The following is a 117588-nucleotide window of genomic DNA, read 5'->3' as shown; positions in this document are numbered from 1 at the left end:
GGAAGAACAAATGTTGCAAGCAGAAGCAGTAATTTGCACTAGAATTGTTGTTGTTTAAACCAGCTATCCCTGATCTTGGAAAGAGCATGTCTTCTACAAGGCGCTTGTAACAGGATCTGCACCAGTCTATGTACTTATGCACTTTAATCTTTCTTTTTGTAAAATAATGCTATGCGTTTATTTTTATTTTGATTAGTAACAACAAAATATACAAAATAGCCTTGTTAACATAGAGGACCAAATATCATTTCCTGAAATGTGATTATAAGGTTTTCAATATGTTTAAAAAATGCAAATACAAATAATATCTATTGGAAAGACTATTTTATATACATCTACCAGGTACTGCACACATACATGCTGTATGTGAATTATGTCTTTTGAAAAGTAATAACCCTGCAGATTTCTATTACAAATAAAAAAAAAACCTTCATAGGAATTAATGCCTGCAGACCATGTTCAAGGAATTCTTTTCCCTGAAAAGAGAAGATTGGTCTATATATGGATTGTAGGGTTGTGACTAAGATTTGATCTTTTTGCTCTTATGGCAATCTGTAGCAAAATTCTCGGTGACCTCTGTGAGAACAGAACAAATCCTTAGCCAGTATCAGTATCTGCAGCTGCCAAAAACAAACAAAAAAAATCTTAGTTTTGCTGGACTGGATGAATAGGAAATAGTATTTAGGTGGGAGAGTGGGTGGAAGAATACACTGCTGTATGATGAATAAATTGATTTAGATACAATGCAAACATATTTAGTTCAAAGTGAATGTGTCAATCAAAGACAGGAATAGAAGTTTTTCAGGAGTTAGTTTTCAATTGCTGGTATTTTAGTAAGTTGCTGATACTACTCCTAAATAATGAAAGAAAAAAATTAATCGAACAGCTAATATTTTGGTACATAGTCAGGAATGTAACATACAGGGTATGTACTGGAATGTGTTAAAGTAGGAAAAACAGCACATTTCCTATAAGCAGTATAAAGAAAAAAATCAGCCCAATTATTTGTATCAAAAAAAAGAAAGAAAGAAAAAAAGAAAAAAAGAAAAGAAAAGATGCTTAGATCACGGAAAAAAAACTCTGGAGGAATTAAGCAGTTTCACTAGTACAAACCTAAAGTTTCTTGCAGCTGTATGTTATTTTGAGCAACCAGTTAAAGGAAAATTCCGCGTTAAGATAGTCTAATCACTGCAACTAATCACCAAGTGTGATTTGTTGAATAAAAATAATCAATTCTCATTAAAATAAAAGGCTTACCCATCACTCCCTTGCACAGAATAGAGGTGCTAAAGCAGCTCCAGGAATTTTGAATAGTGCTTTATTAATTCACTGTCAATATACATTCCTATTTATCTATCAAGCATGTAACGGATTCCTGCAGTTTTTCTCTAAGGACTGGGTATCAAGGACTGAGACCGGCAATGTCATTGTATCTGAAGCGGGCTTGCTGTATGCATAACTGCTGACAACAGTTTGCTCTTTTGCTTTGACAGCGATGTGTGATGACAGCCCTTTACTGATAAGGCAGAGCAGAAGGTGCAGTGCAATTGAATCTGCAAAAGTGATAAGAGAGAAAGGAGGCAGCTTTGAGAAGAGGCCATAAAGCAAAGGCATACGTACTTCAATTTTGCTTGATGCCCTGCCATTGCAAATGTTCTTCTAGAATATCCTCTGTGCTATGGTGTAGGATAATTAGTGCTTATCCAGAGGATTTAGATGTTCAAGAGCTTTATTTTTGTGCCTCTCAAATCAACAAACTTCACGGCTTGACTTGTCAGTCAGAATAACCATGGACATTCATAATATTGATGACAGTTCACTAAATCTGTTTTTCTCCAGAATATATACGAGCAGCGCAGCAATTCTGTTAGGTATCACTCAGACCCTGCATTAAAATCTGATGCAACTCCTGGCCTTCCAAAAAGGACGGACAAGTATCTCTCAATTTATCCTGGGACGCTCTGCTCAAACCTGCACACACCTGCTGACACACACACAACACTGACGAAAATGTTGTGCAAGGGAACAACTAGAGCAGACTTGGACTTAGCGGGGAGGGTGGCACACCTCTTACTCCGCTAGACACCAGTTCAGCCCAGTTTGTGTGGGGGAGTGGCTGGTGACTGAGCTCTCCACACAAACAGATCAGAATTGCTTATGCTTAATAGTCCTTGGTAATTCTGGGGACAGTGATGCCTATGCTTCAATATCCTGGTCTTTGTCTTCTTCCTTAAGCCCCTACTGCCAAGCACTGTCGGGACAGAAGGCAGGATTAGATGTTGCTTTGGTCTTGCCCCCTCATGGGGTTTCTTGCATATTCAGTGCAAGCGTGTGTGTTTGCCTGCAACAGCAAGAGGAAATGTGAGGAGGCTGTAGCATATTAACACCCTGAAGAGGAAAAGCATCTACTTGTACTTCAAACCAGGCATGAGGTGGGATAAATAAGAAGGCTGCTGAACTGTAGCAGATTGAGCCTGAGAGTGAGAGACAGGAAATCTGGGTCCCATTCTCAGTGCTCCCTTCGAGTTCGACCAAGTCACAATCTCCTTCCATCCCTGACTTGCCCAGGCGCCCAAGGAAGGAAGAAGGGGAAATAACAGCCATGGCATGCGATGGCCCCGTATCAGAGCAGAGTAATTCTGTTATCTCACAGAGCATTCATTTACCTTCTGTAAATTCAGAGAAGGTAAAGCACAACGGTGAGACTGCTTGGGTGTAAGTAAGGAAGCAGTTTTACACAGTGACCAGCATTTCAGCAGAAAAGAGAACCTAAGACATTTCAGGATTAGGACTGTACAGTATGTATGTGATACTAAATGGAAGTCCTGCAATGGTTTATTGTCATCTCCCCGTCCTGCTTCTTCTCATTACTCCCTTCTTTCTCTAGAGGTGACTTATCACTTCCAGGTAATTGATTCCAGGTTTTTGAGCCTTTCTTCTATTTTATATATTTAATGCAGTTAAAAATGCTTTCCTAACCCTCTCCTTTACAAAGGATTTTGAATATTTATAACCTGCAAATCTGATCCATCAAGCTGCTGAACACTCAAATGCTGCAGACTTCACAGGAGTGCTCAGCACTTTGCATGATCAGATCACGTGGAGGCATTCAGTTACTGGACGGGGGCTGACCTCCGACAGCAGCTGTTCAGCATGAGCAATGCTGAAATCAAAGTGATTATTTACGGGATAAGACTTCTCAGTGAAAGCAACGGGCTCATTTCTTGCCGATCTCTTTAAACTGCAATGACTAAAATCCTTGTCACAAGAGACTAATTTAGGTCAGTTTAAAATATCAGTTCAATTTTTTAGGTAAACACATACACATATCTGTATCTAATGGTATTTTCTTAATATCTGCTAAATCACAGCATCTGTAGAAATATTGAGGGGGAGGTTCAAATAACAGAAATGACATGACAATATTGCATGCAACTATATTAACAACCATATTGAAATATTAACCCAAAGCATGGTGTAATACTACTTGCATATACATTTATGGAATGCATGCATAAGGCCCACACATAGGGTATTCTTAAACTATCGATTGGTATCTCCTATGGGATATTTTAAAAGCACTTTGCATCTTCTCAATACAAAACTGGAATGAATTGTTCATGTTCCGTGGAACAGGTTAGATCAACACAGAGCACTTTTTAAATCCCATCCTTGCTTTGTGGATTTCATGCTTTCTTCAGGTGTTTAGTTAATGACAGAAATCCACAGTAATAGCTTTTGCAGACATTATTTTTCAGTATCCTCTTAAGAATTAAAAAGATTAGTGTATGCAGCCTTCACAATGAACCGGGATTTTTGGCTTTTCACATTTTCTTCACAAGTATAAACCAGATATCACCAAGCCAGAGAAAAAGACACCAAGAATCATCAGAATAGATAGCTACAGCTTTGATCTACATGTACCGCAACGAAGCTTTTCAAATTTGTCCACTAGCTCTGAAGGTGGCTAAGTGTCCAACTCTCCTCGTTGAAATATGTGGACCTTAGACTGCACCGGATCTGAACACCTGCTGCATCCATCTGCATTGCAGACGCTTAACTCGGCTGCAAGCTCAGAGCGTCGAGTTAGGCACTAAGAGCTAACGCGTCACCTCAGAAACCTTGAGGCTGCCTGTCAGAGAGAGAGGAGGACCCTGACAACACCAACAGACCAGCTAGGTGATCCCATGAACAGCTGTAGTGCAAAGGCCTTCAGGACGCAAAAGCCAGCGGTACGGGGGTAATAACTTACAACATTACTGGCAACCACAAAAGCAGAGACTGAGGCCTAAACCACTGACTCCCGGGGCCAGTGAGAGCGTGGCCGGAACACAGATTGGTTGTAGATCTGTCTCATCTCAACGTGCATCTGAAAAATGACACATTAGTTACTTAGCATGAATAACCTGCTCAGTTGACAAATGGAGACTTCTAGTCACCCATGCTATCAGCTTAGCAGTCTGTACAGTGAATTTATATAATAAGCGTTTATAAAATATCAATACTGAGTATTCAGAGTTAGAAGTGATATACAAAATGCACTGCACGTTGTGATCAAAAGCTGGTGGGTATGCAATACAGTATTATCTACTACTCAAACCTCGTCTAGACTAGAAATCAGATTCTTATATTTTACCAGTCCATTAATAGAACTATAATACATCAGAAAAAAAAAAAAAAAAGTACCATGCATGAAGAGACCACTGATGCTTCGAACAAATCTAGATAAAATAGCCTCAACACACAAAGCAATATGTGCTAGGCATGGGGGGGAGAGACAATCAGAAGGAACCTAAAGTTCCCTAAAATCAGCTGTAATTTTACAAATGCTTGCACATGTGACATCCCATTGAGCAAGCTTGCATGGTCACGACTTGATGTGCTTTGACCTTTTTTCCCTTTCCACATTTACAGAATGACCCTGACATTGGCTAAATCTTTAATTTAAATAGCCTTTTTAATATCAGTACTCTATTGTAAATTCAGAAAAATCAAAACATTTATATATATTTTATATATCAGAGTATAACATATCTAGAGTAAACTAAAATATATAGTTTTGAAAGGCAGTCTGTGCAGCTTCTTCTATATGCTGTAAACTGTTTGAAACCTTTGCAGTCTTGCATCAATTTCTTTGGCTTATTTTTAAGCCAACATACAGGAAAGAAGAGATCATAGGGTTTTTGCAAAGACTTTTGCCTGGGCCATCCGAAAAGCCCTGTTCCTGCAGACTTGCACCGTACGCTTAACTCTGCAGGCTAAATAATCCCTGAAGTTAAGGGTACGTGCAAGGCTTGGCAGCAAGGGGGCAGTGGATGGAGAGGTGGGAGTTCAGCCCTACACTCGAATGTTTACATTCCGTTTTAAAGGTTCATATCGACCCAGACTGACAATCTGAGTCTGTAAGTACACACGGAGCAAAAGATTAGTTTCTTACAACAGGTAACTTTGCCTCTGTATATTTAGTGCATTATCAGCTGTATATAGTATTAAACATGGACCTGCAGTTTACCAATGCTTTAATTCAATGTTTTCTTGCACTGCTCTTTAAAATAATCTCTTTCCTCAGAAACGGACTATGTGCATATTGAATGTGTTAAATTTACTGAGCTTATAGATTACTATTTGCAGAGCACTACAGTTAATCTAGTATTTTTGTACTGTAATGGCAGCATGCCTTTGGGTTCTCAGTGCGGGTTCTTTTCCACATATTAAACTGTATTTATTTACCTGTATTTATAACTGTGCAATTTTTAAACGTTTTAAAAATAAACTTTGTCTGTTGCTTCAAATATTTCAAAATTTCTTTGGGATTTTAAGATGGTTTGGACTATAATTACTTAAAATGAAAGGAGGGACCTACATCTCTAAGTGAAATAAAGGATTTTTTTCCATGAGGTTTTCTTTCCTATTCTTAATGAAATAGATGTGCTTCTGTGCTTAAAAACTAAATCCAGAAGAAGCTTTTCCCTTATCAGTACATTTTAAAATAATTTTAATAAATCAAGTTACTCTGAGATGTTTCCTTTTTTATTTTATTATTATTAATTCCAACAGCACATTGATCAGTTATGCTTACAGCTGGAATTTATACCAGCTGAGGACTGGCTCAAATGATTTTGTGCATACACTCCATAGGAGAAAAAAGGAAAATCTATCAGATTTTTTTCCTGAAGATCAGGTAACTGCACATTTAAAGTTAAAACAGAAGTAATATTACAATAAATCTTTCTGAAAAAGATGAAAAATTAAGCCAATTTTCAGTGACTGACTGACCTGCAAAGGAAAGGCAAATGTAAAATTATAATTGTAAAATGTAAAATAAGGAAATTAAGCCCATACTGTGGAACTTTAGAATCTTGCTCTTCACAATGCTAAGAAAGTATTTCTTCAAGAAAAATACGTAATTTCATTTATTCTGATATGAGAAAAAGCTATTCTTTGTAACTACATCCTGTCTAATGCAAGCTAACACAGAGAATCCAGGGAGAATCCAAAAGAGGGAGAGAGATTCAAGGCCTTATTCTAAACACTCATAAAAGTATTTTGCATCATTATTCGTCAAGTTCCCATAACCTTTACTGGGAGTTAGCTAGTGGTGACTTCAGCTTTGGCTTTCACGCAAAGACATGAAAGTGTTGAGAGAACAGGTGCGACATCTTGTTAGGGCCTTTGCTACGGGACACGGGGGGCACGGACATGGGACAAGAAAGGGACAGAAGATTCAGGTGCCCCACTGCGGACAGAGCACGAAACAGCCAGCAAGGGCCTGTGACAATTCCAGCAAACACGTTTTGGGAAAGCAAGCCAAAGCTGAGACAGATCTGAGGCCTGATACATGCAGGGGACATGCAAGTCTGCCCAGAAAAGGAAAGGAAAGAAAAAAAAAATGCCTATGGCTTTAACCAAAACAGCCATCTCCTAAAGAAGAAAAGGCAACAGGAACTAAAATCATACTAAGCCTTAGGATGCAAGTAATTGTGCTGTTGACACTGGCATATTTTGTCCAGAGACGTTAGTTTAGTTCATGCTGCTCAAATGTACCAACAAAGAAGTAGCAGCAATATCCATCAGTTATTTGCTCTGTAGCGAACACGAACCAGGATCGTAGTTTGTTGTCCTGAAGAAAAACGAATGGAGTGGTTGGGAAGAAAGCATTAGAGCCAAATGCTACATACAAAGCTCTGCTCAAATAAATCACTGGGAAGGACAGTGGTAAAAAGTCTGAAAATATAATCACCCATTCCACACATGCTGTCAGCTGCGCACTATCTTCTGATATTTTTATGGCGCTCATCTCTCTCATTACAGCAGCAATGCCTCACTTATACTGCACTTGCAGCACACCCGAGACACAGAGGTGTTATTTTCTGTTTTAGTGAGGGGGAACAGCACAAAGCTGGACATGAAACGGCAACGCTCTTCTACATCAACATTGCACCCCACTTTTTCAAAGAACATCAACTGGCTTAAAAGTTGCAAACAAAAAAAATCATTTCAATTTAAATCCTATTTTACAGCTTTGCTATGTTTTATATTCACTCAGGGTTGGGTTTTTTTGCACCCATAGAGTTGCCATGAGTCATGAGAAACCAAGAATCTCACAAAACTTTTTCCTCCCTGTGCAGATCTTTAATTAAAATACCAAATACCATAACAACTGAAAGAAAAGAGGCAGCATCAAAACTTTCTCGCTCTGTTCTTAAGGTTGGGCAGAAAAGAAAGAGGCAGAAATCTACACAACCACAAGATGTGCGAATATTTCTTTTTAATTTAAAACAGTTGCAACAATGTCATTCACAACCTTTCTCATCTCAAACACTCTCCAAATTGTTAACAGTGCTTCAAACAAGCAATCCTGAACGGTGCAAAAATCAACTTGTACAGACACTTCCAGAATACAACAGTAAAACCTCAGAAAAGTGAACAGAAATCAGAAACTGCTCCGAGTCATTAATGGTAGAGGGTGGACAGGAAGAGAATAAAAAGTTCTATCCAGTTACATATTTTGCATAGTCTTTTAATGCATTAAAACAAACAAAAAAAAAAGAAGAAAGAAAAAGAAAGGATGGCTGCCACTAGGATGGAAAACAAAAGGAATGAATTGGAGATACTTCTAAAACACTCTAATGAGCTCCAGTTGTATCCAGATTCAGAACCTGCATGACAGCTCAAGGAGGCTGCCTAAACTAAAGAAACTACATCAATTCTCATTTAATTTATACCAATGTAAGTCAGGAGTAATACTACCAAACCCAGTAGAATTACAAGTGATAGGAGTCCAAAAATATCTGAATTTGTTTTAAACTATAGCTTTGAATAAATTAAAATATTATCTCCTGATCATATTTCAGCTAGGAAGCTTAAAAAGGACTTTGTCTGCGTGTGTACTCAGAATGAGGCTCTACTGGAAGCCCAGTGTGCTGCGAGAAATGGGAAGAGAAATGGAAAGAAAAAGGAAATGTTGCTGAGTTCTCCTTCCTTCTGCTCTCCTAACCTAAAATGCATCATACAAACATGTAAAATCAGTCCTAGAAATAAGAGCATGATTTGATGTCAGCCCCTGGATTGCCATAGTTCTCAGGCTAGATTGTCTCAAACACCTCACAGTGATCTTTCTCCCCCGATCCTTTTTTTGGGGGGAAGAATCTCACGGTACACTCAAAACCCTCTTACACTCATTCGAGTAGCCAGACACACAGAGATTCCCATCAGCTACTGCTCAGGTTGCACCCTAAGGCCTGGCCCAGCACAGTCAAGTGCACACACAGTCTTTAGCCTAGAAAATAATCCCAGCCTCAGATATTACTCATCTATTCATTAAAGTCTGTTTTATTGTGAATTCTGCAGGACAAAATAAAATAAAATAATTTAAAAACCCCCTTTCCTAAGTTAGGCTAAAGAGTCAGGAGGTACATCCTGCTCCCCCAGAGCTGCTGATGTTCTTCACCCATATCCCATTATAAGAGTGAAACGACTCAACTGGTCATTTGATAAAGGAGGGAAGCCATGACTCTCAGAGATTAAAGAGAAAGATCCTCAAAGAGATATTTTCCAAAAATTACATTTTTTAAAAAATCTGTAAGTCTTTGCTCTAGATTGCTCCCTGCTCTTCTGACCCACCTGGTAGCTTAGGCTGGTGGTACTCTAGAGTGCTGAACTGCAAAGCATGTCAGAAGCTGAAATCACCTACCGCGGCCAGATAATAGCCTTCCCCTTTAGTTTACCTTTTTTTTTTTCCAGCTAATTACCTGCCAGCTTTCTAAGTATGCCTGACATTAACTGGAATCAATATCAGTCCCACTGACATTTCAGTTTTAGTATGTACCTGACTGTCTGTAAGAGTCCAAGCTCCATCCTTAATCCTGGGAAACCAGCCATGTTTCCAGGTGAATAACGAACAGAGGAACAACTCTGTTCCTTCTACTTACCCATAATCTCTGAATAAAGGGTAACAGTCACCAGACTGTAAATAGCCCTTTAAGTTCATGAGGCAAGAAGGAGGCTGTTGTGCTGAACTTCCTTGGAATATAGCTGGGCATTAAAAAAAAAAAAAATACAAATAAAGCTATGAAAGAGCCTTTCACTTCACTTTAAATGCAAGAAAAGTCACCATATAATTTGCTAATCCCACTTTCTCAAACATGGCACTTCTGGGTGAAAGATACAAATACAGAAAACCTGGAAGAAGGAGAAAATTAGCTAGCAGCTTCTACTTTGTCCAGAACTGGCGGCTCAGTAATTACGAGGCAGCTGAGTCTCACAGGAGCCACTTACCAATGTGCTTGAGCACCATTCTTGTGTGCCAGTAAGAGGGCTAGAGGCAGGAAGCTTTCCCAGCAATTAGGCACCATTTACACTCTACAGAATTATTGCAATAGAATTTCTCTCATCTGCTAAGATCAGAATTCAACTAAAAAAATAAAATTGGGGGGAAAACAACAACAACAACAAAAAAAGTCTACTGTGCTTTTTGCTCAGCATGAGGCTATATGACCAGAGGGAGAACATTTCCCTCCCACTCGCCCAAAGCTGGAAAAAATAAAATGCCTTACTCATAATCAGATTTTTGTGTTCTCTTCTGTAGTGTGTAGCTGCCTGGATTTTGCTATTAAACTTGCAGGCTTTCACTGCAGAGAAAAAGTAATTACGCCACACGGCCTCTCTCACACTGTAGAGAGGGTTGGATTTTTTTTTTTGTTTGTTTGTTTTTTTTTTTTTTTTTTTTTTTTTTTTTTTTTGACTGTTCCAGTTTATTTTGAGGGCTCAGTAAAATTATGTAAGGTAATTCCACCAATTGTCTCTAAGCAGTAGCCAACACACTGTGAACCTTTGGGCTTTTTTGGAATCATGACATGTTTCATATTTACCATTGCATTTTTTTCCCAGAATAAATGTTTTTCATTAGAATTTAAAACCCACAGATATACTCTTCCCTGTAACACCAATCAAAACAAACAATATGAAAAAAATAGGGCAGGAAAGGCCAGCTCCTACCTACCCATCCCTTCATCCTCTCCAAAAAATATAGATCCCCTTATGGAAGGTGCCTGTTGAACAGATCATATTATTGGTGCATTTGGAAGTTTCCACACAGCTGAAATATCATTACAGGGCATGGTTTTTGTTTCTTTAAAAGGGGAGAGGGTAGAGAATCAATAAATCAGCGATTTTACTATGCAATATCTCCCACTCACAGATCAAATGTAAATATATAAGCAATCTTTGGTGGAATGCAGAATTATACTGCAAGTATTTTGCCAGGTTGATTAAGGAGTTGATTTCAGTAGGAGTATCAACGTTTTAGATGCAAATTTCCTCGCAAAAAATAATTGGACATTAACACCATCGTTAGCTCCTTCAGCAGAAAATAAATTTAAATTAATAGTCTTGTTCTTCCTGAGCTGTATTCATTTACTTTTAAAGTCAGTGCTTCCTTTAGCCATTTATAATCCTGATTCTGTTGGAAGAAGTTATAAAAGGAAAACAAACAAGAGAAGATGGAGAAGTTTCCCTCTGTAAAAATCAAATCCACTATTTCTCTTTGGCAGAAAACACACGTCACTGACAGCAGACCACTTCCATCTCCATTATTTTGTTAAATTTAGGCATCAAAAATGCAAGACAAAACATTATATGACTGAATTCCAACAGATAGAGCTATAATCAACTTTTCTTATTGTAATGAAAATAATATCTCAAATGAGACGCATTCTGCTTTGAAGAACAGTCACAGATCCTCTCCCTTACACTTCATATGGGATATGATTTCCCTAAGTGGTCTGGGCTCTGATTGAAAGCAAGGGCTCCCAGCTACCATAGATACAAATATTTCTTCCAGGTCTTCAAAGGACACACGGACTGAACAGGCAACAGTTGGGCTGAATTGACGAGTTTTTGTTCAGTTCTGAAACATCTGTTTTCTCCATACGCTAGCTGCAGACTACACCAGTAATCTGCATGGTTTTCAAGGTATCCTTTAAGGTATATAAATTTAAAACAACCTACTGTACATCTCCTAATAGAAATCTTCCCTCTAATATTTAAGGTGGCATCAATTTACTGTTTTTAAATAAATTATAAATATCCCATGTTTTCCTTTGCTTTTTGGCAGTCCAAAGGCTAGGGGTTTTGTTGGTTTTAGATTTTATCTTTTCTTATATTTTTTTGGCAGGTTAAAAAGGCTATGGCTTCATAAGGCCCGGTAATAGATCTGAGGTCTAACTTGGTATCCTGTGATAAAAATAAATGTAGCCCAGGTCTTTGGGAGGTCGTTCTGAGGCACAGACTCTAAGGTCATTGTAGATCACCCATCTGAAACAAAAACAAGATTGATTAAATGCCACGTTTAAAAAAAAAAAAAAAAAAAAAAAGAAATCAAGTTTATCAGGGACTTCTCAGATCCGAACTTCAAGGAGCTTAAAAATCTAAATTTAGGTATCACAACAAGAACAAAAGGACAGAAACAGCTGAAGCAGGTTTGCCTGTAGAGTCAGCAATTGAAAAGGAAGAGTGATGTACAGCAGGATGTGTAGTGAGGGTTTAGATGAAGGAAAAATCAAGGATTCCCAATGCCAAATAATACGAACTTATCAAAACCACAGTCGAGATTTGTGTACCAGCCAAGATCCACAGTACTACTGTTACTAGTACTAATGTCAATCCAGAGTGTGATGGACTTCTATTGATAGGAAGTCATAGAAAGTTGAGCAAAGCTCAAATACAGAGTCAGGTACAAAACAGAGGCCCCAAAATGAGGGGAGCAGTTTTGGGAGAGCAAGCACAGGAGAGCCAATGATATGTATCAGCATAGACCTTGGCATAATAAATGCAGACTTGGTACATCTGTAATCAATAACAGAATCAATCTCCCTTCAAAAGATTCTTAACCTTCATTTCAATGGTGAGAAATGTATATACAATAACAACATGTGTGTTTAGTCTGCAGTGCAAAATATCCCGTTCTACATAGGTGCACATTACATAGAAAGAATTTGCTCATCTTTGTATTTCTCTCCAAATTCCACTCACCTTCCTTCTTTTTTGAGATGACAAACATAGTGACCACTCATTGTGGATGTTCCCATGTGGCTGATGAACCCAAATAGCTCATACCCTGTTTAACAAGAACAAATGAGAGCATAAGTCTTTCATGGTTAATGCTGCAATGTGGGAGCCAGGGAAATGCTTTTCTTTCTAAAGCTACTGAAGCAGTGGAGCACATCTAAATCAGACTCTGCAGCTCCACAGTTTACATTGCTGCACTTCATGTACTTTACATAGCACTCACATTCACTGTCAAACATTAACACAACCCAAATCAAACCCACATAGATCCATGCACATACAGCAGGGCTGCGATCACAGACACTGCTTTGAGAGAAAACAGCAGAGATTCATTCCCAGTTCACAGAGTACACCACATAAAGTGCCAGATGCGGTGTTTATTCTGCAAACACAAATTAGCTGTGTTTATGAATGCAATCATAAGTCCACTATAAATCAAACAAAAATGGAAGTGCTAACCTTCAGCTGATGAAAGAGAGGACAGAAAAGAAACCTCTTCCTTTAGTAAGAGGAAAATTTTTATGCTCAGATCTCTGAAAAACTCAGCATTCATTCTTGCTCCTCACCCATTCATATCATTCACCAACATTACCAGTGAAGGTAAAAGGGTACCTTCTTTCAGGATACTGCATAAGGACAGAGGCCTGGACTTCAGTGGAGAGGGTATTCTGGAGTCATTTTACAGTTATGCTGGTTGTCAGGATTTCAGGCACTCAATAAATGGTTTCAGTTTATAAAGACTAAGTACCATAAAAAATAATTATTCCAAATCTTTATTACCTAATGATAATCAATGTTTCCCATGTCGCCAGGACACTTAAGGTTGGCCTTTATAACATCAGAAACAAAGAAATAAGCATTCCTATGTAATAATAGCAACCATAGAAACAAAATCAAATTGCTTGTTAATTATTTTTTTCTTTTTTTGGCTATTAAGGCCGAGATAGTTTAGGAACAAGTGTAGAACATGCACACTACAGTTATTAGAGTAAACTAATGTTTTCTGAATTGTCTTATGTATTATCTTTATCCTAGCACAACCGCTGTGCTGTGTTGTAAGGCATTTAGACCTACAATAGGTTTTTTGCCTACTTCACAGCTTTGACTGCTGTACAAAAGCCCCATCTTGTGGTTTGTTGGGCAGCAATAGTAGTAAGAGCTATGACTTACAATCTCAATGAAAAAACATCACCAAAAATTACATGAATCTGCACAGGATACAAATCATACCTGCCATATGTAGAATGTGGAATCTGGTTCAAGGGATTATCAAATGCCCCAAACCGTAGCAGGACACATTCTCAGATGGTCTGTAACAGCAGTGTTTTCTCTTTGGGATGTTCAGCCTTAAAAGAATTCAACACTTTTTTTTTTTTTTTTTTAATCCTCTTTTTATCTTATAACAATAGAAGAAAAATTAAAGCTAGAGCAGGACAGACTCTTATGTTGTGGCAACAAGAAATTTGGGCTCAGGTTGTACAGCAAGTCCAGGGAAAGAGTTTTCTCTAACTTTCTAACATACCCATAGTGTGCAGCAACCCCACAGAGTCAGACTCAGCTTCAAAAGCATGCTTGGCAGTAAATTGTCTGGGTCATGTCCAAAAATCACAAGGATCACTTTCAGAACTGAAGGGAGTTCCGTGAATGGTATAAGTGTGATACAACTGCATGATAATCAATGATAAGTTGAAGGAGAACTTACTTCCAGGCCCATCTTTGATTCTAGGTTCCTCCGACCCTGCTGCTGCGAGGATGTTGGCATTAACACTATTCTCCATATCCATCACATCCAAAGCAGGCTCACTTTCTTCCTCAGGCTCAGGGTGGCTGAAGATCCATTCCAGTGCACGCTCCAAATTATTGTTCTGTGAGTCAAATAAGCAAAAGAGTAGCCTTTAATACCTTCTCTAGCATCATACTACCACTTACACATTGATCTTTGTACAGAAAAAGGACCATGTTCAACAGCACTTGAAACATAAGGCATATACTCTGCCTCCACAGAAAGAGCATTCAGTATTGCACTCTGCAAAAACCTGACAGATGGAAATGAAATCCTCCCACCACTATTCCCCATGGTCCCCGGGTTCGCATCCTCAATGTGTATTGTCCTTAGGCAGCCGGGATGTTTCTCAGCAGATGGCAGAAGAATTTAAGTCCTCCTCACTTTCCCCTCCACATTTTAACATTCATGTAAAACACAAACCACTCTCTCTCAGCCTAATCCAATCAAGCTGGGCGTCTTGCTTTTCCAGAACAGTTCTACATGCATCATCCACTATATGGATTTGACTTTCATATGTGTATTTCACAGGCTCCAATATGCAAATGTACAAAGCATATCATATGAAACAAAACCTAAATGTTCCCAGTAACTTATGGAACTCACTGTTGTCTTCAGTGCTTGAATTGCTACATTTCTTTGGAAGCCCATGGAAATGATAATGGCAACCATCTCTTCAGGAGGTTGGTTATCTAGTCCAACAGCTCCCAAACCAGCCACTCCAGTAGAAGCAATCCCTCCAAAAGCAGATATGGCCAACGGTTCCGCAAAGTCTGGAACAAATAAACATTCATCATTTCATTCTTTCATCTCACTGAATTGAAAATTCAGCAACCAACCCACAAACAACAAATAACATCTCAAAAACAGCCCCGAAATCAACGTAGAGTTTGTTTCACTGGCCCAGTTAGAACTTAGGTGTGTGGATAGCCTTAAAAATAGCAAGATGAACATGGATGTTACGAAATATTTAGGTGGACAGTCTCACACTGAAGAGGCTGGAACAGCTCAGCACACGACAGAAGTGAAACTGCAGCAAAGTAGCAAAAGTTGATGTGGAAGCAATGACAACATCAGAATAGTAGACAACTCTGCTGATACATGTATAGATGTCAAACGAACTCTTAAGTCCATAGCTGAAGGGATGTGTCAGTGAAGCCTAGGTCTCACTCTTTCAGCATTTTCAAAAGCAACACAAAAGCACACTCTGATATGTGACCTCAGCTAAATCCTGAGTTCCCTGGAGATGGAGTACTCAGGTACTGAATCATTGGCCCAAACTTTGCACAGATGAGATGCAGGAAGGGTAAAATATATAGCAGCCCTGTCCATTAGTAGATGCACCAAGCTGGGCTTGTTCCAAGTGCAATATGAATGCTCTGAGCCTGAGCTTGAGAATGCTGATACGAAAGAGAAGAATCTAGGCCACAGGATTCCGTGTACTCACAACTGGTCACATTTGCAGCACAGATCTAACCAAAGGCTGGAAAACAGAGAGCTGGCCTACACCATCAGTAAGGACAGAAGACATTACTTCTGATGCAACTTTGGTTTGTTATCCTTTTCTAGGCAGAGGTTGCCAAATAAAGGTCAAGACCTGCATAACCTAGGAGCAGCTGAGGACATACCATTCACATCTCCAGGTTTCCTGGGGCAAGGAAGGGTACCATCACTCATCTGTCACACATTACAAAATTTTAACTTGCTGTCAAAATGCAGAACCAGGAGTTAACTTACAACCTCTGACCACTCACCTGGTTCCTCCATGTGTGCAATAATCCAGTTGAAAGCCACTTCAGCACCCACGTTGCCTGTATAATATACAGCTTTCCGACATGCTTCCAAAGGAAAACCCATCTCTGCTAGTTGCATAACTGCAGATTCATCAATATCTAAAGCTGAAGGAAAGGATGCTCTAAAATAAAAAGTCTAATACCATCTATTTTATAGTATTTCTCATCATCATTCATTGTGCCAAGGCTACTTTTTAATGAGTGTTGGTTTTTGCAGTGCCTTGTGCAAAGCACTGTAGTTTTTGTTATGGATTTACTGATAATCTTTTGTCTCACTAACCTACCCAGGTCCCTAAACCTTGATGAATTCCTAGAAGAGTTTATTTATACAAATAAGTAGTTTAGTTATACAAAACTCACCACTGGATTTCAAGAGGGTGGAGATGTTAGGTACTGACCTTATCTAGAGGTGGGAGTCAAAAGCAATCACCTCTCAAAGGCAGAATCTTGCAGGTAAGAGAAACAACAACTGCTTGATCTAGTAGTCTCCAGCTGAACTTCATTCCTGAGTGACACGCTGACAGCTTCAGCTGAGATCAGAGTTCAGACAGAGCCAGGATCAAGCAGCTGTGACCCCCAAAACTGCAAGTTTCCACTGATCAGCAGCATCTTGCAGATGAGAGCCCATAGCTCCTGCTTAGGCCTACTCTGCTTTAAACACTTGCAGAAAATCAGCCAGTTGTTCTCCCCAGGAGAAGTGGTACCCCTCTCTGTCACACAGCACCACATTTCAACTTGTCTCTTCTGGGGCTTTTAGCTTAGAGCAGTATTTCTGCCACTGACTCTGCTGACATATGGAAAAATTAATTTGTCCTGACAGCAGGAGCACTGTTACAAGGATCCTCAGTATTCTCTCCCTCTCTCATTGAGAAATTGCCATTGGAAATAGTGCAGAAAACATCCTGTGTAGAAATACCGCTGGTAAGAATAAAAGTTGCCAACATAGCAAATATTATAAAGACATATTAGAGATATCTGCAACTCTCATCACTAAAAATGCAGCAAAAAACATACTAACAGCAACAGGAGAAGGACTAGATTATATTTCAGACTCCATTTATACTCCAGCATAAATTATTACACATACACTACTGATTTTTTGCCCTAAGTGAAAGGCAGCTATTGCTTATGTTCTGCAACTGTTTTCAGATACAGATTTCTGAAATACATATGCTTATAGCCATTGACACTAGCAGTGACGCACAGAACATAATCACTGCAATACAGAGGGGGAAAAAAAAAAAAAAAAAAAAAAAAAAAAAGCAATGTTAACCACAAAGTAGAAAGTTTGCTGTTTAATAGTTACTTTAAATTTATTGTGAAACAATCATCCAAATCTTCTTAGAGAGGACACACATGCATGACAACTAACAGATACATGACATACGTACAGATACATAACAACAGATACATGCTTTTTCTTTTCTCATTAAGACCCACTTGGAAAGGACTTGATGTTTAAGATAAAATGCACTATTTCTTCTATCTGGGAATTAGCAGAGTACCAGACTCAAAGGGGTGTTTTATGAGGTAACTTGCCCTTTTTGTACAGCAGCTTCAGCTCCTTCACCCTACAAATCACAGCTGAAATAAGTGTCTGCTAAAATCCCAGTAACTTCAATTTAGCAGTCTAGCAGAGTCAGAAATGAAAGTTAAAATAAAATCTTTTCTCTTCGGCAATCGTTTAGATAAAACACGAAAGTGTTTTCAAGCATAGAGAGGTACTACTTGGCATTCAACATACTTAGCCAACTGTTAATTTAAGGCTCCCTCCAAAGTCCAATGGAATTAGCAGAAAACTTTCTACTAACTTCAGGCTTGTGTAATATATGTGTAAACAAATTTAACTTTTAAATCTAAAAAGATACCATCTTGCTACAGATAAAGGTATAGGTATAGAATAATAGTGTCTTTCTTCCAATAAATGACTGTAAATTCACATTTAAAATATAATTAAAACCTGTTTGTGAGTTAGCACCTTCCAATCTGCTAATAACTATTTTGTTACACATAAGTGTATCAGATTTCATATTCAAAATAACTACAGATAGAGCAACAGGCCATATTTTGGCAACTCTGATGCTACTGATTCTATGATTCTTCTACAGATTCTCAGGAGTCTAGCACACATGCAAGCAAATGCTGACTAAGTACAAAAGCTAAATGCCATTTAGAAGCATGCAGGCAAAGCTTCATGTGTCTCTATGCAGACAGAGCAGCCATTAACTGAGCAAACGCAAGGAAATTTGTTTGAGCAGCTGAAATGTCAGTCTCAGAAAAACTATATACATACCCTCCATGAAATGGTTCATCATATGATCTGAAAATTGAGAAAGGGTGGGGAAAAAAATAGAAAAAGAGGGAGGGGGAAAGTAAAATGACTTACGTGAAGGCTGAAAAGATTCATACGAGAGAGAACAAAATCTGTATTTTTAAATCATAGAAACATTTGATTTCACACAGGCCATGCATGAACATCCTTACATCCCTGATGTTTTGCCCTGAATAAGACCAGGGATATTTCTGCCCAGTAACTTCCCTAACTTACCTCAGAACAAAGCAACACTGGCACAATAAACCAGTGGGAAGAATTGATGACTGACCTAGAACAACTTAAGCAAGAATCCATTTAAATGACATACTATCATCCATGCACTTAAACTAAAACTAGGTCAGTCTATTGAGTAAGAGATTTAAAGGAAGAATAGGCCTTGGTAAGGAATGAGGGACAAAATTAAAACCTTCAGAGAGCTGCATTTTCCCACAGTCTATGGTCTGACACACAATCTCAGGCACGGGCTTTCTTTCACAGGCATAAAGCTTGATATGGTACCACCTCTATTACAAAATGGAGTGATCACGTCACGAGAATAATTGCATCACTCTAGTATCCTACTAAATACTGAGGCTCCCAAACTTAAATCATCCAGAGGATATTGTAACAACCTGGTTCTAATTTCATTGTATAAGAACATGATTTTATCAGCTGCAAAATATTTCATTGTCCAGAGAAATTCAGAGAGTGAGGAAGAAAGAAATTCTAATATTCTTTGTTCTGAAGGCTAATGTTAAAAAAAACAGCATTTAAGAAAAAAAGCATGGCATGTTAATCAGTCATTCTTTCTGCTTTACAACTGTTTTAGTCAATTGTTTAACAGCAGCTTCTTGAGGCAGGGTTTTTCATTTTATTTTTTTTTTAATAGGCTGTACAGCCCTATGCACATCCAGAGAAATGAACCATGCACAAACAGCTGCTAGGTTGTACTGAAAACAATTTTTGAAATTTTAAATTAATAACAGTTTGAAGCTTAATCTATGCCTGGACAGTTGTTTATTAAACTATACTACTTTGTGCATTAAATTTTGCGAAATTGTAAATTAATCTGTTCAGCAGAAAAGCTGTGTTGCTCTACCTTGAACCACAGTGTTTCATGTAATCCAAGCCAACTTTGTGATTGAACAGAAGACCATCTGCTCAGAATTATAATATTAATATCCTACAGCAAATACCATAATATCTGATAGATTTTACAAGACCTTCAAACCAGGAAGGACCGCATTCTATAAGTAAGGGAGTGACATGAGCTGATTTAGCTACAGTACCACGTAGACTATTTTATCATCAGGTTTTCAAAAAAATTTTAGCACAAAAGCGCTCTTAAGGTAATAGCAATTTAGTCACACCTCCTAAGAAATAAGTAGGTAAAAGTTCCACTCCTCTTCTGACACGTATCATGAGACTCAGCGTGGGGTTCTGAGATGAAGTTATTTGCACCAAGCTTTTGGAAATACACAATGACTTTACTGAAAGGGAATCATTAACATGCACTGGAAGTCAATGCTGTCCAAATGTGGCCAATTTTCATAAACCGATAGATCTTCAGACTCTTCCCTAGCCAATTAAGTCCTAGATACCAAAGAGGTTAAGTAAGGATGAGCACAAGGACTTCATCCTTAAGTAAGAATAACCATCCATGTGAATAGAAGATATGGAATAATTCTGTACATAAAAATAAAAAAAAAAATTAAACACAGTACAAGCTGATCTCCACTGAACAGCATCATGGGGTTGCACTATGACAAGGCAAGATAAGTAGGGAACTACAGCCAGCAAAGCAAATAAAACAATCTATTTCACAAAATATGATTTCTATCTTTGGACACAGCAATTTCCAACAGATATGGACTACTTGGAGAGAGGCCAAAACAACAACAATCATAACTCCAGAAAATATCATCCAAACTGCAAAGCTGGAAGAACTAGGGATGTTACACAGAGAAGAAAAGGCTGTGGGGAGATGTAATAGTGTTCAATTATAGAAGTGTCAAACTGCTTTTTATCTGCAGCGCTGAAGAGTAAAGATTCCAAAGGGAATCGGTGTGTGCTAGAGAGAGAGAAGCTAAACAGTGAGATCAGGAGAACAGAAGTCAGTACCTTTGGGATCCTCAGGAATGATAATGGGAGGAGCAACATCTGGAAGTTCCTCTTCTCCTGGCTGGAGACCCATGGCCCTTAGGTGGTTGATGTCCAGTATATCTGGCATCTCTATAGAAACATCTACAAAAGTAGAGAAACAGGCTAAGGTTATGAATTCAGCAAAATGATCTCACAGCACAAACCTACCCCTCCAGAGAGAAGGCTCTGACACACAAGTTATAAACACAGGATTCTCCTCCTGAAAACAGCTATTTGAGAAGTTTGGAATGCTAAAGCACGATTTAACTAGAAGGCGAGACTACATAAATCTGTCTTTTAACTCCATGGATCTGATGGTTTAGTTTAATCTAAAGTAATCTCAACTTAAAATAAAGGTAAAGAAGAAAATGATGACTAAAACCAGGACCTCATTATATACGTGCATATATAGACGTGTGTATAGGTGCTATAGGATATCTTGGACATAATATGAAAAAGGTAAGCATAAAAGGCACATACCAAGCTTTTTGGGTACCCAGTCAAGGCCAAAGGTGAACTTCTTTATCTGTACCACTAAGTACTCAGGAAATGAAGCAAAACGAGAAGTTCTGGGAAACACCAGAAATAAAATTCAGTGAAGCAAGGCAACAAAAAAAATGTCAGCAAACATATTTCAATACCTCACGCACACTGAGGTGAGTAATCTTTTGCCTGAGATGCATGGTGACTGATTTTATAAGTGAGAACCTAAATTTCACAAAAGAGTATGTTTTCAAGTACAGTAACAGTAGTTGCTTTCAGTACATTCACGTCCTGAATGTCAGCCCAAACCCTCACAGAAGTTCTGCTTACAGGAAGAGCGTAGAAAACAACTGCAAGTAATAAGTTAAACTTGTTTACACAGGTTGTTCAAAGTTGAATGTTGAGAAGTAAATTTTGAATGACATATTGGCTGGAATTTTAGGGCATAGACTTAAAATGAAGCTTGTACAGAATGTAACAACAATGAAATCTGCATTTTTTTTAATTGCCTTTCTAATAACAGTAACGTTGTCCATGAGGCATCAGTCCATCTATAAAGCACTTACCCAAACAGAGGATGACTTCTGAGTATTAAGGGACCTCTGATTTTTGCCTACTTTGTGAATGGACAAGAATTAATCTTGAACACAATATAACATTATGTGTACCCCATTATCCATGTTGAGATTTTTCCAGATTTAGATTCCTGCACCCTTCCTTTTACCTACCATTTGCATATATCATCCTTTTTTTTCTAATTAACTTTACACTGCATAAAAATATGGTGATGCATCACTAATATAATCCCTTCCTTCCATAATATTTTCTAAAGACCTTCTAAAACTTTCTAAATTCTAATTAATTCACTTTGCAATTTTAGTAAATGTACGATCTACAGCAGAAAACTTTGTATTTTAAACAAGACAAATTCTCCTTTACCTTTGAATGCATTTGAAGACCATGGGGATGAGGAAGAACTAAATTACAAACTAATCCCAGGTCTATTTAAATATTAGAATATTCTTGCAACATACATATTTACAGTTAGTACACAAAAGCTTTAGAATCCTGCTACATTCTCTCTGCCAATTTCTCTGCATTCTCTTTGTCCCTATTTTCAATACAATGTCATCAGTGAAACTGTATACAAAGAGAGCAGTGAGTCACTGATATGTTAAGTGATCTGAAAATATCTAAGTACCTAGCCACAGCAAACCAGTTGCAGAGCCCAGTTTTCAACCACAGCTTGCTGCTGAGCTATAAAAATAGAAACCAATAAGGGACTAACTCTTATTCTCATGAAGAAATATTGCCCCTGAAAATTGTACTGACCTCTACCTGCTGTCCTATCTCTTCTCAATGCTTTCTAAGTCCAAGACGCTCTTAGTTGTCTTTTAGCTACCTGAATATAAACACATCAGGTACCTTACTTCTTTTTTATGTCCATCTTGTACCATGGCCCCATATAAGTTACAGCAATCAAGTTTAACAGATGCAACCAAACACTGTAGCATGCAGAGGTGGGTGGGCTGAAATCCAGACACACATAATATATAACATAAAACATAATAACAACAAAGTTTTCAGCATAGTGTGTCACAAATGCAAAAATCTCCATTCATCTAAAGAAATTGCTTACCCAAGAACTACAACTTCTGTTCGCTTCACTCTGTCTCGTCTCCATACAATGCCTTTCGGCATTTTTAGTCAAAGGATGACATCAAGAGACTAAGCACAGAGGTTCAGACTGTGTATGTTACAGCACAATATAGAGCTCTAGCACTAGCTAATACGCAGTATCTGATTTTAAAACGTGGGCAGACAATTAAGTCACAAGATATCCGATCACATTACCTCTTGGAGTTTAACAGTGGAGAACAATTTGGTTCCTGCTCAGTTGGTTATAGCGGCTCTCATTGTGCTTGACCTGCACATAATATTTGTAAGCCCCACAACTAACAGAATCCCATAGCCCACTGTGCCTTTGGCTATTCTTCACTGTGTCATGTCCAGGTAGCAAAATAAGTACAGAGCACGACTATATAGGTTTTTAATAGGCAGACACTTACTTAACTCCTGCAGATTTTGCTTGAAGAGCACTGCTCCAGAAGTCGTCTACATTGTTTGGTTCAGAAAAGGCCTGTAGACATGCACTAAATGGGATCTTGGCACGGACGAGCTCTGGTGGGGCTCTCCCAGCAGCTTCTGCTTCTCGCCTCTTCAGCTCGTAAGCAATTAATTCGTCTGAGAAATATGCACGACACTAAAAGCTAAGTGAATGCTGTCATGGCTATGACGCACCTCTCTGAAGTGTGCGTTTTGCAAGTTTTAGAGTACAAGTCCTACGTACCAATAAAAACTTCTACATGGCTCTAGTTAGGCACCAAAGCTTTGGTCTATATTTGGGTCAGGGAGCTACACTTAAAACTACTTTATTTATTCTTTTTTTTTTTAAGTTTCTGTTCACAGTGAAAAACAGAAATAGAAATACTTAGCAACAGATTATTAAAACCTTGCCATGATAACCATAACCTTGTATTAATAGTAATACCATCAATCCACTTTATCAGCTCAATATGACCTGGAAAATTATTGCTGTCCATCTCTGCCGCCTGTCATTCTAGACAGAATAGGGTTTTGTATGATCTAGATAGTGTCCCGATACTGGCAAGACAAGCAGCATCATATGGTAAATTCAAACTGAGATAATTCCTGAGCTATTACCTGGAAATAACATGAAAAAAAGAATGAGAAACTCTCCAAAACTTAAACTTTAAAATCAAAATGATCTCTTTTAAATGTATCATCCAGTTCAATGAGTTATGGATGAGGTGAAAAGCAGGGGAATTGTCTGCCTTGTGCTCTTTCAGAGGTTCTGATCAAATTATCAGAATAGTTCCTCTTGTCTTTAAAATCTACTAAACAGAGGTTATGAAGGAAACAATAGGCAGCCTAGCCAATTTCCAGATCTTATCCCCCTTCTAGTGCTCCTCTGACATTTCCTTTGCTTCCACATCAAGCATACATTTATTTTCTTGGCCTATAAGACTCTTCACAACTTCACCACCAACTGCATAAACAACCAACATCTATCAGGTCTTCTTTCCCTCTTCCAAGTCTCCTAATCTTCCTCAACCACCTTTTTCTTTAAAAAACAAATCTGGGTTAAGTTTCATAATCACAAGTCTCTGACATCACACAAATTGCTACAATTCTTGGTGATGCATTCTGGAGAGGTGACTCTTCTGATGGTCCCACAGTTTTCAGAAGAAATCTGTCCAAAAGCTTGCCACCAGTATCCAGGTAGAATCCTATGTGCCAACAGATATAAGCAAGCACTCTAAAGCCATAAACTGATACATGCTAAAGATTACACTTAAAAGCCCAATAAAATAATCTTCCCCCCAGATTAGTTCATTGGCTTGATTTACCACATAGTCCTGAACCATTATATCTGCACAAAGAAATCTCATAAGAGAAGGGCAAGAACTTCATACTTTGCCACCAACAAGCACATTCAGGAGGCCACAATCTCATTCTCTCATAGTTGAGAGTCAACAGAAAATCAGCTAATGGTCCTGTTTCTTCCTTTACCTTTATTTGTTGCTGCCTCCATGGCAACTGGTAACTGCATGATATAGTCCACCCTCTCTGTGTAGCGGACCTTTCTGGACTGGCAGCATTGTGTGCGTTCTTCCACCAGGAACCGGAAAACATCACTGGGGTTTTCTGAACCAACGGGGTTCCTCTAAAGGTAATAGTAGAGTCAGTCACGCAAGTGATGATCTTCAAAGCGAACAGAGAACCCAAAGCATGCTCGTTGTTTTTCTGGCAAGCACAGAGACACCATTCTTGCACCCAGACCTCACAGCTCAGCTTGCACTTTTTTTCATGCAAGACCCTGCACCCACAGAAAACCCCACTGAAATCCCCAGTGTCCATGTATGTAGCAGTATCTTTCTACACATAGTAACTTGCAGGGTGTAGACCTAACAAATCTGACTAACTGAACAAGGTGAACAGAAGATGGTAGGAAAGTGGCAGGTTATAAAAAGAGAGAGAGCTCAGTTAAATACCATAGAGCATCCTTTTAGCAAATAGGATTGTTCCTAACATTCTGAATCTGCACTGAAACAGAACAAGTAACACGTAGTTAATTACCGAAAGGAAATGTCGTACAAATGATACAACTCCTCTTTATTGTTCATGTTAGTGACAGTTTATCAGGCAAAAAAATGAAAAGTGTTTACTAACAATCCTATAATCAGTACACGTATTTTTGGAATGCAGAACATTATGCATACAAATGTGAATAACTTCATCCAGAATGTATCACATGAATAAACAACCTCGATTCTTGGGTAAATGGGAAAAGGAGGTGGAAAGATTGATAAGAAAAAAAATGCTTTAAATCAAAATCAGGTGTCTTTGTAAATTTTCTTTTCAGGAAGACAATTAAAATTTACAGTACTAGGTCTTTTGCATCCAGGATTGAGCTGAAACTCAATGGAACTAACATTTTACACAGAAATAGTCAACTAACAAATAGGCACTACTTTCAGTAGGGGAATCCTTCCTCTGGTAATGGATGACTCAGTGACATATAGCTGGCATTTACAAAGGAGCTGGACATGGTGACTACTTTGCTCCTGATGACGACATAAATTTGGAATTCACATAGTATCTCAGTCCACATTACCCAATATAAGCAGACAACAAAAAGCAATAATCCAGATTGTCTCACCTCTACTAGATTTATAAGATGTAGGAAAAATTCCTGTGCGTCTTGTTGTCTATTAGAGGAAAATTCTGGATGACCTTTACTTATAAAAGCTTTAAACATTCGGGGAGATATTCCATTGTGTTGAGGCTAAAAATAAATGAAAGAAAGAGAAACATTTTTAAGAAGGATTTTTATTCATTCCTGGACCAAATAATCCAAATAACTCCACTAGATCTATCTGTAGCCCATTTCTGGCACTAGAGAAATGGTAGCTTCAGTTTCATCTGGATTTTTATTTTAATAAAAATGAAGAAAGTTCTGAAACATGATCTGGGTACTTTATGTTATTTAAAGTATTTCCCGCAGCTTTCAGTCTATCTGATTTTTCGATGGCATTTTTGAGTTAAAAGAGTTTACTAAGGATTTGCTAAGGGATATCAGCTTTCAGAAAGGCCACGTGACTACACTGTTCGCTAACATTTGACATTCCTTTCAGACTTCTATTTCTCTTCTAAAGTATGTGGGCATTGAAGCACTTTGATCTATCACCTAGCAGCTTTACTTAGGACAAAAACCTTTCCAGCAATCTCTAAAGAATCAAGCAGAGAGCAACTAATGTGCACAGCACACATCCCAGATGGGTAATTAAGAACAGATATGGATTTACTGTTTGTAAGAGTTGCTCATGTTTAGGGACCAGAGCATACTGCATTTAGCCATTCAGTAAGAAAGTTACTCCAGCAGGAAACTACCCCATTCAGAAAATCTCTGGGTTGCAATAGAGTCCTTGCTTTGACTTTCTCATTCTTTACCTATGCCACATTAAGGAACTTCATTTTTTTTTCTTTTTCTCTTAAATTGCATCCTCAAGAATACACTGAATATTATCACTTTTACATACCGCTTTTGAAATGGTCAGAATCCTCAACTTAGGTTTGCTCTCATCCTCCTTAAGAATAATTTCCAAAATGGCCCAAGCAGAAGTGCAGCCTTTATGTTATGTCAGAGGGTTGGCGGTTAAATACTACGGCAACCTCAGCCCTCACTGCAGTTGTGCTATCATCCCAATATAAAAATAGAAAAAGCAGCATGAAATGGAAGGCACATAGAGCACACACGGAAAGATCACAGTTTTATTCTTGTTTCACCAGGGTAACGTAGTCAGTTCTAATGTGCTTTCAATTTCTGGCAATATGCCAGCAACTTCATTAGGCTAAAATGTTCTTTAAAGGTGCTGTAAAGACACAGAGTTGCAGTACAGCTTGCATAAAGAGATGTTCTAGGGATTTCTGAATGCTGGGTTATGTATCACTTCAGTGTCCTCAATTGCCTTTCATCACAGCTAGAACTGGGGACAGAAATACTAAAATTATTATATACTTGGCCTCTTTCTATGTCAGAAGGAAGAATATTGGAAGGTGGCACATTAGTCGATGTCTAATGCAATGTGTTTGGAGTTAAGCCATGTTTACATCTGGACACCTTTTATTCCGCCTGCCATTTGAGCGGGAAGAACAAAAATGTGCCACACGTAAGGATTACATCCTTCAAAACCTTTCCACTCAAAGGTTATTAAAATAAGAGAAGAAATGGTAAAGCTCTAAATACAAAATCAAGTCCTAGGTAAAGACTCTTTAAGCTTTGAGACTGCTTTATGTTAAAGTGGGTCCAGGAAAACTGCTGCCACTCCCAAACTGAACTCCTATGTTGAAAAGGAGATTTTAGCTCTACACAGAACCAGGAATATTTATAGAATACCTAGCATACTTTCCCCATCAACAGTTTAGCTAAATATAGACTGTGCTGGACCACTGCAGATCTCACATGAATGCTTTTACAGGCAACAGCTCCCCCAAACTTTGGATGAAATCCAAAGAACCAGAGAGCTGGAGAACGTCTTTGCACATAGGAGGGGAAAAAAAAAAAAAAAAAAAAAAAAGAATAAAACTACCTGGATGGTAAAATATAATCTATATGTATATCAGCATTATGGTGGAAAAAATTCCTAATTTTGCAAGTCCAGAGTGAAGGAGGCAAAAAATATCTATACTTGATTTTTTCTAAATAAATCTTCAATACAGTAAGAATGAAAGCAGTAAAAGCTGTTTCAAATCCTTACACACATTACTTACTGCTTGATAAGGAAGTCATCTGATGCATGTAACTACTACTTTATTAAATTGATATTATGGATAATACAAGATGCTAGTGTAGATGGCTTCTGCTAACTATCTGGAAGAGATTTATACTACCTGTCATTAAAAAGTTCTCAACACTCTGTTACATGTTACTAGTAGTCACTGCTGGGGTAAACATTAAGATGTAGTTTTATTTTAAGGGTTCATTTTCCTGAGCTTCCAGTATATTATCCCTCACTGATATCCTGTATGTGTTTAATAAAGCAGGCCAGTCATTATACGTAATTTAATGTGAGGAGTCTGTTGAAAGGTATCCCACCATTCCTTAGCAACAGTGACTCGCTGACGGTTTTAAACTTTACTTAAAGGAAACATGAGCAGAGTTCCTCAGTTTCTCCAGAACAATGAATAGCTACGGTAAAAAGCAGTTGCTCAAGAGACATGGGGCTTCCATCTGTGTACCAGACCATCTTTGTCCAAAATCGCCCTGGTATTCTAATTTTAGAAGGAAAAACCTCTGTATCAATAACTGATGAAGGTAGAGTAAAATATTTCTGTAGAAACTATTACCATGTTTCTGTGATAGAAGCATGTAAAACTACTGTCTCTAAAAATATAACCTGGTATCAGAGATACTTTTTCCACGAAGGAAAGCTCTTTTCTACATACAATATTTTCAGTAGTGGTTATTAGCTGACCTTTCCTTTCTAAAAATTTCATCTTTGGAATCTTTGATTTGGCTTCACATGCTGCCTGGGGTCACAGTACCAGAGGTCAGTGGGGACACAGATACAATCTAGGGTCTATTTTCCCAGCATCCCTGTAAACAAAATGTTTTGAGGTAGATAGTTTGCATAGTAAAACAACCCTAAAATCAATTATTTCCTCTAGTTACTGGGACAGTGTTATCCATCTAATGTTTTGCTTAAATGCCTCACTGGATGAAAAACAAAGGCAAATTCAAAAGCAGCAGACTTTAAACAGAGAGAAACCTGAATTAACAATATTCTCACTCTCCAAAGGTGAGGGAAATGTACCACAATTTACAAGTGAGGAAATTCTTCCATCACACCACTAAGCTCCTGACATCCATTCTTCACAGAAGTGAGAAAGAAGAGGTGAAAAGCGAGCAAAAAAATCAGGGAACAAGGCAGGCCCCATGAGCTTTTTTGACACAAATTGATCAGTTTTGTCCTAGCCAAAAATGATCCTTACTGTTAAAATCGAAAGACTGGAAGGCAAAGAGAACATGAATATGCTTTCTGATGACTACAAGTATCTATTGCTGAAGGACAGAAAAAAAATAAAAAACACAGCAGATAAATGAAGATACAGGCCTATGGATGCTACAGTGCCAAACATGCACCCTGATGATTTTTGCAGCATAAGAAAACCAGGCAACTTTCATGCTGCAAAACAGCACAAAAGCAATACTAAGATTACAGAACCAACAATACTGGTGCTTATGAAGCTACATATCAATCATACACTGAGCTATATATCTGTTCTGCTACAAAATTACTGCCAATTACAGCAAAAACAGAAGTACAGTCTATTGGTAGCACTCATTATGACAGAGAAATAAAATCAATTATTACACAAACACGGGGAAAAAAAATTCTTTCTTCCCCTAGTTCCTCTCTTTTGTGTATTGCACCTTAGCTACACAATACTTCCCTCTGTATATCTTTGTTCTGAAACAGTCTATTCTCAGAAAGCTGATTCCAAGGATTTTTTTTTTCCTGTTGTGAATTATTACAAATCAGGAAATACATATTTTTTTCCACCTCCACCCCCACAGGGTGTCCAGCAATTAAGAGTTTCAATTTGTATCCAAAACCACACCTGCTACCATGTTTTCAGGTTAGATCCCACAGGCACAGATTTGCTTCTGCAAGATTTTTGTATCATTAAATAATATTTGAGCCAATCCCCAGTAGATTTAGCTCTGAATGGCACCTCCTTCACAGGCATGAAAAACTCTGGCACCACTAAGTTCTACGTTATATAAAAAGTTTCTCCTGAAGTCAGGTGGAATTTTGTCAGCCACTTCACTAGAGACAGCTGGAGCTCTTTATATTTCTTTTGGGAACTTCAGATTTAGAAGTGTGTTTCTGGATACTCAGGACTCTCTAAACCACATTCTTTTGCCCCACAGAGATCAACATAAGTTATGAGTTCTATGAACTTTTGCACTTATCACTGGAGCAGCAGAATACTTTAATAGCAGAACCAATGGTTGCTTTAATGCTTTGCACAAATAGCCCCTGACTAATATATTCCTGACTAGAATCCTGCACATTCCACCTTGCTAAGCATCTCATGCTCGATCCACCCGCACTCTCCGATGCCCAGCACCTGTTCCCTTTTCTCGGGATATCACTTTTACCTAGTTACCAGGCTGCACAAGCTCATTCAAATACCTTGTGTTCTTCTTTCATCACCTGCTCAATAAGCTCAGATTTCACGGGTGGCTTAGAGTACTGGCCTGAGAGGAGGCCATGTCCCAATTTAGCCCTGTAGGGAAGAGAGGGAAAAGAAAACAAAAAAAAAACAAAAAAACCAACAACAACAACAAAATCAAACACAGAAAAAATAACCCAGAAAATAAGAGAAGATATTATTCCAGAGAAAAAAGAAATTTACTGTTTGACCCTCTGAGAAAACGTTTTATCTGTAATGAATAAGGCAGGGCTTCACACTCCATCCTATGCTATATCTCACTTGCTGAGATTCTCTTTTGCCCTGCCATCGCATTATTTAGATTCTATTTAACTTAACAGATTAAACCATTGAAAAGCGTCACTTACATTTGAGTGTTGAAATCTTGCGTTGGATCAAGAGGGGAGTAGTCAAATATTCTTGGAAGGTTTCCCACATACCTGGACCACAAGAACAAAGCAGAAATGTTCAGATACCACAGTGAGATTTACTCAGGGATTCTCTAATAAATATTGCAGTGATACTTCGGCAAGCTCCCACTATGCTGGCAAGTCAAACTTTTTTGCATGATAGAAACACTCGCTAGAGCTAGATTAAGTCATTGACATGATGCAAACATAGTAAAGAAGCCAGGAAGTAGATATTTAAGATTTACTTATTTGCTTCTAGCCAGAGAAAAAGCAAAAACACTATTATTCATCCAGGATTTAAATTCTATTCCATGATCTGACCTATTCTCTCAGTCTCCACCTCTAAGCATTTCTCTACCTCAAAGAGGATAACTAGGTAACAAACTTACTGTTAGCAGCTTCCATTCCAGTGCATGTTATTTACCATAATTAGGCCTCTAAACATCTTAATGAAAGCTCAGCCTAACAGAACAATACAATCACTGCTTCTAAGTGGCCACTGAACTGACTGAAAGAGACCTGTTTGCAGGAGAGGTAAAAATTAAAATATCATTTTGCTTAGAAAAACAGAAATTGGAGAATGTAGCAGCTGGTAACGAAAGCTGGCTTGGAACTGCTTACGCTCGCTGGAACTCTGGGATGCTGAAAATCGCTTGCATGACAGCATTGAGGTAGCAGCTATTTCCAAGGTTCTTCATGCCAGTGTATCCTGGGCCATACATGGGCTTGAGTTTCATGCCAGCTTCCTGAATTACTTCCCATTCAGAGACTCTTGGTTTGATGTCATTATCTCTTAGCCCATTCTCTGTCTGAAAGCAACAAGAATGTTCTCTTAAAAAAAAAAAAGAAAGAAAGAAAAAGAAAAACACACCTTCAGCCACAATTATTATGATACTATTATCACCAACTTTGTGATCTATATTCTAGAAAAGACCCGTATCAGGGGGGAAAGGGAAGTAGATCCCCCATGTAGGGGAAGAGATCAGGATCAGCTTGCTCCTCCAGAATTGCCCTGTTTGTACAATTAGCTCTTATCTTCAGAGCACTGGGTCTCTGAGTGTTTTCAGTTGTGACCTCAGTCCCAGTTGGGAGTCCCTCTTCTCTCACAGTTGTGAACTCAAACTTCAGCATGAAAAACACTTCATTTTTTCAGGTTTCATATTCCATTCATAATGGCCAGGAATAGCTGTTCCTCCAGAAAATGGTCCCAGCATATAAAACAAATGAAAGCTGCAGATCTAAGAACTCTTCCCTTTATTCACATATGAAAGCCCAAATTTGTGATGCCCCTGTACAGACTGCGAGCTGAAGTGAGTAGGTTTTGATTCTGATTTCATCATAGCTGACATGGTAACACGGTTTTATAAGCTTGCTGAGTAAAACAGATTTTTCATAAGCACCTCTGGCTAAAAGAAATTTTTTATTCATGATATTGGCAAAAAAATGAATATACAAAAAACATTGTTTATCAATACCACAGGGGCTTTTGAAATGCAGTGTAACTCTTCTCTATTATTTTACAGTTTATTGCTAGCTTTCTCCCTAACTTGGGCAATGAAATGGACTAAACCAGGCATGTTCATTTTTAATAGTTTTCATGTTGAGGTTCTCAGGTAGTCATACTGGGCTATGCACTTCTTTGAAAAATAGAAACACACCTGTCTTTATATCCATGTTCCATTCAGATTTCTCTGATCATTTAAACGGAACTGGAATCAGCATCCATTGAGACACAAATTGGTAAAAGGACTTGGCCACTGATACAGACCAGCAACAAGCTGAGCTCTATTTGCAACAAATAGGACCCCATTTGCCCAGGTTCCTCACTGGTGTACCGTATTATAGTCCACACTGCCTTCTAGACTGAGAGAGAGTATGTGTATTTGGGATTTGTAATTTATTTGTTAACAAGATCCACATTTAAATTTATAGCTTGATATAAATAACCTTGTAATCATGTTTTTACATATCCATTACTTTGCTTATTTTTGCTCAAGATCTTTTCTGTTTACATATGCAACAGACTTCCTTCCATGAACTGTATCACTCACTAATTAAATATTTCAGATATTCTTCCCTAATTGAATGAGTTCTCTCATCTTTGAGGAAAAAGGTACATGGTGTATTACCAGTAAAGCATGTAAACTACAGGCTACAAACTCTTTTGGAAAGTAATTGTCAGACTTGGGGTTTAGGATTCGGTTTGTATCAGGCACAGAGAATAAAACATGGACTGGCCATTAGAACTCTTTATAAAACTAAATAACATCAAAACAGTCTCTAGTAATCACACAAATATAAGCTACAGGTATGACCTTTCTGCTGTCCCCACCTCCCCAGCAAGAAGAGTGAACAACAATCTAAATAAAAGATGGATTTCATACCACTTGCATTTGTAGCATATCAATTCCAAAGTGTGCCAAATGTTTTGCTATATGCGGATCTAAAACTGGCTCCTCTTCGTCAAAGGAATAGACATCTACAAAAGCAAAGAAAAGTAGATGACAACTTGCACCAAATGCTATCCCTTATCTGCGATAACCAACGTTGCATTCTCAGTACAAGAGCACCCATACAAAATGTCTTACTCACATTCGCTAGGTTTGTTCAGGATCTGCAGAAAAATGTGTACATACAGACCTGTATAGCTTAGTAAATACCTTAAATTTTCCACACTTCAACTACTCTCCTTAAAAGGAATTACAACCTCGTAGTATTAAAACCTAAGCCTAAGAATATTTTCAATTATTACAGCATATTTCCCCCAAAATAAGTAGGGCAAACAGGGAACAGGGCACGACATTCTCAGACATGTGGCCACTCCACATTTTGAACACGGTAACAAGAAATTCTGAGTTGTTATGGAGCTATCAGATACATGCTGACACATTAAAATTGTTGGTATATGAAGCCAACTGACTACTGCCAATGGTATTTTAATTTCTGTTACAGCTCAAGGAATCCTCTTATGCCCTTTTCCTGTGAAGATACAGGAAGAATTGAGAACGCCTGCACACTCAAATGATAGAACCTTTATTTAGAAATAACCTGGAAGATTGATCTGACTGACAGAGTGAAAAGCTGGTTTGGTGACTGGAGTGTCTTTATTTTATTGAACGGGAGGTCTGGCTTTCAGTTCTACCTCTATCACAGGTCCTTACAGCCTTAGGTATATTCACAAAAAAGATTTACCAGGGATAAGTTCAAACTGAGGAGAGAAGTAATATATCTAGTGATGATGTTTTCCTTAGGAAACCAAGTGTAATAAATCCAACAGAAGGACAAAAAGAGAAGAACTCATTTTCACTGTTAACCAAGCCAGTCCCATCATGAAGCTGAGTCCAGAGCAGCTTTCACCTATTTGAGCAAATAACGATAAAGCTGCAGGCATCATGAATGTTTACAAGTGATAACACGTGCACTAGTAAGACCCGAACAGGCCTTTCATCTTCTCTCCCCTCTTCTTCCATAGCGTATGTCCAAACTTCCCTGCTCTCATTTCCCCTCATACCAAAACCCAGAATCCCCTGCCTCTCTGCCAGTTATCAGTACTTCTCTCAGCCAAGTTCTCTTCATGATCAGTGGAGCATCACATTGTAACCCTGCCCCACACATCTAGTCTTAGCTTGACAGGGAAACTTGAGTCAGGTTATGAAAACTGGGGAGAAGATAACAAGAATTCAGATAAAGGCTGTTCGCAGGACGTCACACCACTTTTGGAAAGTCCTCATTTTGCCCTCTCCTGGCAACCACAGACCTTGGCTATGATTCAACCCATCACCTATACAAGACTAGAAGGCAATCTTTTTTTTTAAGAGTGCTAGTACGAAACCCCATACTGAAATGATAGGCTGAGGGTTAGCCAATGTTCTAAGACTTAATGCAACTTTTAAAGTCTACCAGCCCTATGAAAAACATTCATTCTCCCAAACCAAGGAACAGTGCTCATGCGTCATACTGCCAGCTGCTGATTAGCCATCACTCCCTCTATTAGCAGATGTCCTGGGTGACCTGCCTGGCATGCACGTGGCTATAGCTGCACATCTGCTGGAATTCCATTGTATGGTAGCAAGTGTTTCCAGAAGACACTACAGGTCACCCATAAACAAGAGCTCACAACATTCCTATAGTCTTCTGATGAGGTCACTGCATGGCCAAAAAACCCTGCAAAGTTCCAACACCTATCAGAGCAAGATTATACATCGACTGCTCTTGGATGATTGCCTTTAACATGGAAGCTTGGATTTTATTTTTCCTCAGCTCTGGCATCTGAAGAGAGAGCAGCCATCTGAGACTGCTGACCCAGAGCAGCAGAAATGGAACACAAGACACACATTGATCTTTGCTCAATCCCTGCTCTTGTGTCATATGCTTTAATACATTCATTGTTCATCTGTGTGGGCAACTTAACCTCATGAGAGGAAAAAGAATCCACCTATTCAAAAAAACAAACAAAACAAACAAACAAAAAAACCCCAGCTAATTAAAGCAAGAACATAAGTGCCCCAAAGACAGGTCTGGAGTGCTGTGATGCAGACTCTGGTGGATGCAGAATGTAGACAGGTCAGCAAATGCAAAAAAAAAAAAAAAAAAAAAAAAAACCTGATATCACAGGTGTGGAAAAGGGAAGGAGGAAGAAAGGAACATAAGAAGAAAGAAAACAAGAAAAATCAGAATTAGACACCACTGTACAGTGAAGTATGGAGAATTATTAATATGGTTAAAAAAGAAAAACTACATTGTAAAGCATATAATGCTACCTGTACCTCCTTTTTATTTAGAGTTCAAGATTTATGTCTATTCTGGCTGTATAGACATCACTCCATTCCAATCAAAATAAAAGAAGCAATGGTAAGACTGTCCCTTATGAAACAAGTTCCCAGGATCCCCCAGAGAAGAATCTGACAATTGCCAAGACAACTGGCATTCACAAAGCAACTTGTTCAACTATCTCTTCAATGGGGTCTCCTACCTCCAACCCTTGTTCTATTCTTTAGTCCTCAAACCAGTTTCAGATACGTAATCTTAAAAAAACTTGAACAGAAACCTAGTGAAATTGTCAAGAGAGCTAACAGGGTAGCATGGGTAGCAGTCTGTCATAAAGTATTCAAATTAGAGAAGTATGCAACTTTCCTGACTCTCTTGTGTATCTTGTCTGAGATCCCAGACTGGAAGCTAGAATTTGGTTCAATTTCTGAGCTGGTCCCAGATCTATTTGTTGACAAAAGGCTAAAAAAACGGGGATAATGCTCCCAGAAACCTTTCATAACTTATGCAACAGAGACTTCCCAACAAAAGATCAAGAGTTCTCCTGTCTATGCCTATGCTTGCTCTGTGCATAAGTAGTGTAAGATCGAGTATTACCAGCACCTCTTTCTCCTTACTGGTGTGAAAAAAGAATAAGTCAGCAGAAGGTCAAACATTTATTACTCCTTTACTGTCACCTCTTCACCTCCAGCCCAGGGAAGCAGACGGACTTTGAGTCACATTCAGCCATGGAGCCTCTGAGGCTCATCTGTCATCCAGCCCTATAGAGCAGTTATGATTAGCATTGCAGTATATATCGGAGAGAGTTATTACTGAAAAGGAAGTGAGGAGAGTTGGGGGAAGGGAGTCTTTTCTATAGGGAAACAAAGTTCACGTCATCCAGAACAACAACAAAGGCCTGTGGAGAACAGCTGCTGTCCCCCATTCAGAGGGAAGGATGACAGCCTGTCCTTTGTTATCCCAAAGGCCACCTAAGACAGGAAGCAGCTGCTAGGTGGGAGGCAGAAGGGGAACAGCCATAGGAAACAAGTACTGCTGCTATAGATGCCAAAAATCCCATCAAAACAAACACTGCAGAACATTCTTTCTATTTTCTGGATGAGTTTAAAGTCTGTAAGTGGATAAATCCTAATTATCTCCAATATTTGAGAGATTCAGACAGAAAACATCCAAAACCAGGGTCACACAAGGAAGCAATATTTATTCTGAGACAGAAGAAAATAGATTTTGCTCTGTGATTCTGAAGCACAGCTTGGTGAATCTGAATACAGTATCTTTTCCCTGAGACTCACTAACATTTAAAAGATGAAAAATCCTCACTGATGTGTATGTAAAAAAGAGGCTGCTCCAAACAGCTCTTTTTCATCCATATGGTCACAATCACTAGAAAACAAATATAGTTGTGGTATCTGTGGTATCTCCTTTTTATTACTCCTTAGAGTTGAAGAAAAGAATCTCTTTGCTTATGACTTTTTCAGCTCATGTTTATGCTCTGCCTAATTCTCACACACCATAATCCTCTCCACAGGAACACTGTAGCATGTCACACTCAGCATATGCAAACAAGGACACTTCTATAGCTTTTTCCCTCTCAGAATCTCCAGACTTTTTACAAATGAGCATCACAGCAGCCCCATTCATTAAACTGAAGAAAATGTTACTGAACCAACAAGGAAAAACGGCATGGTTTCCATAACCAAAAAAAAAAAAAAAAAAAAAAAAAAGACACAGATATACTGATACTACTGGAGTTTTCTGCCTGTTACTCTGCTGTTACTTCTGTTACATAAGACTGAACCATTTGCTCTAATCTGCATAGCAAATATAGCAGAATTGAGAAATATTGTTTCTCAAGTCTCTAATGTTTCTAACCACCACCATTCTACCCAATCTATTACGAATCTACCATTAGACAAAACCAAAAAAAATCTGTATCATATATAAAAAAAGGATGAGGGGAGTACATAAAAAACATAAGGGCTTTGGTTTTCTCCAAATTGTGTGTGTTCCTCCCCTCCCCAGGATTCACAAACTCATGGAGTTTCCTTTCCATATCAAACTCTCAAACATTTACATTGGAGGCACAAAAATGGACTTACTAATAGATACACATTGATAGTGTCAGGTACAAAAAATACACCATTTCAGAACCCGCCAAGCAGCTGACCTGCTCCGTCAGGAGTGATGGTTCCCAACTTGACTGCCAGGGGATACCCCATCTCCTTGTAGTGTTCCAGTGCATGACCATTACCCCCACTGCCATCAAAGAACCACTTCCCACACAGCACCGAACCATCTGTCAGGTTTAGCCACAGATTTTCCCGCAGGTCACATTTTGAGCACTTCCAACCACTGCAAGAGAAAATAAGGGGAAAAAAAAGTAACAAGCAAGGTGTGAACCGGTCCTGCATTCCCAAATCATTACAGCATGTCAAACTAAACACACACCCAGCCAGCAGGCATGTAAGAAAATCGTTGGCTGAGTTGTTGGCTTTAATTCTTTTATTCTGGACTGCGTTGGAGAGCCTACAATGAACAAACCTGGGGGGAATTCTAACACCATTGTCTAACTGTACGAGTGTTTTGGCATGTTTAGATGCTTGTAGCTCTTCTTCCCAGGAGTCAGGGTCCTGCTTCCTGTAGGGTGATTTTGCGCTGAGGAGTGCATCACAAGCTATCGTCACCTGGAAAACAAAAGTATATTAAACTCCAAATCTAATACAATTCAGTGACTGGTCAGAAGCTGGCACCCAGTCCACTTGCTAAGCACATAGAATCATAGAATCGGTAAGGTTGGAAGGGACCTCTAGAGATCATCTAGTCCAACCCTCAAATGAGTGGCCTGTACAGGGATCGAACCTACAAACTTGGCATTATTACCACCACACTCTAACCAACTGAGCTAAACCTAACCCCATACCTAACTTGATATCACTAGAACTATCTATATGCTTAAATACGCAAGTATTCTGCTAGGTTGCAGTTATTACCATTATTATTATAGCAGGAGAATAACTACAACAAAACATGCTGTGTGAGTTTCCCTGGGACAAGCTGGCATCACAATAAAAGTAGCAACAAAGGACATAAAAGAAAACCCAAGAAATAAAGACAAAACTGACTTTAAAAAATGCTGGTCTATTATAGCTGGTAAGGAGAGGCCCTTATGTAAAAACAAGCACAACACACAAGAAAACAAATGACAATCCAGATAAAAATGGAAGTGAGAGACAATTACTATTATCAGTTTCACATATTCACTGACCAGAGCTGGTAACTCTTCTATGTTTGGTAATGAAATTTCATAGTGATCAGGAAATATAACAAGCTTTGCTTCATCTTCATATTCAAAGTCATCACTGCTTAGATCACCATTTGTCTCTAGATCTGGAAAACAAGATGGGAAACATTAGGAGATGGTCCCAAGATCAAAGTTCCTGAACTGTGCAGCAGTAGAACTACGAAGTATTGCCTGGCTGACAATCTGCCATCTGGATGCTGACACTGTCAGTAATTTTTTTCTGGACATAAGTGTTTGTGAAATTCTGACCCAGGCTAAAATGTGACCATTTCTGCCAGGAGATGTGCCAAGGACCAAAACTATCTTCTTAAACTAAACATTATCCACAAATGCATTTGGTGTGGCCCTCTCTAAGCACAAGAACTGTTGCACTTTGAGCAGCATCTAACAAAACTCTCCTGATTCTGGACTAAATCAAGATGCAAGACTGTTGTGCTTTCCACCCAGGATCTTGAATCACTTTACAATTTGGAGACAAGGTCACACTAGCTATGCCTGAATTGCAGAGAAAGGATAGTGCACTTCCCTTTTGGCTTCCCACACTGTCCAGATCACAGATATGGCTGAAATATGCTTGGGCTCCCATGCAGCTTGTACCTCTGGCCTTTCCTCTCATGAAGTTGGCTGTGGCCACACATGTCACCCATAGCCTCAAGCAGTTAGAGCAGGTACAGTTATACCAACGTTATACCAATCTTGCCAACTCCACTCTGTAACCAGGATAACTATATCTGTTATTACAATATGAACTAGTAAAACTTTCCTTTGAAGATCAGACTTAGTGTCTGTGAGTACTCTTATTCCAGTGCAAGGATGGTTTTCTTACTTAAATACAAGCTTTACTCAAGCAATATTAACTAAAATGGAGAACACTCTTGTCCAGCAAAAAATCCACCCAGAAAGAGGCCAGGAAGGTATACAAATAAACCATATGGTGAGTGTTTACATCTCAGGCTTTATCAAAAACATAATTATCCCATACGGATAAGATCGAGGTAATTAAAATCTTGGTCAGTTCCTCCCAGGACAACAGAAGTAGTTAAAACCAAACATGAAAATGCTGTACGAGACATATTTCACAGGATTCAGCCACAAGGAGAGACATGACAAGGATGGGAACATCTGGAAAAGGAGGAACTAGCATATTCCTATATACTAGACAGTCACTGGTAGAAGAAAGTTTGACCAAAAAAGAAAATGAATTCACAATAGCTAAAGCTGCTATATACTACATGCTATATACTTAATAAGTGATTCAATACTAAACAAGCATTGGCAGCAACCACTGCACCCATGGAATGCTTGGAACCTCAAATCTATATTCTGGAGTGAAGATGACAGTGGCCCCATTCAGGAAACTAAGCATTTTATTTATTCACGGAACAGTAACAGTATGAAGAGCCTAAGTGATAAAATAACTATATTAAAATCAAAAAAAAAAAAAAAATTAACTTGGCCTGAAAAGAGCACTTCTTGAGAGGTACACTGAGACCAGTTTCCATTCAGTTCTTGACCTTGCTGCACTACCAGCCACTCCTGAGGGGTGACAACACCCACCATCACTGGCTTTTGGTGTTATGACCTCTTGCTCAACAGCGACTGACCAAATGTCCTTCCCATCAGCTGAGTACAGACACCAAGGCAACACTTTTTGTTTATACTGAAAGAATGGCATTTATAAAGAAGAACAACTAACTCATTACTAATTCTCTGAATAACATTTTTTTCCATAAAGATCCTTTCCCTTACTGCAGCATAATACAAATAACCATCAACCTCACTTTATTTCAGACTTTTCACAATTTGTATTACCATCTTGTGGTTTGAAACAGGAGAGAATCTCAACAGATGCAGTTCTTCATACCTGCATCTGAAAGCTCGTGTGTGCTTTCAAGCTGCTGACACATACAGCAATACATCATATAGAGGTTTCACACAGTGCCCAGAAATTTGATGGTGGCCAGCACAGCAAATCTGAAAATACTGACTATCATCTAAACATGACAGAGGTTTCATTTTGTGCAGGTTCCTCAAATAGGATAAAAACTCGGCGTATATCCAGACAGGTTTAAAGGCAGCAAATGCCTCTTCCAGGGCTTGCAGTCACACACTTTGCTCAGCCACCAGAGGGAACCTGAGGACAGCTCACATCAGTCATTATTTGTAGACATGCATAAGACTTGCTGGTATTTTTATTTCTTTATAATATTGGCATCACAAGTTTTTAGTATTTTTTCAATCAACTATATAAATGCAGTAACAATACTGTTACCTAGGTTTGAGATTCAGACACAACTTCATCTCATCTCACAAGATGAGTGACTTAATCGCTGCCGACCTGACCTAGGTTTGAACCAGCAATCCAGAGATGAAGGACTGGGTATCCTATTAGCACGCATCCTCTGCCATTTAAGGACATCACACACTTGGGAGCATCCAGCCTTCTGTGTGCAGACGGAAGAGGAGGAGTGCTCCTTTTTACCTCCTCAGGCTTCATACCATTCAGATTATTAGAAAAGTAAAAAAATAATACCCTGTCAGCATAGCCATTCTGGATGCCTGACATGACAATATGGCAGCATCACAGTTCATATTTTAAAAAAAGATACGCACAGCATTTTAACAGTTTCAGAAAAAAAACATGAGGATTTAACTGGCAATTCTAATTTTAAAAGCAACCATGCAAAGTTGGTACGTTTCTACTCCATACATCTCCTCCCTCTGAATCAGAATTACAAAAGCAACCAATGTGTTTTGGCAATTATCACTCTGAATACTCTTAAAAAAAAAAAAAAAAAAAAGAGAGAGTTCAAATCTAGTATATAAGATTAGAAGGGACTTCTAAGGTCACTGACTGAAATCTCTTCATACATCAGACAACCACATAAACTAATCCCTTTTGCAGACTGTCAGACAGACCTCTTAACGATGTCAAGTTGAAAACCCTAAAAATCCTAAAACTACTCATTCTTTCAAACCTTGGCCTCTATGTGCTGAGAGCTGCTAAGTTTAGCAAGAAGTTCCACCTGCATTCTTTTCGCTGAATGTCTGCAAGGGCCAACATAGCCAAGAAAGCATGAGCTTAGATATAATGAATACAAACAGATAACTTCAACATTAGAAGGCAATGGAGTCCACACTAAGTGAGGCAGGGGTTCACCCCAAAGCCATTGTCATTGTTGCCTGCATGTTGTCTGCAAACCATATGTTGTTTGCTGAGAGTTTCAAATTTGGATTTTAAAACTAGAGCAGAGTTTGACAGAGGAACAAGAGTAACTATGAAAAAGATGGGCAGGGGAACATTTACTTTAACTTGCAAAACAAAAATGAGATTAAGAACAACTATAGCACAAGTAACACTGAACACGATGAAGCTTCACTATGCTTCACAGATGGCTGTTTCTTGGACAAAAACGGCCTTCCAAGATGCCAAGGCACTGTGTGTAAAGGAATCGCTGGGCAATAAGGGGTTTACTTTAGTTCTAAGACCTCAGACTGCTGCAGTACAACCAATCAGTTTGCAATCTTTTTAAAGAGCTGACAGCTTGGTAGTGAATGTCCATATGATAATGTTCCCCTTCTAGGGGACTAGGAGCTCTACACTGCCAAGTCAGAGTCCCAAGTAAACGCTGTGGTCACTAAAACAAAGTGTCGTAGGTCAAACGTTGAGTTGGGAGGCCAGGACAACAGGGAAAGCAAAATAACAGAGGCATTAAAACAGAGGCTGGACTGACGTTATTTTGGGCAAGCAGTCAATAGAGTAAATTTACTCCAGTTCACAGATCACTTTAGTGACAGCAAGAAGTGCACTGCTGCTGGGCTGACTGAAAACAGCAGCTGGAAGCGTAAGACAGAGTACAGCAAACCAGCCTGCTGGAGGGAAGGGAAGGCCTGGACATGCCCAGATCAGATTTAGACAAGTTACCAACTGACCGCACTAATAATATTGGCATAAGGAGATTCCAGACAGGACCTGCAAACAGGATTTCCTGTGCATATGGATATGTCTATGTCTGTGAATGGGAACACAAATGTGAAAATTGAATGAGGATGTAACAAGCCTACAACTGATTTTGAAACCCTAGAAAGTCATCTTAGGAATTTGGGCTTGACCCTGCTCTCACTGAAAGCAATGGACAAATTCGTATGACATGAAAGTGGAAGACTGGGTCTTTAAATCAAATCATTTTCTCCTGAAGCCTCTAAACCATCATGAATTCCAGCAGCACTTTGTAAACTATAAACTGTTCAGTTCAAGAAATAGAAGACAAACAATAGACACTCTTTATAGCTGTGACATTCTCAATTACAGAGAAAGGAAAAGGGTATCACTAGTAGGATCACCTGCATCATTCACTCTACGTAGAATTATATTCACCTTGCTACTCTCCAAAGCATTAATATGCTGGGGGGGGGGGCGGTCTGGAGCATCTGCCCTATGAGGAACGGCTGCAAGAGCTGAGCCTGCTTAGCCTGGAGAAGAGAAGACCGAGGTGGGGGGATCTTATCAACGTCTAAGTATCTGAAGGGAGGGTGTCAAGGGGATGGGGACAAACTCTTTTCAGTAGTGTCCTGCAACAGGACAAGAGGCAACAGGCACAAACTGAACCACAGGAAGTTCCGCCTGAATATGGGGAGAGATTTCTTTTCTGAGAGAGTGACAGAGCACTGGACCAGGTTGCCCAGAGAGGCTGTGGAGCCTCCTTCTCTGGAGATACTCAAAACCCACCTGGATGCAACCCTGTCTAACATGCTCTAGGTGACCCTGCTTCAGCAGGGAGGTTGGACTAGATGATCTCCAGGGGTCCCTTCCAACCTTACCCATTCTGTGCTTCTGTGAGTGTGTGCAAGAGAGATTGCACACGAAGGACACTGCATGCAGCTCTGGTTACTCTGTTCAAAATACAGGTTCGCTTCTCATTTATAAAGCAAAATAATAGAAAATAAAATAAAAAAATACCACTCTATTCCTAAAGTTTCATGTGATTTTTTGCTGCTGCTGACCACTGTGCTGGTATTTTCAGAGAACTATCCACACTAAATCTCAAGAGTACTTTTTCAAAAAAAAAACAAAAAAAAAAAAAACAAAAAAAACCCAGCTAATTTAGACCCCATCACTGTGCACATACACAAAGCGCTTCTCTTCTTGTGTGTCACGTCTTGCGTTTTTCAACATTTACTTCATCTGTTTGTTTAGTTACTCAGTAGCACACATTAAGAAGCACTTTTAGATTTATCTCCTGGATATTTGTAAATCAATTATCAAAATCTGTCACCTCATTTTTTAATCACTTTCTGTATCATTTATAATCACATTAATTCTTCATCATTACAATACACTTCGCTACAGACTTGTCAATATTTGGGGAAAAATAAAGCTCATAGTGGGTTGACTCAACCAGCCTACATTTCTACTGTATTTGCGGGATAGCAGCAGTGCTAGAAACCAATCAATGAGCATCCAAAAGATGTTTTCCTAATATCTAGGAGATTAAGAAGGGTTTAATATCCGTAATAGCCTTACATCAAAGAGGATTATAAGCAGCAATGCAACAAATGCCCAGACTGGACTGACTTTGTACACAAAGCTTAATTCTCTGGGCCTTCTGGGATTTATTCAGATGGAGTCACCTAGAAGCATAGCGATCTCAGAGTTAACATTGAACATTGCCTATTCTTGTCTAATGGAGTAAACCCTACACGGCATGTATATATGTATATATATATATATATATATATATATATATATATATATGGGCTAATGACAGCCAGCTTAGTGCAAACCTCTATCACAGGTCTCCAAGGTCACTGTGAGAAAGAGAAAGCTAGAAAATTCAGTTGAGATGAGAAGACAGACAGTTCTGAACCTGTGAGGAAACAACCCTTTAGAGATGGCCAGTGGGTTAAGAGATGAGATAACAAATTTTGCTAATCACCTCTGATGTCACTTGCAACTCAATCAACATAACTGACCACTATGTGCTTTCATTTCCTCAAATATGAGTGATCAAGAATAATTCTTTGCTCAGTTCTTTAATTATGGGGGGAGGGGAAGGTAAATCCAAAGTACTGAATACAAAGCACTTGGATACATTGGAAATACTACCTCAAGGACCAGGGCAGAGAGTTGATATCATTTTATTTCCAGGCAGCAGGGACTGCAGAGATGACTGCAGCAGAACAGGTCTGATGCCTGGATATCTCATCTGCCTAAAGATGAGATAAATTTTCACAAATGCATCAGATGCCAGAAGTCCTGGATTAAACACTGACAGTTCAGTGGGTTAAATCCATCCCAGTGAAACTGCACTGCCTTCATAAATTAATTAGGATCAAGACAGTTGAAACTACTGCACCACCTCTACTCAGTGAGAGCAAAATTTTCATACGCAAGAATGGAATTTAAGAACTCCTCCAATATGGCATATCACAGACACTTAGCTACATACAACGCAAGCTGGTATGCCACAATGAGCCTCAAAAGTATGCAGTAAATCAACAAGAATAAAAATTGATTGTGTTTTTACACTTCTTGTTTACACTCACATTGCTAACACTGTATAACATTGCTGCATTGCAGTCAGCTTTGCTTTTAAACCAACCAGTAATTGTCCAGTGAGAAAAATTATTTTCAATATAAATTAACAGTAAATGGCATTTAGAACCTGCATCTGCCGACTCATTCCTCATTAAATGGTTTCTTCCTACAAAAGGAGTTTCATCTGTTTATGATCCATCTTACTAGGACTTCTTTTCTCCAGCTCTCTTTGCAGAACTTACTCCAGACATTAACAACAACAATTTAATCAATCACAATCTGCAAGGGCTTCTTAGAGACACATTCCACAGATCAAAGCAATTCCAATGACTGGCCATGCTATTGTTCCCCCCTAGCCATAAGAACTGGCAAATGCAATGAAAACATTTAACCTCTTCATCACCAGAAGAAAAATTCACTTATTTGCTGTTAGTACAGAAAGAATAAACAACGTAAGGCTCAGAAAACTACCAGAAGTGGTGGGATGAAGAACATAGGCATCCCAGCAATTTACCCCATATCTATGAGGCCCTTAGGTTTCCTAGATAATCTAAATCAACTAATATCAAAGAAGATCAGGTTTTGATGAAAGAGACATGTCAAGAAAACTACTTTCTGTAAAGCAAGGGGATAACGATGGATGTAACAGAGTAGGAACTCTTAAGAGAGGATCATGACATACGTACTGCTGCGTTCATTACAGGAAAACCAGAACAATCTCTTAAGAGCATTTACTTTCATTAAAGTGAAAACAACTCTTCCTGTGAACAGCTGCTGAGTAGAACAGTGCCACTTTGGGGCCCTGTTGTATCAGGGCATTAACTACAGATAAATATTTTAACAAAAAAGTGTGATGTGAGTATTATAAACAGAGAAGGAACAGAACTAATCAAAAAGCATCTAACAAGCTTTAAACTACTTGAGAATAGTTGAGTGGCCAATTTAGCTTAAAAAAACTGTTTCATTAATATGTACACATATTTCAAAATACACATCAAAATTCCTAATATTTATTTATTGTTTGGACAAACTTTAAAAACTAGAATGAAAAAGAAAGAAAAAAAAACAGAAAAAGAAAACCCACAAGGAGCCCCAAAGCCAAACACGATGGTGGACAGAACCCAAGCATGCATGCAGACATGGTCAGGAAGGGACTGTGCAAATGCAGCTGTTCACAATACCTAAAAATAGCTTAGCATTCCTCCTTTTTGGTAAAGCTCCACCAGATGCCCCTGGTACCTTCTGAAAGAGAGAGAGAGAGAGAGAGAGAGAGAGAGAATTAAATATCCATCAAGTAAAACAAAAGTGAATCAGCCACAACTTCATATCATCACCATTTCTAAGAGGCAAAACAGATCTGTTCATGATCCCTATAATAAATGACAGCCCTTATTGAGAAAAAATGCAAATTCTCTTCATTCATCTCTGACAATGAGACTTGACTCACCACTGCTTGCCACCCTTAACGAGTGAGAAAGTAAGCCATCATCTGAATCCTTTTACTTTCCTCTACTAGCAATTAAGCAGAGCATGTCTACTGGTGATCATGGGTGACAGCTGTCCTGTTATCAATATGAGACATGGAGTACCACTCACACCTTCCACCACTAGATGACTACAGTATTTCGTAATGACTAAAGCTAGATTAAAAAAAAAAAGGGGGGGGGGGGCATAAAAGATTCAATACTCCACAATTAATTTCTGGTATGACTTCACTCTGATCCCTTAGCTCAGATAATTTTCTTCTATGCAGAAAGAAATTCCCCATCAGTCAGAATCTAGGCCTGCTTCCATTAATATCAACCCAAGTTATGATCACACTCTGTTAGTATTAGAGAATATGGAGGAAACCTGGCAAAACCCAAGCAACAGTTCTTTTTTTAAAAAAAAAAAAACAGCTAAACTACACAGCACGAGATGATAACTTCTCATGCATTCCACTGACACTCAGTTTCAAGCATCACTTTCTCAGTTCCAAGTATCTCAAACTACTAGGCAAAATGCAAGTAGCTAAGCAGATGTGTAAGTCATTGCACTCACTATTACATGCTGTCTTTTTAAGCCGCTCATTAACATGCGTCATTAAATCAAATTACTAAATAAGCCTCTGTAGCTATAACATTAACATAATTTATTACATAGTGTATAATGTTAGTGTAAGTGGTTAGGTTGTTAGGTGACTTTTTTTTTTTTTTTTTATAATAATATTGGGATACAACAGGTGGAGAGAAACCAGCCAAGAACCTGTCAGCCTAGGGAAAGTTCATGTGTGCCTCTGCTCCTCGGTAGATGAAAGGGTCACATATTTTGGGTGGTTCCCTTCACCACGTAAATAAAGCTTTGGCCAAAGCAAATTGCTTGAATCATCAGTAAGGTCTTATAGACCATAGGAAATTTTTCCATTCTTAGAAAGAGCAGATGCCAATTAACAGTCCTTGGCTGCACTTAAGAACAAAAACTATTATCCATACAGATGAACCCTACAGAAAGGGAGTCAGGGATGCAATGCCAGCATTACAAAGATACATCATTTTCCTCAACAAAGTGAAAATAACAAACAAAACTTTTTTAAAAAAATCACACTGGAATTTAACAAGTGGAAAGAGATCAGTCAAGCATCTTTTCTTATTCTAAAGCAGTAGCATCAAGATACAGTATAAATTGAATATAAATACAAATATAATATACACAACCCCAGGATCAAAGCTTCGTAACTAAAAAATATTGTTTTCAATTCCAAAAAGCTCCATTTGAATTCTGATGACTCTAGGAAAGTCACTGAGAACAGAAGTCTCAAAGAAGAAACATTCACATGGAGTGTTCCTGTAACTGACAGTCTAACATTAAATGTGTCAGCTTGACTTTCCAAATTGTTGAGTATTTCTAAACTAGAATGATATTCCTGAAAAAATCAGGACCTGACAGTTTTAGCCTCAGTTTCTCCACCTGTTAGACAACACACTGAACATGTTCCTCATTCACTAAAGGAGGAACTCTAACCAACCAACGAAACACATGCAGAAAATGGGAGTCTGCAAAATACATCAGCTTTGGTATTAGATTCTGTTTGCGATGTTTCTCATACAAGGTGTCAGTTGTCCTGTTTTACATTTCCATAAACTACATTGTCTGCAATATTTTTATAACACAGTTACCATTGTATAATATCTGGGAACCCACCACTGCAGTAAATTCCATGCTGCTCTGTCCAGTGTTTTCAACAGGGCCTGAGGTATCACTACAGCACCAAGCTAAACCAACAGTCATATACTATAGGAGAGCGGTGGATTTCAAAATTCAGAAAAGTGAAATGCTAAAAAATAATAATAATAATAAAAAATTACCAGAGGGGGCTCCATAACTTGCTCTAGCAGACATTTCTGATGACTGAGCATATATCTCTGGTGCTGATCTGCTGCTGGCAGACACTGTAGCTCTACTTAAGCCAAAGGATTGAAGATCTGACCCTTGTTTTCTAACTAAATTGTGACAGGATACATAACTGACATTTATTCCAAACAGCTTTGGAAGCAAAGGATTTCTGCAGCAATGCATTGCGTCCTGCAAGCACAACGCCAAGGGAACCACAAGCTAGATTAGCAGCCCAGCCAAAAGAATCCCAAGACAGTACACCCAATGCCTTTGGCTTTACTGTATCATACACCATCAAAAGCTTGGCTTAAAAAGAAGAAGTACGATTATCATGTGCCAGGCCCTTCAAAAGACTGCTTCAGTAAAGGCCTGATGATTCACATCGCCCAGAAGAAAAGTGGATAGCGAAAAAGAGGCAAACAATATCCACAGCTATCATATGAGGAATCCTATCTATGGCCCATATTAGATGACAAAATCCTCACCTGTAGTGTGTAGTCAGAGCCTTTTTCACACCATGTGATCTAGTGCATCAGTATATCAACACCCCAACACACACACACATATCATGCCTCTCTGCTACATCACAATTCACAAGAAAAATAGGGTCCACTGAACTAGTACCAACTGAAGCTGTACTCGAACACTGAACAACAATCAGTGTATTTGTTTCTCCCTTTTGGAGTTCTTCGGTCCAATCCTTACCCAGAAAAGGGTTTTCAAGGCCTTGTTTTAGTCCTAGTTTACTTCCCAAGTCAATTTGAATGACCAATACCGGAAGAAATTCGCATACAACGAATCCTGACAGAATTTCTGCCCACCTGTCTCTAATCAGAGATATCATCCTTCAAGACTGCTAAATTCATTCAGAATTCTTGTTAAAACTAGACAGGGTTGTACAAGAACTTAGGAGTTAACAATGTGAAGGAAATGTAGTTATCACTCTTACAAGGAGAGACAATTCTAAAATATAACAACCACCACCAACAATTCCAACTAGGGGGACATGTAATCTGCCTAACCATAATTCATCAGATAAAATATGAATAGTCATCTACTAGAAATAAAGTAAGTCATCAGGGCACCAGGGCCTTCACTATCCAGGGGAATCATCGCTGTATAATGTAAATAGTCTGTCCCAATCCGAGCAGCTATTTGAGGGCTTCTAACTGGCCAAAAGACACAGAGCTCACAGGAGAATGAACCAGAAGCAAACCCAGTGCGTTTCATATAGCTCAGATCAGAAATCTGTAAGAGCTTAAAGACACCAGACAAATCACAGAGAAGCATGTTATGAAACGCTAGTTAAAAATTATTCTTAATATGCAATAATACTATAGAAGAACAGTGAAGTTTGTATGTATATATCCACGTGTGGGAATGTAACACTGTCTGAAGGCAATGTCTGGACCTAGAATCCAGTATCAATTTAAGCCGTATTAGATCACAGGCCAGGTTGGGACTAAGGCTTGTGATTTAAATCTTAGCATGAAAAGAAATCCCATCACCCTGAGCTGAAACCTCACATAAAAAAAAGCCTCAGAAGCGTCCAGCCAAATCTGAACCAAAACCAATAAATCTACACTTCAAAGGCAGGTTGCTAAAGTACTTAGCTACATACAATGTATATAACATTTGGAAGCATGTAGTAAAGAATCAGTAGAAGCGGGCCAATTACCTGCATCTTTGGGCAACAAGGCTGCCTTTAAGAACTGGTCCTTTAAAGCTTGTGATTCAGCTCAGAAGTAAAACTATATAATAGGATGGGATCCAAGAATCTGAATTGGATAGGCAACCCCAAATACAAATATGTTCAATTCTGTCATTCAAAATTTGTTCTATGTCCAAAATATGTCATCTAAACAAGCAAAAGAGACCCAAGAACTGCCTGAGGTAGTTAGTTGGGAAAACACAAATCTCACCTCTATCACGTGTCGTTTCAGATGCATATATACACACTGTCCTGTTTTCTGGTAATGCCTTTCAACATGTTCCCTTCCAAATCCCAGAAACGTATTCATGCACACATAGAGGCCTCCTTCAGAATCCTAAAAGGAATGACACAAACAGTTACAGCAGAAAAGGAAATGAACATGATAGGAAGAGGTCAGCAAGCAGGAGAAAAAAAATGAAGAATTGCATATGCTGCCTGTTATCAACCAAGAACTTAAAACACAACTTTCATAGAACAGAAGAGTGTTTATGTTATCAGCCCTCTAAAACCCTTCCACATTGTATCATAGCACATAGCAACTCATTGAAATGGGTTATTTTAAAACTATAGGTTAATCAGTGTCTGAATTGGAGGTTTAAACTTGGTCTTGAAAAATTCCACTTGAGTGCTCAATCCATGACGGAATTGTAGGCACAGAAAATTGTAAGGCATAGAAACAATGAAACATAAACATTTTTTCGAAATGGTAAAACTTTTGGGGCTACTTGATTGCAAGAGTAACAGTCCAAATTGGAAGCAGTGCAGAACTGGTGGTCTGGGGATTCAGACACAGCTTCTGCTGTAGATCACAATCTTATCTGCAAAAATTAGATCTCAGGAGTGACCTCACAGCTCTTAAAACTGGGTAACAAGGAAACTAAGTATTTTGCAAACATTTTTCAGTATCTATCAGAGATTCGCTCTACCCATGCAATCAGAGGGCTTGGAGGCAAGTGCCCTACAAAGGAAATATAAAGATACATATTCCTGGTATTCATTACAAAGGCTGACATTTTGGTAACATAACCTGGCAGGAGTCCCATTACTTTTTGCTCTCCCAAAAGCTGGGTGCTGATGCTGGCTGTTATCAGATAGTTGCTCTTTTAATCACTGCCAGATCTCTCCTACATCATTCAGACTGCCAGCAGGACATTAAGTCACAGGGTCCATAGGTGTTGGATCAATTTTTCAAGCCCTCTTTAGTGCACATTGTTTTGAAGAGATGGTGCATAACAAAGAATGAGCTTTTCAGAAGCACTGTGACCTTCCCTCTATTGTGAATTTGTTTGTGGACAGTACAGAATATCCCATGTTCAATTCACCAAGAACAACATGAGCTGAACTCATCTACGGGCACCTTAGGGAAATAATAATAATAATAATAAAATAATAAAAAAATCAGGATCTCCATTACAAATCACCAATAGTTTCTAAAAGACATTTGTTCGGAATATATATGCAATTATGTATTGACTGAAAATTGTTACAGCAACAATTGCATATAGAGCAAGATTCTATATACCAACAAACAGCAATCAAAACCATAGGTAGGAAATATAAACGCCAAATTACTTTAGAAACCATCTGACTAACTAAATGTCACTCAAAGGCTCACAGAATAGCGCAAGTCACCAGATGTGTGCAAAATCAACAACTTTGACAGGCTACTATCCCATACTGTGATGCATAAAAGATACTTAAAAGTCACCTTAAAAGTATCTTTCTCCAAAATTTTGGAAGGCAGCAACTTCTATTCTTCTTCTGACCCCAGCCAGTTCCCTCTCTCAGGGTGAGCACAGAGCTGCCCATCTCGTCATAGCAGACATCAGATGAATTAGGCTCTCTCCAAACCTGGACTGGAACAAACAGCAGACGACAGGCAGCTCTCTACCACCTTCCTAACCAGCACCTTATTCACAGGTCCCTTCTTTTCCAGCGGGGGAGGCTGAAGGGCTGATTGTTAAGCAGTTCTTGCTCATTTAAGAGCAGACACAAACCAGCTGAGGCCTGAGAAGTCTGTTGTCTCCCAATACTTACCCCCAAAAATCAGGCCTGAATTGCCATACTAAACCTAGTTAGTTCTCCCCAACTCTTTTTAAAGACTGTACTGAGTTTATTTACTGACCGTAAAACTTGAAGGAATCTAAACTTCCAGCTGACCTGCCACCGTCATCCATACATGAGTGCTATTTATTAAGACATGCTCATTTGTATCAATACCGCTAAAGCCAGGACTGAAGAATTGGCTCTTAAACACCAGTAAATAATGGTACTTCTGCAGTGGCAAGCAGAACCCATGGAACTGGGGAACAGAACAAGAACCAGCAGAGGTGGGAGAGGATAGGAAAAAAAGGAGAGATCAGACAATGACATTTGATTGCAGGACTAGAAAGTATCCCTGTCTCTTCTGTTTTTCTCAATGTGAGCCAAAACAGATGAGCTTTGGCTTTTCAGATTTAGCTGAATGACAAACATGTAATGAACCATGCAACCCTTGTTTAACCTACCTCAAAAGGACAAAAAGTTGAACTGAGCATTCCAAGATTCAAATCTGTGAACTGAAGCAAGGGTTTAGAGTATATGTCATTCAGACCTAACATATACCGTGAAGTCATTCAATCAGCATCTAGATACCACAGTGATGGTCTCTCTAGAGTGAATAATAAACTATCTAGTCATCTCATTTCTGATCTACACAACACCCAAGATTCTATTTAAAAAACAGCTCCTTTAAACTGGAAATCCTCTAAGCCTTCAGAACAAAGTCAATATCTACAATTGTGCTCAAAAGTAATAAAGTACTTAAAAAAATCTGGTATTTAAAATGTATACAATATACAATAATGTTTAAAATACAGTATATATATTTTAAAGTACACACACACTTAGACATATTTATCTGGTTTAAGGCCAGTAACACCCTGCCTCTCTGCTTTTACATCCTGTATTCCAATCTATCATGTATTACCTCCTTCTCTGAAAAAGTCACGGATGTTTCCTCTACAAAAGAATCCTGTAGATATCCAGCTTATAATAATAAAAAAATTAAAAAAAATAATAAAAAAACCCCCACACACTGTATTGTCAGACCAGGTGTCTCAGGAACTTTGTTTACAATTTTGTTTTCTTAGAGACTATTCTCTTTCTTTGGAAGGAACCCAGGACAGCACAAAACTTTTTTCTGATAAGCAGCCTCTGACAACAATCTGACACTTTCAGTATACAAGCTAAATGTAGAATCTGAGTAAGTTGGTTGTGGTTACTAACAAAACAGTTATTTCTCCTGGAGAGAGCAAGCAGGCTCTGCTTTCAGCCAACCTGCAAAGAAGTGGACACAATGTTCAAAAGCCTAAAAGGTCACAGCAAAACAAGGGCAAAGGCTCTCCACCATATAAAGCTCTCCGCCATTTAAAAAAGCCACCCTTGCACAAGGCTGCAGAAAAGATTACACCCACGTTTGGTGTTCTAAGTACACTTGACTGTGATCTAAGACAGGCTTTGTGCTGGTGAATTTAACCCAATTGAAAATACAACCAGGTCTGGAAGGAACAGTATTTCTACATAGCTATAGCATGTAAATCTGTGCAATTGATGTTCATTTTAAAAAATGTGCAAATGTTCATGGTGGAGAAAGCCAACTTATCTAAAGTACCAAGGACCCTATTTTATGCCGGAAAAAATATATCTTCATGTCCTGAGACACAGAAGTAGGCATTTTAGCATTTTTTCTCTCTCACCTCAGCATGTAGTGGGCTTAATACGAGGCTCAGGATAGAGCAATGTATAGACATTGTTTTCTCTTACAACTCCAGTCCCAAGACATTATTAAGGCACTAGCTTGTACTTACTGCTCTGTTTACAGGCCATAATCTCTACACAGAAATCCCATCCAACTCACAAGTAGACTAGTCGTCTTACCCTCCAAGCAGAAGGAAATGTGATCACTGCATTTCTTCTCATTTTTTGCTACTTGAATAGTCCCAGCCACAGTATACCAAGCACTTTCTTAATAGATAGGGAGACATACTGTTCACACCAGAGAGGAAATTAAAGAAAAAAAAGGCTCTTTTTACTTATTTTGATAATATGTTATGCTTTGCAAAGCTAAGAGGAGGAAGCAAATGGAAAAGGAATCCACAGAATGCTAGAATATGACAGTCACTTCCTCTCAGGCCTTGAAGGGAAAAATAGAGCAAGGAAGCTGGTGAATGAGAGGTCTGGCAAACACAAACACCAGCTCACAATGAAACCGAGCGAGATCAACATCTCACTTCACACACGTTCATGGAACCAGACACTAACAGCTTTCAAACACGACTAACTTGATCTAGATTTGAACTTATAACCAGTATCCCATTACCAGTCCCCAAGTAATTTAGTTCCCTCAGGGAAATGTAGGGTTTAGCATTTTCAGTTCCTGATGTGCTCAGACAATAATGATTTTATAAAAGACCTACTGCAGCGATGCATCTACTAACATGGCAATCAGTTACAGATTTGGGTATAGCACAGCCGTTTCCTTTAGATCCACCAGAGCGATAGTAAAATTTACTAATAAAGGTATCAGTGAAGGGAGTAAAATAGTAACTCTAGTCTTCATGAGTCTTTATACTCCAAATATAAAGAATCATCAGTTTGTTCATCCCATCACAAATAATATCTAATTACGACAAAGGGTCGGACCCTGGAACCTCTGCATTCTGCAATGTTTTCATAGAAATGTGTCCTGACAAAAAACAGTGGTCCTGCAGAGCTACTCTAAGCTCTATTCAGAGTACTGTTCATCAGTAATCAATATTATTAATATAGTAGTGGCCATAAGACTCCTGTTGTATAACTACAATCCAATCTTTAATGTATTCGAAAAGTTACAGGAACATTCCTAAAATACACATATTGCTTTGAAACCTGCAATAGCATGATTAAGTTATAGGCCTTTTATTTCAGGACACTTCAAAAGGCTAAAAAAAAAATAGTAAGTTTCAGCTATGAATATTTGTCTGAACAACACATAATTTACCATGTAGAATAAAAAGAAAGCCTGTATCTCTCATGCACCAATACTACCTACAGTGAAACGAGAAAAAAAAAAAAAAAAAAAAAAAAAAAGGCAACTGACTGAATGCAAGAACACAAAGAGGTTGCCTTGGCACAAGAGATAGTCTACCTCCAAGCTTCCACCACAACAAATACAAATACAGTAATGCTTCCTTCAGGGGGAAAAAGAATCAGCCTGCAGAGTGGATGCTGAAGGCCAAGAATCTATCTAGTCACACTCAAAAGGACTATGGAGTTTGAATGAGGGCATAAGTTTGCCTTTTAGGCATCTGTACCTGTTCACCCAAAAGTGGCAAGAAAGTAATAGTGGAAAAAAAAAGGAAAGGGAGAAAATGAATAGTAAGAAGAGGGTAAAACTGGGCACCTGGCAAAGAAGTAGAAAAGAGAGAAACAACAAAATTAGGAAAAAAAGACAGACAGACATACACAGGTATTGGCATTAAAAAATATGTAAATAGTGAAAAGGAGTCATGAATTATTGGAACTGGTGAAGGAGAAGACACAGGAAAAGAAGAGCTGGGTCAGGCAGAAAAAGAAAGCACAAATGATTTTGCAGGAGGGAAAAAAAGAACAGGGCTTCAAGTAACTAGATTTCTAGCTGCAAGTTTTTTTAAAAAAATAAAAATAAATAAATAAATAGAGTCCCAGCCCCCTCCTCCCCTCACCCTTAAAAGGGAGAAAACAAATATCGAAGTTAGTATTTTGTCACATTGTTGTGATAGCAGTTTGCAAAATACTGAACAGCTTGAAGAAAGTCCTGATCTGTTTTTGATTTCAGTGATGTTTTCTATGGGGTTCAGATGTTATGAGGAAAACTAGATAAAGTTATAACAAATATATTGGAGTTTTGCTAAGTTTAAAACCTTCAAAGTCTTGGGTTAAATGCTACTTACTAGGTATTATGCAGGATATTTCCCTAAGAGCATATTATTTCATGATTGCTTAACAAAGGCATCTGTTCTTTCCCTTGTAGCTTCTGACACTGGACACTCTTATGGGCACACAGACACAAGTCCAATCCAGTGCAGCATTTACAATATTTCATTTGCAGAAAAAAGCCACAGGGGTGAGCCAGACAGTAAAATGAAACCAAACCACCATCCTAAGACATGGCTCTAGATGTCATTTATGTACACAAGCCATACAGGACTCCAGTCCAAGACACACATCATTCTGAAGCAGTGCCATGTACAAGTCACATTCACAGCAGCAGCAACAAGGCTTCAAGGTAAGCGTGCGGATGTGACGATAAAGCTAACATGAGGTCATGGGTACTTGTGACCTACACCAAGGAATAAAGAACTTAAACCCAGCAATTAGCTCAAGCTTAATACTGCAACTCAAGTAGTGCCACCCGTACTGCTTCCGTGGCACCTTAGATTTAGAGACAGTTTGATGATTTTTTGCATTATGCAGAGCCCTAGTTCTACAGTTCTGTTGATCACAAAGCCAACACTGTGTTTCCAGAACAGAAGGGGTCACAAGAAACATAAGGGTGCTCCACAGAGACTCAGCAGAGTTCCAGATGGGTTATCCGCTCTTCTGCATCTCTGAATCTACTCTCCAGTACTACAGGTATCTTACTATCAAAGTGTCACCACTACCCAAAAAATTCCAGCCCATCATTACTCTAGTAACAGCAAGTTAGCTAAAGTTCAGTCAGTCATGAAAATGGAGAGAAAGGCCAAATAGATCCAGATTTAGATCAAACCCATGGAAGTGTACTATGCAAACACATCCTGGTTGTTTTTCAAAGCTGCATGATATTTTCTTCTTTGTGAACAACTCTAAGTACAACTGTTACCAATTTAATGATTCTCTAGCTTTCAAAGACCGGAAACAGCAGTAACAATTAAGTTAACCTTAGTGTCCTAGTGCAGTCTCAGCCTGCAACAAACCCACCCATCAGACTTCACCAAAAAGAAATTCACTGTATAAATAATTTGGAGGTTATTTTGCAACTAGGACAAAATAATTTGCCTGGAATACTCAATTTGCCTGAGTGTATTCAATCCTCTTTCTTTTTTTTCTCCTCACTGCTGCTCCTATCCCATCAATATAAACAAGATCCCTGCCTATCCTTCCCAATCAGAGGCCCAGCGACTTTCTAATTTTCTTCAAGAAATATTGGCCAAAGGAATAGCCAGAGAGGATGTATTTACTGCCAGAAAATTACATACAGCATGGTCACTGATGTCCATTATACATTACAAACTCTCAAGGATTTAAGTTTCAACTGATAAACAGCAGAGCATTAGCACAGTTTAGCCTTTGGGAATTGCCCTAGCATAACCACTACAAATTTCGTAAGCCACAAAAATGAAGTTAGCAAGATCCACACAGGAAGCTTTTGTCAGCAGCAAGATTTTCCAGCAGCGTTAGGCCAAGTTTTAAGCTGCTCGAACAAACACAATCCTGTAATCTACAGAAACTAGACTGCTTGATCTTATAGCTGTGTTGGACTCACAACCTGTGCTGCAGTTGTAACATCCAGTGCCCTTCTTGGGGAATGTTTCAGAGCACATCCACACGCATAGTCTGCACATAAGCTGTTTTTATACTCCAATTCATAACCCCTTTTCTGGCAATCATCTCTCCCTCTGATATGTCTGGTCTTAAATGATCAGAGGTTTTGCGGAAAGGGATCCCATTTAAAGGTGGAATTTCCCACTGAATCTATACTTCTGTAGAGATAACAAGCTCCGCAGTGGACAAAAGATTATGTAAATACAATCTTTCTGCTTCCCATGTTCTACTGAACAATACAAAGTCAAGTTCAGCTGCCAACAAAGGAAGAGAGGTCATAGCTGACAAAATAACAGAGAGAAGAAACCTGTATCAGAGCAGCACAGATTCAGGTAAAAAAAAAAAAAAAAAAAAAAACTCGTCACCAGAAGGGACAGTACATCAGCTCTCAAGAATGAGAAGTACAGGATTTCATCCATCGTTCAGTTTGTCAGAAAGTGGTAGGTTATTACAGCTTCTGGGGCCAGTCACTAGAGGGAGCAATACTCACACCAGGCCTTGCATGTATTTTGTAGGCTGCCTTCCTTCCCTTCTGAATTGCAGTATAAAGAATCAAAGGTTAATTGGAGTAGAGGCCCTCATCAGGAAAACAGTTTTTCTAGAAGCCACTAAAAAAAGAGAGTAATTGAAAAAATAAGTCGTATGAAGGCACATTTTCTAATTTTCTAAGACTAGCAAACTAAAAACCATCGATAGGGCTCTCAAATGGACAAAAACTCTCCTCCTGTTCCTTCTGACTTTCCTGGAAACGCACCCTAGTATATTTTGCTGGAAATAGGCCGAATCTAAGAACATTAATTTCAGATTTCAGAAAAGCATTCAGTTGACTTTCTCATTTATCTACTGGCCCTTTTAACAATACTAGTTTTCCAAGAAGATCATTATGCTAGTGTTAATCCACGTGGAAAAAAAATATACTGAATATCCACTTATACCTCTCCTATGCTCACACTTCTGAAATCTCAAAACCAGTGACACTCTTTGTAGCACAGTTCAAAGTCTCCATCATTCTCAGATCTTCGTTCAGGGAAGTAAGATTTAAAACTTACTGAAAGAAAACGGTGAGTCAATGGATGTTGAGAAAGAAGAGTGAAACTGCCTCTATCTGTTAGAACGCAGATCTTCAGTGACACTATACTAGTTAAATCTGGACAAGAAGAAACACCGACAGACTAACAAAAAACTCTGCAAAAGCAACATACTGCAGCACATTTAAATTCATGCAACAAGAACTAAAAGATCAAGCCACTCACACACAGTACCTCATTTTCTTTGGCACCCCTTGACCAAATAACTCCGGTTTTGACTATCCCACTCCTCCTGGTGTTTTTCAAAATTGTTGAGGAATAATTCTCTATAATAATAGCGCTTTCTACCCTAATACACTGAATGCTGTCAGATCTATGGGTATTTTAAAGATCACAATACTCTCTTGCAAGGAAAATGGTAATAATACACGAATTTTACAGACAGAGAGACTCGAGCCTAGAGATGCTGTGTGACTGGGTATGTTACTTAAGAAAAGTATATATAAAAATTAATTGACAAAAGTATTAGATTCCAGAATACTCAGGAAAAGAATCTGGAGAAAAAGAATCAAGGGTAAAACTTGAGACAATTTTATGGCATTAACGAAACAGACTACTGAAATAAATCTGGTATTGAAGAGAAGTGATGAACAAAACACGTTGCACTGAGCTGATTCCGAACAGAGCAGCGCTGAAGTTACAAATGTAACAAAGAACATATTTGAAACAGCAAAATGAAAAGATGTGAGGAAATACTGAGAAATAAGCTGACAACAAAAAACACCTCCTCAGTTTACAAAGTTGTCTAGAGTTTTACTATTGACAATAAAACCCAGAGGATGTGTTTTTAACATTGATCATTTGCTTTAACATTATATGGGAGAAAAAAAACGCGTGTCTTTCAAAACGAGGCAGACATTTAGATAGGAAGTTGCTGTCTAGGTTATACATAGTTGACCTAGGAAAATAAGTCATTAAGCCAATCTAATACAAAGCATACTGAGATAAACACCTTCTTTTAGCCAGGGGAACAATCTGTCTGTATCCTTCTTTCACCTTGACTCTGGATAGAAAACTGTAAGATAAAGTTTTGCTCTTTTCAAACTTTTAACTGATGGTGTTTTACCCCCAAAAGCACACATTTGTCCTTCAGAATCAGCTATGCTAGAAGCATTACCCAAATGTCTGTTCCACAGGAATAATAAATAAATTATCTGAGACAAGTTTTTTACCCAACTAAGACCAGTACAGCTGAAAAGCTGCAGAAAACTAGATAATAGAAACTGAGCCTAATATAATTCTTACTGATACTGCATGGATTCAGTCAGAGCCTTTGATGCCTAATGAATACCTGTAAGCAAAAAATCTCTAATGGCTGAAGGTAACATTTTCAAAAACCCAAATCTCTTCCCAGTAAAGTGAATGGGATGAAACTTTTTTTTTATCATACCTGATGATTCCAGCTCCTTTTGCTTTGTTCATACATAATTTTTGTTATGTTTATTTGAACTTTACTCAAATGCTTTTATGTTTTGCTCAAATATATTGTTTTGCTGAAAACAAAAGTTTTTCCTGTCTTTATTTGATGTTTGTTGGGGGGTGAGGTGTTAATTAATGCTTTTTAATTTGTAGTAGAATTTATATTCCTTCCTACTGGTTAAAAGAAACTTTTCATAAACCATAAGGTCCAAGAAGCCAAGAAGAAACTATTATTTCTAGTGTCTTTCCAAGCAGAAATTTGAAGAAAAGATTGTAGTAAATCGATTTCTACCACAGCCCCCAAACCTTATTTAGTATATAATGCAATTAGGGCCCCTGCAGTAGAGTACGATTTGGCAGTTTCAATCAGATCGCCTCGCAGTACAGTTAGGGCTGCTAGGTGACACTTGAGATCTGAAGAGCGCGGGTAAAAATAACCTCTGTTCAACAAGACATGATGAACACCAGACAGCTGAGTCACCTTTGAAACTGATTTTGATTTTTTGCGTTTGAGGGAAATATTAGAGAGAGAGAGAGAGAGAGAGAGAGAGAGAGAGAAAGTACTCAAAAAAACATCTCAAACATATCTTTCTCTGACTATCCTGTCACGTAAATGCTGGGCTTCCTTTAGATTTCTGTCGCTGACTTCAACTTCACATCAATGCGGAGCGCTCAACCACTGCTGAGAAACCTCAGCTTAATGTAGAGAAGCAACTTCAAAAAATTCCCAACTCCCTTTAAAAAGCGTAATTTCTAAACAAGTATTTCTTGCACAGTATCCTCTCTTCTCGCTTATTAAGGTTTCCACTGTTTTCAGCAAAGTCGAAAATGAGCAAGGCCCCGCAGCTGCAACAAAATACAGGCAGCTGCAGTGCTGGTGGATGCTTTGCAAGACGAGTATAGCATGATACAAAGTTACTGTGTATCAGAAGTAAATAAGCTACAAACAAACTAAATAAGGTAGTGGGAAAACACAACTTCTTTGAAGTCCAGTGGTGTAACTGAAAGCCTGTGAGGGAAAGTATTTCAGGGAGACTTTCACACTGATTTTCAGGTTGAACCTTTTATTTGAAGACTTCCTTAAAAAGATCTTAAGCAGGAGAATAAGCAGTGATGCGGTTGGCAAGCAAAGAAACCACCGGCTTTTTTTTTTTTTTTTTTTTTTTCCTAGCCAAAAATACGCGATTGAGAACGAGAAAAGCTTCTGCTTTTTACTGCCCCGGGGGCAAACCTAAAAAACGCGGGTGACACCCGGCAGAGCGCGCACACCCTCGACAAGGAGAAACTATTTCCCGGGCGGTAGGAAAGTTTCCTGGAGAACGCCGCATTTCCGCCTCTGCTGGAGCATCTCCAACACCCCGAGGAGGAAGAGCAGAAACCAAGCAAACCGACGAGCGCGGCGAGCGCCGCCGGGAGCCGCCGCCACGCCCGGCCGCGGGGCCCCTCGGCCCGGCGCGGGGGGCGCGGGCGAAGGCGGCCGAGGAGGGGGCGAGGGCAGGGGAGGCTGAGGAAAGGGGCAAGGAGGGTTTAGGGCGCCGGCCGCGCTGCACTCACGGGCGAGTCGTAGGAGAAGGCGCACTCCGTCTTGTAGACGCGGTCGCCGGACTTGGGCACGCGGATCGTGGGCATGTAGGGGACGAGCAGCTCGCCCACGTCCCCCGCGGCCATCTGCGCATCGCCGCCGCCGCCGCCGAAGAGCGCGGCCCGCTGCATGCTCGCTCGCTCGCTCGCTCGCTCCGGCCGGCCGACGGCGAGCGGCGGCGGAGGGCAGCGGGGCCGGGGGCAGGGAGCCGGGGGGAGGGAAGCGCAGACGCTATTTTTACTCCAGTGGCAGCAGGAGCAGCGCCAGCTGCGGCGGCTCCGCGGGGTCCCGGCGAGGGCGGGCAGCGGGAGCGGCGGCGGCGGGCGAGGCAGCGACCCCCGCCCCGCCTGCGGCGGCCCCGCCCCGCGCGCGAGCCACGGGCGACCGTTACGGGGCGCCGGGCGCTGAGGGGCAGCCGCGCCCCTCCCCCCTCTCCCCCGGAACCGCCTTTTCTCCACACGCGCCGGCGGGTCTTTCGCGACCGGCGCTGCGGCAACGCGACGAGGCAGAGCTCCCGCCGCCGCGGGTCACGAGCCGTCCCGGCCGAAGCGGGAGAGCTGGCGAGCTGGGAGCCGCTGGGCTGCGGGGGAAGCGGCGCCCGGCAGGGTTAAACGGCGCCGCCTGAGAGAGGACGTTGGACGCCTGGGGCTGTGCCAGCAGCTGCGCCCCGACGTCCTGTGCCCAGCGACAGCGCCTTAAGCCTAAATGATGTTTTCTTTTTCTTTTCGACTTTCTTTCTTCTTTCTTTTGACTTTTTTGTGGTTCTCCTCGCTTTGAGAGAGCACCGATAGTGGTAGAGGAATAGCAAAAATTAAAAGTAGAAGAATAATTGAAATAATGTTTTTTCCCCCAAACACTATCTAATAGACCATGGGGTATGCCTGACAGGATTAGCAGCAGCAGCAAATAATAATAATAAATAAGTCATATAATTTAAATGAGTGACCTTCCAGCTGTAGTTGACATTATATCCAGGGGTTCATGGACTACTTCTAAGTAGGCGATTGAAAAAATCAAAGTTCACATCACTTAACGGCAATCTACACGTGTGACCTTTGCTAGGACCACATTTTTACCTTACAGGAGTGGTTCTGAATTAACAATAGAGCTGAAAAATCACAGGTTTATATCCAGCAATGAACAGGCTGTAAGTGTAAGCTAACCAGCATAGTCTGTTCTCAATGAGTTTTCAGGCAGAATCAAAAGTGTTGGGAACTCTGAAATACCTACAGCAAAATACGAGCTCAATGGAATGGTTCTAGAGTTGCACAAGAACAGAATTTATAGAGAATCATAAAATAAGAAATACAAAATCAATCACAGTCTTCCTAATGTTTGGCAGTGATAGGAAACAGCAAATGAGGCAATCTTTACTTCAAATATTCTATGTACTATTGCTCAATATAATCCTCAAAATTCATTAGTTTTTAGCAATTTGAAACCACAAGATGACTAGGATTTGCTAAAGAAGTTGGGCTTACTTCCTTTATAAAGGTGGAAATTTCAACGTAGACAGGTGATTTAGGTTCACAAATTCTAAGAGAGGTTATAGGTTTAAACTACAGGAATACTATGGCCATTAGAATCAAAGAAAACATAACCCTCTAGTGGCAAAAGCCTGTCAAGATAAGTGAGTAACCTATTTATTCACCACTTTTTTTTCCCCCTCAAAGTGGTATAGAATAATACCACTTTGAATATAGAATAGTGGTCTAGAACAGTTTTGAAAATACATGGTTGGTATGTATAAGAATGTCCTCACATACAGTTTCAAACAATTAATGTTATCCCAGAAAATACTTATTTACTGATGTCATATATAGTATTAAATCATCAAGGAATTCCATTCTTACAGACATGACAGTAGGCAGCCTCCTCTTGAAGTGTTCTTAAATAACTGTTTCAGATTTCAGTATGTTCTTATTTGATCTTTAGTGAAGACCTAACTTCCGCTAACATCTGCAAACTGATTCTAACAAAATTGATTTTGAATACTATAATACTCTTCAGAGAAATGTGAATTAACAACTGCAATTAAGTAAAAAAGCTTGTAATACTAACCAAATTCCAAAGCATTTTGTTTGCATCTGTAGTCTTACTACATTATAATTATGATTTTTCAGCATTCTGTTTATGCAACATTCTGGATCTTTATTTGCCTCGTTTCCATTATGTATTTCTTAATTCATTCCTGATTAGCAGCAGTTGGATAGCACACTTCCACTCAACTTTTTGAATAAACTCTTTTGTCTTGCTTTTTTGATTCCAACTAACCTTACTTAGAAAAGAAGCCTTTTTCGTCTTTGAAGTCCCCTCTACGGTCTCTCTATATTAACTATCAGTTAATATATATAAGGTTTTGAAATTTTCATCTTTGGATTGTTATTTAAGACTTACATTTGTACATACTAAAGACTGCAATCACACAGCAGAAAATGGTATCTGTTTTATCTATCTTTTTAAAAAACAGTCTTTTAAAGACAGCCTGTAGAGAAGCAAGTGTGACTGGAAAAAATGGGAGAACAGATAGGCATAAATTATCTTAAAAGTAAGAGGAAAAGTTTAAAAGTGGTGATAAAATAACTAATGAAGGAAGAAGCAGCATGGCTGACAATATCGGAGAGTAAGGGTATTAACAGGTAAAGACAGACACCTTTGAGATAACACAGGGAAAACAACAGCTGACTTTGAACAAGATGCAAGTTTGGAACAGAGTGAAAGCCTGGTTTGAGTCTAGGTAACAAGAAAAATAGCACTTGTCCAAAGTAACAATATTCCAAAGACCTAAAGACTTTTTTCTTACTTAGCTCATTTTTCATAAATTATCTGTCACAAGGCATCCTAAAAGAAAAGGCATTCAGTTTCTTGTGCCTTTCATTTAGAAGTTTAAGTACAAGAAATGATGGATACTAACATCAAGTTGCTTCACACAGATTAGGTCAAAAAGCCCATTCTATGTTGACGCTCTGGAGAAAAAGAGTAACTGCTAGCAACTGACATAAGGCCTTTTCTCTGATCACTAAGTTTAACAGCTATACAGCTTAACTGTCACACAGCTTCTTTCAAGTAACTGGAATCAACAGAAAATGATTTTTCAAGTTTAATTCAGTGAACAGCGGGATGTATATGCATAATTCAGTCACAACTTGTTAGTATGCATTTAAAACCTTGCATACTGTCTTAGGACTGCTTAATTGTCAGGTGTGGCTTTCATAGAATTGTCAGTAAGATTTTTATCTGGTGTTTCATAATGATACCAAGGTCCATCTCCCCTTGCTCTCATCAGTCTGCGCGCCTCCATCTCCATCAGCCTTTGGAAAAAAAGAAAGAAAGAAAAGCAAGAGTCAATGAACACTTAAGCTGGGGTTACTTTGACAACATCAATGTTTAACAGTAACAGTGCATTGCTGACAAGAGCAATGAGTTGAATATCTACATTTACAAATACTAGCAAAACACAGATAATGCCAAAATATAACGAGTTCAACTAGGACACGAAATACTACATCCTTCTGTCCCTTTTATTTTTTCCAGCAAAGCACCTCACAAAACAGTAAAAAAAATTACTTGCAAGAGCTCTGTCAGTTTCTTGCTTAGTGAGGGGGACGACAGTTTTAGATATAGCTTTCAGCCAAAAATAAATAGGTGAAGAAAAAACAGACTTGATCATGATGGTAGATGGACCTATTTTATCTCGGTCCCAATAGCAACGTTTCATGAAACTTGGATGCTCTTCTGTTACCACAGTTTACTCAAAATAAGTATAGAACGAACTCAGTGCAACAGTGTCACTGCCACCCAGAAAATTTTGAACAGCAGACAAGAACGTGACCAGCCTGATAAACTGTGTTATTCAGCTACTCAATTTAATTACAAGCAGCAGCAGAGGCAAAGAGCTGTCCATTTCCTGATATACATACACTGAGTCACAACTTTACAAATGGGAACTGTTTTGAAGAGGTACCGCTCTTTTAAAAGACTGCTCTTGGCTTGTTCCGGTTCTGTGATCTTAATATTGAGGAACAGACACCATAGATACTATAATTTTCACTTTAACACCAGACAGTGCAACAAGCACTCAGGGTCAAGGGATGCATGAGCAAGCAGGTACATAATGTCAACATCCACCTCCGCATTTTAAGCAAAATACGATAACAAACTATAGTATGTCTTTCAATCTCAACTATATACCATACCTCAGCTCAGTTTTCTTTGCTTCAACATCAAGCAGAGCCATGGCTTTCTCATAATTTTTTTCAGGGGGGTCAAGAAGGTAACGAGCTATCCAACGACTTATAGGGTGCTAGCAAATACAGAAGTATAGATTATTTGCATAATTCCCAAGTATAAGGTCATTATACATAAATCATATTGCATGTTCCCAACTCTGCAAATGGGATCAGCTCTGAGAACTGCTAATCAAATCATAATAGTAAATTTAAAAACATACTCAACTTTTTATAAAATCAGAGTCCTAAAAATTCACATTTCATTTCCTTATTTTCATGCCAAGAACACCTGCAGGAGACTATTCTGTAGCAAAATTAAACACAAGTTAATGGAAGAGATGTAACGTATTTTGGTTTTACTGAAATTAAGTTCCTTAAACTGCTGCTGGAATCACAGAAGCGGACTCCAAGCCTGTTGCTGAAATCAGTAACGTTTTGAAGTATTGCTTCCACACAGAAGCCATTGCACTGGGAACAAAAAATTACATGAGTTACAACAGTCATAATACTGCTGAATTCAATTACTTCCAAGCAAAACCAAAGAGTTTGCACCAAGAAGCCAGGAACTCATTTTAAGAAAATAAAACAAAGTAAAAAAACTATGACCTCAAGTCTTCTGACTATAAAAATCTCAAATTTTACACTAAAAAGCATGAGAGATATTAGACTTTGAAACAACACTAGCAAATAACACTGAAGTAAGCGATGTCAATTTAAACTCCAGTATCTTAAGAGCTGTAGCTCAAGAGTAAAAAACGAAACAGACAAAAACTGGATGCCAAGAGTAAAGAGAAATTCTGTTTGTGACTCATGCAGACTGCTCTTACTATTTAGAAATATTACAAAAGGATTCTTGGCATACAGCTTCAGCAGTTTACTTGCACATAACTGCAGATCATTTGCATCTACTTCTGTCAATATAATAGATTTCCTACTGCAATATGCATGTTTCATAAAGATAAAACAGCAAGTTTGCCAAAGTTATAATTGGACAGTTCAAGTGATATCATCCTACTCTGATACTCCGTTGCAAAGATATCGCTATCCCCATTACCATACTCCACGTCTTTTCTTCCCCAAACTAATCTTAAGAGGAAGGCTACCCCTAGCACACCCCCCTTCACAAGTTACACTCACTTTGTAGTATTCCCAATACTCTGGAACATAACCTTCAGGAATCTCTGCAAGTTCAGCTTCACCTGACAGAGAAAGGAGGGGAGAAACATTTCATACAAGTAATCTTTGAAGTACCACAAGTTCTGCTTTCCACATAAAAAACCAACACTACTTCACATGGAGAATATTCCCTCCATTTGAGCTATTCAGAACAACTGGACCTCTTGTATTTTTTTTCAGACACTTCACACTATAAGCATCTAGCTCAGATTTTAAACCATACAACCAAAGGGTGAAATACAGAAGAAATAACTAAGATCAAGTCCATAAAAATGCCCATTTAAAATATATGAGTTGGAGGAATGTTTTCCTGTATGACCTGGAAGTATGTTTTTCTATGATCTCTCAACTAAATCAATACAGTAGTAATTATTACAGTAATATATTTCAAACAAAGATTGCCAGGCAGAATTGGGTTTTTTTGCTAGCTAACAGCACATAACTACAGTGTATGCAGCGTTCTAAGTATGTAAAACCAGATAAGACGACTCCTCATTGGAATACAACAGACCTGTTCACCAACATCACCAATGTTTGAAAAACTAGCACAAAAGCATTATGACTGTTCTCCATTTGAATGTGCCAGTTTTTAAAAATGCAGAAGAGTTTTACAAAAATCAACAGCTACATAAGAAAGAAAGAAACTGGGAATATCTTTTATGTATTTATACAACATTACCATAATTGTTAGGCCTATTTCATGATCTTCCAAGGAGCAAATCATAGAAGAGCTAGATTTTCTACCCAGCATGCACAGTTTCCATTTATCCATTTAATAATTTTCACTGTGTACTTACATTAAGCATGACAGAGCACTCACCAATGAAGATGTTCACATAAGTTACAAACACTACTGCGGGTATCCCAGTCAAAAATATATAGAATCTCTGCACAAGGGATAAAAAGAAAAAGAAAACATAAAGATTGAAAAATTTAGCAGCCTGACAAAATTAAGATGAAGTTAGTCTAAAAATAATGTAAAATAGCCGGTAACACTAAGACTTGCAGGTGGGATAGGAATGTTGCATGTAAAGCTATACTGTTGATTAAAATGAGTTAATTAACAAGCTAAAATACAGAAACAGTAATGCTGTATCAGTCCACGAGTCCATTTAGTTCAGCGTTCAGTCTTCCAGAGAGGTCAGTCTCTGAAAAAGCAGATAGCAATGCTTTCCCTGAATGCTGTCCCAGCATCTTTTGATATCTGGTTTCAGCATTTCACTGTAATGCAATATAATGCAGCATAAATATAAACACCGTCAGCTTTGGTAACTGAGGAAGACAGATAAAACAAGTCAATTACTCTAAAATAGTGTCAGGTTGGCTGCTACCCTTTCTAATGGGCTTTTTCCAAACCCTACCTTTTCAGCAGTTAACTCAGATCAGGCTTCCTAGCTCTAGATCTCCAGTGTTAGTGGCCTAGGTAACTGAAGGCAAACTCTGCAGTACAGTAACCCAACGTGGTTTAAAAAGGAGAAAAAAAAAAACCCTAGAAGGCATTTGCAAATTATGCAAATGTGAACACTAATACAACATTAACTGATGTACCAAACAATCTTTACCGTTAGCTAATCTTGTATCTTTTTGCTTCATTTGTCCTGATTTTAGAGCATATGACAATAAATCGTTTAGGGGGAGGACTGAAAATTCTTCTTTATATGACTAGTGCCAACCACACTTTAGATGCTAGCACATAAGATAATTATATTTTAGACATTCCTGGATAATTTGCAAGTGGTTTGTCACTCTAACGCGCTTTAAACTTACCAGTAAGTTCAGAAATCGAGAGTCATAAAAACTTGTTGCCTTGATAATAAACATTCTTTTCCCATGGCTGCTATGTCGTATAGGAGCTGAAAAGTAAATCAAAGCATTACAGTTTTCCCTCTCTCTTTAGCGATTGTATCCAGGAAAAGGTCAACGACACAGGCAGGAGGGAGAGCTGGAGGGGCGGGAGGGAAGCACTCAGCAGTGCTGGGGTAATTATGAACTGTTTTTCTCGAGGATATCAATACTCCTAGGAGGAAATTAGCTCAGGCAATCGCCTAAGCGAAAGCGAGCGGATTTTCTTCCGAGGCCTCGAGCCGCCGCATCCCTCGGGCCGGTCCCGCAGGCCGCCCACCAAAGCGCCCGCCTCGCCCTGGCCCCGGCCCCGCTCTGCCTCGAGCGTCCGGCGCAGGGCCGCGGCGCCCCCCGGGCCCCCGCCCGCCCCCTCACAGCGCCGCCGTCCCCTCCGCCCCGCCAAGGTCACCTCGCCGCCGGGACGCCCGCCTGCCCCCTCCCCGCCGCCGCGGCCCTACCGACGGTGCCGGGGAGGCGGGCGGCCGCGGCGCGCCAGGGGAGCCGGGGGCCGCCGCCCGCAGCCCGCCGGGCTCCCCAGGCCGCTGCCGCCCGCAACAGCAGGCTCATGGCCGCCATGGCTGAGACTGGCACAGCGGCAAGGCCGAGCGAAGCCCTTCCCCACGGCGAGAATGAAGCTAAGGGGTGGCCATCTTGGGGCCGGGCAGATCGCTCCGCCTCCTTCCGGCGCCCCAGCGGGGAGCCGCTGGGCATTGTGGGAGCGGGCGGCGGGTGTCATGGCGGCGGCCGCGGGCGCGCTGTGCGGACGTCTTGGGGGTGCGTTGCGGGTCTCGGCAGCCGGCCGCCTGCCCGGGTAGGCGCCGCGGGGAGCCCTGGGGCGCAGGGCCGCTCTCGGGGCAGAGGGGACGGGGCCCGCGGAGGCGCTTAGACCCGCGCTGCGCTGGGCCGCAGCAGAGGCCGGGCGGGCGGCGAAGGGCTCTTGACAGCAGGCCCGGCCGGGCGGCCCGGAGCTCTCGGGAAGCGACCGCTGGCGGAGCGCGGAGCCGGGTTTTCCAGCTGATTTCGTTTCCAAAAGCGGTGTTGATTTTTGAATTTTGATGAGTAGTTCTGAGTGTAAGGTATCGCGTATGCTTAATGTTAAAGAATTTCCCTGTTTGCATTGCTGCTTTGCAGTCCTTGTGTTTTTGCTTGTAGCATTTATTCTTTTTTGTGTATTTATACCACGGTTTTACTGTTTTTGATGTTTAGTTTGAGTCACCATAGGAGGGTGTTCCTGTGTTGTGTTGCTCAAAATTAGTCAAATATTTTTTAGTTTTTTTTCATTTTTTTTCTGTGAATACATTTAGATAAGCGAGATAAGGGAAGGGGTAAAAGAACCAACAAACACAGAGATGCCATATTTTCGTGAATAACTGAATCTATGTCTTTTGCCATGAATTCTGCCTTTTTTTTAATCTAGGATGATATCTGCCTTTAGAGAAGGTAGAGAATAGAGAAATATTTTCATTTAGCTGAATATTATTTTTTCTATCATATATATCTTTCACTTTATATGTTTTGTAGGCTAACATTGAACCTATTCCAGAAGAACCTAGCAAAAGTTGAGCCCCTCCACCGTTTTAAGCTTCTGCACACTACTTCTGCTCGGAAAGGCCTGGAGGAGTTTTTTGATGATCCTCAAAACTGGGGAGAAAAAACAGTAAAGTCCGGTGAGCTACATATAGCTTTTCTGATTGTGTCTTTGAACCACTTGTGCTCAGCTGAAATACGACTTTTTTGAGTTATAAGAGTATTCATAACTACGTGAAACTTCTTTTATGTACATGTTTACTTGTGTATATATTTATGTGCTAACACATCTTAATGCTTTTTAACTTTGTCTTTTTTGTGTGTGTGTGTTTATACAAGCAAGTAACTATTATGCAGCAAAATACTTGGCTGTAAATCACCTGCCTTGCTCTTATGTGATACTAGCACACAAAAGAAACATTCTTAGTTTCTTTTTCAACTGTATATTTGAACAACCTTGTCTTTTTGCTTCAGTGTATGGATTTGTCCCGTAGCTTTCCCATCTTTATCCTCTTACAAACTCAGATGAACAACAGGTTCATTGCAGTGAATGTACTTGTATATTCAAAGCAGATGTACATAGGGATAGTTTTTCAAGAGATAGTATTTTTAATTAGTTAACAATCCTATTTGTTGAATTAGCTGGGTCTGCAAAGGAAGTATACTTTTTTCAGAAAAAGCAGCTAAATTCAGTTAGACTGATACTTTTTTGATAACTTTTACAGGAGATGCATGGAATATAAAGCAGCTGAGAGGCAAGAGTAGTGAAGATCTGCACAAGCTTTGGTAAGTAAGCTTCAGTGAAGCAGCTACTCGTCTTTTAAAGCATCTCTGCAGATTTAATGAAAATGTGACTGCATTAGTGAATTTAATCTGCTATATAGCACCATGTGCTTAAATCTGCTTTGGTCTTGGAGCAGCCCAAATTCTAATACTGGTCAGAATATGAAAGCTGTATTGCAGGTGGTAGCGTGTGCCCAGTACAAAGGGTTCAGGTCTGGTACAAAGAAGTCAAGTTTGATACTGTTGAATCCTGACCTTTGGCGTTCTTCAAAGCGCAGAAAAAAATTGTTTAGAAGGGACCTCTGGAGCTCATCTAGTCCAACCTTCTGTTTCAGACAGGCTAACCACTAAAAAGTAGATCAGCTTGCTCCAGATTCTGTCTATTCAAGTTTTGAAAATCTCTGAGGCTGGAGATTGCACCACCTCTCTAGGCAGAGAGGTTGTTCTAGCGAGTTGGTTCTCCTATTGCAAGTTATGACTGCTGTGCCTTGTTCTTTTGCTGTGCGCCTGTAAGAAGAGTCTGGCTCTGTTTTCTCTGTAACAGCCCTCCTCTCCCCTCCCTAGCTCTGTCAGACTCTCTCCAGTTTGTCAGGATCTTTTTGTCTCTCTCTATGAAACTAACAGGTATACGATATGGGATTATAGGCTGGATAACTGTGCCTTGTCGAGCAGGTTAGTGAGTGAATAATTGCCGATGAATGTAGAAATTATTTTTGAAGTACTGCTATGCTTTTTGATCTAGGTATGTCCTACTGAAGGAAAAAAACATGCTTTTAACTTTAGAACAAGAATCAAAGCGACAACACAGGCCAATGCCAAGTCCAGAACGATTAGAAAAGGTAACTTTTTCATATAAGCTAAAAATGTAACTCTACATAGAATAGCTGAGTGGAAGGTGAAACCTTTGCAAGCTTGTTAAAGACCATTTTTAAAGTTATCCTGTTCCGAGTATGAGCGTGAAGTAGTGTTATGCTCAAGCAACACACCATGGGAAAGGCATTTTTACTTGTTATATATGACTGAGTGAAATATTCTACTGCCTTCATTCCCTGAAACTGCCCTTGAGGATTTCTAGAAACACTTCTTGTTCAATTTGCAACCTTTTCAGTATTCTTATCTTTCACATTTTTTTCAGTTTCCAACTATTGCTGGCTTTTTGGCTCTGATTTTTTTTTTTTTTGTCTTCTCCAAACTTTTATTCTTTGGTTCTTTGCTGTCCCCTCTTTTGTCATCCTGCCTTTTGCATTATCATGATTCTGACACTGACTTATTAAATTCTTCCTTCTCTGTCTTTACAATTGAAAACTTAATTTACTTATCCACTGTCATTTCTATGTTGATGTCTCACATCTGTAAATCTCCATTCTGAATACACTGTTAAATAATCTGTTTGGACATACATTGTCAGATATCTTGTTATTTTTGCAAATTCATTTTGGTAAAACCTGAAATTTACACTTTTCTTCTGAATTTCTTTCTCTGGTTAATCGTGTGGTTCTATTTACCATAACACGCATCTGCATGATTTTTATGTCTTCCGAGTCATGTATGAATTTATTTGGCCTCTTATTTTTGTCTGTTTGTTACTGTACTTTTGGAAGATCTAAGATAAAACTCTCCTCTAGATCTCCCACTGTGTGTTGTTATTATTTATGATAATACTGTTTCTCAACTCTTCTGTGATTTCCATCCCGAGCAGTACTTTTTGTTTAGTACCACCTGCACCACTCGTGTTTAGCAGCTATGAATCATGGTAGTACTTGTATTAAGAGGGATTAAAAAAAAATAAAAGGTTCCAACACTTCATAAGTCAGATCTGTGTTTTGAGGTCAGAAGCAAAAAAGAACAGGCAGCCAGTAAGAAGATAAGCAACAGTTAAATACTATGATTGCACTGAGACAAAATACAGCAATCAGCTTATTAGAATGAGCTCTGCCAGCTTCCTAGAGGGCTTAATGTGTTGCCGTGTGTAATATGTATTATAGTAATCTTATGAGACAGACTTGCCTAAAAACCTTCAACTTGGATGTCATAATTTGGTCAATGCAGCTTTCTAATCAACTAACAAACACAGAGACTGTAACCACACTGCAAAGTACAAACTAAAATAACACGTAGCCATCATGGACCATCTGACTGAAATACAGATAGCGTATCTTCTCTTTGTTTCTCCTGCTCCTTTCCTCTCCTGCCTCAGAGCTTTCCATCCTTCAAGCATCAGCATTGTAGCTGGCTTTGAGTCTTAGCCGGTTAGTCTTTAATGACTATTCAGACTGACAGTTATTTCATCTGTGTTGTACTTGTAACCTAGACAGCTTATTGAAACTCCTATTCTGTAGTATTCTAGTATATGGTGCTGTAGTATACTGCATGGGCCTTACTAAACTGTTTCGCTTGGTCCACAAATGTGAAGTTACTCATGATGGAACTTGTAGTCTATTTTATCTATGTCTTTCTCCTAAATTTTGTCTAAAAGATCTTCACTTGAGATAGATTGTATTTTGTTGGCCCATCCTGAAACTAATAACTTAGAAAACAATTTCCTATTTTCAGGTGGAAAAATCTATGAAAAATATAGATTTGGTTGTCAGAGAAAGAGAAGATGCATTGAGGCTTTTACAAACTGGCCAGGAAAAACCAGTACCTGGAGAGTGGAGACAAGACTTCTTAGGACGCACCTACTGGTATGGAAAATAATTTTTGTTTTATATGGTTGAAGTTTACAAGAAAAAAGATCCTTCTGATCTAATCATGAAAGGATGCATGTAGAAGGAAGCATGCTTACTAGTCAGCTTTCAGGTGCTTTTTGATGTGTTACATTGCTGTAACTGTTTGTAAACACTTTTGTGACTAAATTCCTGTCTTAAAAATAACAAAGCCAGTTCCATGAAAATAATACAGTTTCTATATTGAATGTCTGTTACTGCAGTGATTCTATAATCTGAACCACAGAGTCCTGTTCAACTTGAACCATCTTGGAGGTTCCTGGTTTAAGGCACTGTCTGTGTACTGAGGGACAACTGTTGTGACTGCATCTCCCACAGTACTGAATGAGATGATACATAAGGATACGTTGGAATTTCCCAATAGTCTTAACTTCTTGCCTTAAAACCATTTAATGTCCAGATACTTTCAATATGTTGTTTCTGGTGATGACACTGAGGTCCCTGGCAGGAACTGCTGTTTCATTACTAACAGTGTTTTACCCTCACTGCATTGGCATGTGAAGCAGTCCTCGCACAATTCTGCCCTGCATTAAAAATGTAGATGACAAAAGGTCATGCAGTATTGTAATGATGAATTTTGAATGCTTTGTTTATCCATAAAGTACAAATTAATAGACTCCCAAATACACCAACCGCTAGATCTATATTGCTGTAGATAAGGCTTCTGCACATCTCTCTTCACTTGGAAACTGTGCCCACAAGGAAGGATTTGGCTATTTATTTGGAAGTTCAGCCCCTAGTTAAAGAAGAGGGTGGATGTGTGAGCACCACACAAAATGGTCTCTAAAGCATATGCAGACACTCTGCAGTACACAGATAGTGGGTCTGGCAGTGTGGGTGCACTGGAGACTAGGTAAGTCTGTACAAGCCATCTGTGCAGCCCATATGCACGGGAAATCCCAGACAGAAATAATGGAGTCTTATATTTAGTGGGAAAGTCTTCCGTTGCTCAAGCAGTTTGTAACTTGACATGACACTTAAACAGGGGCATTGAAGTAGAAACAGAGGTCTCTTCACAGATCAGTCTGCTCACAACTTTTGAAAATTTCTTTTGAAGGATTAACTTCTAAAATAAAGAATTTTATCCATGATGCGCAATCTCTTCAAAGGTCTGTGGTTTTTAAAGTGTGGTTACTTTTTCCAGAAAGACACTGAACTACAGATGAGATGTATGGAGTCACAAATCAAGCCAACAGCGTAACACAGAAAATGCCCAAATACGAATTGCGTGACCTGCTGATCATACCACTTCATCTTCCAACAGTAACCAAGGAGAAGTCTGGTAGACTCAAAGAATGAATGTGTGACATACATGCTGTGTAATCAGTTTCATTTATCTTTAACAGGTACACTTACAAGGAGTGGCCAATACCATGGTACTTGAACAAAAAATACAAAAAAAGGAAATTCTATTACTTACCTCATGTAAATCACTTCATCAGGTAAAAAGACTTTTTTTGACATTGAAAATTTTCTGATCTGTTCCTCCCTCATCTTCCTTCCACTTTGCAAAGAAAAAATAACAACAGTTTTTACAGCTAGTAGACTGAAAACAAGGCTTTTTGATAATCACAATGCCCGTTTCCTAGAAAACTTGCCAAAGGGTTCAAAAGTTAAACAAAAGGGACAGAGGTTAAAGATCTGGGAGATTTGCTTTTTTTTTTTTCCTCCCCGTTCTCATCTTTGTTATGGGGTCTAGCTATCACGTTGGTACTATAAAAGTCATTTTACGTGGGAAGTACTTCAGATCTTCCCAAAGCTTGTAACTCCTATAGCATTCAAAATGAGATGATTATTCTATTTTGCAGGCAAAACCCATTTCTGCTTACCAAAAGCAAATTAACTGTGAAATGAGCAGTCACTAGGAGCTTTTATTTGATCGGGGTAAAGAGTGGTTTCACTCCTACAACCTTCCCCAGTTCTCTCCCCACAAAATGATCTCTTACCTTGCCTCAGACTCCCCCAGCTCTCCCTTGATGATACCCTTTTCCTCATTCAGCCTTCAGGACTTTACTCTCTGCTTCCTCTCTCTTTTTTTTTCCCTGTTTCCTCGTGTTCATCTAGTGTGACTGCAGCCATTTATCACTGACTCTTTAATCTGTGTCAAGCCTAGTTTGAAGTCCTCTTTCCAGACCCTTTCATGTGGAACATCTGATAGCATATCTGATAAGTAAATACTATCTTTAGTAAGCTCAGTCTGGCAAAAATTGAAGTAGATCACACTTTATGTGGATAAAGTAAACTAGCTTTTTTAAAAAAAAGCTATCTAGAAGCTAACGACACTGTCTTCATTTCAGGCTCAGAATCGAAAAAAGCTTATGTAGAAGGGCAAGAAGGCAAAATCTAGAGAAGAAGCAGCAGAAGCTTTTAGAAGTGAAGTTCCCTCACCTTGCCGTGAAGTCTCAGAGCCAGTGAGCTCCTGGAAGAGCACAGCAGCTGCTTGTTTGACTGTGACTAGACTGAAATGAAGTTCTGAAACCAGTGAACAAGTTGACTGCACTTTCCTGAGACTATCTTTTTATTATCTCACAAATCTGACCAAAATTAAATTGTCATCTGGAATTAAAGAGCAATTCTAATGGTTGTTTCTAAACTTGTTGGAAAACTGAAAAATTAAAAGTGAAAGTAAAGCATACATCATTAACAGTAAGAAGCAGCAACTGCCTGCCTGATGAAGCATAAAACATAGGGATTATTTACCCCATTTAAACAACTATGCATTAAAACGAGACAGAAAACAGGAGACCTTCTAAAGGGCACATGACTATTTCCAGCTCTTATCAGCTACATGCCTGAAGTTGTGCTTTCTAAGCACACGGGGATATGCTGTAGTAAATAACTTCTGTGTGCTACAAGGAACTCTTGCCCTACTTCTTAGAAAGTGTTAAATATGAAGCATGAGTCTTTTAACAATGATGTCTTTCTTTAGAACTAGATTTCTAGTTCTGATGACAAAATCAGACATTAGTACAGAGTTCTTCACTGTGGACAAAATGTTTGTATTGACCAGTAAGCTTCTGTAAAATTAAGGTAGAAAGATTAAAAACTCTTTCTTACTGCTCACTACTCTCCCTTGATGATAAATATTCTTCATGAAAGTTTTCACCTTCAAAAGGCATTTAGAATAAAGTCACCTTTTACACCCATACCAGACTTTCACAAAGCAAAATGCTGCGCAATGTAATCTGATAAAATAGTGGAAATTGCAAGAGAATTAAGTAACTGCAAGCTAAACACACCCACCCTTCACATACTCCTTTATAGGACACCTACTTCACAAACAGCAACAAATACTCTTTACAGAGGTAAGAAAAACCTATGAAGTGTTTTGCTCTAGATATGCTGCTAGTCCATTGTAACCAGATACCTACAGAAGAAGTTAATAGACATACTGAACCCTAAGCCTGACACCGAAGGAAAGATTAAAATACATAACTGATTCAGAAAGAAAAGCCCCTCCCCACCCCCTAAGCCTACTTTATCTCTTTCCATTTAGCTACAAACTTGAATTCATCTTAGCATTTCACTGATGCTACAATAACTTCACAAAGCATTACACAATTCAGATGTATTCCTTCAGTTGGCTGGTAAACCTGAAGTCTTGTTGACTTTTCACTACCCTAGCTTTCCATGTTCTGCTTGAATGTGAACTAGACTAAGCCTTGTTCCTTTATGATGATGGCTATAGTTGGTGACTGTGTCACTAGTAGTAGCAGCCCGCTTAAGTTAACCTCATTTTGTGAAAAACGAGTTCTGTCAACAGCTTTGAAAGTCTGCAGCAAACAATTTTGATTCAAGAACAAAGTAATGGTCATCATGGCATCACAAAGGCAGATTGTTTTGATAAATTATTTTATTGTTCAGAGGTAACGCGCAACTACTTTCAAGGAAAGAGTCCATCATTATTAACCAAAGAGGTTGAGGGTACCCAGAAATTAACAGTATTGTTTACATTTTTCTTTTAAACAGTTATATGCTATGTGATTTACCAAAGCTTTTAAGATAGCTTAAAAGCTTAGGTTTTAAGCAAAAACTTAATTGCGTCCCGATACAGAACATCACGCAGTTGTAAAATAAAGATTAACAGCAACATGAAGCTGCATCCTGACAGCCAGTTCCTGCTGAAAAAACCCTCCTACTTCATTTGCCCCTGAGTGCACACTCCCCTTCCAAAATACAGGCACTTACTACCCTGCTATGAGCCAGCTGAGGGAGCTAAACCAGCAAGAAACAAGTAGGAAGTGCCCCCTTCAGTTAACAGCTGGCTGCGAAGCGTCAAGCCACATCCTGAGCTCTTCTATGACTTGGAGAAAGCAGAAAACTGCTTAACTTCCCTGTCTCTGAAGTGATGCTTCTCACCTACATCACAAAGGCATTCAGCATATTATCTACATTCCTACAAATCAAGTGGAAAGTATCAACTGTTAACCAAATTGAAATTGCTCCATAACAGAACAATTAACAAACCAGTGCATAAACATAACATTCTCTAACTGGAATGTATCATTTTTCATTAAATTTTACACTGAACTGAGTCACCCATGACAGATTAGAAAATACAGAAATACTTTCCATTTTTAAAACAAACCAGTAACTGTTTCTCTGCAAGTACTCACAAAACTGCTCAAATGTGAAAGCCAGTTTTATTTTAAGAGGAATATAAGAGCAATTTAAGGCCAAAGTATTAGCAAGGAAGACTAATATGCAAAAGTAGACAAGAAACTTTTAATAAATTTGATGCACAGGCATTTGCAAGGTTATGCCTCTATTAGCTAACCTGTAAAGCTGTTCACAGGAAAAGATATTAGAGAAAATAGACATTTATACAAAATTATAAAAATGCTTGTTATATGAATTATTGCTTTTTAAGAGATGTAAACATCCTTTTTCTATGACAGTACCAATTACTTCTCTCAAAATTTCTAGTTTGTTAAAATGGAACTTGAATTATGCAAAAAACCCAATATAAAATTTCTACAAAAGAGTCCATCCCATTCCTGAGTATGCTAAAGCTATAAAATAGAAGGAGTGATGGGGAGACAGCAGTTTTTCACAGTAAAAAGTTTAAGGGCATTTTCTTTCTACGCACTGTTTCCCTCCTTCTTCATATTCTTGTTTAGAAATCCACATCTGTTGAAAAGTGCCCTACAAAAAAAAAAAAAAAAAAAAAAAAAAAGTTAAGTAAAACATGATTACTTTTTCATAGGAGGAAAAAGAAGCAAGTCTTCACACTAAATGTGGCAAGAGGACTTGACTCTACCTGCTTAAGTATGTTTTTGTCTTTTATATTGCTAGTGATTAGACTGAAGTTGGAAAGTTGCAGCACCAAAAACTGATTTCAGTCTCCCTTTCCAAATACTGCTAAATTAGTCTCCACAAACCATTGAAGTGCTCAGTAACTTGTACTGTTAAGCTCTGGGATATGATGCAAAAACCAAGTTCACTACTTCTAGGATACACAACATGTTACCTCTGGACATCTTATTTCAAGCCTGTTGCCCATTAAAAACAGAAGACAATAATTAGTTTTTAGATTTAAAACTCAAGTTAGCTTGTTTATTTAAATAGATTTGCTTTACCTTACCACAACCACAGACAAGATAGTGACTGCCACAGTAGCACACGCTTTTCAGTTCACACACACACGGAACTGGCTTTTGGGGCAATTAGGAACATAGTAACATAGATTTACGAACCAAAGAAGCCAAAATGGAACCACCAATCCATGAACTGAACCTCCGCTCCACTGTTGTGTTGTTTGCTATCAATTTCAGGCGCATGCTCTGAAGAGAAAAAGGTATTAAAAAAAATAAAAAAAATAAAAATAAAAATTGCAGGCTGGAGCCCTTTAAGAGAAGGACAGTACAAATAACTTGGTGTGTATATACACCAATATGCAAGTGAAAAGATCTATTACTTAATTATTACACTTGCAATAGTGCTCACCACCTCTGCATTTTGAATTCAGTAATGGCCATACATGAACAGAAGTATACGTGGCCTGATACATTCTCCACTAACAGAGACCAGCAACAATGCTTACAGCTAAAAGTAAGGCAGGTAAAGAGCAATCCTACTCACAGCATATACTGTTATCTCTAGCAGAAGAGTACCTGAAGTGAACACTGGGACCAAAATGTTTAATATTGTTGAACTTAATTCCTCTATTCCCTTTTTGAATCCATTCATTCTTTTTCTTTCAAAATGCCTTGTAGCAACAAATGATATGGTTTAAACGTGTATTGTATTTCTACTGATAACTTCAGCGGATTCTCCCTCATCTGTTTTAAGAAGCAGTAAATAACTGTTTCTTTCACAGCCTTTCATAACATTTATGATTTCAAGAGTCCCCATAAGTTGAACATTTTTATTGAATGTGGGAATTCAAGAAATATTGTATTTTATACCAAGGCAAATTCTCAAGAATACTGTGTAATGATATTAATTTGCTTTGACACTGAGTACTTTAGAAGTAAATTAAATCACCAGTTTTCTATCTACGAGTAGGATGTGTTGCTTGTAGAATCCAGGAAGAACAATTCCTGTTACAAAGTGACAGGAGCTCAAGCAGAATGGCTAAGCGCACCTCAGGTTAGTCAGCAACACTTCAGGGGAGAGGCCAGCAAGGAAAGTAGTGACAATTGCTTAGGTTCAGTTACAGAGCTTAGAATCACAACCTGAAAGCAGGAATGAAGTAGTAGTACAGTAGCACTTGTGAAAGAAGTAGTTTTCTTCTTTTCTTTAGAAAGGCAGATTTCTCCCCCTTTGAAATCTGTTCAGCTGTTGGGTTCCTAATAAAGTTAAATCTAGAATACATGCTTATCTATTCTGTTTTTCTGCTGTGTAAACGATGAGCAACTCAAAGCAGTAATTTTATAAGTTGTTTTACCGGTGGAGTTTTCTGAGACAACTCTCTGTTCAATCTGTCTGTAAAACTCTGTATTAGAGTGTTTCCACCTGCTACAATCACACTGCCGTAGAGGCCCTAAAAAGAGAACAGTAACCAACTCATGGTATGAACTTTGAAAGCATTTTGAAAACAACTGTTTCACAGAATAGAGAAGAATGCCATATAAGAACATGTAATTAACAGCAATAATACATCGTGTGATGCCCACAGCATTACCTCTAATTTATTTTTTTTACCATGTTAAAAAAAAAATATTTCAAGAGAACTTAAATATTGAGCTATCCAAGGAAGACAGAGGCAGTACGATTACAGATTCCACGGAGAACCTTGCATCTGCAGACACCTCCTATATCCTAAACTGTTGGATCCCTTATAGCTGGATTTTCCAACCACAGAGGAGAAAGAAACCAACAGTACTGCAACATTTTGGTTCAAAAATTTTGCCCCTTAACTAGCAAGTCAGGCTGGGTGAATAGGCTAGGCCATGATTTGTTTGCCAGTCTCTAACACAGTCCATCACATCTGCATCTATCCCAATTGACACCTGAGAAAACAGAAACGTAGTTTTAAAGGAGAAACTTTTCCTTTAAAATCTCTCTACTTCTAACTCTCCCTCAAGAAGTCAGGTACGATTAGTTATCTTTAGAAAGTACATCCATCATCCCTGAAAACCTGAGGATAACACTCGAAATCATGAACATAAAATGATTATCTGAAGGCAATCCAATGCACATTATGTAGTGCCAGCTATAAAATTTGGACATTAACTACTTACAAACAGGGGTATGTAAAAAGGGGTAGAAGTCAGAAAATCTGACTCAGCATTTTGTAGGACAGAAACAGTAATCCTACATGTTCTTCTATACAACCACATAATACTTAAGGAATTATTCTAACAAGTTTATCATTATCCTAGGAAGTCCACAGTCTTCAGCAACGATGCTCTAGCCAAAAAAAATTCCAGCACAAAAATTTTTATGCCTTAAATAATGTGTGTCTGACTAACACTTACTGGCCTGATGTCTATATCGCACATTCCAACGCTTGTTGTGACAACGTGGCTCACGCCCAACATCGTGTTACCAGATAAACCCTAAAATAAAATCAACAATCCACACGTCATTTTCAAAAGAAGACAGCACATGATCTCTCTGAATGAACGAAAATTCTTTGCTGAAGAGGGAGCTAAACATTTTTTGTCAGGGTGGGGGGAATCCTTGTTTCCTGTTCAGCTCATCACCACCCATTTCAAACTACATTTCCTCTTTTGTTACCCCAAATATAATACTACACCACAGGTAAATATGATGCCCAGGAGAGCCACACAGTGGCATAAATATATGCATACAAAGTGGGAAATGAAGAACATTGTACAAAATGAAGCCATGTGATAAACTATTAATTTAAAGCCTTCATATTATCATTACATATCATAGCTGTTTTACCTTTACATTGGAAGGGTCAAATAATCCCTCAGGAATTTTTAGACGCTCAGCACCGAAGTCACAGTTATAGCCGTTGGGAAACTCATAATGAACTGTTGGCATCTGTGCCGCTACCCTGGAACATTAGTCAGAAAGTAACACACTAAAATACGGTGTAAACAGTATGGTAGGTTATCTAAGTAGCGTTATAAACTAAATTTTCTTAGAGAATATTGTGACTAATATGACTCACACCTTTGATAATATTGACATGATGTCACACATCCTGGAACATCAAATAAATGATCACCTGATGTATATTGTATTCTTACTTCCAAAAGTAAGCAAGTTTTATCTAAAAAACTTTCCTCTGTAATAAAGCCACCCAACAGCATGTGCACAACTCATGATTAATTATACAAAAAGGAAAAAAAAGTGACATACTGTTCATCGTAGGTTGAATCTGACACTTGGAGGACAGAAGCTTGGAAGTCCTGAATGACACACTATGGAGATAAGAATAATATTGTTACGAAGAATTTTAAGTCTATAACTTAAATTATAGAATTGACCCTTGTAGCGAGAACATCTGCAGAAGATCTGGCAAGGAGTCAGTGACTGGCAGAGTACGTGGTAGCAAGCCCAGCATATGGAACTACACACTGACCAAATTCCCACCAGGGCCTGGCATGCGTATTCTGTTTTGTCAACAGTGTTTAGCTGCTGCCCAGGCAGTAGCTGCTCAAGGTTAGCACAGCTGAGATAAGGCAATAGTTCTGGTAGATTCAAGGGACCCTTATGAACAAGGGGTCGAGTGCTGCCTGAGCATCCAACCTGCGTGTCTGACCTGTGCTTCCAGCAGCCTCCCATCAGCAACCCCTCCTTGCACTTGCTGGGGCTCCCCATGCAGTTTAGGGTGCAAGTCCTTTATTAAACCTATCCTGTTCAACTCCTTATGAACCTTGAGAGTCTCTCTCTGCCAGTATCCGACTCTCAATTGCCTACCTTGTGGTCACAACCCTAAGAGTTTTTTAGGTCTTGGAGAGGAAAGTGTGATATAAAGAAGCAAACAAGGCTTCTTTATGGGACACCTAGTATGGGGTTGAGAACAGGAGAAAATATCTACTTACATTACACATGTAGTTGTGCCAAGACCTTGTGACTTGGGGTAACTTCTCTTTTCTCTTCCAATTTGCTGGTGATCCTTCACGAACTGCCTCCTGAAATGGAAGGAAATATGAATATCAGTTAACTGTTTAGCCTCATGTCCCCACTGCAAACACTTGAAGTTATTTTCCCACCTTTGAAGCAATCATGTATGGAGGAATTATCTCTATGTTCATCTCCTGAAACAGTTCTCGGCACTGCATAGTAATAAAATCTCCTGCAAGTGGTGATTTCACAATACCTGAAAGACATAAAGGAAAAAATATCTGGAACATACTAAAGTCACAGAATAAATTCCCCGAACAACCTATTTGTCAGAAAACATTGGTTATTTCCTATTTAAGAGGACACACACATACATCTTACTGTAAAAAAGAATAAGAAAGCTAACTTATCTTTAACACTGCAATGTCATTATCCATGAAATTTTTTTACCTTGCTGAAGTACATATCCATCATGCACTGGAATAGCAGTGGTGTGCGTTGCTCCGCTATCCAAAATGAGACCTGTCGATCGCCCATTAGCGAAACTAGCCAAAATGACTAAGGAAAATATTTTAACTTTCATCTTGGAAAAGATGCTGTTATATAATTTGAATATAATTAAGAACAAGATCCAGGTGTTTTACTCCTTGGCTTTACAAATGGACTTGCCACTTTCTGGTGTGCATTTTATTTTTACAGAAGAGTAGAAAACCTCACAGAGAAAATGGCATTTACCTTCTACCTGCAAGCTAACTTGAGCTTTGGACAACAAAACATAAAACGGTGACAACTCAATACAGCAAACTCCAATAATGCAGCAAGACCCCAGTACATCCAACTCGCTCAGTTTCTGAAGCTGAAAACATGTTATTAGTCTAAAATAATCACCGATTTCAGCTTAAGGCTACGGTAACTTCAAACTCTAATGACTGTATTTAGTAGTCAGGACAATGCCATGCTATACAATGACAAAAGACACTACCTCCAAGGAAAACAGTCAGACTGGGAAAACTTCAAAACTGAGCTCTAAGTTAAAGTTCAGAAAGGGAAATTGTTTACCTCCTCTCTGTATGTTTATGGAAACATTAATTTGAAAGAAAATGGTTAGATATGTTTTTATACTAGAACAAGCTTGCTATATTTTCTCAGGAAAAACCAACCAACCAAACCCTCAACACTCGAAAGGATACGCTGTTAGAACCGCAGTTTTACATAGGAAAAAAGCAGGGATGTTGTAGTGTTCAAACATCAGCTCAGTCAGTTTTTCACGCTTTGCCCTAGTATTCCACTAGAAGAAAAAAAAAGAAAAAAAGAAAAAAAAAAAAAAGAAAAAAAAACTCAAATAAGACAAGCTTTGCTCTAGAATTCCGCTAGAAGAAAAAAAAAAAAATCAAATAAGAGATCACACTGAAGATGTTTATCTTGAGTATAATTAGAGCATGCTCAAGGAATGCTAACAAAATAAATAGTTTAAATTACAACCATGGTTTCAAATCATATCAAAATTCTACATGGACAGATTGCTAGAATTCACTTCCTTAGAACCTTTTCCACTCTATTACAAAAAGATTAATACTTCTCTATGACATAAAATTAAAGGAATAGCAACTTAAATACAGAAAGACTTCTGATAAGCAAGGGTAAGAGATACACAACTTTCCAGTTAATAATAAAGATTCCTTCACAATTTTAGAACCTTTTCAGTATCAGTCTCTCAGAAAACTAAAATAAGTAACACACCTGTTTTAGAGCAGAAAGATACATGAAATAACTTGCCTAGTTGAAAGAAAAATAAATCTAGATTTGCCTGTTTTCAATGTATCTTCCTACAGTTCTACTGTACTTGCCACTAAGCAAGTATCTCTCTCAAATACTCAGCACATCACTGCAAAAAAAAAAATCAAAGTTTTTTTTCCCCTATGTCAATAATTTAAAGTAAGATTAGTTCTGTGAGGATAATTCTAATGGAAATCTCCAAGACACCCATCAAGCCATCAGACAGGCAATAGCCATTTCAAAATCATCCATACTCCAGCAAAGTACAAGCACTTTCACAAATGGTGCATGAAAATCATGGTGGGGGTAAGTTTGTTTCTGTTTTTGGCTAATTTAGCAAGATCAGGAGACTGAAGCCAAAAATTCATCTCAAGAACATCAGCTTGCTACAGTTGAACAAAAATTATTAAAATCTTTGAGCAGGATTTTTTTTTTTTAATCAAAGGAGGGCATAACTGCAGTATGTCATGCTAATATTCTATATTCAGATGTTAAGATCTGTCCTTTGAATTCCAGCCAAAATAAAATGTGAGAATTCATCCTTAAAAAAATATTGTAATCATCCACTTCACCTACCAAAGTTTTGAAGTTACAAAGCCATTCACAGGAATGAGAATAGTCAAATTAAAATTTCTTCATTATAAATATTCTTCTGATAATACTAGTTTGCAAACTAAAGGCAGTGAGAGATTTCCAATGGCACTTTACTAAGTACAACTTTATTATCCTAAAATTTTTTCATTTTTATTCCAGAAAATAAAGTGAAACTTAATTTATTGAAAAGAAGCAAAAAATAAAGTAAAAACATAACCGTAACACAGTAATTCACGGTAAATAGTTTCCATGTCTTGTCACAGAAAGTATTTCAAAACTATTTTTTAGACATTTTTCTTAAACATACTACTTTTCACAACCGGGAAATGTACTTTAAAGCTGTTGCTTCCTTAGTTAAGTTTTAACACTTGTAAACTACAAGCCAACAACAGATTTGTTCAGGACACGCTTGTAAACTCAGCAAAAAGATGCAGTTAAAACTTTTCAAAAAATGCAAAGTTGCTTCTACTCACTGGTGCTTCAGACATTAGAACAGGATGCAAACTTGCTTCAGATTTAATATGCATCTTGTACGTGTGATCCAAAATTGCCTGGAAACTATCCCAGTCTTCAACTGTAATAACATTGAAGCAAGCAGATTAGATTACTTCTAAGTTTTGTTCTGCTTTACGTGTACCTAAAGGTCCTGAGATTTCTTTTTTTTTGCTAGAACTCTTTAGTCCACGGCTATAATCAGAAGACTTATACCTCCTTTAATAACTTTGCAAAATTCTATTCCTCTGTAAGTTACATGATCATAACATATTAAGAATTACGTTAAAAATCTATCAACATCATAAACCAGCTATGCTTTATGCAATTAGCCTGTCAGATACCTGTTCTTACAATTTATAGCCTCTGCTTACACACATTACAGCAAGCTTCCAAACTATTTCCATAAATCACCTCTTTTTTCAAAATTTAAATTCAAGCCATCAAATAAGAAGAAGAAGAAAAAAAAAACTCTACAAGCCTTCCCTTTTATCAGACAAATGATCACCATCATATCAAGACTTGTTTAGGGAAAGTAGATTCTTTACTTTTAGGTCCTGTTCTCCAAACTCCCAAAAGAAAAATACTTAAGCATGTAACAACTTTTTATACAAAAGCTATGATTTTTTTTGCAGCCTAAATAATGCTATTTTAAGAACAAATAGAAGAAGACAGAGCACCATACTCATTCCATTTTTTAAGGGTGAAATGGCCTCCATATTTTCCCGTGGAACTCTCAGGGCATTGGTGTCTATGTAATAAGTTGGGCCCCCTTGTTTGCCTTTGTCACCATCTATCTCCATCAAAGTACTGCCATTGTCCCTTTCTAGCACCACACCAATAGCTGTTGGAAAATCAACCTGCAAGGCAAAAGGTAAACATTCATGAGAATTATTAATGTTTTGGGAGGATTGCTTATAAAATTCAGGTTTTTCATTATATAACACAGCAAAAATGAAAACCCCAACAAGTTCTGGAAACTTGTCAAATAACAAGTTTGACGGTATTGTAGCATGTTGTAAGGTAACTTCTAACTTTTATGCTGTATTTCAATCGCACAGATTCTCACCTTTGGGCAGTCTTCACCTGCATAGCCTGCTCTGACTGTGTATGAGCCGATGTCAAAAACAAGAGCCCCAACTTCATCTGTAAACGTTGTTAATACAGAGGTAGTCAACGGTTATTACACTCCATTACAATTCTGACATGACTCTTCCCTGCCCCTCCCCGTCCACTTGGCCAGCAAAAAAGAAAAAAAAAAAGAAGGGGGAAAAAAAAAGCAAATCCAGGCATATTTCCAACTCAAGAAAAAACTTTTCTATTCGGAATTCAAGTTACGGGAAAGCAATTACAAGACTGCTAACAGGCTTTCACGGGGATGATACAGTAACTCGCTCCGGCGGAAGTAAAACCGCTCACTTAACGGCGGAGGGCAAGAAGTCGTTGCATCCCAACCGCTCGTAAGCCGGAGCTTTCGGAAAGCGCTGGGCAGAGCCGCCTGGAGCCAGGTCCGCGCAGCCCGCGCCGCGGCTCGTCCAGGCACAAAGCGATTCGGCGGAACAGCCCCGGCAGGGATATAAACAAGGCCTTCGGCCTCCTCCTCCTCCTCGCCCCGCGCCGCGGAGGCGCCGGGAGGGCTCGGCCGCGCCGCGGGGGCGCTCGGGGCCTGCGGGCGCCGCGGGGGAGGCGGGAAGCGCGCGCGGGGGGGGGGGGGGGGGAATCTCGCACGCGCCGCCGCCTCACGGGACGGCGCCGAGCTCTCAACGGCCGCGCGGAGGCGGGGCGGGCAGCCGAGGCGGCGCCGGACTCACCCCCGCCGTACACGCCGCCGCTCATGGCTGCCGCTGGGCCCGCGCCGCGCTGCCCCGGGCCCGCTGTCGTCGTCCGCCGCCGCCGCTCCGGCTTCCTCAGCGATGCGGCAACAATAGCGCCTCCGTCCCTCTCGTCCCCGGCGGGCTCAGCCTAACCTGCAGGCCCGCCGCCTCCCGGCCAATGGGGAGCGCGGCGGCCGCCCGCCCGCCTACCGCGCGGCGCCCTGCCCAAGGGCCGCACGGGGAGAGCGGCCAATCGGGGCCGGAGGGGGGCGGGGCCTTGGCGCGGGGAGCCAATCCCGAGGCGGGAAAAGGCGGGCGGGCGAGCAAGCGTGGGTGCAGCGTGCCGGGAAAGAGAAGGGGCGGGTGTGAGGAGAGCGGCGAGGCGTGAGGAGGGGCGCGCCCGCGCGGCGGGTGCGGAGGGGCCGGCGGGGCGGGGAAGGGGGCCGGGGGCACCGAGGGCTTGCGGGGAGGGAGTGGGGGTGTGCTGCCACGCGAGGCGTGGGGTAGTAGGGGGCGGCGGGGTGAGTGTGTGGGGGGGAGGTGCAACGGTCGCCGCCGCTGAGCCCCTCCCCTACCTGCCGCCGCGCTCCGGTCGCAGCTCCTGAGGGATCCTCAACCGCGGAGGAAACGCGCTCGAAGTGACCCGGCGCCCTTGTGCTGCCCGAGGCACTGCTTGGCCCCTCGGACTGGACCCCCGAGGTTGGCTTGTCCGGCCAGTTAAACACTTCTGTTTTTCTAGCTCGGCTGCCCGTTAAGTAGCTGAACCTGTAACGACCGGAGCAGCAATTGCCTTGTTTGGCGTCAAAGTGTTCAGCCAAACGTGGCGTCTGGCCGGTAGGACCGGAGAGGGAAAGCTGGAAAGTGGATAAAGAGACCTGAGCTGTAACCAGAGGTTAGTATTAGAGAAAACTAAAAGCTAAAGAATAGGGAAATCAGCTTAAAATACAAACGTTCCTAGCGTGCACAAATAGTAAAATCCAGCAGTAAGGGACAACAAGCCTTTTTTTTTCTTTTAATAGAGTTGTAAGAAAATCAGGAGATGGTTAGACATAATAGTTGTAAAGGGTAAGTGATTTAATTTGACACGCGGTTTGACTCTGTTTCTTTAATGAGCAAAATTCATAATTATGTCATTAAGATTTTTTTTTTGTAGTTTTGACGTAACTTACAGTATCATAAAACTGCTTAGATGCTAGTGTTAGGAAGAAAGATATAAATCCTGCTTTTGCATTAACTCTACTCAATAAAGTCAGTGCACCTCAAACTTGTCCTGTAAAATCTTCTTAATATATTACTGTGATTTCCAGTATGTGGCACCAATACCCAAGGCAGAGTTGTTTGAGGAGGAGGAATTAATTGCTGTTGGGGAAATCAGTTCAGAAAATCTGGAATTAAAATAGCAGAGGATTTTCATTTAGGCTGTGCTTGTACTTAGGTTATTGTTTTAGTAATGTTCGTGGTATTCATATGGTAATTGATGCTGTGGGCCAGGTGTTGCTCTGAGAGCTGCTGGCTACTGATGGTTGATCTGCGTGCTACGTACTTCCTTTTCTCCAGTATTTCTTCAATGTAGAAAAATTCTTGGTAATTCCAGCAGAAGATGCGAAGAGCTAAGAGGCACGTGGCAGTGTGTGGTGGAGAGAGTGGGGGTGCCTGTGCTTGACTGATCTTTGCCCCTTACAGTCCTCAGCACAGTGGCTGCTGAGGACTGTTAGCAGCAAGCGAAGATTACGCTGATATATGAAAGCCTCAGGATTTGAAGGGCACAAGGATGTAAAATCCAATCTGAGTCTGTGTAACCATCAAGAAGCCAGTAGAATTTGGAAAGGGATATTTAGACTGTAATTGTCTAGGTCTGACTTCTCACTGCCTTGCACTTTTGTAGGTATTTACATCAATGGAAAGTGCGTAGAACATCATCACTGTGATTTGGTAACATTTTATAGTGAATGTATTTGCCTTACACCAGCATGAATAGCTATGATAGAGAAGGCAATAGAGAAAGACTTTAGGCATCTTTCTGTAGAGTCTGGTCTTGCTTAAAAAGATGTACATCTGGGATTATTTCAGTGAATTCCCTCAGGTTATCCTGCGTTTGCATGAGAGTAGGTAAAACCTAGTATTTTGCCACTGCTGATTATAACATACCTGTTTTTTTTTTCAATATTTTTGCTTAGTTTCTTCAGAAGCAAGGATTATAGAACAACACTAGATAGAAACATTAAATGTATTTTGTCTAGATTCCCATACTGGTACAAATGGCTGTTGCATCTCAGCAGTAGCTACATACACCTAGGTGTAGGTATGAAATAAAATATTTGAAAACTTATGTAAGTTATATTATAACTTTGCAAAGTTATTCCTGCCATGCAGGAATAAACAGAATGGTCATTTTAAAAGTGGGACAGGAATCAAGATACGAAATAGTGAAACTTGCTAGTAATCAAAAGTTAATTTCATCAGCAGTAGTCAGGAGAATCTGGAGCATCCTAATTATTGCCTTGAGTTTTTCAACTTCATTAAGATGTAATTATTTCAAGCATGTGCTTGAACTTTCCTGGTAATGTAAAGCAATGTAGAAAATGACGTATACTTCAAGCCAAAATTGAACTGAATGATTTTTTGGTTTTCAGCAAGCCGCTTGTCCCTATTGGGTTGCCAATGGCTTGTTCTTTTTGACTGGCCATACAACTGCCAGTCAGTCTCCTAGACAGCAGTGCCAGATTTTAGACTGTGGCAGCAGAGAGACTGTGACAATGCGTTATTCATAGTGTCTGTCTTCATCCTTGTTTCTTGATTATAAAATGCATGTTAAAGGTTTTACTTTTCTAATTTTCAGAAGAGGTCATAGATCTTTATGTGGTCTGTAAAAGTGTCTGTTGTTGGAAAAGCCAAACAATCATTAGTATTTGTTCACTCAATAATTTTATATGATCTATCAACTTCTCACTTTCATTACTGGAGTACTTGGGTATTTTTCAATGTTAATACTTCCCTTTCTTACAGTGATGTTGTGGGAATAGATATACTGTTATCCTCGTTTTTACAGAGAAAGAGCTAGAACACAAACTAAATGCTAAATCTCACTAAGGGGCCTCATCATTACTACACCTGACCTTTAGGTGCCTTGCTCAAAGATAGGAATCCAGGTTCTGTTTCATACAAGAAGAGAAGCACACACCTTAAAACTAGATTTGCAACAGGAAAATCACTCCATAGGGTATTTTGGTTTTAGTGCTGAAGGGAGTAGATATGTCTGAAATCTATCTCTGACTCTAGCTAGAGAGTCATAGGGATATACGTCTCAGAATTCTCCCGTGGAGTTGGTCTAACTTGTCCTTTTGTAATAGGCCCCTTACTCACTGTCATTTTAGAACATGATTGAAGAAAGAGGTAATGGTGCTTGCCATTAGTATACATAATATATACTATACTAATATATAATATGCTTTCCATCACTGATAGAGAGCTGACTAGTTTTCAGGGAAAAAAAATGGCCTTGCCTTCTGAGGTTCCAGCTAACTCTAGTTGGAATAGTAGGGGCTAGGATGCTCTGGAGAATGGGAAACAAAAACACAAACACGTAATGCTGCTATATTGTTCTAAACCTGAACTGGTTTCTGTGAAACCAGCTTGGAGGACTGTGGACCACTTTCCATGTTTAGCTCAAACACAGTACGAACTCACAGAACCGGCTTAGATAGTAGAGCAGTAAGTAGTTACATGGAATTGACCTGAGGTTATAGGTGTGCTCAACTAAGCCAGCTCTGGCCAGAACCTCTTAAGTGTGCTTGGATTGCCCTCTCAAATGAATCCTTTGTGTAGAGAAGCCTTGTTTGGCTCAGGTCTGACAGCACTTACTGTTTCAGGCTTAGTGCTTGTTCTGCAGTCTCTTTGGATTCCTTGAGGGCTTATTAGCTTGGCAGCTGGGCCAAACCTGAGCTGGCTCACTGTATCTTATAACAAGTACTGCACAGACAAAGCCACCTACAGTTGTGGAGCCAGCTTGTGTTAATAAACAGTAGATCTTTGTATCAATTGAGCCTTCCCGTTGTATAGGGCATTTTGATCCCCTGCTTTTCCCATTGCTAAGATGGAGACTTGAGTATAATAGCTGAACAGGTAGCATGGAGCACAGGTCTCTTGTTTCTTGGGCAGATTCTCTGTCTTCAGCCTCACAAGGTTTAAATTCTTATTCCCACCTTCCCAGGGAGGTGCTGTGTTTTCTCACAAGCAGTTTTGAACTGTGATACCATGCAGCTAAGAATTATGGCTCTGCATAGTAGCCAGAGGTAAGGAACTCAGAAGGAGAGTCTGCTGGTTAACTGACTCATCTGAGAGAGAAGAGCCTTAAGGCCCTATTTCTCCTTATGCATTTTTAAACTGTGTGAAGTAATACAGTCCTGCGAGTAGGGCTGTGATGCTAATGATTTTACAGAGTCATGCTACTTTTTAACGTTTTATTTTTGGAACAAAATTAGGTTGAGTTCTTGGCCTGTTCTAACACAGAAAGCGGTTTTTACTTGACATCTGTAAATGTGTCTTTTGAAGGGGAAGTTGTGGTGTAACCAAGTATGTCTGCCTGTTGGTATTTATTCTACCACCAGGAGAGGGCATAGGCAAAGCATGGGGCAAAGGCTTTGGAGATCAACATCAATATAGCAGGTTTAGAATACAAACTAGAGTAGCATTATTTGTATTGGGCTTCAAAAAACAAGATACTGGTTTCATTTTCTAGATTTATTTATTACTGTATCACGAAAGAGATTATAATAAACTTAATTGTTAAATGGAGTGTAATTGAGGGAAGAGTAATGTATTTGCTGGGTGGGCATGTATGCAAAGAGGTTACCACGTTTTTCCTGAATTTATTCAAGTCATTACTAAGTATATGCTGTGTTGTACCAGTCATCCCAAATGAGTACACAGAGCTATGCAATTGCACTGCAGCAAGAAGTCTGATGCAGAAGAGGATACGCTTTTTTTTTTCAGAAGGTACCAATTTATACAAGGAAGTTTAGAATTGCAGTGCAGTATCTGAATATTTATTCACAGAAAATCAGTATTCTAGGGCAGTCACACTCCTGCTGTTCAAAAGTATCAGCTGCTCAATTACAGCATTTACACACATCTGTATTAATTAGCTCCATTTTAAAAAGTCTTTGGGATGTAAGATAAGAGCTTTGCGTTATATGATGCTGTTCATTGAAATTGCTAGAACAAATAAGTTCATGGCATTTTTAATAACTGTCATGAGAATTCTGATTTTTATATCACATGCACATTCTTAGTCCTTTTTTCCATTTAGACAGTTATGGTGGAGTCTTGTTCTCCTCTCTTGCCCCTTTTGCAGTGTATGGTGTCTTTTAGTTCAGTACGGCAGAACTGTAACCAAGAGGCACATCAGGCCCAAGGCATCTTCCTTGCAAGTGAAAATGTGAGGAGTCGGTGTTTCCAAATGTTGTCAGGAAAAGGTGTGGTATAGTGCAGCATTTGACAAGAACTGCAGATGGTGAGCTTTCCTTGAGTCCTGACGTGCTATGTTATGCCTGTGGATAATCTTCAATATTTACTCTTTTATATGAAAATTAGCTATGTATTATAGGCATATTGACAAGGAGGGTGGTCAGAGATGTTATTTCTAATAGGACGTAAGCAGCATATAAAAGCACCACCCCCCATCAGTCTTGGTATTTTGCATTCATTTTTGACCTTTTAACTACGGAATAGTTTTAGGGGGGAAAAGAGCTTTATCATCACTCATGATACTTGTTTTCTATTAACAGTCTAGGAAACTAGAGATAGAAAATATGTCTAAGGATGCTCCTGGTGGGAGAGAACTAATGTAGGCAAATCTCAGGTATTTTTAAATTAGCATTTTTAGGAAACTGGGCTTATGTTACCTTTTTGCATTAGTGAGGTCTCAACCTCACTGACTGGTTTTGAACCTCTCATCATTTGTAACCAAATATGATGGAGAGCTAGAGTTCCCTCAAAGGTGCTAAGTCGTTAGAAGTTTCATGAAAATAGGCTATCAGAGACGATGCTTCCACAGAGCGTAAGATTGCAATATAAGCTGTGTCATGTTAGTTGACAACAGATAATCCATGTAGAACACAGACTATATATTTATCTCGGTTCTAGTAACTATGATGAGAGATTGTGCATGCTGAGACACATGGAAAGATCCAAACATGAAACAACTCTATGAAACCACGCTTTGTAAGCTGTATTGCTCAGTTGCTGCTTGTTTGCAATGGGTCATTTAGATCTGCCTTAAACAAAGCTGTAAACACAGTTTCTTACAGCCTGTGCTACTGCTTTATGTCCAGTGGTGCAAGTATAGGAGTAACCAGTCCTGGGCACTGGAGATGTATGTTATTTTCTAGAAGTTCAAGTGCTGTACAAATGCCAAGGCTGTATCGTCTTGCGAGAAACGCAGGTGGGTTGACAGAGTGGCTAATGGTTCATCTGAACTACCATCTCTGAAAGAGAGTGAGTCAGCAGAGACTACAGATGCCAGCATCACTGGTGGCCTTTTGGTCTTGCTGTATTTTGTGCTGGAATAATTGGACTTGCAGACAGCCACTGTCTTCTCTTGTCTGAACTACTCCAGTCTGATTTTCCTTCCCCAGGGTTGCCCAGCTTATGTGGTTGTCAGCTATTGAAAGATTTTGGCACATAGTTTTGGGGATCAGCAGGGCCTGATCTGAGTTGCAAAAGTGCTAGACTACAAATAGTGGAACTGGAAAAAAAGATACAGTGAGAGTAACGAATTGCCTGGTTTGGATGCTTCAATGCTGAAAGACAGACTGCGTCTGTGATTTTCATTAAAACTGATTACTAATAGATGCTAAAAGTGATGTGTGAGTATTCAGATGTTTGCATTTTCCTAATTTTATTACTTTATATTCTGTAGTTCTGTCTCTTTGTGTTTTACTGTAATAATATTCCCAGTTGAAGCCAAATCATGGGAAACCAAGAGAATGTTGAAAGCCAATAGTTTCTGCTACAGAGGAATATTGTTATTTTTCAAGATGGATGTCCTTGACATCAACTAGTCCAGCTACAATATGGCTAATGGAGAAGTGCAAGGATGCTAATAATGAGTTTGGAATAATCTAACAAGGCACACATCTGTCCTCTAGAAGGACAGAGAAGGAAAAAAATATTTTATTTTTTTTCCTCAACAGTGGATTGTTCAGAGTCATATTCATAGCTCAGGAAATGAAAATCATCAGTCATCCCTTTTTGATGTTTACATGACACAGCAGTGTAAGGGCCTGTATAGAAATAGTAGTATGTTCTGGTAGATTTTTGATTTTCTGTAATCCTCTGGAAAATAGTGCATTTGGCCTGCTGAAATGCATGATACTACACGAGCTAATTTTCTCCAAATAAAAGATCAGATCAGAGTAGGCAAGCATAAGAAGGACAAAACTTCAACGGCATGGAGAAAACCATGTATGATTGCCTTCCACAGTAACATACAGACATGTTGAAGTCACTTGATTCAGCAATGTGATACACTTCACAAGTATTTAAAGATCTGGTCCTGAAAAATGCTGAAGACTTGAACTCCCATTGATTTGAGTGAGCTGATCGTTTCCTAGGATGAGCCCTTTAGAATAAAATGAATAGAAATATCTGATTTGGGGGGCGAGGGGGATGGAGGGGCACTAAATTCATCTGATTATTTCTATCTCCAATCTTTTTTAATGTATTGGCTAATTTCAACAAATTTTATAAGTGCATGGAAAGGAATATGTAAGGGCTCGCAACCCAGTTTTCTGCCGGGTGCTATGTATGTTAGACTCAGCAGCTTGGCTGACAAATAGTATCATGAAATGGGTAAAAAGTTCTGTCACGTTGCCTCCATTAGACACCATGTTCCCTGGCAGTGGCTCCGCATTAGCGTCTTCCCTTCTTCCTGTTCACTGACTGGATTTGTCCCCATTGTGCTGCCCAGTACAGTCACATGAGTCAATCTCACTTGCTGAGGAAATAGCTATGATTAACAAAAATGAAATTTTTAAGACTCACTTTTTGCAAACACAGGTAGTTTTAGCCACTAGTATTTCAGAGAAAATATGTTCATGACAGAATGCATTTGTAACAAGTTTGGGGACACCAAAGGTAGGTTTTTTTCAGTCTACAGTAATGAGTGGAAAGCTGTTGCAAAGTTTGCAGTTGGAACTAAATTTCTGCAAAGGGTGATTGTGGAAAAAGTGGGAAGTTTGGATTTGGATTAGTCGAAAGGATTTATGGGATGCACAGAGCATGCCCCAGCCGCCTGTGTATTGGTGAACTTTGTCTTCTGTGGTTTATAACCACAAAATACTGCTTTCTGTCCTGTTGTCAGGAAAGGGGTAATAGCAAAGGTAATGTTATACTGAGGTTTCACTTTGCTCAGACCAAGATATTTCTGTAAGTTACAACTCAGCAGAACATTTGGTACTATGATGTTGCTAGAGTTGTAAATAATTAAAAGTGAGTTGTGTTCAACAAATAAATAAAGTACATCTAATGGAGCATTATCATCTTCTGTATGTCCTTTCTATTCATTACTTGCTTTGTCATAAAATTCAGTCATTAGCAGTGGCTCATTCAGTCTTGTGTGAAAATTGTCATGGTACAAGTGTACTGCTTTCTTCCTGATTGCAGGGGCATAGTAGATTTTGAAGATAATAAAAATGAAGACATTTCTTATATAAAGCTTTTCAGTGATATCACTGAAAGCTCTTTCTAGAGGAGTTAGTATCTTTATTCACATTGCACAGATGGGCAAATATTTTGTGAGAACTCGTCCAAAAGCCGGTAGCAGATCCAAGAATTTAACTTGAGTCATCTTAAATCTTTGTTCACTACCCTGCTCATCAGGGCAATCAGGGGCCCTGCCTCTGATCTAGTCGTGTTTTCTTCCAGCTGGATGGAGGTTCTGTATAGAACTAACACTTACTCTGTAGGAACAAGTGGAAGAAGAACGAGTAAAGATACTGATCTTCACTGTTGACACTGTTTCACATTGTGGAGCTGAAGAAGATTCGGTCAAACTTCCAGTCTACAATAACAACAGAGGATGAGACTAATTTTTGCTTAGCAACAGCAGCCTATTTCTGAAGACAACAGCAAAGGTGCAGCAATGTCATGTCTTTGCCACACCCAGAAAATGAGGGGAGTGAGTGTTACTGGGTCTGTGAAGAGATCTCACTATTTCAAAGCAATTGTTCTGATAAAGATGTTACTTTTACATCAGCTTCGTTATTTGATGATGTAGCACATGTACTTATCTGTACATGTGTCAGGTCAGATTCTTCCTTCTCTTGCACCTAAAAGGATTTCTTCGGTAAAAATGGGTACACTGTGCAATTCAATTTGCTTAATATGCTGATTCTTCCTGTCTTTGACAGTTTATTTACTCTTGAAGGACCTGGATGTAAAGTTGGAATATTTTATCATTGGTGATGGTGAAGTTTTTTTCTGTTTATACTTGTGCAGACAAACAGGGCTTGTAAAGACTGTCTGTCCTCTTCTTCTTCAAGGTCACCTACACTTGAAGGCATCTAAATTTCAAGGAACACTAGATTTCACTCCAGAAAGTTTTAACTGATTGAATTCTATTTCATTTCAGGTTTGAAGTGGGACAGAGTTCAAACGATATCCAGCTTTCTTTTTCTTTCTTTCTTTTTTTTTCTTTTTCTTTTTTTTTTTTTTAAGTTCAGTACAAAACTCAGTTGTCATGGTAGAGCCGTTCCCATCCAACTTTTGCATAATAGCTAAGTGGTTTGAGCAGCTACATGAGTTTCCTCTGCTACTCTTACTCCGTCTCTGAGAAAGCATACTGTCACCTTTAGGTTATAAAATGATCTGAGTGCTAATGCTTTCTGGTATGCTCTTTAGAAGTTAGGTTATGTGCATTTAGGAGTACCGAAATTTTGAAGTCCAAAGTAGAGCAAGCAAAAGGATGCCTCATGCTGAACTGTAATGTATAGGATATTCAAGCAGGGGTGGAAGAGGCTTATCTGAGGTTTTGTAGCCAGAATTCCTTCAGAATTTTATCTAACGAAGCAAAAATGACTGGGTGCAAGTGCTAAAAAATCTCCAAGCAAATTCCTGTTTTTATCCTACTAGTGATTTTTTTTTCCATGTAGTTCTGGAAAAGCTAGCCACACCCTGATTTCTTTAGCTCTGTGATGTGTAATATGGTCAAACTCACTGTGATCATTCTGTGCAAAAATAACAAAATGCTTTGTCATTTGTTTTCTAATGCCTGGCTAGAATCAGGAGCATATCTTCTTTAGGCAGAGTATAGTTATCAATAACACTAAATACAACTGCTAATAACATTAAATACAACTGCTAATGTTTTTATTTCTAATGACAAACATGTCACCTCTTGTACATTTTGCTACAGATACATTATTAGGGAAAAATTAAAGTATGAGAGCTCATATAAATAAATATAACAATAATTAACTTTACATAACAATAAAGTGAATTGGAATCCTGCAGAATATGTCCATTCTTGTCTGAATTCCAGTGTGAATGATTTTAATAGAATTTTTTAATAGAAATAGAAAAGGAGCGAATTAAAACCACTATGTGAATTACTGAAATCAACAGAAACCAATTTGCTTCAATTAAACACTTGAGGATCCTCCTAATGCTTTAATTAAGAAAAAATTAGAAAGTTTCTTATTCACCTTGACAGGCATCTCTGCAAAATGGAAGGTCCCTTGTGCTCTTCTGAAGCCATTTAATGCATATATGAGCATGGATTCTCAGAACTATCTATAATGCATATAGTGCTTTCTGCTCTCAGTGGCTTTTTTCCCATTCTCTTTACGTCATTTGCCATTTGTGAGGGTTGCCAGGGTAATGACCAATCATCCCTGGAGAGATGCCTGCTAGTAAGGACAACATAGGCTTTCTCTTTTTTGGTATTCTGCAGTATGTATTTGAGAGCTATTCTAGCATCAAGATTGCAGAACTTTCATTTAGTTAGTAGGGAGTGAAAGTTTACAGATTATGAAATAACAACTTACGACTATTGAGGTAAGTGAGGATTTTTCTTCTGTTTTATTAACAGCTGTGTCTGGATTTATGCAAAACATTAAGCATCATTATTTTTTTTTTTTTTTTGCTATACATGTATCTGACCTTGAAATTAATAGTAGTAGAGAGGTTGTGCCTACTTTGAACAATGAAGCCTTAGTAATGGTGTGTATGCAACAGGTCAGGATTTTGTTCTAATTATAAATCCTGCAGCCTTTCCCACCACTGCATTTCCCAAATACGCCCACTCATCCCAAAAATATTTGCAGAAGAATTAATTAAAAACAAAACCTGGCAATGTGTTGTAATGCAGATTACAGAACACTTAACTGTGGTTGCCTCTAAGACAACTGGGAATTTCTGAATAGTCTTCATTGTACTGTATGTATAAAACAGGCCACATCAAGTGGAAAACTGAAAATCTGAAGTTGAGCCCTATCCTGTAAGATGTTGAGGATGTTCAACTCTCATTGTCTTTAAATTTTGTCTATTAAAAGACCCTTACAGCTCATAGACTTACTCTTTGCTCACCTGTGGGCAATAAGAAAATCTTTCAGGCTGCAGATTTTTTTCCCAACCTGATACTGCCAGTGGGAGATGAAGGTGTTAAGTGTCTCACAGAATGGACCCAAAAGTTTTTCTTTTGCATGTGAGGGAACCTAAATAATACTTACCGAAAGAAGAAGAAAAGTCTTTTTAGAAGTTCTCAATGACCTCAGAAGCTTCTATGAAGTATTTGTGTGTGGTCTGGGTTATGATACATATGACTGAAGTGGTTTTTTTTGTTTGTTTGTTTGTTTTTTAATGAACTACTTTGGAATTATTTTTGGGTCAGGTATCTGTTTGTTGGTAAAGGGGCCTGTGTTTGTATGCCTGCTGTCTGGGAGAAAGGAGCAGCTGAAGAGGTTGTTGTATTGTTTTTCTTTAGAATATCCAAGTGTTCAAAATAGTAACTGTCTTATCAAAATTACCATTTACTGCTTAATGTATTTTGCACCCACAGAAAACTTCCATGTGCTTCACATCCTGGCAATCTCACATGTTGTGATGAACATGACATACGTATTAATGAGAATAAAGCACATATATCTATTTCACTCTTACTTTGTGCTTATCGCAAATACATACAGAGGAAATGTTTGACTCGCATTTTTTCCCAGTGGAAATACACATTTAGGGCATCTAAGTTAGCATGTTAAGTTCCAGTTGGCAAATTTTTAGATGCTGCTGTGTGTTCAGATGTTTGATAGCTTTGCATTATCAAAACAGCTGGAGCACAGCAGTGAGTGTGGATGTGTATATATTAGAAAGAAAAAAGCTGGTGAGTGACCAATCTAGTCTGAGATGAAAATGATCTTTTCATCAGACTATAAAGAAAATGTTTTTTCATAAAGTAGACCTAATTCCTCTGTTTAAAAAATGTTGCTTGTGTTTGACATCTGTGTTCTTGATATTGCATTTAAGCAGTCTGAGGTATGCATTATAGCTAAGTGGTTAGCTTAGAGGGGAAAAAACAGTAAATTCAAAGAAAATTTAGCAGTGTCTATATTCTTAGTTTATCTACATTCCATTACTCCACGATTTTTTTAGTAATTTGTGGAACAAAACCCAAAAAGATCATTTTGTATTATTCTAGGTGTTACCTTATGACAGAAAAATAACATGATGACAGTTAAATAACGCATGCTAATTAATAAAGTAGTTTTTCAAGTGAAGGATGCAAAGGTAAACCTTGGAGAAGATGGTGGGTAGGAAATCCTAGGAAAAATGCATCCTGTCTTTGTCTTTCTGTTCACCTTTTTCTTGTTTCTATGCTTCTCTTTCTCCTTCCCTTGAAAGTGCTCTTTGGCTGTATTATGTAGAGAGTAGGATTTACTCTGAGACGGGGCGGGGGGGGGGGCGGGGCAGAGAGAGAGAAGATGGAGAGAAGAGAAGGGGTTAAAGGCTGCAATAGGAGTTGTTCAACAGTTAGGGCAAGGTATTCATGCCTCTGAGGAGTTGAGTGATGTAGGAGATATCTAATTCTGCAGTGACAAGTCTGAGAAAGCAGGAGGCAAAGGGACTGGGAGTAATGAAAGAAAGCCATAAGGGTCGGTAGAACTACTAAGTGGTTTTAGGGGTGCTCTAACTAGAAGTGCAGTAAACTAGCCAAATAGTAAAAAACTCCAGGGAGCAGACTAAGGACAGCGTTCCTGGAGCATCTTGATAAAGCTGTTCTGCAGCGTTTAAGGTGGGAGATAGGGGAGGATGGGCTGGACGGGAACAGATACTAAAGCATGGGAACAATAAAATCCAATGCAAGAATACTTTTTCTATGGAAACAGTACAATTACTTGAGTAGCCACTTCTGTTTAGCATCTTCTACCCACCACACAGTGTAAGCACTATTGAGCAATATTAGACCCTTTCAATGCAATATCTGTTGCTGGAAATTTTGGAGTGTTGAATTCCAGTCTTTTTTTTCCCCTTTATCTTCTATTTTTTGAATACTAAGAAAAGACTGAGAAAGAATAAATGGCACAAATTGCTCCACTCCTGAAAGGTCAGGCTTCAGATCAGAATGGACGAGTGTGGCACGGACTAGAGAATGCGGAGATATGTGTGAATGGGAAGGCGAGTTAGGATGTCAGAAGAGAAGCAGTGCTTATCCAGAAAGTTTGAGAGATGCTGATTAAGTACAAGTAGATCTGAAAACGGTCAGTAACACAAACCTTTGATCACATGAAAAATGTAAGGAAGAAAAGAAATGGAGGTAAATAGTTGCTGAGTGAACAATAGTTTGTAAACATGGCATACAACAGTACAAATCATCATTAGTAATAGTATTAATGCTATCACTGGACTGGACAGCCCAGCCTAAACTGCTGCCTTTGCTGTAAAGGTTAATTAGCCTGAGATTTGGTTGTTATTTTGTCAGATAGACAGCATCTATCCATGACCTGGGATTTGCTCCGCATCGTCTCCCCTCACTTTTTTTTTTCCTGAATGAAGAGTATCCTATTAAAGGAGTACAGTGAGGCTTAAGTAGCGATTGTAATGATTAATGAAACCATCTAATGAAAAGTTCACTAATTCATTTTTATCTAACCAAAGCCAGTGGTTCTGGATTTTGTTGTTTGGAATCTAAGCTGTAATTGCATTACCTGGTCTTGAATGGCTACTGATATGAATAAGCATAGCTCTGTTACTTCTGAGATCTGGTAACGTAACTCCAGAATCTCTGATATGAAGACATGAAATATGTGTATTTAGGGCATTAGAGAAATAATTTAATTCCATGAACTTAGCTAAAGAGGTAACAAAAAGCACAGGAATAGCTAGAATAAAAATATCTGTTTTTAAATTGCCACTTACTGGCATTTTTGGAAAAAAAAAAAAAAAAAAAGTGTTGACAGTGTGCTTTAGCATACAAAGTTGCAGTCCAGGAACATGTTCTCACACAGGTACAGTAAAGACATGCAGAATAAAAGTAACTATTATTTGATCAGAAATATGCATAGTTAGGAAATTTTGAAATTTAGTATATATTACAGTACTTTTCGATGTATCAAAGTGCATGTTATTTGAACAAGTAATTATAGAAAAAGTTTTGTGATTTGAAACAGGAGTAGTTGTCAGAGATGGACATTTTAAAGCATTTTACTGAAATCTTCCAATTTGTAGTCTTAGTCCTATTTTGAAATGATTTAACCTAAGTTTCACTGAAAGTAAATTCAGCTCCTGAAATACTATATATTTAGTGTGTGATGTTGGAGAAGATAGTTAAACACTTCAGGGCTTACTTCTCCTCTATATGCAGACTGGGGACAAGTAGTGTTTACATCATGACAGTATGGACTTATCCATTACTCCTTGTGTAGCGGTTTGAGCACTCATCAGGGTCTGATTACTTAGATATGCAAAGCATTACAACACACAGCCCTGAGAGATCCCCTCCTTCAACTTGTTTTTCTATTGCAGTTACAAGGTCAAGTTGAAATAATCTGTGTGATTATGAAAGCTTGTATGAAGAACTTTCCTGGAGAGCAACATCTGCTATCTGGTGATAATAGTGATTCAAAGGGGCTCTCCGGGAAGAGAATACAGTCTGTCTGAGGGAACGAGCAGGATGACTCAGTAGTTCACATTTGGAAAGAGAAACGTTCACCAGCCTCACAAATGTGATACTGGAGATTGATCACGTACGTTCTTACAGGCTTTCGCAAAGTTTTCCGGTGCAGCGCGATGTGAGTAATTTCTGTTAGCCACGATCCCATCTTGTCCAGAAGTGATCTCAAACTGACTGCTGGCACTGCAGACCAACTCTCAGTCCCCTCTGATTCCTCCAAGAGGGCATATGTGGCTGTCTCACATGCTTAGTAATAAAGCTGAGTAAGGAGTGTAACAGCTAAGGACTGTAACAGTTGACATAGTCCCAGAGACCTTACATATTCAGTCACTGGATTACCTTATATAAACTATATTGTAACCTAATAGGGCTCTGCCACACATGCACATATTTATTCATTAGTGTTTAACAGCTGAGACTGTAGCTTGTGTTAGCATGTTTGGAAAAATTACATTAGTAATTACTATGATTATGATCTACGGTCAGGCACATGAAATTTCACGGGGATTTAATTTTATTTCCTGGTTTATCTGAAATTTGAATCCAATTCAGTCCCCCTGTAACATAACTGACCTTACTCTGTCAGGCCTGCAAATCAACATAGCCTTCGAGCTTCACCTGGAGAGTTGAATGGGCGCCCTACTTAAACATGGTGAGAACACCTTCCTTCATGGTGTTATACTTGGAGAATTACTGTTAACTGACTGCAGTTTAACTGAAGCTGAACAACTGAACTGAGTATGGAGTGTTTCAGTCCTTCCTGCTTTCACAGAACCTTATATCATGCAAACATTGTGTCATACAAATAAACCCACTCCTAAGTACCATATAGTAACACTATGTGAAATACTGTAGACCTAAAATGCTGTATAGCTTAATTGATTGCAATTCCTATTGACTTTGATGGGTGTTATGTTCAATTAGGGACTGCAGACTTTAGATCACTGCCTTTGGCTTACATCACTGCAAATATCATTGATGGTTAGAAAGCTTTCAGGGATCTTTCAGGCTTTTATCCACAAATTGACTGCAATGTGGAAGTCTTGCTTGGGGGTAAGAGGAGCACTTATATCCATCTCATCTTTCATTTGCTTATTCCTAAGTCTTGCTGTGCTATTCCTTTAGGAGGGCTTGTATAAAACGTGCAGTTTAATGGGGTGGGGGCAGAGAGGAAAGGAGGGTTGTCTCAATAGAGCAAGATTCAAGTTCCATTTTTATTAGAAGTATGGTTTTCTTCTTTTCTTGCCTAAAATGTAGAAGCGAGTCTGATTAATTTTAATTCTCATACAAAAATGAAATTAAGGCGCCATACATTTAGAATGAATATTGGGAAAAATTAACAGTTTCTCTGGGACAAATATGGATACACTTATTGAAATTTTAAAATGACATGCAGTGGAGCACTAGACCATTTAACAAAAAAGAACTACCCTGCTTTGGCAAGAAGAGATGCTGGATATCCTAACAGAACTTTTGCCTTTCAAATCTGCCTGTAACACAATACTACTGTAAACACTGGCTTTAAAGCTAGTGCCTGAGTTACTCTACCTAAGTACCACAAGCAGGTCTAGAGTAGCTTTTACACGTAATTCTGACCACTCAGCCTCTGATCGCAGAAGGAATATGGATAGGACAGAAATCCTTATGCTGCCTCTATACTAGCAGCAGGGAGAAACAGGATGCGGTTACTTCTCTCTTCCATTCAGTGCTTTGGGGAAAAGAAATGAGTAAACACCGTCATGCATAGTATGTGAAATTGCTGATTCTAGGTTAAAAGAAAAAAGTATTAAATGCAATGAAATATCTACAAATTATGTTTAAATATATTTTATATATAGATATGAAAGTGAATGAGAACAACAGAGGTTGGCAGGGATGGGTGTAAGCACTTTTAGGAAATGCATTGCGGAAAACTGGTTGCATTTTGGATAATAAAATCTTACTATAGATATTCCCAGAAAAGTCTGCAGGGAGAGTTAGGAAAAATCATACATATACACATGCATATTTTAGGTCTAAGTAGTAAAATTTAATAAATAAACGTGTGTATGGATATGGAAAAATTGATACATGTAGCGACTAGAACAATGACTGTGTTTATTCGATTCTATCTTCTTTGGTGAAGTGATACTGAACTAAAGAATTCTGCTCATACAAAGCAATTTTTTGCTGCAGAGAGCACAATAAATGTTATCTGTCAGAGAAAGAAACAGGCCATTTAGATTCAAGCAGCATAGCATCTTCAGGCGGAAAGGCTATTTTTAACTTCACATGTAGCTTAATTTAGAAACTGAGCAGTTGAAGTCCTTTTTTTCCCCCCTCCTTTAACTGTAGACTTTTTTTATAATGAATGTAGATACCCTTGTGTGAAGATACTGAGGGAAAAAAAATTATCCTGAGTTTCAAGGTCATAAAAAATACACTGCTAAACAAAGCAGCTTTATGGCAGTATTGTCATACATATATACACACAAAGATTAGATTAGGTTGATACACTATTTTGTAAGTATAAAGGCCACTTTGGCAATTTGTCAGGATCTTGCATTTTATTCTTACATAGATTTATGCAAGAGCTTACCCAGATCAGTATTATTTTATGTTGAAAGTGCTGTAATTGCATATAGCCCTGTACAAGGCATGATAAAGAGAGAATAAATTTCAGTCGTTTCTAAGGGAGAAGTATTTGTGGAAAAAAAAAAACTGGCACTGATTCCCTGCATTGATTTTTCCGAACCAGCTTCTTGATATTTGGCTTTGTTAGTAAGTTAATCACAAGAATTGAGAACCTTGTCTTGCTACAGAAGATATTCAGCACTAAAAATTGCAGATCTCACTCTATTAGCTGATTACAGGCTTTTTAATGTATTCAGATTCAGAATATGAAAAAATCCGCTCACAAATGGAAGTGCTTCCAAGATGGCTTGTTACAAATAGTCTTCTTGCATAATTGCATGCTCTGTGTCACTCAGCAGTCATCTATTGAATTTTAATAGTATTTCAGCATAAAACTTGGTTCTAGCTGAATTTTACATTTTACCTGTTCAAGCTCAGCCAAAAATGATTCTGAAAGCTATTCTAGTTGCATAACAATAACAAAAAGCAGAGAGACATGTGCCATTGCGACAGAATAATTGAGTTAATAAGCAGAATGTGACATAGAAACTCAGCTCTGTTTCTGAGCCTAGTGACACCTTGACCATTAACTTCTAAATGCCCTCTGGAACACAAACTTTTTTAGTCTTTGAAATTTTGATTAAATGGTTGTTCAAATACAGAAAGGGTAACTTTTTCTGCAGCTACCTGAGATCCTGCATTTATAAATGAAAGCTGCTGCTGCCATTTATTCTTTAACTTCTGACAGCTAAAATTAGAGGCTTTCATTCCATTGTTTTTATACACAGAAAAGCATGATGTAATGTAGTAAGAATATCATAAAACAAGCTAGAAATTAAGAGTTATTATCCTTTATGTTTAGTGGAGGTTAAAAAATATATTCAAGAGCTGAATTCTTTAATTGCGTACTTTGGGTGAGGATTCTTTCATCTTCCTCTGAGGCATTTGTTTTTGAGGAATGCTCCTTTCCCTGGCCACTTTCTACATGAAGGCAATATGGGAGTTAGTGTGGAAGCTGTTAGAGCAGTCAGGCTCTACTAAGAGGTTTCCCTAATTCTCCAGTGGATGGATAAACCAGAATTAACTTAGTCTCTTGGAGGTATTTTAATAGTGCTAGCAGACTAGGAAATTCAGACTCTGAAGTGGAGTTTGGATTGGGAATTTTAATTCAGATTCTTTTCTAAAAAAAGGGATTTTTGTTATTATAAAGGAGCATCAATATTTCTTGAAATGTTTGAACTTTATAGAGAACGTGTTTTTCTCATCAAAGGCTTGTTCTGAAACATATAGTAAAAGAAACATTCAGCACTTATTATCCTTTCTTGTTTTAGGTGTGTTGGTGTGCTGTCAGGAGGCAGGATTAAGTTTGCCTATTAAAAAGAGGTTTAAAAAAAGATTAAAAGCCATCCAAAAGGAGCAGTAGATTTGTCAAGAAAAAACTGAAAATCTTACAGAATCGAGGGTAACATTTTTGTTCTTAAAGCAATGCAGGATATACTTTAAATGATTTGCTGAATGACTGTAAGAAGTCTAATCAGCCTTAAATGATAAATGTTTATTTGTATTTGCTGTGGTTTCATTCAGTTTGTAGTAAAGGGGAAAACAGTTGTTTTGAGATCAAATAGGAATTCTGTCTTCAGTCTTTCTCACTCTTAATAGCAGAATGCAGCTGTGGAGAATGATGGTGACATGCAAATGAGGCTTAGGTAAAGCTAGACTTTGAGATATGAATTTGAAGCAAAGCCAGGGGTTCCAGAAGAACAGCATTAAGATACTCTGAATTATTTTTAAGAGATTTCTGCCATTTTAGGCCAAACTCCTCTGATGAGATTATAATTATAGTCACATGTGAGACTGAGCTAGAAAACTGACTACTTTTTTTTTTTTTTTTTTGATCCAGCATGATGATAATTAGTTCTTATTTAGTACTTTTCATCCGTAAGTCTCAAAGTGTTTTATAATGAAGGTCAATATCATGGCCTTATTTTACAGAATGGAAGCACAGAAAAGTGAAGCAAATGCCTAAGATCAACCAGCAGATTAGTGATAGAGCCAGGAATAGACCCATGTCTTGTAACCTAGGTCTAGTTCTCATGCTCTCCCCACCTGTCAAACCAAAGCAGTACTTACATTTTCATCCTTGGACCTGAAACAAACTTCATCATGTCTTGGACTTTGAATTGCTGATAGTGTTTCAGGTGATGGCGATTTTAAAATCCAGACATGGAGGAAAAAAAAAAGAAAAGGGCTCAAATTTTCCTACTTCGTGATTTCCTGCAAGATTCTTACCTAAATGTTCAGACAGATTCTTGTCCCAGATGCATAAGTAATCAGAGCAAGCATTCAGGTACTACACTGCTAAGAATGACAAAAATTTCTATCAAGGAGGATGGCTGGATAGACTATCCCCAGGGCTTGTTAGCAGCCTGCTAGGACCTGCTTAGTACCCATGCAAATTCTTTAGTTTGTCGTCAGAGGGCCTGAGATTTGCATGTTCTTGAATGTGTAGTATTCTGCTGTATGTTGTGTGTCTTGACACTTTTATAAATCCTTACCGTGGTAGACCCCACATCTGTCCCTTGTATACTGCCTGCTGGATAGGTTTTTTTGCAGCCGTTTGTACCTTTCTGACCTCCCTGAGAGATACTGACATTTGCTCCGTAACAAAGAAAGGCTGGTTTCCCTCTGCTTATGCCTTTTCTCCTTTGGGTTGCTACCAGCTGCTGTGCCTGGGTTACTGGTGAATCGTGTCTTTAAGAGTCTTGGTAGTGGCCATACTATCATGTGCAGGCTGAATCTGAACCTGCCACATCCAGTGAGGTCTCTGGGAGAGAGAGACCCAAGCTGCTGCAGCCTCCTGACTTCTTTCTCTGTGTCTGATCCTAAGACAGTGATTGCAAGCATGGCCTCCACTGTTGGCTGCCAATCTATATAGCCTGTGTTCCTGTTTTTGTTGGCAAGGAATCACATGTTTAAAATACTGTGTCTTCCATAAGAATTTTTGTGCTTACGGCTTTCAAAAAGTTTAAGCCATAAGCCTTCTATGTCCATGTCACTTGTTGTTACACTTTGTAGCTCAGCAAGGAGAATTCATCAATACTTTCCATGCCCTCGAGTCACAGGAGGATGCACAGTAGACAGGGGATTTTATAAAACTGTCTTCTCAGAAATGGGGAATTGATTTTATCAAAGTATGACAAATTACAAGAAGTAAATGAATTGATATTCAGGTGAAATACAGGAGACTGTAACAGTCATACTGTGTATCAGATTAATTATAAACATATGCTATCCTGTACAGAGATTTTCACACATCAATATGTAAGCAGTTCATAAACATATGTAGGCATCATTAACCAAATGTCATAGGTGATAGGAGGGACGTCTTTCATCTTCGAGTTGGTCATAGAAGAGGTAGTAAGGGTAGTCAGATTTAAGAGCATATGCTCACTAGAAGGTATCAAAGATTGAGACACTGTTTAGACATGTGAACAACCAGAAGTATTGTAGCAGGAAAGACTGTGGTTGAACCAGTAAGTGTGTTGATAAGATCTGCTATATTTAGCTTCAGCAAAATTTATGAAAGTCGTAGAAATAGGGTGCAGAAACACAGGGAAAGATGTGTAAGGCAGTTACATCTCTCTGACCTCTGACCATCTATCTGGCTGCTTCAGCTTATCTGTCTAACTTGGTGCCTAAATGAGGAAGACAATTTTCCTGGACTAGAGAGAAATTAACTGCACAGAAAGTTCTTTCAGAAAGTAATTCAGAATCCACAAGTATGGCTCCTGCTCTGAATCACTTCTAGAGGAGCCTGAGGCTTATCACTGACTATATAGGATACTTTGTTAAATTAACTGCCTGCCTTAAGCACCTGAGCTAGGTATTAAATTTAGGCAGTGTAAAAACTCAGTCTCTGTAGTGTCACTGTAAAGTTCTACTCATAGGTAGAACTACAAATCTGATATTGGCAATGTTCTTTTCTTCCTATGCCATCACCGTAGGAAAATTACATTTTCCCCTCAAATTTCCCTTTCTGGTCTCTATATGACATTTAGATCCCATGTGTAGAAGCTGAATGGTTTGTCTGAAACAGAAAGAAAAAAAAGAAAAGGCTAGTGGTAGAGAACACCCTAGTCCTCTATGTTTGTAACAGAAGCTAAAGTAGGATAGATTCAAAGATTCCTCTTCTTCTGTATTCTCTCCCAGAGATGGAAGGTTATTTTTGTATTCAGGACTGGCTTCTGTAATAGTCTCTGACAAGATCATAAATTATACCGTTTAGTTGAACAAGATCTATGAAAAACAGAGCAAAGATCATAATCAAAACAAGATCAATAGTGTTTGTGCCATATCTGATTTAATAAGAAAGCAGTATTTATTTGAAAAGGAATATAAGTAAAACCTGGCTTTTCATCAAAATGGCTGAAAAATCTTAAATAATACAGTAAATCCTGTTGCAGAAGAAAAAAATGGCAGTTTGCCGTGGTACTGATGTTGTAAATGTCAGGTTGCTCCTGTGACAGAATTAATGATGAACTCATTGATTATATCACTGTATAATCAATATTAGATTTAGGAATTATGGGAAGGAATCTGAAGAAGAAAATGTGTGCTGAGTACCACAAAACTGTCCTTAAACCCAGTTGCTAGATTGATTCTCTAGCATGACTTATTGAAAGTCCAGTTCCCTGGGATACTTATGTTACAAAGCAGAAAGTATAACATAATATATGTTAAGGAACATTTTCACATAAGAGTATGAAATAGTAGTGTGCTAATTTTTATCTATAGTTTTGTTTGGTTTCATATTTAGTTCTTGTGTGAACAGGTCCTTTTTCACGGGCAGCTTTGGTGGCAAGCTGCATCGATTAACCAAGAAGTCTATGGTCTTAAAGACTCCATAATACAGAAGAGAGAGAAATAATTTCATTAAAAAAAATACTGGGCAGAGGTACTGTCAGCCAAAAATATCAGGAAATTAAATCCTTCATACCCAATATGGAATATTAAACTCAAGGTGAGCATATACCCAAGAAACACAGATATTGGGGATTGAGAAAGGGAAACAGATATTTATGCAGTATTCAGTCTTGGAGATGCCAATAAAAAGGAATCGAAGTTTCAATTTAGGAATCTGAATATTATTTTCCAGTGTATGTAAATAAGGACAAGTATATGTTTAAAAAAGGGGGGAGGTGGAAAGTTAAAAGAAAATCTTAAAGGTAACAGCATAAGAACAAGTGAATAACAAGAAATGGTTTAAATATATAAAGCAAGATGTGTTCAGTGGACCACTCAAACATTTGTAAAAAGTGGGCAAAGTGGTAGCAAAGGCAGCTAAAGGGAAATGTATTTTAAAATTCAGGCAAGTAGACTTTAGCTTCCAAATATAACTCTTGCAATAAATGACTTTGGAAAGTTATACATAGAGACACAAATTATTCTCAACCCTGTCGTTGAGAAATGTCACCAATTCAATGGAAAAATATGCTAACGCTGTTCATGTGTGCAGACTTGTGGAGAGAAAAATTCTCTCTCTGATGCTTGTTCACGAACAGTGATTTAATCCAATCCTTTAAAATGCATGCAACCTGTATGTTGTTGGTGCTAAATTCTTCTAATGCCAAGCAATATGCGTACACATATGAATCTATTAATTACACCATTGTTAAGCTTTACTATTCTTTCCAGTCTCATTTGATACACGCTTTGACTGTGAATAGAGAGTAAGCGATCATATTTACAAACATATTCTTCTCTAGGCAAAACTCCTGGTGAGCAGCGTGTTCCCACACCCCTGGGCCGGCTCTTGTGTCATCTCTTTATTTCTGGTGCCAGCAGTTCCTCTGTGCTCGTCTGATGTGGGTGCTCCTGCACCGTGGCTCGCAACTGGCCTTTCAGCTGTGCTTAGGCATACCCTTTAAAAGTCTCTCTTTGACGTCAGCTCAGCTTTGGGGAGTGTTTGGTGTTTTTCATGTGACTGATAACAGGAGGTTTCCTGATAGAGCCTTTCAAAGGAGTGGGCAAGGGAAGCACAGCATGATTCTCTAGGGAACATCATCTTTGATAGTTGAAAGGGACCTTTTCATCCTGGCTTTGGAGAGATTGTGTGCCCAAGATATTAAGGAGATTTAGAACATTCCTGTTTAGATTTTTGCCTCAGGAGATTACTATCTGATAATTAAGAATGAACAAAATCCAAGAGAAATTCCAAGTGCTTAACTGTTTGTGGAGAAAAAATATTTCACATGAATTTCAGTCATTTGTGAGATGCCAGGTTCTCTAAGTGTTAAATGCATTTAGAGAAAAAAAGAAAACTGTTAATAAGGGGATATTCCTGAATGAAAATATTATATAGAGAATGTAATTCATTCTTCAGCAATTGTACACCTGTCTAGGTCATTGTATTAATACTTATTATTTACATATGCAGCAAGTTTACAATAAGCAAGTTTAGCATAAGTTACAATTTGCATGCGCATACAAAACAAAATTTATTGTACTGTATCTAAAATTTATATATTATGTATAAAATAAAAAGGAAGTGGGGCACCTGACATAGAGGCTGGCATAGGGATTTACAGTTTACTAGGTGTGACCCATATATCAAATGAACATTTTGCCTCTGTTATCAAGTAACTTGATGATGGTAGTGATAATTCTATCATACAGATTAAAATTGTAATACACTGGAAATTAAAGCTTCTAGGATGGAATCAAAGGTTACTTTACTGGAAAGACAAATTTACGTGATTCAGATGGTTTCTAGAATGCTGAAGTAATGAAATAATGTAGTAATGTGGATTTGTAGTGAATCTGGAATTTTTGTTTAATTTTGTTGGTTTTTAGAAGGAGGTTTTTTGTTAGGACTGGAAAAAAAGCAAATTTGGACTTATTTTGAAAAAAATTACAAGACTTTTATCAAAGGTAGATCATAACACTCAATAATTTTTAATATGATAATTGATAATTGATTTATTAGGAGTAACGAAAGTGAACTTAATCCACTTAGATTGCAGTTGTATTTAGTATATTCACAGGTATGTTAAGGTGAAATAAGACAAAGTTGGGAGGTATTACTAGTGCTGAGGAAGATGGGGTTGACATTAAAAAAGAATTAGACTAATTTTTTGACTAACTTGAAAGTAATGCGATGTAACTAAATAGCATACAGTGCAAAGTCATACAATTTGAATTCAACAATAACTTTATCTGTAAACTGAGTTTTATGAACTGGAAGTAACAGAGAAGGAAACAAGTCTGAGTACACTTTTAAGTGCAAGTGTGATTAAATGATGTAATGTAGGTATGGAAGGAAAGATAATGCAGTCCTGGAAGGTGACAACTGTTTAACAGAGAAGGAAATAGTGGCACTGTCATACAGGGACCATTAACTTCTTTCAAATATTTCTACAGTTCTGTTTAGCTGTATTCAGATGAATGAACATAAACTGTCAGAGGTGCAAAGAGGGGCTCCCGGGATGAGTAAGGGAATGGAGCTCCATCTTTTGAAGGGAAATTAGAAATACTTCATATACCCTACCAAATGGAGGTTGCTAGGGAGATGAATCTTTAAAAATGCTGGGAGAAATACAGATAGATGGATAAGTTCAGTTTTCATGCTCACTCAACCCTTAGCCTCTCTGCTGAGATCCATAGCAAAGCTGCCAGTTGCTGCCTGTTGTTTCAGTAGGTTTCCTTTGTGATGTGGATGGTTGTCCAATGCAAATTCTAGGAGACCACAAAACTCTTGCATGTGACAGACAAGAGGATTGCCAGTAAGGTTACATTTTTGTTAGTACTATAAAAAATATTCAGCAGTCTTAAAAACAGATATAATTTTTAAATCTTGGCTGCAAATTAATTACTGAACTTCTTCCTGTTTGATCTTTTGAACTCAGCTCGGGTACTGTCACTGCCTTACCCCTGCCTGATGAGCCAGCTCACCATGATGACAGCTGCTGCTGTCTGGTTTTGACTTTTGAGAGCTCCGTAAGTGCGAAGAGTGATGACATCATGCTCCCTAGGGTGTCAGTTATTAGCAGCTAAAAATAGTTACAGGCAAACACAGAATAGAAAAATGAAATGTCTGCTAAACCCGTAGTGAATGGGAAGGTAAAGAGATACAGCTCAGCTAACGGGTTTTTTATTCAAACGTAAGGGCAACGACATTGGACCTCAATCCCAGTAAATGCTGTAGACAGTGGTTTAGAACTTATGAGGTGGGAGAGCCCATAGGGACAAATTCATCCCTGGTGCAATTCCAGAACTGTAATGGTAAGTGAGCTTTTTGTGTTTATTTCCCACTGGTTGGGTAGATTATCTGATCTGAATAATCTGTGTTATGCTGTTCTTAATGAAAAGTGTAGCTATGGGATTCATAGCACTAGAATGATGTCACTGTTACTGCCACTCTAATCACAGCTGTATGCAAAAATAAAACAGCAATATTAATATCATAAAATGAAGTGTTTAGAGGTTAAGAAATAACGTAAGTTATAAACTATATGCAGGCTTAGGTAGTGCCTTGAGTTTCCAAGTGCAGGAAAATATCCTGTTCAGTATGTGTTCCAGGTCTATTCAGTGTAAGTTCTTTTGCAGACCGTGGAACAACCTATGACATTTAGGTCTTGATTACAGATCTATGAGATAGATGCATGAGAGATCTAATATAGATTAGATTTGGAGACAGATACACATTTTCAAGCGTTAACATAATTCTAGTGTTGTAACAGAGATTTCTGTTTAATGTTTCTGTGGTACTAGCAAGGTGTTTCAGATAAAATAACATTACACTGTTCCAAATTAAAACTGCCTGAATGAAAAAAGCGTATATAAATACAGAAGCGGTATAACATTGAAAATTAAGATTAAGGGGGGACTGGGTATCTCACAACCTTTGAAAATCCTGTTCTGGAGGTCTGATACTAACTAGGTCATGATTTCTAGATTTATCTGTGCTGTTAGAAAATGTTTCTAACCTGAGCTGCTCATCACTGCTCTTTCTGCACTTGACTTGCTGCCTAAGAGCTGGCAGGGTTAGAAGTATTGAAGCTGTGACTCCTGCAGCCAGACATCAGAGATTCTTATTCCAGGTTGCTTATGTTAACCCATGGGCCTGTAGCTTCCTTGGCCACAGTATAAACCTTTTCTCAGTCTTGTATGGAGTCACCTTCCACAGCTTCCTGGTGATTCAAAAATACCAGAATCCACTTGTAACTAGTGCTGGTCGCTTTATCAAAAGCAACCTGTTTTCGGTCTGACTTTTGTACCCTGGCCCCCAAACCACCTGGGCTTCTCTTTGCAGCCAGCTCTCCGGCTGAAATCACAAGACTGCTGATCCTACAGAGCCTGACTCATGTCTCTGCCAACCACTTGCAGCAGCCTTCCCCAGAGGGAATGTAGAGCTTGATGGATGTTGTAGGGCGGGTTATCAGAGTGCATGCTAATGAAACAACAGATCCATTACAGTATTTAGCCATTTTGCAAGATCCAATTACATGAACTTTGTGAAGTATAAAAGAGTTTGATTTTACCCGGTGCTCATCCTGTAAATGATGATGTCTCTAAAAGATATTCCCATCCTATCATTATTTCCTTGTGCTGATTCATCTGGGTTAGAGGTTGTCTAGAGCCAGGATTTTGATTCGGCCTTGTTACTGATAATATTTTTGTAAGTCTGTTTGATAATTATCACTGGATAAAACTGAAGAATGCCTAGGTCTTTGGCTTGCTTGGTGTGACATGCAAAATAGAACTTCCTCGCTGTTATGGATCAGAAGGCAGGGGACTGACATTTGAGTTACCGTGTGAAATTACATTGTCTCTACTGCATAGGAATTCAGACCATGATTGTGATAGTCTCTTTTGTCCTTTAAAAATGAGAATTTATGACTCAAAATGCTGCTTATCTGTCAGCCACATTTTTTTTTACCATTATGCTGTATCTTATTTTTAACGGTAGCCTATCCCTTTTAGTTGCAAGTGTAGTGCTCTGAATGCAGACTGATCTACAATCATTTTGCTGAGTCTGCAGAGAAAAAAAATGGAACAAATTATATATTCAGTGGTGGTGGTTAGAGGAGTAAAATAAAATAATAATCAGAAAAACTTATTGAAGATTTATTCCTCTACATGAGTTTGTGAGTTTTTACTTAAAACTGCCTGAAAGAGAAGGATCTGAAAGAGAAAGATAATAAGAGATAGAAGTACGGGGAACTTTTTACAACATGAGAATATATATTTTGAGCAGGTGGCTGACTTCTTGTTCAGAATGATTTCCTGTTGCACTGAATTTTCCTTGCTGTATTTCCCAGAAGGCTGAATGTTGCTATCTCCTGCAGACAATGCAGCAACGCCCTTATTTTCTGCTAGCAGAAGAGTTTTCCGTTCACAAGGTGTTTCAGTATTCCAGAGCATCGCACCTCTCTTGCATGCATTTGTCTGAATCTGTAGTAATTTTAGTCACAAAAAGATTATTCTCTCTTGATCTGGGGGACACTGGCAGGTATAAAAGGCACATGCAGTGGCACAACAGATTATATCTTCTGGCATACTTCTTGACTTCTTAACACTTTCACCAGTGGTGTTGACAGCCTTGATGCTGATCATAATATCAGCAGAACAAAATACCATTTAGAAAATGTAATTTCCTGTTGGAACACTGGCAAAGCAGTGTTGATATGGCATATGCTTACTGTATATGTGATGTATATACTGCATAGTTGATGGCACTGCCTTGCATGTTCTGCTTTGAAAGAAATGCACAAAATACTCTCAGCAAGAGGTAAAACTGCCTGGATCTTAGACCTGGGTTTAGCTGACCGTTTGACCCCTTGTGCTACGTTTTCTGTGTGCAAATGGATCTGATATGTCTGGATAGTTATTTCAGTTTGTATAGAAGCAATGTAGAAAATTGAACTGTGTAAATGAGGGTAAACAAATTTACCTGTTTTTTTTTGTGCAAAATCTAAGAATGGAAGACCCAAATCAGATACAAATTTAAGACAAAAGTCTTTGTATAATTCTTGTGGAAGTTCATATTCATCAGTTCTGCATATCTCAAGTGAGACCATACTGAACTGATGGACAATTCAACAGAACTGTGTGTGGGAAATATTAAAATCCAGTAGCTGGAAGCTGAGTCCAGATAGATTCATACTGGAAATGACACACATGTATGTATTAGCATGGGACATTAATCA

At 38.9% G+C, this 117588-nt stretch overlaps 4 protein-coding genes across 6 annotated transcripts; 1 reads left to right on the top strand and 3 right to left on the bottom strand.

Moving 5' to 3' along the window:
- Nucleotides 1-7751: 7751 nt before the first annotated feature.
- Nucleotides 7752-62301, bottom strand: USP13 (ubiquitin specific peptidase 13). The gene is made up of 21 exons (XM_062582505.1): nt 62133-62301; nt 50696-50821; nt 46583-46643; nt 38828-38949; nt 38104-38246; nt 37730-37914; nt 33180-33274; nt 31417-31604; nt 30754-30825; nt 30367-30460; nt 25827-25952; nt 24677-24830; nt 23152-23326; nt 21080-21168; nt 20579-20701; nt 18437-18463; nt 16105-16248; nt 14957-15123; nt 14270-14432; nt 12532-12616; nt 7752-11814 (listed from the first exon to the last, which is right to left on the bottom strand). Exons 1-21 carry the CDS (start codon nt 62289-62291, stop codon nt 11721-11723), a joined length of 2592 nt encoding a protein of 863 aa, XP_062438489.1. The 5' UTR covers nt 62292-62301; the 3' UTR covers nt 7752-11720.
- Nucleotides 62302-65247: 2946 nt separating this feature from the next.
- On the bottom strand, nt 65248-69683 carry NDUFB5 (NADH:ubiquinone oxidoreductase subunit B5). The gene is made up of 5 exons (XM_062582820.1): nt 69333-69683; nt 68386-68452; nt 67527-67588; nt 66357-66463; nt 65248-65471 (listed from the first exon to the last, which is right to left on the bottom strand). The coding sequence occupies exons 1-5, from the start codon at nt 69384-69386 to the stop codon at nt 65351-65353; spliced, it is 411 nt and encodes a 136-aa protein (XP_062438804.1). The 5' UTR covers nt 69387-69683; the 3' UTR covers nt 65248-65350.
- Nucleotides 69684-69966: 283 nt separating this feature from the next.
- Nucleotides 69967-77010, top strand: MRPL47 (mitochondrial ribosomal protein L47). 2 transcript variants are annotated; one of them, XM_062582817.1, is made up of 7 exons: nt 69967-70181; nt 70929-71074; nt 71660-71720; nt 72460-72556; nt 74271-74401; nt 75790-75885; nt 76741-77010. In XM_062582817.1, exons 1-7 carry the CDS (start codon nt 69973-69975, stop codon nt 76856-76858), a joined length of 858 nt encoding a protein of 285 aa, XP_062438801.1. In that variant the 5' UTR covers nt 69967-69972; the 3' UTR covers nt 76859-77010. The 2 variants fall into 2 exon arrangements, with proteins under 2 accessions (XP_062438801.1, XP_062438802.1); XM_062582818.1 differs by having other exon boundaries at nt 70022-70218.
- A 1268-nt stretch (nt 77011-78278) lies between these two features.
- On the bottom strand, nt 78279-88734 carry ACTL6A (actin like 6A). Of its 2 annotated transcripts, none has more exons than XM_062582970.1 (14): nt 88603-88734; nt 87861-87937; nt 87477-87651; nt 86773-86873; nt 85120-85217; nt 84380-84474; nt 84079-84185; nt 83908-83997; nt 83222-83283; nt 82799-82913; nt 82366-82446; nt 81333-81428; nt 80140-80226; nt 78279-79588 (listed from the first exon to the last, which is right to left on the bottom strand). In XM_062582970.1, exons 1-14 carry the CDS (start codon nt 88625-88627, stop codon nt 79508-79510), a joined length of 1290 nt encoding a protein of 429 aa, XP_062438954.1. In that variant the 5' UTR covers nt 88628-88734; the 3' UTR covers nt 78279-79507. The 2 variants fall into 2 exon arrangements, with proteins under 2 accessions (XP_062438954.1, XP_062438955.1); XM_062582971.1 differs by lacking the exon at nt 88603-88734 and adding an exon at nt 88144-88173.
- Between the last annotated feature and the right edge of the window lie 28854 nt (nt 88735-117588).

Source organism: Rhea pennata, chromosome 9 (assembly GCF_028389875.1).
Source record: "Rhea pennata isolate bPtePen1 chromosome 9, bPtePen1.pri, whole genome shotgun sequence".
Lineage (NCBI taxonomy): Eukaryota > Metazoa > Chordata > Aves > Rheiformes > Rheidae > Rhea > Rhea pennata.
This window is presented reverse-complemented; position numbering and strand designations above follow the sequence as displayed.

Excerpts from the sequence above, each read along its gene's own strand:
- USP13 (XM_062582505.1), bottom strand. The coding sequence starts at position 62,291 with ATGCAGCGGGCCGCGCTCTTCGGCGGCGGCGGCGGCGATGCGCAGATG. Across the intron at positions 38,950-46,582 it reads GAATGCTAAGCTATTTTTAG|ATCTAGAGACAAATGGTGAT; the intron begins GTATTGTGAACA and ends CTTGTTTTCCAG. Across the intron at positions 18,464-20,578 it reads CATTCCTGAGGATCCCAAAG|ATCATATGATGAACCATTTC; the intron begins GTACTGACTTCT and ends CTCAATTTTCAG.
- NDUFB5 (XM_062582820.1), bottom strand. The coding sequence starts at position 69,386 with ATGTTTATTATCAAGGCAACAAGTTTTTATGACTCTCGATTTCTGAAC. Across the intron at positions 68,453-69,332 it reads CTCGATTTCTGAACTTACTG|AGATTCTATATATTTTTGAC; the intron begins GTAAGTTTAAAG and ends TCCCTTGTGCAG. Across the intron at positions 66,464-67,526 it reads AGTATTGGGAATACTACAAA|CACCCTATAAGTCGTTGGAT; the intron begins GTGAGTGTAACT and ends TGTATTTGCTAG.
- MRPL47 (XM_062582817.1), top strand. The coding sequence starts at position 69,973 with ATGGCCGCCATGGCTGAGACTGGCACAGCGGCAAGGCCGAGCGAAGCC. Across the intron at positions 71,721-72,459 it reads GAAGATCTGCACAAGCTTTG|GTATGTCCTACTGAAGGAAA; the intron begins GTAAGTAAGCTT and ends TTTTTGATCTAG. Across the intron at positions 72,557-74,270 it reads GTCCAGAACGATTAGAAAAG|GTGGAAAAATCTATGAAAAA; the intron begins GTAACTTTTTCA and ends TCCTATTTTCAG.
- ACTL6A (XM_062582970.1), bottom strand. The coding sequence starts at position 88,627 with ATGAGCGGCGGCGTGTACGGCGGGG. Across the intron at positions 84,186-84,379 it reads TGGATATGTACTTCAGCAAG|GTATTGTGAAATCACCACTT; the intron begins GTAAAAAAATTT and ends TATGTCTTTCAG. Across the intron at positions 81,429-82,365 it reads GCGATATAGACATCAGGCCA|GGCCTCTACGGCAGTGTGAT; the intron begins GTAAGTGTTAGT and ends TTCTCTTTTTAG.